Source organism: Meriones unguiculatus, chromosome 7 (assembly GCF_030254825.1).
Source record: "Meriones unguiculatus strain TT.TT164.6M chromosome 7, Bangor_MerUng_6.1, whole genome shotgun sequence".
Taxonomy (NCBI): domain Eukaryota; kingdom Metazoa; phylum Chordata; class Mammalia; order Rodentia; family Muridae; genus Meriones; species Meriones unguiculatus.
Genome location: NC_083355.1, coordinates 56,518,280 through 56,662,458, shown reverse-complemented (window position 1 = coordinate 56,662,458; position 144,179 = coordinate 56,518,280). Strand labels below are relative to the sequence as shown.

Genomic DNA, 144,179 nt, shown 5'->3' with positions numbered 1-144,179 from the left:
AATGGGCTGATTAAAAAGAAGCTGCTTACTTTCGTGTTTGGGTAGAGTGTTCTGTAGCTATGTTAAAGCCATTTGATTTATGGTGTAATTTCTCTGTTTAGGTTTTTTGTCTGTCTGGTTTTTTGTTGTTGTTTTTTAATAGAGTGAACTTAGGTACAAGCTCAAGAGAGACGAGGTCTCCAGCATGGAGAGGGAGGTGGGCATGAAGACCCAGTTCTCGCTAAGGAGCTTGTGGTAACTGACAGCTGCTTGGGAAGGAAGAATAAGCTTTCTCTAAGGCTGCTGCCATGGTGGCTTCACCATGCTCCACTGAAGGCCACACATCCAAGAGTGTGTGAGCATCACCAGCTATACTTAATGGGTTTTAAGAAAAACAGAGGACACAAGGATGGATGGGAAGCAGGTAGATCTGGAAGGAGGTCAAAGTACGTTGTATGAAATTCTCAAAGAGCTAATAAAAACCAGGGCAAAAAGGAGATGGTAGGAAAAGGCTCCAGCTGTTTATTCATTTATTTGTTTATTCATTTTGTTCATTTTCTGTAGAATTTCTAGGAGTGTTAGAGTCAGACAAAAAGATGTCATGAGGTATGAATAAATTGATGGCAGATACAGAGGCTAAAGCGCTGGGCATGTGAATTTAGATAAGAAGCAGGAACATGAGCAGAGCAGAGCTATGGTGGAAAGGCCACACTGGAGACACTCACCAGCCATGCTGCCTGCAACTGTCATTCGTTTTCCACTTTGGCGATGCTGGGTCTCAAGGTTGCATTGAAAGAAGTGACCATTCCCAAAATATTTCATCCTGAATTGTTTGTTGTTTCATAGCGTAATCTTCTTGTGGTTTTATGGTTGCTGGCTGAAGGATCATCATAGTCTCATCCAGACAAACCTAAGGACTGGATGCTTCACTGTGAGGATTCACATAGACCCAGACCTACATAGACTGAAGGCCCTGGAACAGTCTTGTTGCCAGGACTCATGTCTGGAAAATGGTTCAGTTCCTGGGAGGTCAATGAAGATGCAGCACATACTTCTCTTGCTTCTCTTGAGATGGGATTCACTAAATCAAACTGTTTCGCCACCATCCGTGGACTTGCTCACACTGGGCTTTTGTCCTGATCCCTTCTCTCGGCATAGCACCCTGTTTTGCCCAATACAAAGTACTTCTTTTCCTTCTGTGCATCTTGTCTTCACATCCCTTAAAAGAAGGCTCAGGCACCACGCATCATGGAGTTCCCCCTTGAGCTGAGATTACCCTGCCTCAGTTGATCGATGCTACTCTTGTCTATTATCAGTTGGTCCAATTACCTGGCTAGACTGGTAGGTCCTGTGTTCCAGAACATTCTTAGATAGTGGAGATGTAATCAGTGTTGGTCCTCAGAAAGGACCAAACAATAGGTGAGTGTCCGGGTTCTTACTACAACAGCTTCATCGTAAGCTGAGGCTGATTAGCTAACCTCTCCTGGCAAGGGCAGGGCGAAATATGTCATGTACAAGGAATCAAGCATTACATGACATCGCCTTCTTTGTAAATAGTCACAGAGGTCACACTAGCACTCCCTTCCCCCAGTCTCCTACAAATCCCTGGACCTTTGGTCAGGGAACTCAAACGCCTCTCCATGAGCAAACATCACAACAAAGGATGGATTTTGGAACTATAGTCCTGCCTTCTAATCCCAGCTCTGCCGGGTTTTTGACTAGCGATATGGTTAAACAGCTCCCAATGCCTCAGTATATGGGTATATCAATAAGTAACACAATGAGTTAGCATGAAGGCTGCAGGAGAGAAAGTGTGTAACATAATTGTCCAGCCTTCCCCAGCACAGCAAGATGTGTGGTCTTCTTCTTGGTCCGCATGAAGCTCCATAGTGGGCCTGAGGTTGTGGGCCCCCTTAGATAGTTTATCTACAGTGGTCTTTAGGCATGACAGTTACCTTAATGGCTTTCATCCAGCTACTTGGTCTTTAGGCATGACAGTTACCTTAATGGCTTTCTTCCAGCTACTTGGCCACTGTGTTAATGAGGTGTTTTGTTTTTGTTTTTGTTTTAAACTTGACATAAGCTAGATTCATCTAGGAAATGGAAATCTCAGTGAGGAATGGTCTCCACGAGATTGGCTTGTGGCCATTTCTGTGGGACATTTTCTTGATTAATGATCGGAGTGGGAGGGCCCAGCCTGCCGTGGGTGATGCCACCCATAAGTAGGTGGGCCTTGATTGTATAAAAGCAAACTGAGCAAGCTATGGAGAGCAAGCCATGGCTGTTGTTTCAGCTCTGTTTCCAGGTTCATGTCTGAGTTTGCTTCATGGTGAACTATAAACTTTAAGCTGGAAGAGGCCGTTTCCTTCTTAAGTTGCTTTTGATCATGGCTTTCATCGTGGAAACAGCAAACTGTCCTCATCATGGAAGACAGCTGTCTTCTCACCGAATCATTTCAGAAGGACGCCCTCCCCGACTTGTGTCCAGTCTTGTTGGAGGTGAGCAGTTTAGCGCATTTCTCAGAATCGCTGTGGGTTTTGACGTATAGCTTATTTTACCCCAGAGGCTTATTTCCAAGGCCTCTAGGTACTCCCCAGATGGCTGGTGTCTTCCTCTGTTGGTGGCGATTTTCTAGACCCTTGTTTGTGACTGACTCTCTGCATATGCTGAGGAAATAGAGGGCGTGCTCGCTAGAGTCTGGGGTCCTCGGTTGCACCTAGTCCACAGCGCCCAGCTGCCACCCCGGAGCCGCACATGCCACAGCTTTCCTGATTCTTAGCACATGCTGCGCGACAAGTGTTGCTGCAAGCATTATTGCTGCCGGGTTGCTTTCAGACGACCGTCATCCGGTGACAGTGTGCTTGCTCATCCTCAGCTTTCACATGCCCCTCACGTAGCTAGGGACGTTGAGAACTTTCAAAAATGTCATTATCCACTTGTGTTTTCTCTTTTGAGACCCATTTGTTCATTTTATTAGCCCATTTATTAAATAGCAGTTTTATTTTTTAGGTGTGTAACTTTTGCAGTTCTTTGTAATTGTCTGAATTTCGGCTGGTAAAGATCTTCTCCCATTCTGTCTGTCTGCTCTACTGATAGCCAACTGTGCTGGACAGACACCTTTCATTTTCATGTCCTGATCCTTGGGACCAGTTTCTGTGCCACTGGTGTTCTAGTAAGATTTTTTGCCCAGTCCAGTGTCTTAAAGAGGATTTATTAGCTGGGTGTGGTGGTGCATGCCTTTAGTCCCAGCACTCAGGAGGAAGAGGCAGGCAGATTTCTGTGAGTTCGAGGCCAGCCTGGTCTACAGATCGAGTTCCATGATACCCGGACTACACAGGGAAATCCTGTCTGGAAAAAGAAAACAATAACAACAAAAAACAACAACAAAAGTCTTTTGCTCCACTTTGTATAGGGCAAAAGACACAGGTGTAATTCCATATCCTGGATGATATTTTCTAGCACCTCATGGTTTATTTATGAGTCTTTTATTCTGTTCTATTAGTCTACCAGTTTGTTTTCACACCAGCACCAGGCTGTCTTTGTCAGTATGGCTCTGAAGTATAACTTAAGGTCCGGTACTCCGGTACTGTGATGGTTTCAGCTGTGTTCTTTTCTCTTAGGATTGCTTTGACTATTTGTGGTCTTGTCTGGTTCCACATGAATTTTTGAATTTTTTTTTTTTTTTGTCTGGATCTGGGGAGGATGACATCAGAATTTTGATTGGTATTGCATTGAATTTGTGGCATTCTTTTGGTAAGTCATTTTCATTATATTAATTCTGCCAATCCAGAAGCACAAAAGATCTTTACATCATCCAGTGCCTTACCAGAGATATTTTCACAGTAGCAAGAAAACAGAACCAGCTTAGACATCCATCAGTTGATGAATAGATAATAAAATGTGGTACATACACAACACGGAATATTATTCAGTTGTAAAGAAAAATAAAATCATGGAACTTAAAGGGAAATTGATGGATCTAGAAACTATAACATTAAGTAAGGTAATACAAGCTCAGAAAAAAAAAAAACCCACATATTTTCCCCCATATGGGGATCCTAGCTTGTAATGTACACATAAATACGTAAACAGGCCAAGTGTGGATATAGTATAAAATTTAGAAAGAAAACCAGCAGAGGGTAGTGTTTTGTGATGATAAAGTTCAGAGAACATAGACAAAAAGACACATGAATCATGAAATTGAGCGTATGGATATTTTTTTCCTAGTTTTAACATCATCATGGCTTCTTCCTGCTTTCCATACTCTCCCACTCCTATCTACCATCATCCATTGCTGAACATACCTGTTTAAGTTTTTGTGTGTTGAAGTGGCAAGAACCACTTATATGCCAAAAGAGCCAGAAGTGCTCCTGCTCCGGGCAGCGAGTGTGAAAGGCAGGCTTTCTCTCTGATTCCATTGGCCATCAGTGCTGGGAAGAGGTTTGGGGAGACTGGTTGCAGAGTACGTTTTTTCCATATTGACCCACCTGAAAAGTGATTAAAGTTTTGTTGTTGTTCTGAGGAGAGGGAATCTATAACCTGAAAATTTTTTTTCTCTCTCTCTTTTCAGTTTAAAATGAAGTTAGATCGTAGTGCTGGTTAATTGTATTGCTCTGCATGCTGGCTGCTGTTCTGTCAACTTGGTAGAAGCTAGAGTCATTGGGAAGAGGGAGAAAATGCCCCCACCAGGTACGCATGTATCTGGCTGATGGTTGATGTGGCAGTCCCGGCTTGCTGTGGGTGGTGCCAGCCCTGAGCTGGTGGTCCTGGGTGCTGTGAGGAAGCAGGCTGAGCAGCTCTGCGTTGATGCCTTCCCTGGATGTTGGGTTATAGGCTGTAAACGGAAATAAACCTCTTCTCCCCAAGTTGCTTTCGCTTTCAGTGTTTCGTCATAACAACAGATACCACACATGCAATGAACTACGGCTAAAGTGGTTTTTAAAGTACCTCAGTACGAGAACTGCTTAGCCCTGATGTGGCCCCTGCAGATGTGTCCACCGTGGGCCACTTCTGCAATTGCATGGGTCCTCAGAGAAACACTGCACAGGCAACGGAAGGCTCAATTCGAGTCTCCCACCTGACAGCCTCCTGGTAGGCTTTTCATCTGGAAGATGCTGGTGGAGCCAGTTATTGTGTGCATGCTGGGGACCATGTCCTCACACATATGCTGACATGCTACACTGGAGACGCTTCTCAGCAGATGGAGCGCAGTGGCAAAGCAGCGAAGACTCCTGGAGGAGGAGCAAGGGGCCCTCTCTAAGGAAGCGGCTGCCTTTGTGGGCTTACCACGGTCCTCAGAGCCCTTGCTTTCTGATGGCTGGTTGTAAGCCTTCTCTTCAAGATGTGAGAAGAAGCCGCGTGGGAAGGCCGCCTTGCTGAGCAGCTAGACCGTGGAACCTCGGGGCTTTCTCAGAGTCGGGTGCAGCTGTCCAGAGCGGCTCGGGGACCTGTGCTGGGCAGCGCCTGTTGGTGGAGGTGTCAGAGGGAGGTGTGGGCGGTGAGAGGCTCCTGGGTTTCTGTTACACTGTTTCCAGAAGCTTTTGTCTAAGAGGGCAGTGTCTTCCAAACCACTTTAAAGATGCGCTATTAACCTGCTCCCCTTTTCTTCTAAAATATAATAATTTCATCCCAATTTTAAAAACAGGACATGGAATGCAACCCAGGTGCCATCCTGAACTACAGAGCAAGTCAGTGTCTGTCTGTCTGTCTCTTTCTCTCTAAAGTCCCTAAATGCAACAATGGGCCCAAGGGTTCGATGTTGCGTGTCCCTAACAAGAACACACAGGGACACTGGCTAGAAGATAAACTAACTTGGAATAGTTGCGTGTTGGTTTGAGACTCCCTGAGCAGAATACCTTCAGTGGAATCTGCCAGCCATGGCCTCTGGTTTCCTTCAGTTAGTCAATAAAACTCTGACAACAAAGCAAATTAGAGAAGGAAAGTGTTTATTTCAGTCTTACATTCACAGTCCACCATGGAGAAAAGTTGGGACAGAAGCTCAAGCAGGAACCCGAGGCAGAAACCATGGAGGATGTTTCCTTTTGTTGCCCTCGGGTTAATGTTTAGGTAGCTTTCTTACACAGCTCAGGACCTCCTAAGGAATGGTGCCGCTCACAGTGTGCTGGACCCTCCCGAATCAGTTAAAAATCATACACACTCCTAAGCCATCCGATCTGGATGGTCACTCAGTTGAGACTAGTCACTCAGGTGACTAGGCTGTGTCAAGTTAACACTTAAAATCAACTAGGACACTCTGTCAGGCTGAAAGGTGGGAGGGGAAGTGAGCATGGAGAAGTGGAGGAGGAGAAGAAAGTATTAGGCAAGAAGGGTGCCTGCCTGAAAAACGAAGGACAAGGATCCCTTTGATGTGGAAGCTTAGTGTTTACTTTTTGGGGAAAAAATTGTTGTTTATAGTAGCTTCGGGTCCATCTTGTCTTTGATTGCTCTCCCTCCTGTCACTAGCAGTACATTCTAAACCCAGGCAGCAAGCTCTGGGGACAGAAGATTGTCTCCGGGCAAGATCCCCACTGAAGTAGCAATGGGGTCGCTGGTCACTGACCGTTTCCCTGAACTTGGGGTGTGGTGTGCCAGCGCTGGCGAGGTTGACTCCTGGCCTTGCTGGGCTGGAGCTTGTCCTGACATATCAGGATGCAGATGTGTGGAAGTGTGGATGTTGGCAGATGTGGCTGCAGTGCAGCCAGGGGAAGGTGACAGCTGGTGTGCCCTCCACACATAGACCACGTCAGAGGACCCGCATCCCTTGCTGTGCCAGGAGGGAGGCAGAGTAGGCCACCCATGACAGCCGAGGAATGAGAAAGTGGAGCAGTGAGTCTCCTCCCTTCCTGGAACTGCAGTGTGGGGCTGATGTGGAGCGCTCCCTGGTGCTCAGACGTCTGAAGCACGGCTTTCGTGAGGACTTGTGAGGAGCCACATCTTTCCGCCTGCAGAAGTATGCTGTGTAAGCACAGTGGCTGCTTCATGGACCCCGTGGGCAGCATCTCGGGAGAGGTGCAGAGAGGGACACAGAACCTTGCCTACCTGTCTGGACCGTGTGTGGTGGGCATGGTGGGTCCGTGGTGGGCAACTTGAACAACAGGGATGACAAAGTCTCTGTGACCTTATAAAAGTCTCAGGCAGGAGTCTGACCACATAGAGGTCAAAGAGGGCAGTGCCAAGAAATTTGGCTCCTGATCCTCGGTAAGAACCATTCCAAGGAAGCCACCTCACACCTCACCCACTCTGCTGGGAGCAGTTCGCAGCGACCCCAGGCAGGGTCAGTGCTCTTCCTTCAGGGGTATGGACAGCCCAGATGGCAGGAACTGCAGCCAATAGGTACTGAGCTTTACACATGGACGCTAGCATAATCCATGGAGGAGCGCTCCAGTCCACATACAACTAGGTGGATGGATGGAGATTTCCTCCTTTTAGGGGTAAGGAGACTGAAGCTTAAGGATAAATAGTCTTCTTAAGGCAACACAGCTAACAGGACACGACGTTGGGATTGAATTCAGGTGGCCTGGTTCCAGATGCCCAGTTGAGGATGAACTAGAGGTGTGTGTGTGTGGGCGGTGATGTTGGGGCTTAAACTCATACATGCTAGGCAATCCATTGTTGTTGTTTTTACTAACGGCAATATGCAGTAGAATTAGCTGTTTCCAAGCTCTGTTACAGCAAATCTACTGTTTTAAATTTTGAGTGCGTGCCATTTTCTCCTTTACATTTGCCATGGTGTTTTCTTACCTTGATTCTCATCAAAAAGGGCTGAAATCTTGGAAATTGATGGAAATATACTATAGATCAAATTATTTTATTGGTACTTTCAAGTCAAGAAGGCTGTAGAATGAGGCCAAGAAGAGAGTAGATATTGATGCTAAATGCTTCAGAGAGACAAGGAAAAGCATATCAGGGATCCATCATAGTCACAGTTCAGTTTAGTGTGCTAAGGTTGCTTTTCCTCGTGTAACCTTGTACCTTGGCACCCTGCCCCTTTCTAGGAAGCAAACAATATTGCCAACTCGTATGCACACACAAACACACTATATTTAGTGCCCTACACCTCTCTTCTATAATTAAAATTAACCATGTGGACTAGGATGCCATAAGGCTTTTCTACTGGTGAGTTCTTGCTGCCCAAGAAACTTTTGTGTAACCCTGGGTGTGTAGCATAGTTATAGAATTCCATCATTTACTAATGATAAACCATAAGCAATTTATTTTAAGCTAATTTTTTGGTATATAGACAATTTCACCATTTATTAAAGACAAAAGCAAATTTGCATGCTAGTGAGATGGACACATATTTTTCCCCAAAGAATTAAATCCTGGGTGAATATTCCATACTATAGACCATCATACATCAATATTTTGATTTTATAGTTGCCAATGCCGAAGGTGCCAATTTGCAGAAGCATAAAGTACACAATGGAAGCAGTACTTTTAGGACCATTTTATAAATTGTCGAGAATTCTATCTTAATCTTAAGCCCAAGTTCATTCAGTGATATATTTTAAATGTATTCTTCTCTCATACAATACGTTTCGACCACAGCTTTGCCTCCCTCTATGCCTCCCAGTTTTCCCCTCCCCCACCCACTCCTCCATTTCTCTTCAGAAAAGAGCAGGCCTCCTAGGGATCAGCATGACAAGATACAGTAAGACTTGGAACAAACCTTCACATCAAGGCTGGGCTAAGCAACCTAGTAGGAGGAAAAGGTCCCAAGAACAGGTTAAAAAAAAAGTCAGAGACACCCCCTCCTCTTAATGACCCACAAAACCACTAAGCCCACACACATGCAGAGAACCTAGCACAGATCCATGCAGGCCCCATGACTGCAGCTTCAGTCTCTGTGAGCCCCTGTGAGCTTCTTAGTTAGTATCCTCAACCCTTTTGGCTCTTTCTTTCCTTCTTCTGTGGGGTTCCCGGATCTCAAAGGAAAGGGACTCGATGGAGAGCTCCAGTTTGGTCTTTTTCTCCACCTAATGTTTGGTTGTGTATCTGCATCTGCTCCCATCATCTGCCAGAGGAAGCCTCTTTGATGACAGCTGGCTAGGCACCAATGAGTATCGTTAGAAACCATTTCTATTCAGTTTTTCTATCCGAGGTCTCTGGACTACCCAGCGTCCAGTTCCTGGCATCCAGGCGATGTCAGGTGGGTGCCCTCTCATGGCACGAGCCTCAGGTTAGACCAGTCACTGGTTGGCCACTCTCACAAGTCCGCACCTCCATTGCCCTAGCACATCTGTCAGGCAGGATAGTTGTAGGTCGAAGATTCTGGGGCTGGGTTGATGCCTCAGTCCTTACACAAGAAGTTGCCTGTTACAGACAATAGCTGGTTCAGGCTACATAGTCTACATTTCAAGGAGAACAAAGCCCAAATTCATTCAGTGATCAAACAAACAAACAAACCCTCACATTAGCAACCCAGTAAACTATCTTTTAGACCAAATACTCTAATCCAATCCAATCCAAAACGGTACCAATTTGATATATGCTGAGGGGCTACGTTATGGTAGGAAATGTTTTCTTTGTTTTCCATCATTATGCCATTATGCTCTATAAGAACAGGAAACTTTGTGCAGTGAAAACATGGCAGTTAAAAACACATGGTCACCTTGAATCCGAGCTGAGGTGTTTCGGGCAGTGGACACTGGAGGCTATCTGGCATTGATGGTTCACAGTGAAATGCAAATGTGCTGATCGTTTCTGGATGTTGTGCATCCCTTTTCTGTGGCCAGATTTTTCGTGACCTCCACACTCGGTTGGAGCCACAACCATCAGTTTAAGAGGCTGCAATGAAGCCATCACAAAGCAGCATAACAAAGAGGATCATCATTCCTTTTGGTGGCATTCCACACAGAATTCTACAGTGTGGGTGTGTGATGATTTACCTAAAGCTGCTTTGTCTCGAGCAGACATAACCAAAGCATGTCCTCAAGGAGAGGACCTGGACGAGACTGACACAGCTCAGTTGGAGAGTGTGAGACTGAAAAAAGATGCTAAGGAAAAGCGCCCCCTTTTGGTAGATCCACTCAGAGTTGGCAGGGCCACTATCTGAGGCGAGATTTAACCGAGAGCCAATCAAACACCAGGAGGCCAGACTGGGCCCCATTATTGCCAAATTTTCTTAGAGCTTGCAATCTTGTTGACTGGCCTAATCGAACCCAAGAAAGATCCCATTATTGCTAAAAGTTTTCTTAGAGCTGCAGCTCTGTTGTATTTGGAAACTCCATATCTGAACATGGCTTACCGCCTCATGTTATGTGGAAATGTGGTTCTGGCTCCAAGCCTTGGGACGCTATAAACCTACTTTTCCATCTCTGTACGTCTAGCTTCAGAGAATCCTGAATGTAGAGATGTTTAGTAGAGGCTCACTTGGTTGACCAGCTGGCTGACTGCAGGAACGCAAGCACTCAAGCATTTTGAAGCTAGTCAAAATGAGGGGTGTGGCTCAGATGGCCTTCACCTGCCCTCTGTTTTCATTAGGCGTTTTCTGTGCGGACTAGACCCTGCTAAGGTCCTTTGGCTAAACAAGTCCTCATGCAGAAGTGTGGTGTAGGAGTGTGAGTCACCCAGTTTTCTGCACTCTAATTTTTCATTTCAGATGGAAGAACCCAAACTCCGTCTGTTCAGTTGAATTGCCACGACTTTCTAACTGAGTAGACAGGGACTGACTGAATTCTGCACTGAGATTTCTTCATCCGTAAAGCGGGGAAGACAGAATTTATCTTCTTAGTGTTTTTATTAGGCTTAAATGAACTTACATGGAGAGGACCTGACAGAGTCAGATAACAGAACTTATGCTATTTTCCTCCTTTTTCTCTTGTAGGAATGACCCATGCAATTGATCACTGTTAATTTTGAGCATTTGTTAATTAATAACAGGGAGGTGAGCTTAGAGGTCAGATTTCTGTGACTCTGGTTAGAATCCTAGAATGATAACGGTCATCCTTCCCATGCTTTTCCTAAAATCAAAGATAACACAATCAACATTTATTTATGTATAACTGTATAATTAAATGTTAACAGAACTGGGGCTGGGAGATGGCTTAGAGGTTAAAATTCTTAGTTGTTCTTGCAGAAGACCTGGATTCAGTTCTCGGCATATAGTGGCTTACACTGCCTGTAACTCCATTCTCTTCTGACATTCTCAAATGCTTGCACACACATGCATAGACTCAGATACACAAACATACCCACAAAATAAATACATTTAGAAAGTTAATAGAACTAACTTCAAAACCCTTTTGCTTGTAACACACCAGTGATTTAAAAGCACCAATCATTTTGAGAAAGGCTCATAAACAACTGGTGACATATAATTTTAAAAATCACTCATTCTAGTATTTAACTTGTGAGCACATTGTTGATTGCTAGCTTTTGTTCTGTGGTTATACATTTTTAAAATATTTTATATTTGTTGAAATTTTCATATATTTATATGGCTATATCACCAATGTCCAGTTTAGCAGTTTTGCAAAGAAGAGAATGGCAGTTATTCTGACTTTTTTTTTTTTTTTCAAAATTGGAAATCTTCCCAAACTATCTTAAGACAAAAGAGGAATCTTTGAAGTGTGTGATCATCTTAGTTGTTAACTTGGCTGGCTTAAGGGATGTGACAGATGTCTGTGTGTGTGCGGGAACATTTTTGAGACAGTTGGGACGGTGATGTAGGGAAAGGCCCACCCTCGATGCGGGCAGTTGGGAAATAAAGTGTCCGAGGAAGACGACCTGTGCCTGCCTGCCTTCATTGCTGCCTCATGAGGGAGGGCTCTGCCACTGCCATCTTCACATGCCAGGGCCCTTGCCCTTGGCAAGGTGCCAAATAACTTGTAGGGGTAACGCCTGGCTGGGGCTGCTGAGGTGTCCCACTTCTTAGACTGAGCACCCGTAAGGTTCTGTATCAGGAAGACGGCCATTGTTAGATCACCCAACCTTTATCATACCAGATAATCCGTAACTCCCTTCATAACTCATTATATATGTATATATGTAAAACATTTATTGTGTATAATTGAAAGTAACAGAACTGGGGGCTTGGAGATGGCTTAGAGGCTAAGAGCTCTTGTTTGTTTTTCTCTTAGAATATATGTATATATATGTATATGCGCGCACACACATAGATAAACATATATATATATATATCTTCTCCAGAGGAAATACATATATAATATAAATATATAAAATAAATAAATGTATATTTATTTATGTTCCCTCTGGAGAAGGCTGCCTGTTTTACTTAGGGCTTCTATTGTCATGATAAAGCAACCAAAAGCAACTTTGGGAGGAAAGGGCTTGTTCCGCTTCCAGGTCACAGTCCATCACTGAAAGAAGTCAGGGTAGGCACTCAAGGCAGGAACCTGAAGGCAGGAACCGAAGCAGAAGCCATGGAAAAACACTGCTTACTGGCTTGCTCCCTACGGTTTTCTCATGCACTCCAGGACCAGGGAGGGGCCATCTATAGTTGGCCATGTCCTCCATCAACCACTAATTAAGAAAATACCATGCAGGCTTGCCTATGAGCCAATCTTTTTCTATTGAAAAACTTTTTCATATGATATGTTTTGATCATGTTTTACCCTCCCCCTAATTCCTCCCAGATCCTTCCTACCTACCCAACTTTGTTTCTCTTTCCTTTCAAAACAGACAAGCAAACCCCAATGAACACACACACACACACACACACCACAAAAATGAAAATCAAAACAAAAAACTAAGACAAAAGCTGTTCTGGGCCAGTCTTACGAGGCATTTTCTGAATGTTGTTCCCTTTCTCCTATAATGCTGTGTGTATCATTTGACAGGTCAACCAGGATACCGCGTGATACAAAGTATTTATCAAAGAGCTTCAAGTATGTCTTTGCTTTGTCAATGTAAGGTTTTAGTCACAAAAATTATTTGAGGATTTTTTTTAATTTAAAATAGGTCTGTGTTTCATTAAAACTTAAGAAAAATCATTTTTAAAGCTTTAAATATTATACAGTGTTCAAGTCAATATAAATATGTTTATCAACTCTTGTGTTGAAATGTAAACAAACAAACAAACAAACACAAAACAACAAAAAAACCCTATCTTTTCTTGGTAAATTTCATTTGTTTTTCTCTTTTATTACGAATAGATCTTTTTCATATGATATATTCTGATTACTGTTTTCCCTTCGCCCAGGTCCCCCCAAACCCTCCGAGACAGAGAGACCTCCCACACAAATCCACGTTTTTCTTTCTCTCTCTCATTAGGGAAAACAAAACAGGCCTCTATAATAATAAAGTAATATAAAATAAAACCAAACAGGAATAGCATAAACAAACAGAAGAGAAAGAGCCAAAGAAAAGGCACAAGAAACACATAGCTGCAGAGACAAATGTTCACATACACAGAATTCCACAAAAACCACAAAATCAGAAACTATAATATACAGGCAAAAGATATGAGATAAAACGCACATCCCTTCAAAATGCCACTGAGCTCATTTTGTGTTCGTTATCTATTGTGCATAGGACCTGCACTTCAGAGTGGTTTGTATGTCCCATGGAGAAAACTATTTTTCCTCCACGAGTGGTTACTGATGAGATAGCGTCTGGGTTACGGATGGGGCGGGTGTCCACTTCCCCTGAAGTGCTGGGACCCCATCCGGCTAAGACCCCTTCAGGCCCAGAGTATGCTGCCAGTGTCTGTGAGTCCATGAGTCCTGCTGGTTTTCCTGGGCTCCTCCATTCCCTCTGGCTCTTATAATTCTGCCTTCTCTTCCACTGGATTCACTGGGCCCTGAGGGGAAGGATTTGATGGAGATATCCATCTAGGCCCGAGTGTCTCTGGGTCTCTCACTCCCCGCGCTTTGTCCGGTTGTGGGTCTTCGTATTTGCTCTGGAGGAAACTTCTCTCATGATGGTTGAGCAAGACTCCGATCATTGAGTGTAGCCAACTGTTAGGAGTCATCTTATTGCTACATTTCTCTGGCGCAACAGTAGTACTTGGCTTTTTCCCCCAGGTCCCTGGCTTATCTGGCCTCAGGTTCTTGCCCTCGAGTCAGGTATGGGTTCCATTGCATAGGGTGGGCCTTAAACATAGTCAGACACCGGCTGGTTCCACTCCCGAGCTCTGTGCGTTATTGCACCAGCTTGTCTTGAACACAGGTCACCACGGTAGAGCGCAGGGACTGGAGCTGGTTGGGGTTTACTTTCCTTCTGTGGTATCATGAAGAGTACTTTCTAATGCCATGAACACCAGTCAGCAGAGATGAAGGCTCTAGGTAGGCACCAGCTCGCCTTCTTTGTGTTCAATGAGTTGTGTAAGTGTTGTCTTCAGCAAAGGGATCTTTTCATGTGTTTGTGGAGAATAAGCAATTCCGGGCTGTTTAGGGTTGTCCACGAAGCCCTTTGGCCGACATTGATTAGGTGTGGCCCATTCCCTGCACTGGAGGTGTCGCTTTGTGACAGGAAGTATCTAGTTCAGGCTTTGTTTTCCCTGTTATTTGGTGATTACATTGAGGTTTATTCCATATATGTACATATTTAAAGAAGCTTCTACTGTGTTAGGATTCCGTATGACCCCTCACATGGTCCTTACTTCTAGCTGTTCCTCCCTGTATCCCCTCCCCCACCTCCACCCCCACTTCCATACACATTTGGTCTTCCTGTTTCAGTCCCACCCCTACTCATAACTACTTTATTTCTTCTTTCATAAGAATTTTTATTGCTGTGATGAAACATCGTGACCAAAAGCAAACTGGGGAGGAAAAGGTTTGTTCAGCATGGTGGTCCATCACTGAAGGAAGCTGGAACAGGAGCTCAAGCAGGGCAGGAACCTGGAAGCAGGAGCTAATGCAGAGGCCATGGAGGAGTGCTCCAAACTGGCTTGTTCCTCATGCTTACTCAGCCTGCTTTCTTACAGCAGCCAGAATACCTGGGCCTAGCCACCCCCCTCCCCCGAGCTGGGCCCTCCCCCATCAATCACTAATTAAGAAAGTGCCCTACAGGCTTGCCTGCATCCTTCTTATGGAGGAATTTTCTTAATTGAGGCTTTCTCCTCTCAGATGACTTCAGCTTATGTCAAGTTGACAAAAAACTATCCAGCACTCCTTCTTAGGGAAAAGCCATTTCTCCCGACCTAGTCCCTTACTTTATGCCTAACTTCTGTGGCTATATGGATTATAGCTTGCTTATCAATGACTTAACGCTAACATTCACACAAAAGTGAACACATCTTATATTTGTCTTTGGATCTGAGTTACCTCAGGATGATTTCCTTTCTAGCTCTATCCATTTACCAGAAAATTTCATGATTTTATTTTTTAAGAGCTAAGTAATATCCCATTGTGTAAATGTACCACATTTTCTTTATCCATTTTTCTGTTGATGGACTTTTAGGGTTTTTTCCAATTTCTGGCTATTCTGAATAGAGCAGCAATGAACATGTTTGAGCGAGTGTTTCTATAGTTTTGTTCCAATGATGTTGTCCCTTGTCATACAAAAGCTTTTCGGTTTCCTGAAGTCCTGTTTAATAGGTGTTGATATTAGTGCCTGTGCTAATGGTGTTCTGCTCAGAAGGTCTTCTGTGCCAGTGAGTTCACTTTCTCTCCTATTAGATTCGGCATGTTCAGCCTCATGTTGAAGTCTTTGATCCGTTTGCAGTTGAATTTTGCTTGCTTATATTCTCCTCAAAGCCAGAGATTTCTTTTCCAGGTGGTCTTTTGAATTATTTGTCCAGCATTGCAACCATTTCTGTATCTTTTGATTTGTTAATTGAGTAGTTATGATCTCTTAGAGGCAACATTTTCTTGTCTTATTTTCATGTTCCTTGTATCTCTGATCTATAATTTGCACATCTGCTTTACATGCGTATTTCCTCTGTTTTTTTTGTTTGTTTGTTTGTTTTGAGATCTCAGTGAGCTTTTTCTTGAGGGCTTATCTTTGGTGTTCCTCATTGAAGAGAAAACAAACTCTGTAACTCTAACACCAAACCAAATAATACATTTAAGATAATAAATGCATTTAAATTAATTAACACTATCTGCTATACTACCAATAATCACAGAACAGAAGATGGCATTATCAGAATGTGCTATGAAGTTAAAAAATAATCTCAAAATAATACTCAAGGATGGGGACAAGGAAAGGACTGAGGAGATGGCTCAGTTGAAAAAGCATGAGAAGCTGAGCTTGATCCCCCAGAACTCACTTTAAAAAGCCAAGTGCTGTGCTGTGTGCCTGTAATTCCAGCACTGGGGAGGTGGAGGAAGGAGTGTTCCTCAGGCTGAATCAATGAGCTCCAGGTTCAATGAGAAACAGCCTTTAAAGTGATGCCGTGAGTGACTGAAGAAGACACCTGATGTTGACCTCTGGCCTCTACACATATATATAGATGTATATATAATATACATACATACGTACATACATACCCACTCATACAATAAAGGAAGGAAGAAAAAGAAAAATTAAAATAAAAACCATAAAACAAATGCCATAGAGTTAAAACAACAAAGTTTTGGGGTGGCCTTTTCCTGAGTCCTCTAATATTGGAGAATGCTAGGTGGAGGGGATGGAGTCTTTCGTCTTGCCATTTAGGTTGGTACTGAGCCTGCCTCGGTTAAATATCTGCTATCTGACAAACACGTATTGCTGGTCATACTTAGTGCGTAGCCTTTGGGCTGGAAAGTTCTAGGATCTGGAGACTGTAGTTCATATAATCTGGGCTGGCTAGTGTTCTGACCAAAGGCTGTCTCCTGGGTGTGGTAGGAGTAAGCACAAGAGCTGCACAGGAGGACCAGTCTCTGCTTTCAGACCCTCGTCAGCATTAACCGCCATGCAGCAGCAAGGGGCTGTGCAAGCCACAGACTCCAGAGAGCTTCCGACCTCTCAGTTCCACCAGCAATGACCTCCATAAAGGACAAGTGGCCAGAGTGGGGCCACCTGCTGACTTCATGCTCTTGGCACATGGTGCCCAGTTATCCTCAGGGAAGGCAGTCTGCTTACTGCACCAAGGGAGGCAGCCAGTTGCCCTCCTGCCTGAGCATCTCAGCGAGTCTGCATCCAGCATTCCTCCCTTGGGTGTTTACCTCCTGTGCTTGCCTCAGAATCTGCATCCAGCGTTCCTCCCTTAGGTGTTTACCTCCTGTGCTTGTCTCAGAGTCTGCATCTAGCATTCCTCCCTTGGACTCTCTTGAATGCTGACCCAGTCATACAAATTGCCCAATTGGATACGAACTTGTACGCTTGTCCCCATGGGTCTACCAGTATCTTTCCAACTAGGCAATCTGGCTTACCCTGTGAGGCTTCCTGCCCCCTCCCCTTATCCCCAACACACACATGGGGTGGGGTTGTGATGGCTCAAGCCATTGAGATCACTTGTTTTTGCTGTACCTTTCTTCCTTTCTTCCCTCCTTCCTTTCTTATTATATATACAATGTCCTGTCTGCATGTACACCTGCATGCCAGAAGAGGGCACCAGATCTCATTATAGACAGTTGTGAGCCACCACATGGGTGTTGGAAATTGAACTCAGTCAGGACCTTTGGAAGAGAGTGCTCTTAACATCTGAGCCATCTCTCCAGCCCCAGTTTCTTTCTTTCTTCCTTTCTTCCTTCCTTTCTTTCTTTCTTTCTTTCTTTCTTTCTTTCTTTCTTTCTTTCTTTCTTTCTTTCTTTCTCTTTCTTTCTTTCTTTCTTTCTCCCTCTCTTTCTTCTCTCTCTCTCTCTTTCTTTCTCTTTCTTTTTCTCTTGATACAGGCTGTCTTGGAACTCAACTATAGAGACCAGGCTGGCCTTGAACTCACAGACATCCACCTGCCTCTGCCTACCAAGTGCTGGGATTAAAGGCATGTGCCACCATTCTTGTATATATTTTTCAACTGTCCCATGACATTGCAATGATTTTCAAACTCTTCTCTCTGTGGAATAGAGTCCATTTTTTATTATTCTGATTCTTCACATAAAAGATTTTAGATGTTTACTTTCCATTTCTTTCTGTATTGCATCTTTCTAATACTCATTTGTTTATATTTTATATGTAAATGTAATTATTTTAAAATTCTTAATATTAAAGACATGAATAGTTTGTACAGCATTATCTGTCTTATAATTATGTTTACTAGTGAGTTTTATGTCTTCTGATTTTATTCTTGCTCATTATGGGATGATTTGGGGGTAAAGTTGGTTAAGTCTCACTGGTGTCTTTGACCTGCTTCTGTCTATTTATTTTCTCCCCTTTAGGCTGTTACCTCTTTTATGTTTCTCAATAAGCTTTTTCCCTAACTCTTTGACATTTTCCTGGCCTTCTTGATTTCCAGTAACCCAGAAATTTGCTCCTATCATACATTTATGTTTCTGGAAGCTATTTCAGTTTTTCTTCCTTTTTCTTTTGTTTCTTGTTGACTGTACATTTTTGAATGACCTGCTTGAACTCACTAACTTTCTTCTGTTAATTTGGCTATTAATAATTTCTTTTGTGTCCTTTTAAAATTACATTTATTTATTGATTGTGTGTGGATACTCCACAACACATACATGGCGGTCAGAAGGTAACTTGTGGAAATCTGTTCTCCCCTTCCACCATGTGGATTCCAGTAATAAAACTTGGGTCATCAGGCTTGGTGACAGGCGCCTGATGATCAAACATGCATGTTTGTATGTCCAATGTGCATGTGGTTGTATGTCCAATCTTTTAATGAATTACTGTTGTTCTCTTGAGACATACCAGTGAAAATCTGGGAAGAAAAGATTGGGGTAAAAAAAGTCAGGGAATATGACTGTGGCAGGCAAGTCAAGCTGATATCACAATCAGCCACACTCTCTGAAGACAGTGGGAGCTCACACAGCTGCCTCTGGATTGTCAGGGTGCTGCCTATCATGACACAGGCAGCTTGCTTTCAGTTCAGCCACCTGTCCTCTGGAACTGGAATCACAGTGGGGGGCTGATGCTTCATAGATTACGTCACTTGAGGTTTCCACAAGGTAAGAAGCTAGAGATGTTTAAAGCCAGGCACACACTCAACCACCTGGAGTTTCACTGGACATGAACTTTTGAAATTCCCTGATTCTGTTGAGCCCAGTGCAATGCAATAAAGTTGAATAGTTCCCACTGGTTTTTCTGCTTAACCTAATTATTTGAACAAATCAGAACTTTGGCTTCCTGATTCATTTACTCATATGTTAGACTGGTAGTTTCATTTCCTGGAGGTTTTTTCCTCACCCCCAAATACTGTAACATTTCAAAAAGTTGTAAAAATTTGTACCCAAAATATGATCTGGGTGGGGACATTTAGGTGCAATTGTTTCTCTTTTGAATACACTTCAACATCGTGAACTTTAAGGGTATGAGTTTGGAGGCTGTCAGGACGAGGGCCTAACGTGATTTGTTTCAGCACAAGACTGCACACGTGACAGATTGGAAGCTTCTGTTTTAGGGCAAACTTTTCTAAATGTCTTAATTTTTTCCTTTTTCTTTTATAGTACAGCCTCATCTACTGTATGAATATTGACCTTTCTGATCACATACTAAGCCCCCACCCCCACCCCGGCAGATCTAACCCAGCCACACCATATGAGTGAACTCATTAGGTAAGGCACTTATCTGCCTGTCCCACGTTAAATGCCCTCTGTATGGCTGACATTGAAGGTCCAAAACGTGTTTGGTTCTGGCTGACTGGTGAGCTGGATTCACAACCCCCACTTCCCTGACAGGGAACTGGGGCAGTGCAAATGGATCACCTAGGCCAGAAGTATAGTCCTCTGGCTCCAGCATGCACCAGGAATGACTTCAAGTTGTACTTGCCTTCTCTTTCTTTCCAGCTAAAACTGGAGCTTCTGTGAGAATTGACACAACTTTTACAAATTTACCTTTCCCACGACCTCCAGCTAGGCTGAGATTTCCTGAAACAGGAACTGATTGTTTGAGGAACACATTTAGGGAGGCAGATAAAACTATTTCTGAACCAGGCAAGCTGTACCAGCAAATCCAGTTAGGTATGCTGGTATAGGGCCTGTGGACCTGTGTAGTCTCTGAGGCTGACAGTATTAAGGATAGCCATGCTGGTAATCCAGGATGACAGGGGGAGCTATGGGAAGTCTGAGAAAGGCCAAGGTTTTCCCAAAGAGTTATATACAGTGAGAGGCCCATGAACTGTTAAAGGGCTAAGGAAATGTTTCTACCTCAAAACCTTGGAAATAACCTTCTTTACCTCTAGGACAGCAAAATATTTATGTGAATTTAGGCAACTTTGAAAATATTGCTTTAATTTTTTTGAGATGCTAGTATTAGAACATTTCTTCCTTTTCTGTCCTTCCTCCAACCCTTCCTGTAAATTCCCTCCTCATTCTCCATCAAATTCATGGCCTCCATTTTCATTGTTATTGCAAGCATGAATGTACACAAATGTCCATTTATGTTGCTAAGCATACATTGCTTAGTCCTTGTAATATTGCTTGCCTGCTTGTTCTCAAGGCTTACCATTTAGCAACCAATCAGGTAACCAATTTGTGTATTCTTCCTGGAAAAAAATAATTCTGCCCCTCTCAGCATTCCTCAGTTGTGTATGGTTAAGGCCTCATGGCTATTCCTGGTCCACATTGCATGTCCATTGGTATCATTTTTTTCCCACTAATATTTTGGCAGTAGTCTTGGTGAGACTTTCTTGGTATTGCTTCTGACATTACTAGGAGACACAATCTCCCTGAGAACTCCCTAACCCTCTGGCTCTTACAGTCTTTCCACTCTGTCTTCTGCAATGTTTCTTGAGCCCTAAGTCCAGGAGTGTTTTGTAGACGTATCCACTGGGACTGGACTCCATAACTCTGTGTTTTGATTGGTTATGGTCTTCTGTGTTGGTCTCCACCGGCTGCAAAGAGAAGTTTCCTTTTTGAGGGCTAAAAACTACGCCTACCTGTTGGTATAAGGAGAAATGTTTAGATCGATGTTAGTAATTTTGCTGGTTTAGTAAGCTGGTGTTACAGACTCTCCTCTGATAGCCACTTCACTAGTACTGATTACTTGGCTGGTTTTCCATTACCAGGCATGGCTTCCCTTTTGTTAACCAGGTCTTATATCCAATGCAGCTTGCATAGGGCAAAGTGATTCAAAAGCAGGCAACAGAGTCCATGTCATAGACAGCACCTGTTCAATTTAATAGGGGACCCACGTGAAGATCAAACTGCCTGTCAGTTACATGTGTGTGGCAGGCTTAGGTCCAGTCCATGTATGCTTTTTGGTTGGTGCTTCCATGTTTGTACGCCCCCTAGTTGACACTGTTGGTCTTCTGGTAGCGTCCCTGTCCTCCAAGTCCTCTCCTTCCCTCTCACTCTGCCACAGCACTCCTGAGCTCCTGGTGCGTGGCAGTGAGTCTCAGCATCTCATCTGATCAGCTGCTGGGGAACCTCTCAGAATGGTTAAGTTAGGCTCCTGTCTGTGAATATAGCAGAGTGTCGTTAGTGGTGTCAGGGGTTGGCTCTCTCTCATGGGGTGGGTGTCAGGTTCGGCCAGGTATTGGTTGGTCATTCTGTCAGTGTGTACTTTATCTCTGCCATCTTGTAGGCAGGACAAATTTTGGTTCAAAGGTTTTGTAGGTGGATTGTTGTTCCCCTCCCATCACTATTGGTCCTGCCTGGCTGGAAAGTGGCCCCCTCAAGTCTAGTGTCTCCCACTGCTAGAAGGCTCAGCTAAATTCATCCCCATATCTTCCCTGTAGCCTACCCTGTCACAGGTCTCCAACTTGTCTCAGTGAACCTTTGGTTTCCTTTTTTTCTCCAGGCATTCAAACCTCCCCTCCCCACTCTCCCCACATCTGATCCCCCCATCGTTTCCTTCACAACACCCTTTCCTATCCACACTAGCTCACATTCTACTTCCTCTTCCATTGTCTATTTCATTTCTCCATTTGAGTGAGACTCAAGGAGAGCCTCCCGTGGGCCCTCCTTGTTGTGTATCTTCTTTGAGTCCTTGATTAGTAGTATGCTTATCCTATACTATATATCTAATATTCACTTATAAGTGAGTGCATACCATGTGTGTCTTTCTCAGTCTGTGTTACCTTGCTCAGGACGATCCCTTCTAGTTCTGTCAATTTACCTGAAAATTTCATGATTTCCTTGTTTTTAATAGCTGAGTAATTTACACAATTTCCATTGTGTAAATGTACCACAATTTCTGTACCCATGCCTCAGTTTATGGACATCTGGGTTGTTTCCAGTTTCTGGCTATTATGAATAAAGCTGCTATAAACATAGTTGAGCAAATGTCCTTGTTGTATGGTGCAGCATCTTTTGGGTATATGCCCAGGAGTGGTATAGCTCGGTCTTGAGGTAAATCTATTCCCAATTTTCTGAGAAAGTGGAAGATTGATTTCCAAAGTAGTTGTACAAGTTTGCACTCCCACCAGCAATGTAAGAGGGTTCCCCTTTCTCCACATCCTCTCCAGCTTGTGTTGTCACTTGAGTTTTTGACCATAGCCATTCTGACAGATGTAAGATGGAATCTCAGAGTCATTTTGATTTGCATTTCCCTGATGACTAATGACTTTGACTATGTGTTAAAGTGCTTCTCTGCCATAGATGATTCTCTGTAGAGAATTGTTTGGCTCTTGGTTTTTTAAATTGGGTTACTTGGTTTGGTGTTTAATTTCTTGAGTTCTTTATATATTTGGATATTATCCCTTTGTCAGATGTAGGCTGCTGTTTTGTTCTGTTGACAGTGTCCTTTGCTTTACAGAGCCTTTCAGTTTCATGAGGTCCCAATTTATTGTTATTCTTAGAGCCTGAGCTGCTGTTTAGGAAGTTGTCCCCCGTGCCAATGAGCTCAAGGCTGCTTCTCACTTTCCCTTCTAATAGATTTAATGTTCTAACAGATTTAGTGTTTCTGGTTTCTAACAGATTTAGTGTTTCTGGTTTCTGGTAAATGTCTTTGATCTACTTGGACTTGAGTCTTTTGCAGGGTGATATAGATCTATTTGCAATTTTCTTCATGGTTAGACCATTTGTTAAAGATGCCTTCCCCCCCCCCCATTGTATGATTTTGGCTTGTTAAAAAAAAAAAATATATATATATATATATATATATCTCCGTAGGTGTGTCAGTTTATTTCTGGGTCTTTGATTCAATTCACTGATTAACCAGTCTGTTTCTATGCCAATACCATGCAGTTTCATTACTATTGCTTGAAGTCAGGGATGGAGATACCTCTAGAAGTTCTTTCATTGTATGGGATTGTTTTAACTATTCTGGCTTTTTGTTTTTCCAGATGAAGTTGAGAATTGGTCTTTTAAGGTCTGTGAAGAACTGTGTTGGTACTTTGATGGGAATTTCATTGCATCTATAGATTGCTTTTGGTAAGATGACCATTTTTACTTTGTTAATCCTACCAATCCTTGAGCATTGGAAATCTCCCTCTTCTAATATCTTTTTTTTTTTTTCCCCCAGAGATTTGAAGCTCTGGTCATACAGGTCTTTCACTTGCTTGGTTAGAGTTACACCAAGATACTTATTATTTGTGGCTATTGTGAAAGGTGTTTTCCTAATTTCTTTCTCAGCCCATTTGTCATTTGTATATCAGAGGGCTACTGATATTTTGATTGACTGGAGAGATGGCTCAGTGGTTAAGAGCACTGTCTGCTCTTCCAGAGGTCCTGAATTCAATTCCTAGCAACTATATGGTGGCTCACAATCATCTGTACTGGCATCTAATGCTGTTCTGACATGCAGGTGTACATGCAGATAGAACAAATAGAAAAATCTTACAAACAAAATAAAAATTTTGTATCCAGCCACTTTGCTATAGGTGTTTATCAGCTGTAGGAGTTCTCTGGTAGAATTTTGGAGGTTGCGGGCTGAAGAGGTGGCTAAGAGGTTAAGAGCACTGGTTGCACTTCCAGAAGTCCTGAGTTCAATTCTCAGCAACCACATGGTGGCTCACAACCATCTATAATGAGATCTGGTGCTCTCTGGCCTGCAGGCACACATGCAGGCAGAACACTGTATACATAACAAATCTTAAAAAAAAATATGAAATTTGGGGGTCACAAACATATATTATCATACAACTGTGACTAGGGATTCATTCTTTCCAACTTGTATCCCCTTGATCTCCTTTCCTTGTCTTATTGCTCTAGCTGGAACTTCAAGTACTATATTGAGGAGATAAGGAGAGAGTGGGCAGCATTGTCTTATGCCTGATTTTAGTGGAATTGCTTTGTGTTTTGGTCCATTTAATTTGATGTTGGCCATCAGCTTGATGTATATTGTCACTATTATGTTTACACCATTAGGTTATGGTCCTTGTATCCCTGATCTTTCCAAAACTTATTATGAAGGGGTACTGGATTTTGTCAAAGGCTTCTTCTGAATCTAACAAGATGATCATATAATTTTTTTTCAGTGTTTATATGGTGGATTACATTGATGGATTTTTGTATGTTGAACAATCCCTGCATCCCTGGGATAATGCCTACTTGATCATGGTGAATGATATATTTGATGTGTTCTTGGATTTGGTTTTTATTTTATTGAATATTTATTTTTACATCACTGTTCATAAGGGAGATCGGTCTGACATTTTCTTTTTTGAGTCTTTGTGTGATTCTGGTATCAGGGTGACTGTGGATTCATAGAATGAGTTTGGTAATGTTCCTTTTGCTTCTATTTTGTGGAATAGTTTGGGGAGTTATTAGCCCTTTTTTGAAACTGCTAGAATTCTGTGCTAAAACCATCTGGCCCTGGGCTTTTTGTTGTTGTTGTTGGGAGATTTTGGATGACTGCTATTTCCTTAGGTATTATAGGACTGCTTAAGCTGTTTACCTCATCTTAACTTTGGTAAGTAAAATCTATCAAGAAAACTCCATTTCCCTTAGATTTTCCAATTTTGTGGACTTTTGAAGTAAGACCTAATGATTCTTTGGATTTCCTTAGGATCTGCTGTTGTATCTATCTTTTCATTTCTGATTTTAATTTGGATATTCTCTGCCTTTTAGTTAGTTTGGCTAGGGGTTTGTCTACCTTGTTGATTTTTCTCAAAGAACCAGCTCTTGGTTTCATTGATTCTTTGTACTGATCTCTGTTTCTGAGTTATTGATTTCAGCTCCAAATTTGATTATTTCCTGCTGTCTCCTCCTCTTGGGTGTTCTTTTTGTTCCAGAACTTTTAGGTGTGCCTTTAAATGGCTAGTTTGAGAACTCTCCAGTTTCTTTATGAAGTCACTTAGTGCTATAACTTTCCTCTTCGTACTGCTTTCTGTCCCATAAGTTTTGGTATGTTGTGCCTTCATTTTCACTGAATTCTAGAAAGTCTATAACTTATTTTTTCCCTGACCCAGTGGTCATTGAGTAGAGAGCATTTCTATGAGGTTGTAGACTTTCTGTCATTTCTGAGTTCTAGCTTTAATCCATGGTGGTCTGATAGGATATAAGGGGTTCAGTTTTCTTGTATCTGTTTAGGCTTCCTTCGTATAGGATTAGTTTTGGAGAAGGTTCCATGAGGTGCTGAGAAGAATGTATATGCTCCTGAGGTCTGGCTGGTCTCCTCAGGGAAGATGGACTAGAGCTGGGACCATTTCCCTGGATCCCTGAAGTTAGGTGGCCTGGGGCTGGAAGTGTGTGACCCTGGAATCGGCAGCTTTTCTTAGTCAACAGAGGCTGGAACCAAGTGTCCTGAAACCTGGTGCTTTCCCAGAATGGCGGGAACAGCCAGGTGACCAGAGGCTAAAACCCCTTGTTCCCAGCACCTGTGGCCTCACCTGTATCCACCTGGTAAACACAAGATGCTGGTGTTTTGGAATCCTCAGAATGGCCTCTTGCTCCATTTGCAGTCACCATGGTCCTGACACTCAAATTGTGCATGCTCAGTGCCACCATCTTGGATCCTATTTTCTGCTTTTTAACCGTGTTTTTGAACTATAAAGATGACTTAAGAACTTTACTTATAACAGTGCACTTCAGTGTGTGATGTTCTGCAGCCATTCATTTCCAAGTTTTCTCCTAATGGCCTGAAAGTTATGCCTCTACTTTCCAACACAGTCAGTTATTGGTTCCTAATGTAGGTAGTGATGTGAAAAGGCTAAGAATGATTTCATTTATCACAATGGCTTCATGGCAAGATCACCATTTTAAAATATCCTGTAGGTGCATCAGTAATGAAATGCAGAAAGTCTATTAGTACATCTTTTATGTTTTATCCCTGTTCTGCACATATTTCTGCTGTGTCTTTAACTCCTGAGACAGATGTTTTCATCACATCTCACAAACATCTTACTCCAGACTGTAGCTACGGTACTGTCAAACCTCAGTGTCCTGCTTCCTAGTGTCTGATTTCAAGTGCACAGTAGTGAATGAGTAACTACTGCTCTCTGCTGATGCTGCACAGTTTTATTTGCTTTACAGAACAATCAGAAATGTGTTTTGTGTTTGTTCATTGGAAATCATATGTTGCCCTATCAACATTCTATATACATTCTGATAATGTATATAAGTGTACCAGAGGCAAAAGACATATTAAAGTGGTTTTAAAATCTCCACCTAAAAATCCAGAAGCAATGTGGGAAATCACTGGAGAAGAGTGTTATAATGAAAATGTATGTGGGGATTCCTCAAGTAACATTAGTGTGTGTCACCATCTTCAACTGATACCTGTAGGCTATTTTAGTACCTTTTACATAGGGCTTTCCTTGTTTCCAAATGTATGTTTTCATTTTTAAAACAAGAATAAGCTGTTATTTCTGAAATGGTTTATTATTTTAATTAGTATACAGTTTATGAAGTATAGAATTTCTTTAAAAATTAGTGATTCTGACAGGTTGCACTGTTAGGGCACTGCTATGGAGTAAAACACATCTGGCTCTTTTTACATCTGTCCAAACTGCTCATCCATTATTGTTCTTCTGTGTTATTTTTGTCCAAGTTGTGACAGCTAAAATGAAAGAAAAAATTATACATATAATTTTTCACTTTTGGTCACAAAAACTTAGGTTATGCTTTTCAAATGTAACACTATCATGGCAGGTAAATGCAAAAGTTAAGCTAAGCGCTGGGCAAAAGTGATTGGTATTAAACTCAGTATGAAACTATAAAGAGAAATGTAAATAACTTAAGTTTGCCTATACTCTTATATTCCTGTAAGATTATTAAAGGCATAAAAAGCCACTTTCAGTTTGGGAAGGCTATAGAAGCAACTCCCTAAAGGCAGCAGTGTTTAGCCTTTAGCAAGACCTCAGAAAGCAACTCCCCAGAGGCAGTGGAGAACAACTTAAGGAAGAAGGTTCTAGAGGTGACTCACGCCTAGAAGGGAAACATTAGATGACTCCCTGGTTTTTGTAGCTCTTGGCCCAAAGGCAGGCCATAGTTGGTGTTACACAAGACAGACAGACCTTGACAGTAATCCTGCAATTGATTATCTTGCCTGAAGAATTAAAGCAGAATTTAGGGCAGCAAGTGAGGGAGAAACCTGAAAAAGAAGTATGTGGCAGATTCTGTATACACTTTTTCTGAATCTACCATAAAATTTCTACCACCAACTTCTCCTGGATGGGAGAGGGTGAGATTTGAGCTACTACTGAAAAAAAACAACTTATGGGGGGGGGGGGAGGGGCGGATCTCACTGAGCCCTGAAATCATAAGCATACAAGTAACATTACACAGACTAAGCCATTTGTATTTAGGAAAGAATGAGAATGAATATGTATGTATGAGGCAAGAGACCATGGGAGGGGTTAAAGAGAGGAAAGGGAGAAAGAAAGGAGAAAATGATGTAGTATTTTAATTAAAAATTAAATTAACTTGGAAAGGGGCAAGGAGATGAGGGGGGTGGGATTGGGAGGGAATGAGGGAGGGGGCTACGGCTGGGATACAAAGTAAATAGCCTGTGATTAACATAAAGAATAAAAATTATTATAAAAAATTAAATTAAAAACCATTTAAAGTTTGAGTCCAACTAAATAACTGCTTAGTGAACTCCTAAGTCAGTACTCTTCAGAGAAGTGGCATTCATTCATTAGAACACCAAAACACGGGTGCTGAAGAGATGGCTCAGAGGTTAAGAGCACGGGCTGCTCTTCCAGGGGTCTTGAGTTCAATTCCCAGCAACCACATGGTGGCTCATAAGAGATCTAGTGCAGGTGTACTTGCAGACAGGACATTGAATACATAATAAATACATCTTTAAAAACAAAAACAAACAAAAACCCACTAGGTGGAGGGTTAGTGGGGAAGACACTCAGGCTGACCTCTGGCCTCAAAGGCACATGTACCCAAAGTAACAGCAGCTCGCAGGCCCCGGATGTGAAGGCTCAGCAGAGTAGGCAGTGCACAGTGCTGCAGACCCAGAAGATGCACTGCTCGGGCTGCACCTGCACCAGCTGTCGTACAAACCCTGTGTGCCACACCTCTCTGACGGGCAGTGGCGCAGCCTGCACAGCAGCATCACTAGGAGAGATTTTCTAGCATTGCTATGATTCTACAACCAGACTTGGAAACAGTTTCAGGAGAAGGGGGGAAGAAACTGGGCACATAAATATTTGAAGCCATCGTAGTTGAAAATTCCCTAAACCTGGTGCACTTGGACACTTCAGTTTTCTACAAGCAAAGTAATTACTCAAGGCTGGGACTACAGCCCTGTGGTAATATGAGCTTCTCCTACTACCATCAACCGCCCCTCCCCCACATGCGCCCCAAACCCAACACCTGCCTAAACAAAACAATCCAAGACATGATACATATACATTTATCATAATCTAAAAACAAAACAAAACAAACCCAAACAAACAAACAAACAAACAAACAAACAAAAAAAACCCCTTGAGAGCACCCAGAGAGTACTTAAATGCCTGCTGGCTTCCTCTCAGAAAGACTGGAGGCTATAGGCAGCAAGATACCCTTATGGCTCTGACAGGGCTATCCAGGGGTACAGAACAAAGAGAGCCTAAGAAAAAAGTAAGACAGAAAGACAGAAAGCAAGGGAACTATAGTAAATGCTGAAACATGTTTTTGCTCATCAGACAAAGTTTGGAAGTACACATGAATGTATGGAAAAAAATCAAGTATCTGTAAAAAGCTATTTCCCTCTGATTGCTGTGAGCATCTGAAACAAAACTGTGAATTTCCCACTGTCTTGTGAGGTCACTGGTGCAGAGGCAAAATATACAATCACAGCACATGGACAGAATTAGTCAGATCTGCAGTTTCTGTATTTAATGTAAACAACAGTATTAACTCTAGTGTATAAATATATACATATTGTGATTGCTAGAGCAACTGCTGAAGTTTGCAGATAATTCAAATGAAGGCAGAACAAAAGAACCCAAGCAGAAGACAAGTAGCAAAACCGTAGACACAAAGCTAATTACGTCAGTAATTATGTTGGGGTAACAAAGACTTTAATTAAAAGGCAAGGACTCCCAAGACTGATTAACTTTTTAAAAAAATCTAACTATGTATTGCTTAAAAATCCAATAAATTCTGATGTCCGTTTCGTCTGCCTTTCTGAATGAAGATTGATCATCTTACCCAGGGGGTCTCCTTCTTGATTAGCTTCCTTAAGTGTATAGATTTTAGTATGATTATCCTACATTATATGTCTAATATCCACTTATAAGTGAGTATATACCATGTGTGTCTTTCTGCTTCTGGGATACCTCACTCAGGATGATCTTTTCTAGTTCCCACCATTTGCCTGTAAATTTCATGATTTCTTTGTTTTTAATTGCTGAATAATATTCCATTGTGTAAATGTACCACAATTTCTGTATCCATTCCTCAAATGAGGGAACAGAACAGGAGTCTATCACAGAGGGCCTCTGAAAGACTCTGCCCAGCAGGGTATCAAAACATATGCTGAGATTCATAGACAAACTTTGGGCAGAGTGCAGGGAATCTTATGAAAGAAGGGGGAGATAGAAAGATCTGGAGGGAACTGGAGCTCCACAAGAAGAGCAACTGAACCAAAAAAATCTGGGCCCAGGGGTCTTTTCTGAGACTGATACTCCAACCAAGGATCATGCGTGGAGATAACCTAGAAGCCCTGCACAGATGTAGCCCATGGCAGCTCTGTGTCAGAGGGTTCCCGAATAATAGGAACAGAGACTGTCTCTGACATGAACTCTATGGCTGGCTGGCTCTTTGATCACCTCCACCTGAGGGAGAAGCAGCCTTACCAGTTCACAGAGGAAGACAATGCAGCCACTCCTGATGAGACCTGATAGGCTAGGGTCAGAGGAGGACCTCCCCTATCATTGAGCTGGGAGAGGGGTGTAGGAGAAGAGGGAGGGAAAGAGGGTGGGGTTGGGAGGGGATGAGGGATGAGGCTACAGCTGGGATACAAAGTAAATAAGCTCTAATTAATAAAAATAAAGTAACATTTAAAAAAATCCAATAATTTAAAAATAAATAAGTGGAAGAAGTTGTAACACTCAGGCAGAAAGCAGAAGAGATCAGCTAAAGTAGACTTAAGACAAAGAACACTTCCAGGATGGTGCATGCGAGTTGTACAGAGCTAGAAGTCTGGAAGACTGTACGATGATTATGAATCCTAAGTGTTTGTATACCTAATATCTCTATCATACAATGTGCTAGGGATGTGCTCAGTGTGTGCAGTGCTTGCCTAACACGTGCAAGGATTTGATCTCAGTACCACGAAAACTGAACAAGCACCTCTATTCCCAGTTCTTGAGAGGTGGAAGGTCATCCTTGGCTATATACCTAGTTAAAGGCTAGCCTGAGCTAAAAAAGATCCTGTCTTAAAAGCAGAAACAAAGCAAAGCAAAACCCAATGTAGCAACTCATAGAACTAAAAGAAGAAAAAGAGTTTGGTAAGTATAATCAGAATTTCTTTTTTAAAAGACAGAATCTTACTACACAGCTCAAGCTCATTTGTAAGCTGTGTCCATCTGCTCTGAAGGGCTGGTGTTATAAGGATGAGCTACCATATTAGGCCCCTAGGCAGCATCTAAATACCTCTCATCACATGACAGAGGACACCTACACCCACTCACGGGAAAAGATGAACCACACAGAATCTGAGTAGTGTTACACTGACTAAAGCTGAGAACCTACACTTCTGGGGAAGATCACTCTTTTTTTAAAGTAAACATGGAAAACTTAGCATCACAGACCATATGTTGGACCATAAAATAAATTCTAATACATTTAAAACAGGTGAATATGTTCTATGACTATAATTAGTTATAGAAACATCAGAAAATTAAAAAAAAAACAGACCTACAATATTTGGGCTACAGAATAAATCACAATGTAAATTACAAATATTTCAAACTTCATGAAAGTACAGCAAAGTTTTTGAACAAAGCTAACACAGGTCCAGGCATTTAAACTTAATAGTTTAAACCCTGAGTTTTAGATTAGAACCGAACTTATATTTCCAGTTTAAGAAGGCTAGGAAAAGAACAAAATTAAGGGAACTACAGTAAACACTATAGAGTAAAAACCAAATGAGAGAAGAAAAATAATTGAGAAAAGTAACAAAATTGCCAGTTCATTGAAAAGATAACTAAACTGAGCCCCCTTGGTTAGTCTAAACTGCAAAGTCTCTTCAATTGTTCTGTATGTTTGAAAATTTTCCACTAAGGTAAAAAATGTGAAAACAAGGGTTGGGATGTTGTCAGACATGATCGAGGTACATGCACACATGTATGAAATTCTCTGAGAATTTCATACATGCACACATGTATGAAATTCTCTGAGAATTTCTAATAAAAAAATACACCTTGGTTTGTTACTTGTGACTCATGTTTGAGATGCCACACCCACATTCTCAGGGGTGCCTTATTCTCTTCTGAACACCTTTCCTTTGCCTAACCCCCTGCTTCAGTCTGCTACAAAATGTCTTGAAGAAAATCTTCACCTTCTGCCGCATAAACTCATTAGTCCTTAAATTCTTCTCAGCATGGCAACCATGAATCATGTCTTGGCCTGAGTTGGTTCCTAAAATCGTAGGGCAATTTCAGGGGCTGGAGGGTGATAGTGGTAAGCTATACCTCCTTTACCTATACCCCCAAATGTTGACATTTAGACATTACTGAGCAGGCTACTGGGTGTAACAAATAAGAGAAAGGTAGGATCAATTACTGAGGATGTTAGCAGGAATGATGCTTAAAGGACTGTATGGAGACAGCACACTCAGCTATGATTGCCATTAACTTTCAAGTTCATATATAATTATAGCAACTGAGCATACATTATTGATCAACAAAGGAATTCTGAGCCCCAAAAAGGACATGCCTGGCAATGCCAGAAATGTGGACAGCATATAGGAAATGCTGAATTCATTTGGGCTCACTTAGATACTTCAATTTTAAATAATTACCTTTTCAAATGGATTGTTAACCTTATTAAAATGTTACCTGCCAGAATTGTCTTTATATTCATGGTGAAACTTATAGCTAAATGAGGTTATGTTTTAGTTGATTTAAATTCAACTGAATAAGTGATAGCCTTCAAAGGGGAGAGACTCAACAGCAACTTGGGTGATGCTACGAGAAACAAACTATAAAGGCATACTTTACCTGTTTTATGAACTGTGTAGCATTAAAAAGCTCACTGCAGCCATATAAAATATGCTTGCCTTGCTTTGCCTGTGAACAGCAGACAGAGAATGCAGATGTAAGTGTGTCATGAGAAAGAGTATAAACGGTCCCCGGAAAAGGTATGAGCCTGCTGGGCATTCTGGGGAGAGGGATTATTCTTAAAAGTCTTTTGCCTGGTGGTGGTGTTAGATTTAAAAATGTGTGTTATGCGTACATCCTAAACTGCACAAATAAACAGGAATAAGGTGGTGAAGTGGGCACAAGAATGATTTTTCTTCCTTCTCCCCAGCATGGCTAAGCTTTCTACATGATGCAGCACGTGTCTTCAAATCTTTCACGACATCTATATAATAGAAAAACAATAAATAGCAAAAATACTCATCATTTGTGTTGTCTAACGAATCAGGGGTAATTTAAAGAAACCCATCTTACCAAGTATTCCAGTACAAACTTGTTCTTAAGCCTGCACATGTGCACATGTGCAGAATATAGCCCTTCCTTATGCACAACGGGAAGCTCCCGACAGAGAGTCTTACAAATGTGTTAGTGTGCATGACAGAAGACAAGCAGTCATGTGTGATTCCTGGGAGCTATGGGCTCCCCTGTCACAGTTTCTATTAATGCTTTATGTAATGAGGACATAGGACCAACCATACACCAACAACTGAGCAATTATAAAATGCTATTTTATTATGTAACAACAGCTAATCCTCCAGCGATTACATACATTCTACTTTATTTTGGTTGTCAAATTAGGCTCACTGCTTCATGAATTTTTAAGTTTTCTGTCATTCACGGCTTGGAGTAGGATTCTACTTCTAATTTGCTACCTTAAATGCTTTTTAGAAGTATGTTGCTGATATAAGTTGATAAGATGAAAAGCATGTATAATTCAGGTAAATGAATTCTATAAATCATCTCAAGGCAGACAAATCTTGTAGGAGGAATTTGAGGACTCTAAATATTTACGAGTGTATCAAGAGAGCACCCAAATACTTAATATCAAAATGATATATTTTTTCTAGTTCAGTACAATTTTAGTAGACAAGAAAACAAGCAAATTGGTAATTTTCTCTGTATACAGCATTTTACTATTTTATAGCAGATGCAGTTTTGCCATGGGGCCTCAAATGGCCCCGAACCCCTGGGCTCTAGTCATCCTCTTGCCTCAGCCTCCCAAGTAGCTGGGACTCCAAGCATGTGCCACTGTGTCTTGCTCACAAGTAGAACTTTAAAAAAATCCCTCTTGGAAAGTAGTCATGCAGAGGTGGAAGGCGCAGGACAATGCTAACACTTTTATGACGTGAAACTGACATGACTAAGTGACAGAATGAGATGGCTCAACGGTACCTTTATGTAGTCCACAAGATTCTGATATTCAATATAGTTGCCTCCTCCTACCACAAAGACAATGGCCTAAAAACGCAAATGGAGGAAAAGGGTGAAAAACAGTTACGAGCATGTTAATTTTCAAGCAACATGGCTTTTAGTGTGGAATCTTCTTAAACCGAGGTTAGACTACTAGAGGCTGCACTCTAGGCCCCTTTGCTATTTCAGTCTAACTGCATTATTCAATTAAGTAATAGAAAATAAGAGCAAAGAGCTTTCTCTAACAGTTAGTTTTGAACTTTTATGTTTTGCTGTACACAGAGACACTGGAAAACCTGACGCGCAACTTCATCACGCCACTCACAACAAGAAGCGTCTTTATTCAAATGAGCATCAGTGTAGAAATTCCACATGTAAAATTCTCAATTCAATCCAAAAGACTCCTTTTTCTGCTATTTTGTCACGCTAAGGGGAACAGCAGCTTTCTCTGACATGAACTTAGTGGCTGGCTCTCTGATCACCTCCCCTTTGGGGGTGCAGCCTTGCCAGTCCACAAAGGAAGACAAAGCAGCCAGTCCTGATGAGACCTGATAGGCTAGGGTCAGATGGAAGAGGACCTCCCCTATTAGTGGACTAGGAGAGGGGCATGGGAGGAGAAGTGGGAGGGAGGGTGGGATTGGGAGGAGATGAGGGAGGGGGTCACAGCCAGGATACAATTTGAAAAAATTGTAATGAATGATAATAAAAACATTAAAAAAAGAAAGCAAACCAGAGCAATGCAGTTGCTGAAGACTTTAAGGTCTTATCTCAGGTGTGCAGAGTTGAATTTACCTGGGTGATCATTCACTGATCACAAGCTATGCTCTCCTCAGGACTACTGTTACGTTATCTTTCTAGGAGCGGAGAAGTTTTATGTGAAACTTACCTCTTGGAATGGACTTTTGTTCCTAGGAACTGAGCTGCAATAAAGAGAAAGTGCACTGAAAATCTCATCCTTGGCTTCTTTTATGGATAGGATGGGAATGGGGTGCACATTCCTGTGCGCCTGTGAGCAGCATTAAGAAGGTACTCCAGGTCCACCTTCTTGGGAAGCAGGGGGCTCTTCAGTTTTGTAGAGGAAGGAGCTAGAAGGTAGACATCTCAATGTCTAAAAGGGAATGGGACAACCCACTAACAACCTTGAAATAAATTGTAGAAGGCTGATCAATAGCCTCTAAGCAAAGGAAAGGAAGTTGGGGGCAGGTGAAGCAATAAAGCAAGTTACTTTCTCCACACTCAAACACTAACAGAGCTTGCGGTCATCTTTTGCAGAAAATCTGAGTGAACCTTTGTGTGTACCTCAGTCTGGGCAGCGAAAGTGCGAGGAGAGATCTGCATTCTGCTTTAGCTTCTTATTTATCACACATCATATATTTTTTAAAATACTTCACTGGCCTCTGAGAAATCTTTGCTAAACACATCTTTCCTCGTTTTTACAGATTGGATTTGTATTTGAGTATTACATAACCCAGGAATGCACAGTGCGGTAAGGAGAATTTCAGTTTCCTCAAATGTAGACTGTTTAGTGGGTGAGTAGACCTCTACCATCTTTTCTCACTTCTATGGCCTGTTTAAAGGTTCTATACTCTACAGAAAGAGATAGATGTCCTCTGATCAAAATGTCTCAATAGTGTTAATTCTAGAGGTTTAAGTTCTTCGGAGGTAGAGAGAAGACAGTGAGAACTAAGATTTAAATAGCACAGTATCATGACTTTTTAATGACCATGGTTTGGGATAGGACAGCATAGGAAAAGGCTGCTGAATCAATGCTCTGAGCCTGTTAGTCTTAGCGATGACATCCCTTCTCATTATCACACATGATAATGAGTGCTTCATTTAGGGTTAAACATCCTCAGCTTCCATGGCTGCTGCTTAGGTATGTGTAGTCAAGAATTACTAGTACAGACAAGAGTTACACATTCTCTTTTGAAGCGAGTGACCCTGGGTTTTGGTGTATGTACAAATATCCCATCACTGGAAGACCCTGTCCCACTCAAGGTCAGTACTCATTGCCCTGTTCTACCATTTGCTGTCAAACTCTCTCCGGGCAGTGACAGCTACTATTAGGATTTCTTATGTAACAGCATCCTGCGAAAGGAAAGAGAGAGAGAAGAAAGGAAAGAAAGAAAGAAAGAAAGAAAGAAAGAAAGAAAGAAAGAAAGAAAGAAAGAAAGAAAGAGAAAGAAAGAAAGAAAGAGAGAATAACACTTGAAATTACCAAACAATTTGATAATCTAGCAGCTCAATTATTTGCCCAGGCACCCAGGACACTGAATGCTTGGGAGAAGGGCAACAAAAAGGGTGCAACATCAGGTACAGGCAAGAACTTGCTCCTGAGGTTTTACTGCTAGGGGCATCCAGTTACTTCTTTCTAAATCGGCCTATTCGGTATCTGTATTTTAGATTGTTTTTCATACTACCATGAATTATCTATTGAAATGTTTACATAACCAATGTAAATCACCATATTGTGTCTTTCATAAAATGCAGAAATTATACAGTGGATGGTTTCACTAACACAAAATGCTTTTATAGACATGGTTGTCAGGGACGTGGCTTGCCAGAACATAACAAAGTGCCACCACATCTTAAACCACTGCTTCCATCACAGAGCTATTTTCTCTTCATTTAGTCCAATAACTATTTTCATTTAAAAACACTTTTCTTCCACTTTATGATAATACCAGTTCATAAATAGTAAGCAGCTAAATTTTTTCTGAGTGCATACTAAAGAAAAATAACAAGATAGTAATCATAATTACCAGTGATTATCTCTCAAAGAGATTAAAATACATACTGTTTTTAACTGGTCTCCCATGGTTAGAATTCTAGTAAAAAGCAGGCTGTCTTATAATACAACATTATTTCCATTCTCAGAGGGAAAACCCATAACAAACACCACCCAAGATAAAAGCTCCTTACCTGTCATTGCTCCGCAGCATTTTGGGATCAAAATATCTATAATCATCAGTTTCCTATTAAAAACAAAAATAAAACATATTACCAAGACTATCAATTTCTGTTTAGAAGGTCATAGTTCAGCACAGTATTTGACTGTAACAAATCTTCCAATTTCACAGAATGCGTACAACTGACTCTAATCCTTAATGAGATGTTACTATGCGTTAATAAGGTATATTTGCAGTGCTTTCCAGGAAACCATGCCCTACTCCTCAGTTCTGCTGGCAGCTCCTATTATGATCTCAGTTTTAGATGGGGAAGCTGAGATAACAGGAGACGATGCGACTTTTCTAAGGCCACATACTTAGCAACAGGAACAGCAACTGTAGGACATGAGCCCACCTAGGCATGTAGTGCTAATGTCCAGGGGCTTTGTCTTTCTGTGTCCCTGATTTCACTCAATATACAGAACACACAATACATACAAGGATCAGTCTTCTACATGCAAGGTTGGGGACCAGACATACACAGTTGCATGCTGTGTTAAGTCTGGAGCACGGAGAAGGAGCGGCAGCAACTAGTCTGAGGCAGGAGGTGGGAGGAGCAGGACTAGATTTCAATTCTGCTGCCTGAAGCAGCCACAGGTCTCCTGGTCATCCTTCTTCCTGTGTTAAATGATCTGCAATGGTTTTCACTCTATGATTGTGTTAGTTTGTGAAGCGCGCACAATTCCTATACTAACCAATATAACATAATAGCAGAAGAGCTGGCCTCAGAAAAATCCCCAAATTGCTATTTATCATCCATATAACCCCTAGCAAGTTAATTAACCTCATTTGTATCACTTTCCTTAACTATAAAATAAGAATAATAAAAATAGAACTTTTCTTGGATGGTTTAACTGAGAATTAATTTATAAGGTAAGAATTTGCTGAGTGGTTCCTGCCACACAGGTACACAATCAATGTACCTGTATTTTAGTTATCAGTCTAACTAACTTGATACCAAAATATCAAGACAAAGACCAATAACAAAGCACCCTAAGTGTCCTTAACCCTTAATGGATTTGTCATCTGCATTTTTACATTCATTTGTATTCTGACCTTTATTATGCTTGGGCCATCTTTCAGATGCATAGTGCCCAAAATAAAGCATTTTCTAAGACAACTGGTCACAAATTCATAGGAGTCGGTGACAAACTCAATTACAACTGCTTATATATTACTTCCATCTATACAGATACTTAAATATAAGAATCTTAAGTTTATCACGGCATATAATTTCCCTGTAACTTTCATAACAGCAAGTACACATTCTCTACTGTTTTAGCTTCTACATGTGTAAATTTAAAATTTGTTTTTGCTAATTTTCATGACCATGTTTTAACAATTACTAAAGAGTCACATTGGTCTAAATAGTTTTCATTTTTTTTCAAGTCTGAAATCCTCAGCCTCACTGCCAAGGCTACAGCACTTCAGATGAATTTAAAGTAAGTTCTGATGAGGGAGATTCAAGATGCCATTCTGCACCAACTCATGTGATACCCACTTCCTTGGCTGCTGAAACATGACAGCTTTATATATATATATGAATTTATTTATTTTTTTTATAAATTACAGTTTATTCACTTTGTATCCCAGCTGTAGCCCCTCCCCTACCCCTCTCAATCCCACCCCTTCCTCCCTCGTCTCCTCCCATGCCCCTCCCCAAGTCCACTGATAGGGAAAGTCCTCCTCTCCCCCCATCTGACCCTAGCTTATCAGATCTCATCAGGACTGGCTGCATTGTCTTCCTCTGTGGCCTGGCAAGGCTGCTCCCCTATTAGGGGGAGGTGATCAAAGAGCCAGCCACTGAGTTTCTGTCAGAGACAGTCCCTGTTCCCATTACTATGAAACCCACTTGGACACTGAGCTGCCAGGGTCCATATCTGTGCAGGGGTTCTAGGTTATCTGCATGCATGGTCCTTGGTTGAAGTATCAGTCTCAGAAAGATCCCTGTGCCCAGATTTTTTTTGTTCTGTTGCTCTCCTTATGGAGCTCCTGCCCTCTCCAGGTCTTTCTATCTCCCCCTTCTTTCACAAGATTCCCTGCACTCTGCCCAAAGGTGGGCTATGAGTCTCTTTGATACCTTGCTGGGTACAGTCTTTCAAAGGCCCTCTGTCGTAGGCTCTTGTCCTGTTCCCTTTTTCTCCCTCTTCTGGTGCCCATCCCATTTGCCTTTCTGAGTAAGGATTGAGCATCTTAGCCAGAGTCCTCCCTCTTGCTTAGCTTCTTTAGGTGAACAAAATTTATTGTTTATCCTATATCATATGTCTAATATCCACTTATAAGTGAGTATATACCATGTGTGTCTTTCTGCTTCTGGGATACCTCACTCAGGATGATCTTTTCTAGTTCCCACCATTTGCCTGCAAACTTCATGATTTCCTTGTTTTTCATTGCTGAGGAGTATTCCATTGTGTAAATGTACAATTTCTGTATCCATTCCTCAGTTGAGGGACATCTGGGTTGTTTCCAAATTCTGGCTATTACAAATAAAGCTGCTATGAATGTGGTTGAGCAAAAATGTCCTTGTTATGTATTTGAGCATATGTACCTAGGAGTGGTATAGCTGGACCTTAAGGAAGCACTGTGGTGTTGGTCTAACTGGATGCCTACATGTAGAAAAATGCAAAGATTCATATTTATCATCCTGCACAAAATTAAAGCACAAGTGGGTAAAAGACCTCAACATAAAAAACAGACACACTAAACCTGTTAGAAGAAAAAGTGGGGAAGAGCCTTGAACACATTGGCACAGGAGACAACTTCCTGAACAGAACACCAACAGCACAGGCTCTAAGATCAACAATCAATAAATGGGACCTCATGAAACTGAAACGCTTACGTAAAGCAAAGGACACTGTCATCAGAACAAAACGACAGATTACAGACTGGGAAAGGATCTTCACCAATCCTATATCTGACAGAGGGCTAATATCCAGAATATATAAAGAACTCAAGAAGTTAAACACCAACAAATCAAGTAATCCAATTAAAAACTGGGGTACAGAGCTAAACAGAGAATTCTCAACAGAGGAATATTGAATGGCAGAGAAACAAAGAAATGCTCAACATCCTTAGTCATCAGGGAAATGCAAATCAAGACAACCCTGAGATTTCATCTTACACCCATCAGAATGGCTAAGATAAAAAACTCAAGTGACAACACATGCTGGAGAGGATGTGGAGAAAGGGGAACCCTCTTCCATTGCTGGTGGGAACGTAAACTTGTACAACCACTCTGGAAATCAATCTGGCGCTTTCTCAGACAATTAGAAATGATGACAGCTTTTAAAGTCACCTCTGTCCAACAGATAGTTTGGAAAACTACATGTCAAGCAACTGCTAACGAAATTTATGTATTATTTATTCAGCCAACACTTTTTTATTTATTTACTTGTTTTGGCCCAACGGAATTTATTGCCATGTGAAATACTCAGAAGTTTTATTACGTATTTCTCTCCTAATTTAATTTTCTTAAATTGGTCCATTTCTCCTTACATTACTGATGAACACTGATTCTTTTTCATTTATAGAAACACGTTCCTCAGAATGTATTAAGATTAACATGTAAGATTTAGTATATATTTAATTCAGATGGGAACCAGTGAGAATGGTTGCAGTAGCCAAGAAGAACCCGGTTCTATGTGCCACAAATCTGTGCTAATGGCTAAAAACATGTCACTGAGAATATGGACTCCTTTTTCTCTCTCACATACTCTGCAGTAATTAGGAGCACAAATGGGTCAATTTGGATTTATCACCTTTCATATCAGTTGGTTTGATATGTGCAAGAATTTATATAAAGTAAGTTTTACTTACAGGGTTTGACTTCATCTCCATGAGGTTGTCCAGAATTCGAGTAACGGGTAGATTCTGTGAAAGACATTAGAATTTTGTTCAATACTGGAGGAAACCCTTGCTCACCCTATAAGCATGCTGGCCTTTCAGTAAGTACCCACTAAGTCTGTGTGCACACTTGCTTGGCGTGCCTGATGTCAGCAACCTCAGCACCCAAGTTCCCCATGCGTGCAGAACTCTGTGTGAAAGCTTCTTCCAATCTTCTGGCCTCCAATACATGCTGCGGCAGACACGCCAATACTCCAGCACATACACAATAATAAGTAAGAGAAATTCAAAACAACTTCTGGGGCAAGGAATAATACAAAGCTGAAGACTTTCTGTTTCCTTCTTGCTTTACACACAACTTTCACTCTCCTTTCTGAGTTTTAATGTACAGCCCGAGCTGTACAGTACAGAAAGAATACAGGAAAAAGTGTAACAATCAGGAGCCATCTTTTTACTCTAAAAATCCATAGAAATTTAGGCATTTAAGCTGTATTTTATGATGAATCTTCAAGTACCATAACAGATTTTCAAACTGGTATAATTATATCTTATTCTGTATTTGATAGCTGACATGTTTGCTATGATGACATGTTTGCTAACAAGTGTGTGACAACTTGAGAAAACTGTCTTCCTAGGCAAAATTACAAATAATTCTTTCTTACATTTTCCATGGTCTAGCTGGGCGTGGTGGCGCATGCCTTTAATCTCAGTGCTTGGGAGGCAGAGGCAGGAAGATCTCTGTGAGGCCAGCCTGGTCTACAGAGAGTGGTCCCAGGACAGCCAGGGTTGTTGCACAGAGAAACCCTGCCTCAAAAAACAAACAAACAAAAAACTGAACAAAAGATTTCCCATGGTCTCTACAAACTGATGAAAAGAATCTACTACCTCTGCTTTATCAGTCAGTGTTTATAAATTGCCATATGACGAAGAGAAACCTTCAGCTATAGAGAATGAGGAAGGAAACACATCTTCAAAGACAGAAGTCACAGTGCTTATGAAAACAATGGATATCTGTCACCAACTGACACTTTACCAAGGTGTTCTTTGTGTAAGTAAAAGTTTAATAACTGTAAAGAGCAGTCAGGTGTCTTGGCTCATCCCTGTAATCCCAGCACTCTGCAGGTGAAGGCAGGACTGCCATGAGTTAGTGGCCAGCTCACATTGTGTGAGCCCTGTCTCAGTAAACAAAGGGGGAAAATTAATTGCACCCCGAGTCTCTTCATACAAGGTTAAGTCAACTCTGTTTTTGTTTTCCCTCTGTTGCTGGGATAAACACTGATATTATGAAGTGACTTTCCTTTTCAATAACAGTGTATTAATGGCAATAAAAATCAACAAAATAGGGTTATATGTCCACATCTATCTTTCCACGCCCAGTTTACTAGGGAGCTGCAAACTCACGCAAATCTGCTTTCCTCCACTCTCTACAATCCTGAAGTGTTAAAACAAGCCCCTTGCATAGTCATTGCTGGGCAGAACACAAATATTTCAGTGTAGCTGCCAAACGTAACTGGACTTTAGAAGGAAACCTATCAACTGCACACCTCCTCCCCTGCTCACTTTACTGAAGTGTGCCTGACATTTAGACTGTACAGTGCAGTACTGTGACATCTGTGTATACCGTGGAACGGTTATTATACAATATTTACAGCTCAACTTTTCTGACGCATGGAATTTTTAATTTTCTTACAAATAACAGTCTTGAACAGAGATCATACATTGCAATCAGGTTTGTCTTTCTAACCTGTTTAATTGGTGTATTTCTATTGCTTATAACTTATTTATTGCCAATTCATTTTTAAAAGACAATTATTTTGGTAGATAAGCCAAAGACAGTGGAGATTTCTAAATCATGCAACTTCGTACCTCTACCATCATCACATTCTTGTATTCTCACACAAACCTCTTCAATCTGTGATTATCACTCAACTGGCTGTGTGAGGCTTGATATTTAGAATGCACAAAACTCATGTTGCCCAGAAAACAAAATACAAAAAAAACTATTATTAGTGACCTAGAAAACTGAACATCATTAATTCTACTTTTTAAAAATTTACTAGCTAATTTAACTCTTGTCTAATTTATTTATTTATAACTTACAATGTTTATGCTGATAAAAACAACTCAAAACAATCTTTATAGTGCTGATGAAAAGGCTCAAGAAGGAAAAGGTGCTTCATGACCTGAGTCCCACTCTTGGAATATAGAAAAAAGGGGAGAGAGCCAGCTCCATATACGCTTCCATAATGACATTAAAATCCTTTATGGACGCAAGCAGCATAAGCTACAGCATGTTTGTAGAAGACTGCTACACGCAGTCTTCCTTGATGCCGCTTACTGCTTGAGTTCCCCTGGAACCTCACAATGCAAGTGCCCCTAGATAAGCGGGTATCAGGACAGTGCATGTCACAAAGGGCTTCTATGAGTTTAACCTGTACTTCTAAAACAGACAGACCTTTCTTAAGAATAATGTGGCAATATTTATTAGGAGTAACTACAAATGTCTACACCCTTTGATTCTTAAGTAAATTCTTAATTCTGGGAATTTACAATGTGGGGTGAAGCAACCCGAGATGAATACCCATCCAGAAGAAAACTAACACTTTCCCACACTGCCCTTGTTAACACTATGGTACTGGCAGTGGCAGGTATGTTCTATGAATAGGAGTAACCACAGACAAATTCAGTTTTTACTTTTTTTCTTTCTTTGTTTTTTCAAGGTAAGGTTTCTCTGGATAGCCTTCGCAGTTCTGGGCTGGTCTAGAACTCAGATCCCCTGCCTCTGGTCCCCAAGTGCACCACCACCTTCGGGCTCCATTTTTGCTTTTAAAAGTAATTGTCTATGTCAAAACAGATTTCTTAACAGTTTAAAATGTTGTAAGAAGGAAAGTAATTTTAGGTCATAAATGATCATTTTTGTATTTCATGAACTCTAAAATAAATTTTTGTGTTGCCATAATAAAATACTTACTAGCAAACCAATTTAAACTCTCTTATATATTATTTTTAGGTACTGCAGGGCAGTACTGTGAACTAGTTAAAAAAAAGCAGACTGAGGGATAGGCGTTGACAATGAAGGATTTCCTTTATTGAGGCAGAAGAGTATTCCCAAGTACTCAGGAAACAATGCCATTATCTGAAAAGAAAGCTTGGAAGGCCTTTTAATCAACAAAGCAAATGAAGATTTCTCACTATTCTTTATTAACAACATTTGTTCATTTGTTATTTATTCCTTCAAATAAAAAATTTGAAAGTTCTTTGAAACTAGAAACCTACTTTATGCAAAGTGCCATGGGATTTATAAAATATACATAATGATTATACATAAAAATACCACAAGAAAACAAAAGGAAGCTTTGTGGAGGAAGTTGAGAGAAAGAGAAAATTCTGAAAAGAGGTATCTATGCATCTGACAACCAGACTAAAACCTCTTCTAGGCAGCACTGATGCAAACCCTGCACTGGTATTGATGTCGGACTATCTGCACCTTGGTACTGATGTGAAACACTGCATCTTAGATTTACCAAAGATGTTCCAGTTATAATAATAATAAAAGTCAAGAGATAAAAGCAAAAATGAGAAGACATCAAACACTGAAGAGTTAAGTAAAGCCAGTAAAGTTCAAATAAGCAAATCTTAAAAAACAATATAAAGTCATAGAATTCTAAAGTACATACAAAAAAGTAATCTCATTTTCCTACCATGCCAATAAAGACCCCTTGGTTCTAATTTTTCCCTCATATTTCTTACCTGAACAAATCCAGAAATTTCTCTGCTTGGACAGTGAACTATCAACATTTACATTTCAAAGTTAGCAGAACGTTTCTGACAAGTGGACGCACCTGCTGCTTCAATACCAGGTTCTTCACGCCTTCCATCACAAACTGTGATCCTGTATTCATGACTCGGGATAAGAGACTGGGCAGGGGCAAAAGGTAAAGGAAGAGACGAATTAAATACAGATTGCTGCACAGTCTGCTGCTGACACAACGTTTGCCTGATCCCACACCACAGGATCTTGACTATGCCACCACCTTCCACCAACAGAAGGGCCGTGAGCATTTCTGCTTCCATGGACATCACTGCTGCAGTTTTACTTAATAAAAGTGATAATCACTACAAATGATATAAAGAGATGCCCTCTATATAAACAACAATTGCGTAGCCTTACCCATAGTTTCTTTCTGACTGTTTTAATGCAAAAATAATCAGATGAAAACTAGCAATTCAGACTTTGCTTGTGGAGTTCCATCACATATATCACTATATTGCCTATCAATATTAAAGGTCAAGATTGTGATCTCCATATCACACCAGCTGGATCTCATTACGTCATGTGTACCATCTCCCCTCCACACACAGAAAACCTACCATGTAAACATGTTAAGCACCATAAACAGTGAGTGTTGCCTCAGTTGAGAACTTCTAACATGCACAAAGGATGCCAATAATTTTAGGTTTATAGTTCTGCTTCAAAGTCTCTTACACCAAACAAAAGACACTTTGCAAGAGGAGAGCCACTCTACACTACATAAGAAAGCTAAGCACTGTTTTTAATTTAGCCAATATTTTCATACAGCATGTTTATTAATATCCTCAAGTATAAAACATGTAAGGAGACTTAGGCTCTATCTGTTTTATATGATGTAAAAGCACAACACTGGGATATTTATTTATAAAATCATAGGAATTATTTTCCTTTCTCTTATGCTGTCCTTTCTCCCCTGAGCAATTAAGAGGGGCAGAATGGAAATCCTCGATTTACAGAACCAAAATAAGTAATGTTTGACGGGCTGTGGGCTCTGAAACCGTTCCTTATGCCAGGCAACTGTGAATGGGGTGGCAGGGTTCAGGGCCACCTATATAGCATCCTCCGGAGGGGAGGCCAGCTGGACCCTTGAAACATTCTTTCTAGCTTTCAAATTTAAGTTAGGAAATTAGAAATGTGTATGATAGAGAAAAGAGTAGCTAGATTTGTCTTGTTCTGCAAATTGGAAACCTCATAAACACTACAGCAGTCTCTATAACAGTGGCTCTCAACCTTCCTAGCTGTCCCCTTTCATACAGTTCCCCATGCTGTGGTGACCCCAAACCTTAAAGTTATTTTCGTTGCTACTTCATAACTGCAAATCCGCTACTGTTATGAATTGTAATGTAAATAGCTGATATACAGGATATCTGACAGGCAGGCACTGTGAAAGGATCACTTGGCCTCCAAAGGGGCCGGCACTCCCCAGTTAAGAACCCATGGGCTCCCTTGCGACTCTAGAGGGAAGTGTCTTTCCCAGCCCTGAAGACTGGATTTGTTAGGTCTTGAGTAGCTTTAAAAATCTGTTATATCTATCAAGAGCAATACAAAATAGTTTTAAGCACAGAATTCTGAAGACCAAAGGCTCATACTTTGTGAAAGATATTTTCTTACATTTAAAAAGAATAAGTAAAATTACCCTAGAAAGCCAGAAAAATGGTGACATTCTGTATTAAAATGAAATTATGGAAGGTGTCAGATATTACGTTTTTAAGACATGAACCTTTCAAGTCTGAAGTACAGAGATTCAATCAACATTACTAAAATACTTACCCCATTGGTTTAGTGGTAGGGTTTCCACAGCTGGCAGGAGTTGAGGCCATCTTGGCAAAAGCCCTATGAAATAAGAAGGCTTATATTTACAAATGGATAGTTATCATCCTGTACCTTGGCATTAAAAATATACTGGTTAATAACTTCAAAGAAGCGGACACTTCTTTAAATGATTAATTTTTCTTCCACTAATTACATCACAGCTAGCATCAAAACCTGAGATTCCAGCGGAGCCGGAACTGCAGCCCCGATGGGAGGGCTCTCCTCTTCCCGGATGATGATGAACAAGACCCAGGTGGACACCCCTTCACACAGAATGGGCATGAGCCCACCGAGCCCAGCTCACCGCTGTGCACAGCACATCCACCCTTGCTCCCTGACAGACCTTTGCGCAAACTGTCTTCTGGGGACTTCAGACTCACCACCTTCTAACACAAGAAGAAAAGTCACATTTCCTCGAAGGACTCAGTTCAGGGCTGCTTCCTTTATCACTGGTCTTTTAGGTTGCTACCCAGTGATTTTTTCCCCTTTTGGTTACATTACAAACCATATGGTTTTATGGTAACTGCACATGGTCAGATATTTTCAGCTTTTTCTAAAAGTTCAGAATCTCTTTAAACTATGATTACTAGAAATTGGAGGGGGGGGGGAGATAGCATTTTGGTGTGTTTTTAAAAATACCTTCATCCCAAGAATATATTTACATTTCTCTCCACAATTTAGGAATACAGACTGTTCCCAGAAAGCTCAGTCCTCTCAGGTAATCAACTGCCAGGATGCTGATGTATGTTCTTCCCATTAAGGATGTGTATATAAAATGCAGCACAGATGACTAAAATGAGTCAGCAGCTTTTTGTAATCCTGGTCTGTGACACACTATTAGCATGCCACAGACATTATGCCAACCATATTATTTTCATGACTTTTAGTCACTTCATATAACTAAAGGGGGATGGGCAGATATGCAAAGGATGCTTTATGAGAGTGAAAAAAAATCAGTAACAATGTACAAGTTAAAATGCTAAAAATATTTAGCTCTGTCCTGACAAAATCTAAAAGTATCAGAAGAGAAATCCCAAAGTAAATGCGAAACTTTGTCTTGTTCACAAATGAGGCTATAAACAAAGCCTTATTTACACCAGGGGACTGACCTAATTGCTTTTCCTAGAACTTATTTTTCTACTAGAAACTATAAACAATTAAGGAGTAGATGAAAGTAGCTCTGGACAGCTGAGGATTGTGACGAAGTCAGCCTAGCTGAGAGCCCGCAGATGACAGTCTACTGTAACAGTGGGATCAGAGAACAGAACACTGCAGTCCTGACAAGTGGGAGATTTATAGCCACATCAACTCACTCTCTAGATAGGGAGATTATGTAGCCCAGGCTGGCCACATACTTGAGATCTGCCCCAGTCTCTTGAGTTCTGGGATTACAGGCTATGCCATGATTACTGGAACAAATAAAATGTTCCTTTTTCTTAAAAAAAAAAATTACTATTTTGTGCTCATGTATGCTATAATGAATATGCAGTGGTCAAAGGACAACTTTGTGGAGCCAGTTCTCCCTTTCTACCTTTACGGGGATTTTGGGAATTGAACTCAATCACCAGGCTCAAATTACAGCGCCTTTACAGGCTGAGCCATCTTGCTGGCCCTATTTTTTTTTTTTTTAAGACAGGGTTTTTCTGTGTAATGGCCATGGCTGTCGTGGAACTCACTTTGTAAACAGGCTGACATCAAACTCACAGAGATCCATCTGCCTCTACCTCCCAAGTGCTGGGATTAAAGGCGTGCGCCACCAGTGCCAGGCAAAATTTACCTTCTTTTTATCTTCTTCAATTTTCTAAAATTATCTTTATTAAGCTAACATTTTCCAATTGGGAAGGTAAAAAGTGTTATAAATTAGAGATGAAGCGTATTTTAACTGCATGAAATGTCGTAGGCGTCTTTCTCAGAGTGACCCCAAACACTGATTAGTAACTCCACGTGTATTACAACAATGACGCGTTGCCATACAACTAACCATGCTGGTCTGTGTGTGCTTTTTCTTGTTACAAACACGTGGTCAAACACAAGAAAAATGTAAAATGTCACCAGAAGCATGGGTACTAAGAAGCATTCCCCATCATCCTCTAGAACCGGTTAAAAACCTGGCGCGTCTCCTTTGCTAGGCACGTCTCTCACGATGGAGACTAGAAAGCAGAGTTAATAACCTTAGTGTCTGAAACTGACGCAAAAGCATTTCAAAGGCGTTTCAAAGGAAAACACCTGCATGCAGAGTTACACTCAGGTACGTGCATTTTGGCTACACAACCAAATGTATGTATGTGCACTTACAGGTGGATCATACTATAACTTGCCATCCTAATTATGGCTCAAATGTCATCTATCCAGAAGTTTTCCCTGCTAGGCAAATCTAGCCATTGGCTAAGATCTTATCACTCAATTTTACTGTCTCTGAGTCATTCAGTGTAGTTGACCATCATTCGTTCATTGTTTATTAACTGTTTCTTCAGCATGCATAAATTCATAGTGCAGGTCATCATGCTCCCGATTAGGAAACAGAGATGGCATCCCTTGGCATTCAAAAGGGTTTGGTTCCAGGATCCTCACAATTATGAAAATCTTTCATGCTCAAGTCCCTGTGTAAAATCTGTAGTACTTCCACACAACCTCTGATATCGTCTCCTACAATATAAACCATTTCTAAGTTATGTATGTTACCTAATATAGTACAAAGGCCATGCAAATAACACTTACACATTACTGTTTAGGGAATAATATTAAGGAGAAAACAAAAAACAAACATCAAGTTTAGCAGTTTTTTCTCCCCAGAATGTTTTCAGCCCACAAATGCTGAACTGATAGGTATGGAGAGCTGAGATCATTTATCAAATTAATCAACAAATAGTGTTGGAGGCAACTTTCCCCTTCTTAACACAGTAACATGAATGTTTCCAATGCCACTAAGTCTTCTGTTATGATATTTAATCATCCAGTTAGATTCTATCTTATAAAACATACTACAACTTTAGGAAGGCTGGATAGACAGACAAGGTCTTGCTATGTAGCCCAAGCTGCTTCTGACCTTGTGACAAACCCTTCCACCTCAGCCTCTCAAGGGCTGGGATTACAGAAGCGTGCTGCTGTGCAGAGTAAAGGACCACCATTTATTTGTCCAGATCATGCTGGACCCTTAGGCTGCTATGGTTTTATGGTTCTAGTAACTTCTTTGGCTAAATCTTTACAAGCAGTAGGAGGTCAAAACCTTTTATAGCATTCTGGAAAGTCATCAAAATTTACATTTCTACTAGCGGACTATAAACCACCAATGAATTTTGCCATTTCCTTGGCAAAATGTTTTTTAAATTTGGCATTGTTCTTGCTAGTTAATAATTCTGAGACATTTGATCCAGAGGATTTCAGTCTGACTTTCTAATGCATCAGCAAATAAAATATGGCGTTTGTCCCAGGATAAAATGTGTCACTATTTTTTGTAGCTTTAAGTTGTGCAAAGGTGGACGAGACAAGGAAATGCTATGCACTGGATATAAAAATTCACTATGATACTGTCCGGCCTTCTTACCAGCATTCGGATTTTTTTTAGGAATAAAATCTGAATTCTGGCCTTATCTTAAATAACAGGAAAGTAGAAAGAAAGTGAAACTTACTTCCACTGTTTGATATACTGTAAAGGGCTAAGGTTGCATCCTGCATCTGTTAAAGCCTTTTTATACTGCTCCAAATCAGCCTGCAATTAGAAAAGAATGTTGCGAAACAAATCACACTTGACTGAGGATGATGTCTGACCTTATTAGACTAATCAAGATTATAACACAGAGGCATGAGTGTCAATGCCAGGCACCGTAGTAGGTGGAGCTGCACCTTAAGGGGCTAACCAAGCGGGACAGGAACCACAGGATGAGAAGGGAGCCCTAAGAGTGGAAAGCACACTGTTTTGTCTTCCTTCAGGGATCTCATCAGTTGTCCTCTCCCTGCTAGAATGGCTGCCTTTCTTCAGGGTAAGCCCTCAACAAGTGAGTCAGTGTGGCCAAAAATATTTCAGAGCCAGAAAGACTGAGGAGCGACACAGGGTGAGAGGCCTGTGGCTCAGGCTTCTCTTCTCATTTACACTGCAGGGCTCAGTTACTTGTGGAACAGTTTTCCTCTCATTTTAAAACTGTTTTCTCTTTCTTCCTGTTCTTTATCCCCTGATGAGTAAGTGTAATTTGTGCAAGTTAAAGGAGCCTAGCACCATAGTGGTTCTGCTATAAAAAGGAAGAGAAAAACTGTGTATGTGTTCTTGCGACTTGAGTATGAGTTCAGAACCTGAAATCAGCAGGCCATGGTGTCAGCTTAATTAGCTGTCCAGCAAGAACCACGTAGGGATCATCCTGCTTCCACATCTCCAGTGTTGGAATTATAGGTGCACAGCTGACTTTTTTTTTTTTTTAAACACACAGATGCTAGATCAGATTCAGGCCCTCATGCTCACATGACAAGCAAGCACTTGCTGAATTAGGACATCTCTCCAGGCATGTCTGGGGAAAATTCTTAAGCCTACCATCAACCAGATATTTTAATAACTTCTTAGTTTCAGGATGGTTAAGCTGATATTGGTAATCATGATTTAAGCCTTTTAATGATCACTAAGGCTTACAGAAAAATGTTTACTTAAAGTAAGGTACTTCAATTAATGCAGTATTAAGTTTTAAAAGAATATATTCAGGTCTTTTGTTTGTTTTATTTTTTGTTTTTTGAAACAGGGTTTTTCTGAATAATAGCCCTGGCTGTCCTACAACTCTCTTTGTAGACGAGGCTAGCCTTGAATTCACAGAGATCCACCTGCCTCTGCCTCCCAAGTGCTGGCATTAAAGGCATGTGCCACTATGCTCAGCAAAAGAATATATTCTCAAAATATTATAAACAGAACATTAGAGTCTAAGAAACAGGTAGACCTTCACTGATGAGAAAGCTTTTCTGGAAAAGAACCACACTCTTTTAATAAGTAAATTAGGAGAAAAGATAAGTGAAGAATGTACTCCACAGCCTTGTAAAAGGTCCTAAGTGAATTCTGACTTAACGGGTAATGATTCTGACCAGTGGGAGCTTTACAACTTTCCAAATAACAACAACAAAGCTGGCATTAATAACTATCTCTTAGTGGCACCGTGGAGGCTCTTAATGCTTGCTGCTTATTATGTAAAGCGACACTTGGTTACTGAAGGAAGCCCATGGTCTCCAATCCACTTTGCTTACACAACAGCATACAGCACAGGGCATGCTCTGTAACAGTCACTAGTTTTAAAGCAGTTTTAAAAGGTTTAGACCAATTTTCTGAAAAGCCCAGCAAACTGTGCTAACTTAGTTTAGGACAGTTAATTTTCAGAGGTAAGAACTTTGACCACTTGAAGTCAGTTTGTAGTTCAACATCTTAAAAGTGGTCAAGCATAACTCAAGTGACGACACATGCTGGAGAGGTTGTGGAGAAAGGGGGACCCTCCTCCACTGCTGGTGGGAATGTAAACTTGTACAACCACTTTGGAAATCAATCTGGCGCTTTCTCAGACAATGAGGAATAGTGCTTCCTCAAGATCCAGCTATACCACTCCTAGGCATATATCTAAAAGACACTCACGTATACAACAAGGACATCTGCTCAACCATGTTTGTAGCAGCTTTATTTGTAATAGCCAGAAGCTGGAAACAGCCCAGATGCCCCTCAGTTGAAGAATGGATACAGAAATTGTGGTACATCTATACAATGGAATATTACTCAGTGATAAAAAAAAAAAACAAGGAAATCATGAAATTTGCAGGTAAATGGTGGGAACTGCAAAAGATCATCCTGAGTGAGATATCCCAGAAAGACACACAGGGTATATACTCACTCATAAGTGGATATTAGACCTATAATATAGGATAAACATACCAAAATATGTACACCTAAGGAAGCTAATCAAGAAGGAGGATTCTGGCTAAGGTGCTCAATCCCTGGATGGACATTGGAGGAGGGAGAAAACAGGGATTAGGACAGGAGCCTATCAAAGAGGGACTCTGAAAGGCTTTACTCTGCAGGGTAGCGAGGCAGATGCTGAGACTCACAGCCAAACTTTGGGCAGAGTGCAGGGAATCTTATGATAGAAGGGGGAAATAGCAAGACCTGGAGAGGACAGGCACTCCACAAGGAGAGCAACAGATCCAAAAAGTCTGGGCACAGGGGTCTTTTCTGAAACCGATACTCCAGCCAAGGACCATTCATGGAAATGGTCTGGAACCCCTGCACGGAGATCGCCTATGGCAGTTCAGTGTCCCAATGGGTTCCATAGTAATGGGGACAGTGACTGTCTCTCACAGGAACTGACTGGCCTGTATTTGATCACCTCCCCCTGAGGGGGGAGCAGCCTTACCAGGCCACAGAGGAAGACAATGCAGCCACTCCTGATGAGACCTGACAGACTAGGATCAGAAGGAAGGAGAGGAGGACCTCCCTTATCAGTGGACTGGGAGAGGGACAGGGGTGGGGAAGAGGGAGGGTGGGATTGGGAGGGAGAAAGGTACAGTGGGGATACAAAGTGAATAAACTGTAATTAATAAAAGTCAAAATCATAAAAAAATGAAAAAGCAAAACTTTAAAGGAAAAAAAGTGGTCAAGCACTTTCTAAGTGGTGACAGAAATACTGGTATAAAACTCTGCAGTTAACAGATCTGCCTTAGCAAATTTTTTTTTTTTACTTGTTTTTTAATAGATGAAATATCACATACTTAGTGATCTTTTGTTTCTAGTTTTGAAATTCTAGCTGGAAAATGCAAATAAGCATCCCTCCTCCAAGAGTGAACATACCTCAGAAGGTGCTTGTTGCGTGCTTATGTAATAGATAAGAAACAGCCTCATTTTATCTTCCGGAGTTCCTGCTACATGGGAAGGGGAATGAAAAAGACTCATAATTGCGATTACTGAGCATTATAATTAAAACTTAGAACTTTAAAATTCAAGGCATGTATAAATACAACAAAACATGTGGTTCTTATTCAGCTGAGCTGAAGTAGGAAGTACTGAAATCACAACCATGTGAAAAAGAAGACAGAAGGTGGAGTTGGAGGAATGACTATAGAAACACCTCAATTGTCTCCCAAACTGCTCAGAAGCCTATACTTGTCCTCAGGCATAAATTAAAACATGTGAAGAACGCATGCAGGCAGAGCAAGCATACACTCTAAGCGCATCTTTTCCCATGGCAAGCGTGCAGGCCACATCAGGCCTGGCGGACACAGGACTATCCCGAGTCAGAGGCACTGCCACCCAGCGGGATCTGCTGTCTCAATGAAATCACTGAGCTCAGCCAAAGGTCTTATTTCCTACACTCAGTTCCTAAACCCAACTGTCCTCTCTGAAGAGTTTTCTCTTACTACAAGGCTGGTGAAAACCATACTTTTATTTTAAAACATGAAACGGAGTATATTTACCTCAAATTTTAAGACAAAACTATGGTTTCAAAACAATTCCCTACTACCCTGGGAGTCTTTCAAGTAATTACTTAATATAACTCAGGGCCAAGACTTTCCAGAGGGCACTTTGGTAGAAAAGTGATAAAGAAGTGGCCTTAATAACCTATCAAATCTCACTCCAATGTGTGCCCTAAGATATAAAAACTTAAAACTATTGTGTGTATTTCATCATAGAATAAAAACTAAGACTGCTCATGATGGAACATGCCTGTACTCTGAGCTGTTGGAAAATCAGAGAAAGTAGGATTCCAAGTTCAAGGCCAGCCTGGGCTACATGTCTTTTTGTTTTGTTTTTGTTGGCCAGCCTGGGCTACATGATAAGTTCTAGACTAGGATAGACTATATACAGTGAGATTCTATCTCAAAAATCAACCAACAAAAACAAAACAAAACAGAAGCCCACCAGTACAAGACAGTAGTAAAACTAGATTAAACCCAAAATGTGACACAGTTGATGAAGCAGGGAGCTCATGGGTTTCAGAATCCAGATATTACTCAATTTACCGTTATTTATCAACATGAAAGAAGAGTAGCAGGTTCTGTCAAGTTCTTGGGTTTAGAACATTTTGGTGTATTTCATTACTGATAGCATTAAATGAGATTACCTAATGAGGTATTTACTGTCATACTTTATTGTAAGGTTTCGTAACAAGTATTTGTTCGAAGTACTGTTTGAATATGGAATATCCAAATAGGCTCCTGCACTGGGGCACTGTCTGCCAGATGACAGCCTTTGGGAAGTGATTGGTTCCTAAGGGTTCTGACCCACTAGACTCACAAAGTGGAAGGTGGGTCTCAATGGAGGAAGTGGCTCAATGGGGACATGCTGGATAAAGATGTACTGTTCCCCCTTATCTTCCAGCGTGGTGGCCAAGCAGTGAGCCGTTTGCTCGACCACAAGTTCCTAGCCATGACGTTTAGTGTCTAGAACAGTGGAACCAGACAGCTGTGGACCTCTGAAATCTTTCCTCTTTTAAAACTGCCGCCGGCATTTGTCACAGTGATGAAGTCTCATTAACAGATTATCTTACCTATTTGTCTATATGGAACCATGGCTTCCTTTTTATACTGTGGGCTCTAAACTATAATTTATTATTATATTTTTATTTTGATGGTAAAATGGTCATGATTTGGAGCCTCTTCACACTGACTTCTAGGTCTTTTGCCGTGTTTCTTCTTTGTTGTTGTTATTTCTTTTCTGGCACAACAAACACTCTAATGTCCTTTTTTATATTTCCCCTCCTTGATCCTGCAATCAGCCCCTTCTGTACTGAGTTCTAGTAGAAAATGCTTGCAATGTCATTCATTCACATCTTCTGAACAGAGCAGAAATGGATGGCCACATATATCACATTAAAGAAATAAATATAAAGTATTTAAATATCCTACCAAAGAAAAATTAAAATAGAAATCAATTTTCCATTTTAAGAACTGCTATGTTGAAAAATTTCAGCAGAAAATAGCTCATTTAATTACCTTGTAATTAGGACTGACAGTAATTCTACTTAAATTCTGTCTGGACTGCAAAGCTAGGCTCATCCTTATAAATATTCTCAAGTTTATGGCACATACCGTCAGGGTCAGATATGATGTCGAGGAGGGACTTATCCAGAGTAGTCTTGCTCATTATTTTTTCTTCATATTCAAAATACACATCCAGTTTTCTTGCCTGTTTCAAAATAAAAGATAAAAATATAGCATGTAATAAAAATATAGTGAAAGCCTCTTGCTAACAAATTTCTATTTTTTATAATCAAATTAATAAACAAATGCTTATTTGAATACAGTGTAGTTCTTTACTTTTCTATTTTGGCTGTGGCCTCGCCTCTAAAGGCTGAGCCATCTCTCCAGCCCTAGTTTACGACTTTTGATCATATGCTCAGTGTGAAAACATTTCTGGTTGCTCTATCCGGACACAGCAGAACGGGCTGAAGGGCAGCAGAGTGGTTACAGGGTGACAGGAGGTCAGCATGTGCTTGCTTTTGCAGCATGTGGCTCCCCACATTTCACCTTGACCAGAGGAAAATTACCCTAATTATGTTACTTCTAGAGTTCTTTGCAAAAGCAAGACAATTTATTTTCTTATGTTTATGGTTGTGAGCCTATCCTTTAACGGCTGAGCCATCTCTCCAGCCCAAGACCCCTTATTTTCATGTCTTTTTGTTGGCACTTTGTTTTTGAACTGAGTTTTGAAGTGATTTGGGGACACATAATCAGCTGCTCTCAGTTAGATCATACCAGGGCACAACAGAGATAGCTGAATAGTAAGTAGGCCAAAGAATGGATTTCATGTGTGAGCAACAGTCTTTTGAACCAGCAATCCTGTACAGTGGAACAAAGGCCATAGTTTTAAAGTCACAAAGTTAAATTAAAAACACAACTGACAAAGCTAAAGGATCTGAGCCCAGGGGTCCTGTAGAGACTGATGCACCAACCGAGGACCATGCACGGAGAGAAACTAGACCCTCTCCTCAGACTGGCCAATTGGCAGCTTAGTTTCCATGTGGATCTCTGAGAAGAGCAGAGCCTGCCTCGATCATGAACTCAGTTGACTACTCTTTGATCACTTGCCCCTGAAGACGTAGCCTTGCTAGGCCATGGAGGAAGAGGATCGAGGCAGTCCTGATGAGATTTAACAAAGTCTCATGAGCAGATGACAAAGGAGAACTCCCCCTTTCAGTGGACTAGGGGAAGGGGACAAGGGGAAGAGGGTGAGAAGGTGGGACTGGGGGAGTTGAGGTAGGGGGCTTCAATTGGGATATAAAATGAATAAATTGTGATTAAAATTAAAAGGTAATGGTACTTGTTGTCAAGCCTGGTGACTTAGGTTGATTCCTGGAGCCCACAAGTAGAGTTGATTTCTGACAATAGTCCTCTAACCTCCACATGTGCACTGTGGCATGTATGAATACACAACTATATGATGTCTGTGCAATAAAGAAGCAAATAAAAACAACACAGAAGTATATAGTGGGAAGGCCTGTCTCTTAACTATCTCTTTGCATTGCTCCTAAAAGTATTCATTTTCCCATATTTCTCAGCTTACTGAATAAAACTAATCCTTTCTTCTTTACTCTTCTCAGAGACAAGGCATCATATTGTTAAAGTGAGATTTCTGGTATGGACTTTATTTCTAGGAGACTATCAGCCTCATTAGTTGGCCATCTTGTTTCTAAACACACACACACTGTTTTCTCAAATAAGACAATGCATTTCTAGAAAGTCAAGCCCAAATAAGAATGTGTTACTTCAACTTTGGTTACCTAACTTCTATTAAGGGCCCTAATGAAAATCTGCCATTACTGCTTAAAGAACAAGCAATCTTTCTACCTTAAATACTCCAAATCCTATTCTTATTTAAGAATAACAGGCTATAACTTTAGACTATACTACCTTAATAAATCACAGAACTGCTCTCATTAAATTTCACTTTAATGTCATATCCCTAACCAATAAAGCTGGACATGTAGCTTTGTTTTTGAGACAGGGTTTCTCTGTGTAGCCTTAGCTGTCATGGACTCACTTTGTAGACCAGACTGGCCTTGAACTCAAAGAGATCTGTCTGCCTCTGCCTCCCCGAGTGCTGGGACTACAGACGTGCGCCACTGTGCCTAAATACTGCATTCTTATATTACACAATTTCCTCTAGATTAAGACACAATATAATATATATGTATAATCATATATATTACACACATATCACACACACAGGTAGAGTTTCACTAAGTATATGTAGTTTTGGATGGACTAGAACAGGCAATGTAGACAAGGCTGGCTTCAAGCTCACTGAAGTCAACCTGTCTCAGCCTCTCTAGTGCTGAGATTTAAAGGTATGCAATCCCCATGCTGGCCAATGTGACATAAAGTAGTGCTTTTCTTAAAAGGTTTAGAAAACTTTTCTGATAACAATTTTCTCTAAACATCACCCTCTACTTTTTCCAAACATATATGCAAACCATAAGCACTTAGAAACTATTTTGAGTTCCATTTTTGAGTATGCATGCCACAATTACGGGTGAAAGTTGCAGGTATATGGCTGTGCCGTGTGTGCACGGAGGTCAGACAACCTCCAGTGTGGTCCTCACCTCCCACCCTGAGACAGGTCCTCCTTCTGTTAATGGCGGCTGCACACACCAGGAGAGCCGACCTGTGAACTTCTGAGTGCTCCCTTGTCTCCACCTGCCATGCATGCACTGAGGTCACGGGTCATGAACTGCATCTGGCTTTAAGTGGGTTATGAGGACTTGATGTCAAGCTCTCAGGCTTGCATGTGCTTTTCCCTCTGAGCCATCTTCCCCAGCACCTATCTGAGCTTCTAAACTCTTCAGGAGTTTTGTAGAGGTTGTTTCAAATCTGTTTCAAAATATGATGACTTCAACATAGAAATTTATTCAATATACTGACTTCTACTTCAACTATTTAATCCTTCCTACAAGAAACTGTAGTGAAAATTTAATGTACACAAGAATGATCTTATGAATAAGTATTTAAAATTTAAATATTAGTACAGTTACAATTTAATAATATTATTTCTATGAAGATATTATTAGTATTTTTATGAAAATATATGGCACTTGTAAACTACGAAATCTTTCAGAAACTGTTTAAATATATTCAAATAATGTGAATACTTAAAAGATACGCCTAGAAAAAGAAAAGAAAAATCACATTGAAAGCAAGCAGAAGAACTGGGTAAAAAATAAACAAACAAGAAACCCCAAACAATCAAGAAACGAAGACAAAAATCATAGGAACCAAAAGCTAACTCTTGCAAAGACCAATTAAACTTACGTATCTGTAGTCACATATGAGAAACCCAAAAAGTTACTAAAATCAGAAACAAAGGAAAGGTCATTACAAGGGATCAATAACAATAAGAAGATAAAAATGTATTTACAACAACAGTGCAACCACAAACTTGATGATTTGATAACACATATAAAATCAATTCCTTGAAAGATACAATCTATCAAAACTCACTTTAGGAGAAAGAATATTATTAATATGTCTATTTCCATTTTGTTTTTAATATAGTGAATAATTAATTGCCTTCAAAAACTGAAACCACCAGACTCTGAAAATTACATTAATGAATTCTACCAAACATTTACAGAAGAAAAATAAAACCTAAAACAAACAAACAACCCAACAACAACAAGAAAAAATGCACCAAAAAGCCAATACCAACTTTCTGTAATCTCTTCTGGAAAACAGGTGAGAAGGTCCAGAGAAGGAAAGAATGTTTAGCATTGCTATTGCCTGGAAGAGCCAGGTCAGCGCAGTAAATTAAAGAAGGCAATAAAAGGTGGACTGAATGAGTAGGAAGAAAGAAACTTACTGCTCAGAGGACAAGAGTGCCCCAAAAGGTAACATCAAAGAAGTCTTGGAACTAATAAGCAAATAATGGCAAAATTGAAGGGTATAAGGTAATATGCAAAAATATGATGCCCTTCTGATATATTAGCATGAAATCATAAAGTAAAACTGTACCAATTATATTAGCATTAAAAACTCCAAGAAAAGATCACAGAGAAAAACATCCAATACTGTCAGGTTGCCAGTCCTTCCTGATTTGACCTGCAGACTTAAAAGAATCCCAATATAAACCTCAATTATCCTGTAGATATCAACAAAACAATTTTAGGAGCAATATGGAGTGGCAAGTGATGTATGACAGCCCATGGATGAAGGAAGTTTAAGTTTGGAAGAATGATAATTGACTATAAGATTTATTGAGAGGCTACCACAGTCACTACAGTGTAGTATTGATGAAATCATTGACAGACAGATCATTATGAGAAGATAGATTCCCACAATTAACCCACAGAAACATAGTTAACTAAATTCTGATAAAAATCAATACAACTAAGACAGTCTTTTCAATAAATGGTTTTAGGACAAGTAAACAGCTACACTTAAATTACAAAACAGCTAGAAGACAGGAGAAAAGTCCTATTATAGAAAATCTAGCTAGTCTTGGGTACAGTAATGAGATTTTTGCTATCCTACCAAAGGCATGATCCATGCATGACACCTTCCTAGAAAAGTAGCATATGAAAAGAAGTACCATACATCGTCAATACGCTAAAACGACAAGTAACAGCACGTACCTGTTACAGTGGCCAACTCCAGGACACAATGCCAGACACTGAGCGAGATACAGAGCACAACTTTCACTGATCGCTAGAGGGAATGGATGGTGCCACACAAGAGAATACTATTGAGAAATAAAACAACGGGGCAAAGAGCCCTGAAAAGATGAGAGGAATCCTAAATGCATGTTAAGTGAAAGAATCAAAGCTGAAAAGGCTGCATACCATATGATTTTGACACAGCGTTTTAAAAAATACAATACTACCGAAACAGTACAATGATCAATGGTTGCCAGGTCTCTAGGTGGAGACAAAGGTACAGGGAGAAGGAAAGAGGAACAGCAGAACACAGTAATGTTAAGAACCCTGAGACTATCCTATGTCATACTATAACAGTAGACATATGCCATCATACATTTATCAAAACTCAAAGAACACATAATAATACAAAAGGAATTCAGCTAATAATAATGCACTTGATAGTGATACTGACTTAGCAAACTAACAAACATGACCCAAGAGAAATTAGTGTGATTGAAAAGGTATATAGAAACTGTTTCTTTTTAACCTAATCCTACCTCATGGTGCTGATTGAAACTTTGGCCTCACATGTACTAGGCAAGATCAAACTTTTCTTTTTCCCATGTAAGCTCAAAACCACTCTAAAATAAATGAAGGCTCATAATTAAAACCAAAGAGAGTTAAGAGTGTCTGCCACTCTTGCAGAGGACACAAGTTCAGTCCCCAATACCTGCACCTAACAGCTTGCAACTACCTGAAACTCCAGTTCCAGGAGACCTGACCACCATCACGCATGTGCACAAACACATAAATACATAAATAAAAACAAAACCAAAGACTAAGTAGAAGGCAAGTTTTCAAGTCTGGCCATCTGGCTACTGGCCTTAACATTGGATGCCTTGAGAACTAATAGCAGCAGAATACTGAAGAATTCATTAGGCAAACTCATGCACAGTAACTGTAAGGAAAAGAACTATGAAGGCAATACTGATAAGCTCCAATACATTTGCTTCAAAAATCACTATGAGAGGAAGTAAGGTGCTTTAAGTTAGTAGTCATCTAAATCCAAAAATTTCAGAAGCAGTTACTCAAATAAGTGATGTTATTAGGGTGTATTTTAGATAGTACCATATCGGGATGAGCTTGGGGCTCAACTAAGTTGAGATGTGCCAGGACCGTAAATATACAATGAACTTACCAGATCTCACACATAAAAGAGGACAAAATGTTTCATGTTCTGAAGACAGTATGTGTTGAAATACTAATAATCCGGACATAAAGGATTACGCACACTACACTGCTAACATCGCACTGGCAGCTGAGACTATATTATGGTTAGAAAACACTGATTTAGAACAACTGAGCTTTGGTCAATGATGACAAGAAGAAAGAGAAAAGGGTTTAATAGGGCTGAGGTAGGAGGATAGTGCATTGAGGTCAGTCTGAATTACACTATAAAACCAAACACCAACAAATCCCACCCTGCATTACCCCTGGTTGGATACACGGCAAATGTGAAGACAGTGCTGAGATACTGCAGCAGGGATATATCACACCTCAGCTACTAATTGGTGAAGTGCTCTTCCTGGGTTCTGAGGCTCCCTCATTTCCAGAAAATGAGCACAGAACTGCTGCGCTCTGTAATTACACCTAATGACGCTGAATGAATAGACACTTGTGGGTTGTGGAGGGAAAGGTTACGTTTACCTTTATGTGTTCTAACACAGCAGTGGCAACATTTGTATGGAGATCAATAAGTCTTTTCTTTTCAAGGAGTTCTGGCAAAGAACTGAAAGTTAGAAAAAAAACTGAAAATTAGCCACAAAATTTTAAAGAAAGCAATGCCTGGTGCTTCATGAGGAACTCAGAAGACTGAATCAGAGTGACGAATTAACCTGTCAGCTGAACCAGCGTGAACACATATCACATGTATCACCTTAATACAAGTGAAGGGTTATCTCAAAAGTCTGGTGATAACACGATTTCTATAGTTTCACATTCTGTGTCCAATGTTTAAAGGTTTAGAATAAAATAAGATTAATGGAAACATGCTTTAACCCATAGTTCTAAAAGTACTGAAAACCTGCTTCAACTGAATTAAGAAGATAGTGGCAGCAACAGCAAAATTAATGATGACTGCCTGGACCTCTTTATCACTAATATACTTCTTGTAAAATTACTCAAATTGGAAATTTGAAACTATTCACAGGGGCTGTATTTCTGTTTTATCTGAGAGGAGCAGAAATCTGCCTAAATGTGTTCAAAGCACTCAGCTCTTCAAATTCAGAGGCACATTTGCTAATATCTACTATTCCCTTTTATTAAAATTATCTCTGCTTTTTAAATTCCAAAGTGAACTTCATCGTTAGAAAGGCTGCAAAGGGGTATACTTGGGCTCACCTGACAGCTGATGTGAGCTTAGCAGTGTTATCAGAAAGCATGCTGATGGCTCCTTCATCCTCTCCTTCTAGTCCCTGTGAAGGGATGAAAAGGCTCTTACACAACTTTAAAATTGGCAAAAAAGTCAACACATCCCAAATAGTACTGGCAAGCAATAATCAATTGGGTCACCCAGCATACACAGCATCCTCTAGAGGTAAGCACACACATTTTTGTCAGCTACAGAAGGACAGTAGCCACCAGTTTAGCAGGAGAGTAAGTAAAGGGTCAGCTGGCACTATCGCTCAAGAAATGGCCAGGCATTTCCTGCAGGTGGCACAGGTCTTACGGCTGAAACCACAGCACAGAAGAACAAGCTGTCCTGGGGTACACATCTCTAAAAACAATCATTACTTGTATTATTTCAAATCACATCCCATTCCTTAAGATACAGTTTCTTCTTAATATTTAGACTTATTTTGAAAAAAAAAAAAAAAAAAAAAAAAAACCTAAGCTGGCTGTGGTGGCTTAGGCAGGACTGCCAGGAGTTGGAGCTACAGTGTGAGACAGTTCCTGACAAACAAATGACTTTAAGTTGACAATAATTTGTTGTTATTCAAGTAATAAATAGTCTTAAACTTTTATGAAGGAAAAGGAAGTAAATGTTTCTTGTTTTTTGATTGTTTTTAGAGACAGGATTTCTCTATTTAACCTTGGCTGTTCTGGACTCACTTGGTAGACTAGCCTGGCCTGGAACTCACAGAGATCTTCTTGCCTCCCTGAGTACAGGGATTAAGGATATGCGCCACCACACTCAGTTGGAAGGAAGTTTTTTTTATTAAACTTCTGCAGATGTCCTTCCTATACTTTTATTCTTGGGGTGCAAACAGGATCTTACCATAATGCTTTTTAGTCGTTTGACCTCATCTTCTTGTGCTCTGTAGGACTCTAGCTCTTGTTGGACTGATTCTGCAACTTCTGGGAAGGGGCTGAAACAATATTGCACAGGATTAGCATTGTATATGATAGTAAAAATTCATGTTTTACACGTGTATTTTGAATATATACAAGACTATTTTTAAAATATAGTTTTGAATATAATTTATATATAATATAAACAGAAAACAGCAAACAAAACTGTCATTTTAAAACGTGTATCATAATCACAAATCTGACAAACTTAAATTTTACTTCTAGCCTTTTTATTAATAAGGTTATATTTTCTTCAACTATATTGTTTAAACAAATATATTTTTAATTATTTACTTACATGACTGAAAATCAAAGGCCGACAAATAAGTCAAGTATATTAAGCATTAACGAAATATTAGCACCAATTAGCAGATGTCAGAGGGACTATTTAATTATAATGAGAATATTTTTAAAAATACCATTCTTGTACTCTTAGTAGCCTTACCAGTAAAGACAGCACTTTGAATATCTCAGTGCCTCTCTGAAAATATGTAATTTTGTGTATATCACCATTACAGAAGGAAATGTAGATACTGAATTCCAAGGTAAAGAATAGTATTTAAAATATTTTAAACATATTTCAAACTACCATAGTCAGAAAAAGATAACAGCTTTCTGCTAAAGAAGCCAAATCTTTGTTACAAACACATGGCTTTCTTTTCATTTTTTTTCTTAAGTTCTAAGAATAAAAAAAGAGATAAAGTATAAACCACCCCCACTCCCACATGTTAAACTACAGCTATCTTCTACTTGTCTTTAAACACTGGGAAGATGAGCCCCAAAGCACCCAGATCAAGGGTAGAGACAGACCTGTATCTTTACAAACACATTTAAAATGCTCCCAAGACCACCAATGAAAAGCACTGGGTTATTTCATAAAGAAATAGAAATTTTCTTTGTTTAGAATGATTTCTCTGAACATAATAGCAACTAGATAATCTCTGGACTTTAGACTTAGGTTCTGCCTCCCCAGATATATAGTACGGGATGTATAGGAGGGACAACATACAACAAAAAGGAAAACTATAACCCCAAAGTTTTTCTATCATACACTCAAAAGAAAGCCAGGTCCATGGAGCCAATAGTGGAGGTCAGAAAGACTCCTGTGCAATCTACAGGAAGAGCTCTTGAAGAGAAGTGAGTCTCTAAACTAGTGAAGTGAGAGGAGACGGAAGGACTGAGCAATACTGCCACTCATCTGTGACTCATGTCATAAGAGCCGACGCTCTGTGACCCTGACTACTGTGTCAGTGACCTTTGTGCTGTGTCTCAGGTCCTCTCAGACCTAAATGTTTTAATTGCTGATGTCTTCTCATTTACCTTCCTTTATGTTTCTGCCAAAATTTATCAACTGGAGTTAAATCGTAAGACTTCTTGTTTTTCCTCTTTGGTCTAGCACCAGCTGGAGAATTTTCCACTCCTGTAGATTCTTCCAGATTTACTCTGTTTAAATGGAAATCCTAGGAAACAGTAAACTTGTTTAAAATAACCACTTTCTAAGTTGAAGAGCCACAACTTTTCCTAGACAAGGAAAATAATAAATGTTGCTGCCCTTGCCAGTACTCCCAAGCACAATACAGACTAAACTAACATTTAGCAGGTGCCCTTCCGACCCTTCACTATCCATGAATGTGCTCCCATTGTTTCTGAAATAACCATAATTTCAAATACACACAGAAAAAGTCATATTGCAAGTTCATCTTTTGTACTGTCATTTACGGAGACATTTTAGAGCATTCTCTCATTTTTTTTATTATGTTTTTATGATTATGGCTATGTTTTTAAATGGCTGTGATTATGTGTTTAAAAGGTTAAAATACAATAAAAGTTAAAGCTACAAAAATAGCAGCACCTCCTTTCACATAAATTTTAAGAGTGGTGGGTCACACTAGCAGTGGCCACCATTCTCTGCTTTGGGCTAATTTTACTCATGCAAGGCTTGTTTTGTGTTTGTTTTTCCCTTTATTTTTCAAAACACAAACACAAAACAAGTAAAACTAAAGTCAATCTCTTCTACCCTTTCTTCCCTTTTTCACACTATGCCTGTGGCTTCTTTCACATTTTAGGGTCAGCTTTGTTCAGGAACAGTGAGTTAAGAGATAAAACATGGTTTGATGTCCCCCCTCACAAGTGCACAAGTTTGAATGCTAGTGCTACAGTCAGGTTGCAAAACATTTGGGGGTTAAGGTCATAACGCTGAAGGAAGTGGGTCCACCCGGGGTTACCGCTCCAGTTCCTTCTGTTTTTTCAATACGGATACGATACAGCAAGCAGAGGTTATGACAGGAGCCATCCTGTCACCTTCCTGCCACGATGGACTACATCTCCTCAAACCACATGCCAAATTAATTCTTCCCTTGGGCAGGATGGGAAGAGGGGATAAAACATGGCTATTTGAAGGTGAGGAACAGAATGATGAGCAAGAAAGACATGATCAGGTGTAACTGTGATTCAGTCATTTTGGTTCTGAGGTACAGGCGATTGTTTTTTAGGTCTGAGCAAGTTAAGCAGACTGAGCACAATCTAATCTCTTCTGGATAAAGCAAGGTCATCAGTGTTGACTTGGGATCCTTAAGGGAACACTTTCTTGCTCTGACAAACTGATGCTTAACTACAGCTTACTGAAGCATCACTTCCCTTCTGCTATAAAAAAAGGTGTGAAATATACAGATGCCTAAACTGTCAGACGAAAGAAATGTGTCTATTTTCTCTCAAACAAATGAGGATCAACAAGGCAGCCTGCTTACTGCTACACGGAGCCCATTACCATGCAATAGTGTGCTTGCATGTGGAAGGCACTGTTCTTGGGACTGATTCTTGTATCAGTTACTTATCCTTACCATAACCCTTCGGAAAATTAATACAGCCTGCATTTCAAGGAAGAAACAAGCAAAGCACGAAGACTTGACTTTGGTGCTTCAGAATCTACAGAAAGTCAGAAATAGGTGAAGGCCCAGGCAGTCTGAGTTTAGAGGTCCTGTGCACAAGCACTGTGCTAACTCCAAAACAGAGTACAGCTACTTGGAAGCAGATTCTGTAGTATAGATGAAGGCTAGAGAGTGACAGTAAATGTCCAGATGACAAGGAAGAATAAACTGCTGGCTGGGTGTGGTGATGCATGCCTGTAATTCCAGCACCCAGGAGGCAGAGGCAGGCAGGTCTATGTGAGTTCAAGCTGGGAGTTCCAGGACAGCCAGGGCTATAGAGAGAAACTGTGGCGAAAACAAAAAAGAATAAAACAAAACAAATAAAAACCCCAGAAGAACTGTTCCATATCAACCTCTACTATATTTTCTAAAGACTCTACATCACGGTGCCAGAATACTGGTGACTGGTTTAAATTCCCAGTTTCCCATTTTAACATCTAATCTTCACTTTGCACAAAAGTCATCTACACAAGAGTAAAGTAAAAACAGCACAACTATGAAAGCACTTCAAACAATGAATACCCACTGAGAGTTGTATCTGAGAAGTCTGGCTTTTAAAAGTTACTTAGGAAAACAAAAGATACAGAAGGGAAACATTTTTAAACAGCTAAGCCTTATTAGCGAAAATTTTTAGTGAGGTACTGTTTCCATGGTGATGACACAGCTCATTCTAATACAAAGTAACTTGTTAGCAAAGTGCTGTTCTAAAAATAGGGGAGCACAGATTATTACTGTGTATTGACAAGAATATTCAATACAAAATGATCAAGGAATGAAAGATGCCAAGAGTTCTGAGAAATAACATAATGGCAGAAAGAACATTCCCACTGTTTACATAATAGCAAGGCAAATAAAAAAGGTTAATTTTGATCTCAAAAACTGGGAAATTAGAACAATTTGTGCTCTACTCAATCATGGAAAAGAAACAACATTTGGACACTAATAAAAACAACACAAGTGGTTTAACACAATAGAAGTTAAGCTGTTTCCACTGACAAAGCTGAAAGACTGGACAAAGATGCCTCAAATTACCAGATATAAATAAACCACAGGGAAGTGCTAAAAAGACCAAGAAGCCTTCAGCAATCTTGTTCTTTCACAAGATAAGGCTAAACCTACCTATTCAGCCAAACACAGCTAATGTGAACAAGATCACTTAGGATGGATTACCTCTACTATTCAGAGTCAAGATGGATACTCATACAATACAACTAAGTTTTATTTTGGCAAGAATTTCAACCTTTTTAACTTCAAATGCTTTAATAGTAATCACTGAACAACTGCTATATTGAACAGATGTACCTTGGAGTCAAAAGTCAACAACCAAAGTTTTCACACTAAGGACAGTAGCTCCCACTAAGTGACCCTTAACTCACCCAATATTAAACAATGATAGAGAAATATAGTTCAGGAAGTGAAAACACACTTCTGGGTAATGACAGAAATGAACATGACACAGGGATGCGAGATATCACCCAAGAGCTCTTGCAACTCCCAAGGCTCTGGCTCCCATCCTGCCCATTCAGGACAGAAGAAATGCAGTGCCCTGTCTCACCACACACAAACTTGAAAACTCCACTCTTCTGGAGCACAGCTCATCTGAGAAGTTGAGTAGCTTGGGTCTGGAGTACCATCAGTGGGAAATGAGAAAGTGTGATGATTTGATCCAGAGCTCTCTTCTTCTGCAAATCATAATCATTTCCTTCAGACAAGATTTATTAGTTACAGAAAGACTTTGTTTTGCCATTTTTTCCAAAGGCAGTGAAAAGAGATGACCTCCATATAAAATCAACAGGTGAACATACCAGGTTTTAAATCTAATGACAACATCTACAATAGCTTCCACTGATTTTTTGAAAAATTAAAGCATTATCTGGAAAAACAAACTCTTCAAAGGTCTTCCCTAAAACTATCTCCAATAAGGAAAGTTTTAGACACCAAGTTCTAACAAAAGGCAGTCTGTGCACATCTGGATTGTTGTGGATGACCCAGTGGCAGCTGTAAGGTCAGCCATGTGACCTGGGGAGCTGATGCCTCTAACAACAGCCAGGAAAGGGCTGAGGCATTCTCAGTCATGCACAACTGTTAAGCAATCTTCTATCTCAAGAAGCATGGGACCCACAGGACTTGGTAAGAGCCCGCAATACAATACACAGGACAGATGTGAGACTAACGTGTGAAACTGTACAATCAGCCAAACGCAGAAAGTAGGCCAGTCTTCAGAAAACTATGACCAAGCCCTTGAGAGCCGTCTGGCTCCACCTGTGAACACTGGGGTTACAAACACGTGCAACCACGCCTGGCTTTTATGTGGGTGCTGGGTATCCAAACTCAGATCCTCAGGCTTGTGCAGCCGGTGCTTTCCCCACTGAGACGTCCACCGTCCCAGCGCCCACGGTGTAGTTATGCATAACCAGTGGAAGCTGAGTGCTGTCTACAGGGAACCATGAGAGGAATCATTCCTTGATTTTGCTTTGTTACTGTGGTACTAGGAAGTGAATCCAAGGTCTCACTCATTCTAGGAAGCACACTCTACCACTGACCCACAACCCTGCATTTTGATTCTGTTTTTGTTTGAAATGTGCCTTAAACTGAAGTGTAATCCACAAATGCTTTCCTTGCCATAGTGATAGAAACTACGGGCTGAGATGGTGTCATCATCCTGAATCTCTGTGTAAGTGTGAACAGAGCTCCCCACCCAAACAGAGGAGGCAAGGAGCACAACTACCCAGGAATTAAGGATTCTTTGAAACCACTGGGATCTGAATGTTGATTAGGCTGGTAAGCACAATCTGTTTTACTCTGGCTCAGAATACAAGGTACCCTTGTTGACAATGTCTCTGGAGAGCTTGCTCACTCTTACTGGGAGGAGTTCCTTACAACCCTAGGATCTGTGAGTCACGGAGATACATGCTGGCAATATGAAAATATCTAATAACTTTAATTAATCAGACATGATTAAGAACTGCCCAGTACTAGTGTCATTAGTGGCAGTTAAATACCTAGAATGCAGTTAGTCTGAACTGAAATGTAATCTAATTATAAAAACACTCTGAATTTATACAACTTCATATATAAAGAGAAAATATAAAATATAAATGTTATAAACTGTATATTGAAAGATAAAATTTGCACTGTTAGATCATATAAAACATATTATTAAAATAAATGTCATTTATTTATCATATATTTATTATCTAATATTTTATTATTAATTCATTACCTGTTTCTTTTTATCTTTTTAGCGTGACTACTGGAAAAGTCCAAATTTACATTAGCAGCTGATAACATATTGCTTCTAAAGTACGGCTTTAAAACTACAAAACTTTGGTCAATGATGGTAAATGGGAAGACAAAACAGCCGTAGAAAACAACAGCCAAAGGCTATAATGAGATGAGCATGATGGCTCATTTCTGTTATCCCAGCTCTTTAGGAGACTGAGGCAGAAGGACTGCCATGAGTTCAATGCCAGCCAGGATTATACAGGAAGACCATGTCTCAAAACAGGGATAGAAAAACTTCACTAAGCAATTAGGATATAAAGGGAAAAAAGTTAATTAGTACCATTGTGTAAAAGGACACACAAGAAAGCTGTCTCAATGTTACCAAGATCTACTATATAAATAATTATCAATGGTTTAGATTTTTTTTAGGCAAACAAATGATATAAACACCAAACTTCAACTTTGTTTTCTAACTGGAAGTTTTACTCCATCTTGTGGAGACAAAGGGTATTAATTATGAAGACTTCAGAAACCTGAAAATTCCAAAGCAAGTAGCTTAAAAACAAAACAAACAAAACAAAACAAAACAAAACAAATCAATAAATAAATAAGGGTCCGTAAAGCCGTCACTGGGTTCTGTTGGGTCTGCCTTGTCTTTCTGAGTTCTGACTTTTCCCCCTCCTTTGCTGTCTCCCTTTAGATGCTAGCAGGAGCCCAAGGATACTTTTGCTGTCCCACGGGCTCCCCACCACGTGGCTGGTGTTAGGGCAGCTTAACTCTCCCGGCATGGCTTTCTTCCTCTCCTCTTCTCCATTCTTCTCTGGGCATTCTCAAAATGTATAGCTCACATTCCCCAGAGGTTTTGCTTTTAAACTAATAAAACTATCCTTGAGCTTAAAAAAAGAATCAACAAACAGTGGCACAGTTATAAGCTGTGGCAATGGGGGAGGGCAGCTGTGTGTTGAGTTCCCCATTGACCTAGGCTATAATGTGAGAATTTGTCTCAAAAAACTAAACAACAAATAAAAATTTAAAGAGCTGCAATTAAAATCAGCAAAAATAAGTCACCAAATCTTATGTGGTTTATTATAACCAATCTCTACAAGACTACATACTTTCTCATATGAAGACAATTCAAGGAAAAATAACCTGGCCACCCATGCACCCCTCTGTGGCTCTGCCTATAAGTGCTAGGATTATGAGTGGGAGCCCCATGTGTGCTTTTACTAATTCAGTAGTGACCACAGAGTGTGTTGTAGGTGACAGAGTGGAAAATAAGGAGTCTAACGAGCATACAGCCTTACTCTGACTTCATCCCTAGGGCCCAGATTAGCCTTGTTCAGTTACATGCTCCTGTCTGCTGCCGAGGACTGGACACTAACCTTTTCTGATGAAATTATGTGCATTTATTTCTTACTTCTCATACTTACAGGGTTTTGCATTTCAATTTCCTACATCTAAGAGAGCCAAGAAGGAACGCAAGAATGCTCCAAATTTAACAGCTGGAAAGAATCCCAGCCTGACAATGGTGGGACATGCCTTTAAGCAGAGGCAGGCATATCTCTGAGTTCGAGGACAGCCAGGACTACACAGTGAAACCCTGTCTTGAAAAACAAAGAAACAAATAAACAAACAAAAACCCCAAAACAACAAAAACAAAAAACGCAAAAAAGAAGGAAGGAAGGCTCTCAAAATATCTCAGTGCTTTAGACAGCTTCAACACCACCACAAACAGGAGAGGAGAGATGACCCCTAAATGGCATGCTTCCACTGAGATGCTAACAGCCTACTCACTCACCACAGTTTGGGGGCTACTGATAAAGTATGACTAGAGACCAAGATGCTCAATGTGCCCACTTTGTACGTCTCTTTCCCCCTTGCTCTCTTAGATTCTATCTCCCATTTGTACCCATGCCTGGAAATTCTGCTGTTACAGTCTCTGAAACTCAATATCAAGAAAAACTATTGAATATCTCTGCACACAAATGTGGTTTTGTTCTCTAATTGAACTCCAAACGGCTACTTCCTTCAGCAGGAGATAATTTTCTTTTACCCTCACACAGCTCTGTCCTGAATTGTCCTGTCTTCTTTGCTATCTCCAAAATGGCTTACTTGGCCTCCTGCCTAAACCCACTCCAGTCTTGAAATGCACTTTACTGGTCAGTAACACTGGCTCTCAATCAGAGGCAAATATTACTCCTTCCCACCTCTTTTCCCCAGGGTACACCTGGTATGATGGGAAAAATTCTGAGGACTCAAGGCCAGGGATGATGTCAAATATCTTCGAATGCCCAAGAGGCCCCACAACAAAGAATGGTCCAAATGCTAGTGTCAAGGTCAATATTACTCACTATTCGCTCTGCTGGATAGTCTTATCTCCTACACCATTAAATATTTTCTTAATCACTCCCATTGGTTCACAAAGATGTGGTAATTTTTCTTATTTTCTGGACTTCACACTATCCTTCTAGCAATCCCTCCCCTTTCCCAACTCTCTAATAAGGAAAAAAAAAAAAAAAAGAAACTAAACTTCTCTTTGCAATCTGTCTTAAACTCATTTCAATCTATTTTAGCCCTAAACTTGTCTTTTCCGCCATTCTTTCTCACTTGTCTTTCTTCTTTCTTCCTTAGTTTTTTGAGACTGCATCTCATGTATCCAAAGCTTTCCTAGAACTTACTGTGTACCTGAGGATGACCTTGAACTCCTAATTCTCCCACCTCCAACAAAACAGCTGCTGTGACAGTTTAAATGGCTTTTATTCAAATTGGTGTGTGACTTAAGTCAATGCTCTGTATTTTACTGCTTCCTGTGTCCTCCTTAACCTCATTTCCCTCTACCTGACTCCGGTGCTATTTTACTGTGGCTACTAGGATACCCTGTGATTTTCAAACACACCTGAACTTTTCCACCTAAAATGCTCTGTGCCCATTTGGCTGCATGATTTATACTTTACTCCCTTTGGATCATTGTTACCTGACACTGTGTAAGCGAGGTCTACCTAGTTTTGAAATCTCAGTCCTATTCATCAGCACTCATTCTAGAGTACTTTCTACTTTCAGAATGTCTCCTATTTCCTTTGTTTATTGCCTGTCTCTTTTTCCTGAATGCAGTTTCAAGAAGACAGGAATACTTGTGTCTATTTTTGCTAAAGCCTGAGTCTAAAATATCTGTCCATTCATTCAATCTTGTACTTGGCCTCAAGATACACTTTCATGTCTTATTTCTGAGACTGTCTTTGGTTCCTTTTGCCTTCTGTATTGTGAGGAAGCTATAGTGTTTCCTCGACATTCTTCCCAGAGTCGTTGGCATAGGACCTGATGTATGTAGAATTGACAGTTTCTACCAATAATCCTAAATGTGACTTATTTAATTAAATGCTTTAGAATATCTTGTTTTTAAAGCGATGGACTATTAAATAATTATCTGTTGTATGCCTCTTATTTCCTTTTCATATGACATAGATGTAATCTTTGTGATACTATATTATAATCCTGGAAGTCGGTCAACTAAAATGCTTGTTTTAGAGCCAATGATCTGGATTCTCATTATTGGAACTCTCTTTCAGACAGGCTTTCACCTGTGGTGCAGGCTATTCTGGAACTACGTAGCTGAGGCAGGCCTTGAACCTTAAGGTTATCCTCCTGCCACAGTTTCCAGAGGATTGGGACTATAAAAACGAGCCACTATCCTTGGAAAATGCTCTTGCCTCACAGTTTTTCTGACTATAAAATGCGGACTCCAGTGATTTTACTAGGGTTTTGATAGAATTTACTTAGGCATGTTTCCTTTCCATTGCCTTTGAAGGTTGAGGTTTTATTTCTGTACATTATACAATAAACATTTAGCTGATGAGTATGAACATAGACAAATACAAATTTATAAGAATGCAGTTAAAATTACTTCAGAAAACATCATCTAACATGAAAATACTGCCTTCTTTATACTATTAGATGAAGTTTAGCTGAATCCCAGAGAAAAGGAAGAAATTAGTTTTGTTCTGAGAGGAATTATAATTTCACTTTTTACTTACTTAGCATGAAAAAATTGCTGTGCTTATTTTCCTTCATTGTTTCCTTCCCATCATCACTGTCAACAATGCCACTAATTGACCTCTATTTAAAGACCATAAATTTAGGACTACAAACTTCTCCAGCATCCATAGCACTATTTTTTTTTAATTCATGTTTCAATATCATCCCTCTTTATATCTATAGCCACTATGTTAGTTTAAAATTAAGGAAACTACTGAACTTTTCACATTTCAGTAAGAAGTGCCATACTCCTCTTACCAGCACATCATGTACCAGCGCTTGGTATGTCCACGTGTGGTGTAAAGGCGTTGCCAAATCGATGTTTCTGTCGACAAGGACTAATAAGGGCCTTTGGAAGCTGAAAATGTATGTCAGAATGTTATATAAACTCGACAGCAGTGTATACATTTAAAACTTTCTAGTACTTTGCAGTGTGTCATTTTAATATAAACAGCTACAATTAAAACTGTGTAACACTTAACATTTCCACTATAATCAATTATGATCATTAACCAATGCTTAATGTGAGATGTTAAGTCTTAAAAGGATTTTTTACAGAAAGATTTATACAAATATGTACAGAATAATTTCTATAGTCAAAGAAAATGCCCACTGAGTAGTTATTGCTGTGGCAAGCATCATTTTTCATATTACGATGAATTTGATGATTTGAGGCCCTCCCTACCTATCTATTTTCTTGAATTTGTTTTTATATTTGTAGAAAAAACATGTAATTTTTAGAATATGAAACTACTAAACATTTGGATAAATTTGTGTGAGTTTATTGTTTTCACTGAATCAGACAATACTTATTCCCTTTCTGTTTTTTCAAAAAAATCTGCACTTTATATCAGAGATATATTTCTTTATGTCAATAATGTTTACTGTTCTTAAGATTCAAAATTTAGGCTGGGCGGTAGCAGCACACTGTTACCTAGTACCTGAAAGGCAGAGGTAGGCAGATCTCTGAGTTTGAGGCCAGCTTGGTCTACAGAACCAGTGCCAAGATAACCAGGGTTACACAGAGAAATCCTGTCTCAAAAAAATAAAAACTAACAAACAAAAAAAATCAAAATGTACTCAATTATATATAGTGTTTCAGTACTCCTACCCAATAGAAATTGAGCAGTCAGTACCTTTGCTATTACTTGCTTATCCAAATGACAGAAATAGTTTGTAAGATATTAGTATCTTAAATGTGAAAATGAAAACAATAGAAATTTTCACTTATCTTATTATCAAGATTACTGACAGCTGTAAGAAAATAGCTTTGAACCTTGAAAGCATTTGAACCTTGAATCAGAAAGCATTCTAAAGATAGAAACATACAAAGATATTTCTACCAAAACAAAATAATTTCTATATGGAAGCTATTTATGCTTCAATTTAAGTAAAAACCTTGATTCTGAAGCCAGACCAAAAATTAAGAAATAGTTCCCTCATGACAAAAGTATTCTTATTACACAAGAAAAACGTAACAAAAACTCTTCTTTTCTTTCGAGTACATTAACAGACATGCCTACCTGAATTGGCCAGTTCCAAGTGGATCACCTGTAAAAAGGCTGTTTCTTGCATCTCTTAGATTCTCCCGAAGTTTCTTATCAAGTTTCTAAAAATAAAATTTTAGATGAACTATGAGTACTTTCTTATAACGTTATGTAGGGAACGCAATGTTTTTTAGTTACATAATCAAGAAACCTGGATTTCTTTACCAAGTGGGAATTCCAAAACCTAAACAGTATAGTGTTTTAATTATTTCAATACCATCATAGTTTGCACTTAAGAAAATAAATTTTTAAATAAATGTGCTTCATCCTGTTATCACTGGACTGAAGATAAGCATTCTGCAATACGACCGACCTCTTAAACATGATGAAGTAAAGAAGAAAGGCTGATCTGGATGGGGGTAAGAAAGCAAGACATGTACAGTCCGGAAAGCCCAGATTACAGATGGAGTATGCGAGAAGGTCGGCTTCCACCAGGGCCTTCTTTGGGCAAATGAGCCCACAAGTATCGGTCTTTCTGTGCCACCCGCATGTGCGCGCGCGCACACACACACACAAAGAGCAATTATTTGGTTTCCCTGATCCCCCTTTTAATCTTTAAAGGAAATTCTCTTTAATTCAACTTCAATACTAAAAATGTGTTTGTTGTTAATGAGTACTTGCCAAAAAAGTTGAATACAGACTTTTAGGGGGAAGTTAAGTGTAAAACATGTAAAAGATGTAAAAGCGCAAGTCACAAAGTGCAGTGAGGGCTAGGACAAGCACACAGAATCAGCAATTTTACTCTAGTGCAGAGATATGCATAGAGGCAGCCTTTCATTTTGGGGTAACTACCCCAAGGAAAGCCAGTTTCTGCATACAGCACTAGAAGGCAGACTCCTTGACAGAGGCAAATGATGCACTCGTCAGAGAGCCATTCGCACATCAGAGGCAAAAACTCACCACGGCCACCATTTCTGCTGCTGTTCCTCTCGAGCATCGGATGATGGGAACAGCACCTATTTTAATGATAAATGTCAGCAATGAGCTTGCCTCTTAACTAAAATGTATACTTTAAATTAGCAGATGTCAAGATGCATCCAATTTCAGGTTAGACACAAAAACTTAAAAATCTGAAGAGTGAAAACAAGGTTTCATAAATTCACATTTCCATAAGAAATAAAAAGAGCCAGAAGTGGGGCATTTTTATATGGCGCCGATCAATGTGACTAATATTTTCAGTGGATGGACTAAATTAGCATTTGAATCTCCTTAAAAGCTTTAAAGGATGACTGTACTCCCTAGTCACAGAACTTAATTTAAATTGGTTCAAAATAAAAGAAAAAGAGCTTAGAGACTACAACAGTTTGGGACTACTTTAAAAAATAATTTAACAGCAAATGACTATTATCCTTTTGTAGTACCAACTTAAATGATATAGCAAACATATTCTTCACTAATATGAAGTATCCTTCCCACGATCACATCAACTCGCTGAACTTGGTATCTTTCTTTATGAAGCAGTAAATGACTAATCAAAGGCTACAAGCTCAAACAGAAAAACTTTAAGCATGTTAACAAATAAGGCTGCTTTCTGTGATCTTTCTGTGCTCTAATTACCTACATTATGTACGCTTTCATAACAGTTTCAAAAACTTGAAATGTGTAAATTCTGGGTGTGGTGGCTCACACCTGTAATCTCAGCCCTCGGAAAGTTGAGGTAAGAAATTCAAGAATTCAAGACCAGCTAGCCTGGATTACAAGACATCCTGTGCCTTAAAAGAATCACCCCCAACCAAAAATAGCAAAAGGGAAAATACAGAGATTTAGATCTCCACTTGGGCAAGAAGGCTGCAGCACCACTAGAAGGCACCGCGAGACCACGAAGACTCAAGATGAGCTCAGGTGACACAGGAAGACCCTGGCTCTGAAAACAAACAACAAACAGCGGCGGCAACAAACTGATGACATCCTTCAACGGTTCCCTAACTACTGTGGAGTGTGTGTGTGAAGCAAAAATTGGACATTATTAAGACTGTCCTGAAAAGTATTTTCTGTTCATCTTTGTTCCAATCTACTGTTTTAAATGTAACTGCTACTGGTAGTAACAAGGACAATCCTCAGGCATGCCACGACCATACCCACAGGTAGAAGGCTGGAGATTATAGAGGATGGCAGACAGAAAGGCAGATGTGACATGCCTGTTTATGACCACAGCTTATACACCTGCAGCTTTCTTACAGGTTAGGACAGCTGGAGATGCAGCTCTGCAGGTCCATTGCTTACCTAGGACAGCCCAGGGCTGGACACTGCAAAACCACTCGTCAACCAACCAACACCTGAATTTACTGTAGGGTAGTGAGAACACATGAAAAACTAGACAGAGGGGAAAAAATTGCGATATATGGCCATAGAGAAATAATAAACTGAAAATAATGGGACTTAACTGGGTCAAAAACCAAAGACCTGTGTTTCAACCTAAGATATCAACTGGGGGAAGGGATCTCTGAAAGGGAGGAACTCAAATATTTGCACAAATTCTCCTCATACATCTGTCTAAGCCCTACATACACTTCAAATGGTTTCTCTTCTTTTATTTCCACTTGTGAAAGAGAGTTTGTAAATATATGGGGGGTCATTTAAATAGGTTTTAGGTATGTATAAAATAAAAATTGCAATTAATTTTCTGCAAAGATATATTAGTAAAGTATAAAATCTTATGTTAGACAGTAAATACAATGCAGCCAAAATAAATGTAGATGATTCAGGGAATCGTTAAACTTTAAGACACAATGCATTTTACACCACTTTACGTTAAGTTCTGTGTTCTCTGGAAACTTTTACGTTTGCCTTAAAATCTACCATGCACAGACCTTTAAACAGAAGTGTGATTAAAGGCTTTTATGATGGACACTTAAGACAACTACAAAATAGTCAACAGTAGGTGAGAACCATCAACACACCACTTAGCCAGTACAATAAGGAGCAATTACCAATGCGATCTAAGGGGTTAACTCAAAGGGTCCGCTGATTTGGGTACAGTGATATTTGTCTGTAATCTCTTGGGAGGTTAGTGCAGGCTACTTGAGAAGACCAGTCTGCACTTATGAGAACTCATCTCAAGGGCAAAACAAAGCTGAATGGAAACTCACAGGGAATAGCCCTATGTTGTTATTAGAAGCACTTTATTTTATATTATAGAATGCACACTTTATCTCAACTTTGGAGAAGCTCTCTACATTCAAACACATTACAACAGCATTATAGACATATGTAGTGGTGGACACCTTTAATCTTAGCACTTAGGAGGCAGAAGTAGGCTAATCTCTATGGGTTCAAGGCCAGCCTGGTCTACACAGTGAGTTTCAGGACAGCCAGAATTACACAGTGAGACTCTGCCTTAAAAAAAAAAAAAAAAAAAAAATTACATATGTGGTATGTCAAAATGAGTTAGGTAATTAGTTGAAGGAACAGACAGATTTAAACTTACCTAATGTAACAAAAAAGCAGAAGAGGCTATCAACAATAGTGTCCATAACAGTTTCCATTTCTGTGTCTGTTATATCTGGCCTATTAATGGCTGAAATAAAGAGGAAAAAACAAGCACTCAAAATTTACATCTCTATGAAACTTCTTGAACATATATAACAATATATAGATACCAACCTGAATTATAAAACAAACATATAACGTGATCAACATGGGAGGAAAGCAGAAACTTACTGGACATATCAAAGTACCTAAGGAAAGTGTATCTAAGCTGAAAGATAGAAACACTAATTTCACCAGGCAGTACGAAATCCAAGGAAACATGCTGACTGTCAGCTGGCCAGAGCGACAGCATGGAAAATACTTTGATGAACATTAGCTCTAGTTCTGTCAATCATCTGGCATAAGTAAAATCTCTCAGAAGTCCTTGGGTCTCAACTCCAGCTCCACGTCTATCAACAGGAAACAGCCATAGCAACTGCAAACTGTCCATCAGGAATGCCAACCCGACTGGTAACATCAAGCTTCCTTCTGTCAAATGACCGCCATTTGACCGACAAGACATGTGCTTACTTTATTGGGTAAATATGTCATCAATACATTCAAATATAGAAGTAAAAAGACGAGAATGAAAATTCTACGCGAAGTGTCACTCACTGTATTTGAATGTTAAGAAACTTCATATTTATTGTTATTTTTAATTACTTAACATTTAGCAGTTTTGTTTAATAGACTTATAAATTGCCTCGACTGGCTGCATCGCTTTTAAAAGAAACATGATGTAACAAATGTATAAATGCAATGGTAAGCGCTTGATGGGACGTAACAGCAAAGTTTTCTAACTCAGATGTACTGACAAGAAATTCGTCTGCTCAACTTAACTGGCCAAGAAAAAAATTAAAATACTTGTTTTAATTTTTATCAGATTTACAAATAAAATATCTGAGTTTAATTTAAAGGCTTCTGGGTAGCTAGGTTTCAAACACAAGGATAGGCAGTAATTAGTCTGAAAATCAACAAACTGCAAACAGACTTCTGTGAATAACAACTGCCAACAAAAATCTCACACATAAGCCCAGGGATGCTGGAGTAGATATCAGTAAGCCTTTGAAAGGCTGAGGCAGGAGGAGCCCAAGGTCTGAGGTCATCTTCGGCTACCCTTGTCTCCAAAACAAAATATATATACTCTTTTAAATGTTTTCATTAATTTCAATAAAAAAATATATTAGAGATCTCAATGAAGTTTTCTCACAAGCTCATAACCTAGACCAGAAAAGTACAGACAAGTAAAGTATGTTACTTTTGATCAATGTCAAAGTACTAGATAATTAACTTTGTCCTGCATGGAAAGACTGCCTTACTTAGCAGGAGTGCATCATGTGTGCACACTGTTCTGGGGATTCCCAGCAGACCAGAGAACTGGTACTTAACTGAATTACAAAATAAATTTACTATGCCTTATGAAATTATACATATTTTAATCTGTGCCTTGCCTTTTGGTGTACTTTCCGATAACACTGCTGTAAACAAATCTGAAGTCACTATTTTCTCCCACTAGACCATTCATTTTGTCAAATATTACAATGACTAGTAAACTTTGTGTTTTTACATACCACGATATGAAACAAGCTCCTTATTTTGATTACATAATACAAACATGTCATCTTCCAATGTAATAAAATTGAGATACTGGTCAAAAACCTAGAAACATACAAACAAAATAGTCTTATGAATGAATTTTACAATATAGCGATAGTAAAAATTTAGTTTGGCTGAATCACCAAATCGCATAAAAAGGAAAAATTCTAATTTGATTAAATTAAATACAAAAAAAATTAAAAATCATACCAAGTAGCATGATGCCTACCTACATAAATCATAAAGAGTTAAAATGGGAGCCAGAGAAACAGCTCAATGGCTGAGAGTACTTGTTTGCTGATCCAGAGATCCTGGGTTCAGGTCCAGGCACCCATGTCACGTAGCTTACAAGTCTATGACTTCTGCCCTTTTCTGGCCTCCAGTTACACCCACACATGTGGCATACACACAGACATATAAATAAAAATATACATTTTTAAAAAGGAGGTTAAAAATAATAAAAACAAAACAAAAATATTTTTAAATTAATGAAAACAAATTTGAGGCAATAAGAGAGACATTTTCAGAAACCAAAATTTATGTTTAAAAAGTAAAATTGTGGTTGTGATGGTAATGGATGTCCCTTTGAAGGAAAACTGCAAGTTACAGTTCTCTACTCTGTAACCGCGTGGTAACAACTCCACAGTAGCTATTTCTACGGCATAATGTTTATAAGTTACCAGAGTTCTTCACAAGCACAGACTTAAAAAACCTGTCAGGGGCTGGTCAGAAGGCTGAGCTGCTGAGAGGCCAGGCTGTTTTCCCAGACGACCAGTTGATTTTCCAGCACCCACACCAGGTGGCTCACAGTGGCCTCTAACTCCAGCTCCAGGACATCTGACACCCTCTTCTGACCCCCACATGTGTACAAACATACACACAAGTAAAAATTTTAAAGTATTCTAAAAAAAAACTATCTGAAAATTGAAAACAATTCCTTTGACTTTGTGTGAAATTAATGAGAATTTCTAAGCAAAAACACAGAGGAAGAAGCCTTGACAGCTACTCACAGTAGCAATGGCTATAACTAAGTCTAAGATGTAGTGAGGGGATGCTTCATCCTTCCTGTCTCTACATTCCCTATAGCCTTCATTGGTGTCCTCTCAAAACTCAAGGGCGCACACAAGAGCAGGGGGAAGCCAGGGATTTATCTGAGAGTGTGAGTGGAACAGAACTGTCAGCTGACTAAGATGTCACTAGAATGCTGGCCTGCTATACATTTTTATCCTTATAGGATACTCTGTGTTGCTTTCCTAAATAAGAAAAGATTTGGAGAGGACATGGTGATTGACTGTGGTGATTGTGGATAAAACTGAAGTGAGCACAAGCAATATGCAACAAAACTGTCAAATCATTTCTAAAATGAACTACAAGGATCCCATGAATCTCAAACTGAGACAAATCTAAATCTACTTTTCATTTTAGTCTCACAAGTCAGTTCTGGAGTAGTAAATTCTCCTAGCCTGCGATATTTTTCCTAGTGTAAGTTAGACACAATGTAAACAAACTCATCTTCCTAGGCTGTTGTGGTCAGATGTAAACAACCTGAGTTTGAGACACTGTTGAGTTTTACATTAGCAAAGCTCTCAGTCAGACACCTCTTACCTTGGCAACTTGTGTTACTGCACTAGCTGCCAATGCTGCATTTGCAATATCTTCCAGTTTACTTCTTGAAATCGCAGAAATAAAATTTAAATAATAGGATTCATAGAGCTGATTTCGAAGATCCTATAAACAAAATCAACATGTCACTCTTACAGTAGAAAGGGTGCCTGAATAAGAAGTTCTTAGAACTAAAAGCCAGGCTTTGGAGCATATGACACACATTTAAAAGACGTGATACATAAATAACAAAACAAACGAAAACTCTGTAAGAACAAAGTAATGACATGCCAGCTACTTGACCACTGAAATGTATCTTAATAAATGTTGTGAAAGTATATTTTCAACAATATAGCTACAAATTAGCACAAAACTGATTTAAACTGCCAAAGTGCAGTTGCCTTAAGAATACACAAAAGAGCTGGGTGCGGTGGCACACACCTGTAATGTTAGCACTCTGAGAGGCAGAGGCAGGCAGATCTCTGTGAGTTCGAGGCCAGCCTGGTCTACAGAGCAAGTTCCAGAATAGCCAGGGATACACAGAGAAACCCTGTCTCAGGAGAGCAACAAAACCAAAAAATCTGGGCTAGGGGTCTTTTCTGAGACTGATGCTCCAACCACGGACCATGCGTGGAGATGACCCCTGCACACATGTAGCCCATGGCAGCTCAGTCTCCAAGTGGGCTCCCTAGTAAGGGGGACAGGGGCTGTTTCTGACAGGAACTCAGTGGCTGCTCTTTGATCACCTCCCCCTGAAGGGGGAGAGCCTTACCAGGCCACAGAGGAAGACAGTATAGACAGTCCTGATGAGACCTGATAGGCTAGGGTCAGAGGGAAGGGGAGGAGGACCTCCCTATCAGTGGTCTTGAGGAGGGGCATGGGAAAAGATGAGGGAAGGTGGCATTGGGAGGGGCCTACAGCTGGGATACAAAGTGAATAAACTGTAATTAATATAAAAATGAAAATTTAATAAAAAAAACAAAACAAAAACCCAAACACACAAAAAGAACACCCAAAAGTGTGCAGCGCTGTGCAAGGTCCCATCAGAAGTGCTTGGCCAGCATGGGCAACTGGCAAAACCTGTTTCAAGTTTTGTTTTTTCTTTTAATCCACAAGTAGCTAATACACTAACATAATTACATGCTTATATTTGGCAGATAATAACATTACTCTTCTGGTCATATGACACAAGAAGTAATTTTTTCATTGCACACAATGTGTTCATTTAAATACTGACTCTAGCAGGTGTTTTTCTTCTTATTCAAAAGCAGAATTTTTAAATTTTTCTTAGACACTAGGTATACATATCTAAGTATTTCCATGTTATTTAAGATGTCATTTTTCATACACATATGTATGTATATAAGATTTAGTGTAATCAAAACTTTATGATGTGTGATCCATCTTAAGATATATCTAATTCCATAGATGCTCGGCTGTGAGCTGACGTACGTGCGAGGACAAAGCTCAACTGTGCAGTGGTCTAGCTAAGATAAAACAGTGCTCCTAAAGAAGGATGGAGAGAGGACCTGTGCTATTGGGAGCCATGCCTGTCACTGACAGAGAAATGTGTTCAAATTTATAAAGTAAAAGGGAAAAGCTAGGGTGACTCCTATGTTATGAAATCAGAATGGTTTTAGAGGTTGTGTGGTAGGTAGCGACGAGAGATAAAGCATTACTAAAATAAATGCACATATAAAAGTTCAGTGTGTGTATGTAAACATGTGTGATAGCCTTGTTAGAGTTGAGTGAGTCAAATGTTCAGATTATTATCTACAGAAAATAACCGGGTCCTTAAACAAGTAACTGAACGTGGGGCTTGCTCAGGGAGACTGCAAGATGAGACTGGCCTGCATTCCTGTTAGAAATTAAGAAATGGTTAAAGAGTTGCCCACATATCCACAAGGACACAGAACACAAGGTAAATAAAAAGCCAATTTAATTCCTATATATTTGCAATAAACAATCCTAAAAATGGCATTTAGAAAGAGTATCATTTATTAAAAACAAACAAAAGAACATTAAAGGGGAAAAAGCTATAGTCTAAATACTATAAAAATTATTAAAAGAAATTAACAAAGGTCTAGCTAGCCCACATTTGCAGATCAGAAATTTTGACGTTGTTAAGCTTGTAATACTCCAAAATTGATCCACAGCAGTGGTTTCCAACCTGTGGGTCAAGACCCCCTTAGGGGTTGCATACAGATATCAAGTATTAACATTACAATTCACAATAGCAGCAAAATCACAGTTATGAAGAAACAGAAATAATTTTATGGTTGGGGTCAATCACAACATGAAGAACTGAACTGCAGGGTCTCAACATTAGGGAGGCTGAGAACCACCCATCTACAGGTTCACCAGAGTCCCTTTTAAAAACCCAAGGTTGTTTTTTGTTTTGTTTTGTTTTTGTGTTGTTGTGTTGTTTTGTTTTTTGCAGAAAGTGACAAATAATCCTAAAATTTACTTGAAAATTCAAAGACTCTGAAAAGTCAAATAATCTTGAAAATAAAGTACTAAATTGGAGGTAATAATTTCTCAATTTTAAAATTTATTTCCAAGAAAGAAACCTCAAGAAATATTACACTGGGATAGAATAAATGCAGTGAAAATGGGAACAGAATCCAGAGTCCAAAGACTCACCAATTTGATATAGACAGGGCAGCTAAAACCATTCACTGAAGAAATAGTATCTTCAAGAAAAAACACTGGATGACTGGGTAGACACGTGAAAAAGAATCAAGCAGACAACAACCTAACACCATGAATAAAAATCAACTCCAAGTAGACTTAAGGTCTATAGAAGAGCCAGAACCATAAAACTTGTAAAAAAAAAAACAAAAAAAAAAAAAACAAAAAACAAAAAACATAGACTTGGGGTGTTTTTTAAATATGACAACAATAGCTCAGCAAATGAATAAAAACAAACTGGATTTCATCAAAATTAATGATTTTATGTTCCATGGCACTGACAAGAGGGTGAAAAGGCCATGTACAGAATGGGTGAAAATACTTAACATATACTTGTTAAGTGTCCAGCATAAAAAGAACTCTAAGAAGCTGAGCTTGGTGGCACATGCCTTTAATCCCAGCATCTGGTAGCTAAGCAAGAGGATTACAAATTGTAGACTAGCCAAGGGTCACAATGGGAGTCCCTGTTTGAAAAAAGAAAGAACACTAAAAGGTATGCTAACAACCCAGTGATTAAAAAGGCAATCCAATTTACAAGTGTAGAGAGTCAGGTAAGTGCTGCCTGCATCCAACGGTGGAGGCAGCAGATCACGAGCTCAAGGTCATCTTCGGCTACATAGTGAGTTAAATGCCAGACCTGGGCTACATGAGACCCTGTCTCAACTTTTTTTTTTTTTTTTTTTTTTTTAAGAAGTGGGCAAAGGAAGAATTTAAGTAGACACTACAATGGGATTACCACTGTATATCCTTTAAGAAACAATCAAGATGTCAGATAAAGTGCTAATCAGTATATGGAGACACCAAGGCTTACACAGCTGGTGGGAAAATGAGACGGGGCCATTACTTTGTCAGTTTCTAAAAAGGCTAAACACAGAGTATCATTCGAATACTTTGAATTCTATTCCTGTGTCCTTTATAAAGACAAGAAAAATGAAAACCCGTTCAAACAGAAACTTGTACATGAATGTTTACAGAAGAATTATTCATTACAACCAAAATGTATAAATAAAATTTGACATTTTCATGCAACAGAAGATTATTATACCATAAAAAGAAAGTTCTGATACATGTTTCAAATAGATAAACTCTGAAAACATTAAACTAAGAGAAAGACCAGATTACATATTACATTCACATGTAATAGCCTGAATGTATAAATGGAACCCTAGAGACAGAAGAAGGAAAGGGTAGGGATTGGATATGTGGAGAAGCAAAGTTTCTTTCTGGGGCGGTAAGTATGTTCTAAAGCTGACTATGGCTATGACTGCACAATTCTAAGCATAAGTTATATGAGAGATACGTTGAAACAGAGCTGGTATTTTAAAAGATCAGTAAACCTCTTTTTAACTGGCTCTTTAAAGAATAAAGGGGAAGCTGGAAAAATGAAGCTAATATCAACATAAAGTATATGACCTTTCTTAGAAATGGGAATAGGGACTTAATGTGACAGCTGATAAAATGTGACCTGTGGTTGCCACCAATGCTCTCCTAGCCAATACTTCTCCCCTACTTTTCTTATAAAAATAATACCAATTTTCTTTGTGGTGGTAATAATCTACTTATTAGCATCCAGTTTTTCTTGCAGCTAATTCTACTCGGTGAGACATAAGGGAGTCTTCTGGGAGTTTCTAGGTCAGACTTTCCAGGTCAAACTCAACAGTCAAGATTGGCAGAGTTCATTTACATTTTTCTTACCATAAGCATAGATTTGATGTCTATTGTATACTGGTTATCCTACATTCATAACTCAACACAGACGACAATGTTAGTGACTGATGGTTAAATCTCAGTTGTCAATTTGATGAGGTCTAGAATCATCTGGGGGATGGGCCCCTGGCAAATGAGGTAAGAAGCCCCATTCATTCTTTGGGTTAGAATCCTGGACTATAAGAAGAGGAAAAAACCTACCGGGCACATTTATTCCTCTTATATCCTGAAAGCAGTTACAGTGACCAGCTGCCTCAAGCACCTGTTGCTGTGGCTTCCCCACAGAGACTAGAACTTCAAACTATGCGTCAAAACAAAGCCTTCTTTAAGCTACTGTAGCCAGAGTATTTTACTGCAGCAAGCAGAGAAGAATTAACTACGACATAAAGAAACTAAGCTTTTGGAGCAGGGAGGGAGGGCTGTGCAACTGCACATTTCCTATTCTTAGGCCGTAAGGAAAGCAGAATTCTGTGTTTAAAGCTAAACAGGCCCTCTATTTTCAAATTGGTTACTGTTGTTTGTTCTGAGATATAGTCTCACTATGCAGCACGGCTGGGCCTCAAAACCATCATGTCGCCAAGGTCTTCAAGCAGGAACCCTCTTGCATCGACCTTGCACGCTGGGATCACAGGCAGGCTCCAGTGGGCTCCAGCGGGCTCTTCAATAAGGACAGACACGTGGCATTTACTGATATAATACTTCTCCGGCCAAAGAGCATGAACCTACTCTATTAAAATTACAACACAGTATCCAAATCAACAGACGCTGGTAAAGGAATTTATGCTTCTCCATAATGAGCATTTCATGTTTTCGTTGGTGGTGGTGCTTTTTTTTTTTTTTTTTTTAAAGAAAAAGTCTGTCTTGATAGTCAAACCATCAGGTAATTTTAAATTTCAGATAAAATAAGAACCCACTTATCACCTGGCATAGTCTGTCAATATTTTCTTCGGTTGGCATCACGAAGTACACTGCAGGAACATCTGGAATTGGATCTCGGTCAGAGTGCAAAAGGCTGGAAGACAGAAAGAACAACAATAAATCACTTTTCCCCCTCAGATACTTTAAAAAGCTATTAGTCACTTACTTAACCTGGTCTTTTCCTTAGAAAAAGAAAGAAAAATTCACACCGTTATTATCAAAATTATCCATTTGTAGAACTGTTTCTTTACATTTTCATTTTTCTCCATTTTACACATTTTTGGTATTTCTTATGGTCAGATATTCTCTTTTACAACCATTCTCCTTGAAGAGCAACTAAATCCATTAAAAACAACATTTCTCTCACGGAAATACAGGGGAGAATGGGTGAGGGAAACAGAGCAGCGCTGGCACTGCTGAAAGAAAAGCCACAACTAAGCACACACGGGCTCGGGAACATGTCAAAATGAAAAGCAAACAGCTTCTCAGCCATGTTCGTAGCAGCTCTATTTGTAATAGCCAGAAGCTGGAAACAACCCAGATGTCCCTCAATGAAGGAATGGATACAGAAATTGTGGTACATCTACACAATGGAATACTACTCAGCAATTAAACAAGGAAATTATGAAATGTGCAGCAAATGGTGGGAACTAGAAAGGATCACCTTGAATGAGGTATCCCAGAAAGACACACATGGTATATACTCACTCATAAGTGGATATTAGACATATAACATAGGATACTAAACATACTAAAATCTATACTCCTGAAGAAGCTAAACAACAAGGAAGACCCTAGGGAAGATGCCCAATCCTCATTCAGAAGGACAAATGCAATAGACACTGGAAGCAGGAGAAGACAGGAAACAGGGCAGGAGCCTTCCACAGAGGACCCCTGAAAGACTCTACAGATCAAGGTATCGAAGCAGAGGCTGAGACTCAAAGCCAAACTTTGGGCAGAGTGCAGGGAATCTTTTGAAAGAAGGGGGAGATATAAAGACCTGGAGGGGGCAGGAGCTCCAAATGGAGACCAACAGAGCCAAAACAAAAACAAAAACAAAACCTGAGCTCTTGGGGGCCCTGCAGAGACTGATACTCCAATCAAGGACCGTGCATGGAGAGGACCTAAAACCCCTGCTCAGATGTAGATGATAGATTCAAGTCTCCAAGTATGTTCCCTAGTTAGGGGAGCAGGGACTTTCTCTGGCATGAACTCAGTGGTAGGCTCTCGGATCACCACTCCCAGGTGTTAGGGTGCAGCCTTGCCAGTCCACGGAGGAAGACAATGTAACCAGTCCTGATAAACTAGGGTCAAACAGAAGGGGAGGAGTACCTCCCCTATCAGTGGATTAGGGAAGGGACAGAGGGGGAGAAGAGGGAGGAAGGGTGGGATTGGGAGGAGAAGAGGGAGAGGGACACAACAGGATACAAGTTTAATAAATTGTAATAAATGATAATAATAAAACAAATTTTAAAGTAAAAAAAAAAAAGAGATATCCTCACAGCGTAGTACCTAATCCCATCTGGTGCTTTCTATCTTCTGCATGATGCTGTGGATGGGATCCAGGAACTTGCACACGCTCAGCACACATTTTTACAGCTGAGCTATATCCCCAATCCCATTTTGATCAATCTGCTGCTTCCTAAATGAATGCACAGGAGATCATCTAAGAATCTCAAAGATGACATGCTGAAGCTTTCTCTTGGTGATTCTGTAAGTATTTTCATTTAACCTTCTCAATTTCACATAAGATATCTGTCACTGTCATATACTGGTATAATGCAGATGATAGGAAATACGGTGAGCATTCTAGGTGCAGAACTCTTGAGTCATCTCTGTAATCCACAAAAATGAAAGGGGCTCATGCTGCCAGGGGAGATGCATGTAGAAACCTCCCATATATCCAGATGCCCCTCCCAGAAACGAGAACTATATGGTGGCAGCCACAGGCTGCTTTGTGTGTTGTCTGCCCAATTGCCTACATGGTATAACCACAATTCTAGAAATGTGTGGTTATTATCGCCTTCAAATTGGTCTAAACTAGCTTGCAGTGCATAAAATAACTGAGAAGGTGTATCCAGGCAGAGGTCAGGCCTGTCAGAGACTGTCCATGCTCTGGTGACAATAGTGCTGTGCTTCCTCTACTCTCAAACCAGCAGTCTGTCCTGTTACCCTTACATTAATGTGGAGTTAGACCTCAATTCTACTTGTCACTGCTACTAAGCCACCATGAGTCGTCAAGAGAAGCAGCATAACGTAGTAGGCAAACAACATGGCCACAGCTCTGTTAGCAACCAGCTGTCTAACTATGTGGCCATCACATTTTCAACAGTACAGTCTGTTTACTAGGAACGTAAAGAAGTTAATGCTTAGTAGTCAAGACAGCAAAGACTTGATGGCCATTTCTTCATTTAGTCAGTTAAGATGCTCACATTACTAATAAACTACTTCAAGTCTTTTAATGTATGCTTAAATTAGGCAAAATCCTTTTAGAGACTGAAGAGTGCCAAACAGCACTAGTTCGTTTCTTGAAAGATCAGTCAAGTCTACTAGGAAAATGAAAAAATACTTAAATTCTGAAATTATATAGCCTCGAAGTTAGGTACTATAACCTAACTTTAATTTTCTCTGCAAACAAATTTTGACTTTTAAGGTGACCAGAGAAACTTTTCTCAATAAATTTGAGAGTAAACCACTATCACAACTACGTTGAACTCACAGATGCAGAGTGATCCCCATGTCTCTCAGCTCCCTCACAGACAGCAGAGGAGAGATGATATCTTGGCCGAATCTGTCATAAATGAGGACCTTTAAAAAAGTGGTTTAAATGTCATTGTTAATGAGCCACCAACTGAGAACCCACATTAAGATAACGCTGGAGTTAATTTTATTTAGTAATCATTATATTGAATTCTTATCCACGTTCAGTTTAGTATTTCCAGTAGTATCCAAACGCCCATCCACAAAGCTATATATTATTTAAAACATTATCAGTTAGTGTTAAATAAAATAACTATTTCTAAAATTTCTTATAAAATATGTGCACACCCATAGTCCCAGCACTCAGGGAGGGAAAGGCAGGCAGAGCTCTGTGAGTTTGATGCCAGCCTGGTCTACAAAACGAGTCTGTGACAGCCAGGGTTACACAGAGAAACCCTATCTTGAAAAAAAAAATCATACTGCAAAGTCTTTTTTTTCTTTATTAATTACACTTTATCCACTTTGTATCCCCCCAGTGGTTCCCTCCCTCCTCACATCCCAATCCCTCCCTTTCTCCACCCTCTGCATGCATGCCCGTCCCCAAGTCCACTTATAGGGGAGAACTTCTTTTCCTTCCTTCTGATCCTAGTCAATTAGGTCTCATCAGGAGTGGCTGCCTTGTCTTCTTCTGTGGTCTGGTAATGCTGCTTTCCCTCAGGGGGAGGTAATTAAAGAGTAGGCCAATCAGTTCATGTCAGAGACAGTCCCTGTTCCTATTACAATGGAACCCACTTGGATACTGAACTGCCATGGGCTACATCTGTGCAGGGGTCTTAGGTTATCTCCATGCATAGTCCTTGGTTGGAGTATCAGTCTCAGGAAGACCCCTGTGCTCAGATTTTTTGGTTCTGTTGCTCTCCTTGTGGAGTTCCTGTCCTTTCCAGATCTTACTATTTCCCACTTCTTTCCTAAGATTCCCTGCACTCTGCCCAAAGGTTGCCCATAAGTCTCAGCATCTACATTGATACTCTGCAGGGCAGAGCTTTTCAGAGGTCCTCTGTGTCAGGCTCCTGACTGGTTCCCTCTTTTCTCCTTCTTCTGATGTGCAGCCTCTTTGCCTTTCTGGATAGGAATTGAGTCAATTGACTCTTGACTCATTTTAGCAAGAGTCCTCCCTCTTGATTAGTTTCTTTAGGTGTACAGATTTTAGTAGGTTTATCCTATATTATATGTCTATATGAGTGAGTATATATCGTGTGCATCTTTCTGCTTCTGGGATAGCTCACTCAGGATGATCTTTTCCAGATCCCACCATTTACCTGCAAATTTCATGATTTCCTTGTTTTTTATTCTAATAGCCAGAAGCTGGAAACAGCCCAGATGTCCCTCAGTGGAGGAATGGATGCACAAATTGTGGTATATCTACACAATGGAATATTACTCAGCAATAAAAAAACAAGGAAATCATGAAATTTGCAAAGTCTTTATTTTAACATTTAATAAAAAACTCTGAACATACAGCAAATTCATTCTTGCTTTTCTTTTTTTTTTTCTAGTGCATATGTATCATCCTTTCTAAGAACAGGTAAAGATGAGATAAAATTTAGCTCCCTTTAAAACTAAAATATGGGGCTGGAGAGATGGTTGGTCTGCTCTTCAGAGGACCTAGGTTTGATTCATAACACCCACATTTCAGTTCACAACCACCTGAAAATTTAGTTCCAGGGGATCTGTGCTGGCTGGTTTGTGTCAACTTGACACAAGCTGGGGTCATCAGAAGGGAAAGAGCCCCAGGTGAGGAAAGGCCTCCATGAAATCCAGCTATAGGGTATTTTCTCAATTAGTGTTCAATGGGGTAGGACCTAGCCAATGTGGGGGGTGCAACCCCTGGGCTGGTGGTCCTGGGTTCTTTAAGAAAGCAGGAAGAGGAAGCCATAGGAAGCAAAACAGTCAGCAGCACTCCTTCATGGCTTCTGCATTAGCTCCTGCTCTGTCTGAGTTCCCTTCCTGACTTCCTAAAATAGTGAACAGCAATATTTCCCCCTCCTTGCTTTCTGTTCACAGTATTTCATTACAGTAATAAAAACCCTAAGACAGAAAACAACACCCTCCTCTGGGCCCTGCAAGCACCAAGCTCTCACGTGGTGATACACATATATACCATATACATAAAACAAAATAAACCCCTAAAATATAACAAGTTCTAACACTATACAGAAAATTTAGAAATGCAAGCATCTTAGGTAATCTAGGTATTGACTTAAGGGTTAAGTCCCAGGGATGGAGCGATGGCTCAGCGATTAAGAGCAGTGGCTGCTCTTCCAGAGGACCCCGGGTCCCAGCACCCACATGGCAGCTCACATCTGTCTGTAACTCATGTTCCGGGGAATCTGACACCCTCACATAGACATACATGCAGTCAAAGCACCAATGTACAAAAAGAGAGAGTTAAGTCCCTATCCCAGATGCACTGACTCATACTTGCAATGGGGCACCCAGGGCCCAAGGCAACTGACTCTAACCTGGGCTACAGCCCAAGACGGTATCTTAACAATATAAACTACAAAAACTAACAGAAACCCCAAATAAGACAAATGTCCAAAATCTAAAATGCAGAACTCCATCTCAGCCTTCTAACTCACTATTAGCTTTAGAGTTTGGGCTAACAAATGAAATCTTCAGTAGCTGTTTCTCACAACTCTTTTGGTGACTTTTTTAATGGAGCAACTGCTATGAGGTGAGATGAATTCTGCTATTGTTCTTACATATTAGTCTTAAATGCCAGGAATTTTAGAGAAGCTAAAGCCTGCTGTGGCTCTAAAGGTTATCTGTAGACAATCACGTTCAGAAAACATTAAGTGGAAAATTACGGTGATAAACAAGCCACAGTGTAAAGCACCCTGAGGAGCAGGACAAAGTTTCACGTGTCCTCTCCACTCTGCCGAAGCCTCCTGCAGCTCTGCTCCCTTCTGCTCATGGCAGGAAAAATCCCTGCTCCCTCTGTCTCCCCACTCTAGTCATCCAGCGATGTTTTGCCATCAGATCTACTGCCACCGGCCATAGTGCTGACTTTCCAGTAACCCCTGTTCTCCTCTCCAGTGCCTCGAAAGCACAGGAGCAGTGTGCTGGCAACTAGTCACTATTGGCAGTTTCTCCTGTCCTTAGTATACAAAGCAAACACCATCACAACTATCTACAGAGAGAGGGGAAGCAGATACAGTAGTTCCTAGTTAATCTTGGGTTTGGTTCCAGGACCCTTCACACTGCCGAATCCTTAGAGACTTAAGTCCCTTCTACAAAATGACAGAGAACTGCACATATCCTGTTATGATCCTCTTGCATACTACACATGCTATGTAAACAGCGATACTGTCTACAGGATAATAAACAAAAACATTCATGAATTCTAATTAAAATGTACTACTAGTTTTATATTTTCAAGAAATTTCTTCCAATTACTATAATTTCAGGACTAAGAATCCATCAAAGCAGCTCTTACCTTCCATACCGGTTCTCCAGTGCTGTTTTTAACATGAGGCACATTGAAATTTAACATTCGCTTCAGGGCCACTGAAATAAAAGTTTACAACGTCAGTTATTTATAGTAGTTTTTTTGTTGTTCACTACAAACAAAATGCATAAATAAATGACAACGAAATGGACTAATGAAATGACTGGATGTGTAAAAACTAGATTCAGATCTTTAAGATAATTCTGTCAACAGCCAATTGACATCTCTTGGGAGCGAAAAACCAAACTGCAACAAAACAAGGTACCTGTCCCAAAAGAGCCTGTGAAAACTGTTCAGAAAAACAGAGCTCAGTGGAAGAGCACTTGCCCAGCCCACAAACTTGATCCTTGACATTGTAGGAGAGAAAAATGTCAGACAAAATCCTCACACTCCTGAAAAAGCACTTTTCTGTTTCTCCTGACAATCCCATACTGCTTTTACACACACGTCAAAGAAATTGCTTTGATCATGACCTCCCAACAGCCTTGATAGCTAACTGCTATTATCTGGCTGAAAGCATAGGTTAAGAACAATCTTTATAAAAAAACAAAGACTATCTATGGCGTGCTTCACTGTTTCATACGGAAACCCATTACAGTAGGTCTATTTCTTAGTTACTCAAGAGTCTATTTTACAGTCAATAAACCCACTGAAAGGTTATACAACTTAATTATTTTATAGTCCTGGGGGAAAATGAGACTTCATAATGTAGAAGATAACTGGTGACTGGAGTTATCTACTTCAAAAGCCACAGTAGCCATGCTGTATATGGTACACAGTACTTTGTGGTTTTACTGCTCATCTGTTCACAGAGCACAGGAGAAAAAAAAAATTTCTAAGGAAAGTAAAAAACTACTGTGCTGCCTGGTGCTACTTCTCGGTGACCTACAGATTCAGTCTCAAGTTCCTTGTGTAGCTGAAGATGATCTTCAACTTCTAATGTTCTTGCCTCTACCTTCTGAGTGCTAGGATTAGAGAGGCAAGTTCTACCACAGCCCCTAGCTTTTTATGTGGTGCTGGGGATCAAATCAATGACTTCCTACATGCAAGTGCGTGAAATGGAGATGGCCAAGCATTCAAGAAAATGTACAAATTAGGTGCTTTAAGACTGGCTGTCTTAGAATCTACTTTGTTAATTAATTTATCTGTTTTGAGACAGGGCCTTACTATGTAGCCCTGGTTGCCTTGGAACTCACTATGTCTTCAAAATCACAGAGATCTGCCTTCCTCTGCCTCCCGAGTGCTGGATCAAAGTCATGTGATACCATGATAGGCTACTTTTATTTTTAAAAGCATTTGGACATTCAGTAATACAGAATAACTTACAATCCAAGCTACAAATAAAGCACTATGTAATACACAAATAAATGACCTTACAGCATATTCACCTGTAGAAGAACTGTTATCGTACAGATAGGTCGAGGTAGGGCGGTAGGTGCAATGCTGCTCCTCATGATCCTTGGAAAGACTGCACTTTAGCAGTCTCAAGTCGGAACCTCTTTTGAGTACCAACAGTCCTTGGATGCTCAAGTCCCTCACATTTAATAATAAATCTTTGATACTACTTAAAAAATAAACTGGCATAGTAGTTGCACATAACCTAGGAGAAGTCCTTGAAGGCGTGAGAGATGAGCTCTGAACACCTAGAGCAATGTAAACGATAGGTTGTTGCACTGCACCGTTTAAGGAACAATGACAAGAAAAATGTCTGTATATGTTTAGTAAAAGCACAGACACATTTTTCTTATAATTTGCAATTGTCTGAATCCACAGTTGCAGAAACTGTGGATACAGAGAGCAAAATAAAAGAGGATATTGATGTGTATACATAATCTTTTCTTTTTTGTTTATTTATTTATTATGTATGACTGTATGCATGCACATATCTGTCCATATCTGTGGAAACCAATGGACAATGTATGGGAGCTGGTTCTCTTTTTCCATCATTTGGGTCCTAGGGATCAAACTCAGATCATCAGGTTTGGTGGCATCATCTTCACCTGCTAAGCCATCTTGCAAACCCAACCTATATTTTTTCCTGTAAAATGTTAGTACTACAATAATATACATTACCAACAATTTCTGCCTACGTCAGAGAGCAACAGAGGTTATAGTATTATATAAATATACACGTAAATAGCACCAACAGTGCTACTGGACTGACTGTTTTCAGTGATGCTCCCCTCCCATACCCAGGTACTAGAGACACAAGAAAACACGGTTTCTAGAAGCTGATCATATTTCTTAACCCAATGACAAGCAGGAGGAACCAAAACCTGGGCTGTCATGTCAGCCGGCATCTGACATTCTCCGGAGTTAACAGACATTAAATTCATCCCATCTTGAAAGACTAGCACCAGCAGATAATTTTACACCCTCTTGTCTCAGAAAAACTTCTCTAACTCAAAGCCCTGGCTAACTTCTTCAGACATCTTGATACAAATAATTTGTTGATGAAGCACATGGCATATGTTTAAAGAGTGATAAAAGAATGCAATTCTACTTCATCAAAGTTTAGCGCTCCAGTACTTAAATCACTGCTGGGAGATGGATGGTGAGGTGATTTAGACAGCATAGGTAGGAATATCGGCCCAGTCCAAGGTAAATAAGGCTATTGTAAAAATCTAACAGATGTCTGTGTCTTATTATTTGTGATAGTGGATTAGATAATCATAATAATAGTTATATGATTATCATGATAATCATAGGGCTAATAACAGTATATAGCCTATCACTCATCTTTCAGTATTTACTACAAGGGACAAAGGCTACTTACAAAATAAGTAAAACATATGGTATATGGGACCATGATAAATGCTGTGGGGAAAAAAAATGGAACCAGGAAAGGAGAAAAGTGAGGTGGAATATAATTTTAAACAGTAATTATAAAGGTCTCCTAGAAACACACATTTGAGTAAAGGCCTGGAGGAAGTGAGGGAGGGAGCCACAGAAGTTACTTTGAAAGAAAATTCTACCAAGAGGAAACAAATAACAAGTCAGAAGCATCCTGGTTTGGAGTCAAGGAAAGGTAACAAAGGATCAAAGGTGAACAGAGACTAGTTCATCTGTGGGACGTGGACATTGACATCCCTTTACTTTACTCAAAACAAGAAGCTATGAGAAGGTTTTAGACAAATGTGTGCCATGCTTAGTATGGATGCTATCTGAAAAAGAAAATGAAAGGGAACAAGGCTGTAAGAGCAAACAGTACAGAGAGAAAGTCATTGTAGAAGTTCAAGGAGATTGTGTTGGTGGATAGCAACAGGTACTGGGCAGTTTCAGGTAAAACTGGCATAATTTAGTGACAAATTTGAATTGAGTTAAAGTAAAGAAAGAAAGGAAATAAGGAAAGGAATGAAGGAAAGGGAGGGAAGAAGGAAGGGAGTAAGGGAGGGAGGGAAGAAGGAAGGAAAGAAACAAAGAAAGAGAAAGAAGGAAGAAGGAAGGAAGGAAGGAAGGAAGGAAGGAAGAAAGGAAGGAAGGAAGGAAGAAAGAAAGGAAGAAAGAAAGGTAGGTCACATGGAGTTTTACATGAGCAACTACCCAAACAAAGCTTTTCCTAACTGCCATCAAGTGGCCTAAATTCAGAACAGAGGTCTATACTATCCGTGTAGACCTAGGGCTCACCAGCTGTGGTGGTTTGAGTGAGAAGGGCCCCCGTAGGCTCAGAGATCTGAATGCTTGGTCACCAAGAAGTGGCACTATTTGAAAGGATTAGGAGGCGTGGCCTTGTGGAGGAAGGCTGTCACTGGGGTGGGTTCTTAAGTGTCAAAAAGCCTACGCCAAGTCCAGAGCCTCTCTTACTGTTGCTGTGGATCTGGATGTACAACTCTCCACTGCCACTCCAGCCCCATGTCTGCCTGCATGCCAGCATTCTAGCTGCCATGATGACAATGGACTGAACTTTAGAAACTATAAGCAAGCCCCAGTTAAATGCTTTCCTTTATAAGAGTTGCCATGGTCTCATCACAGCAATAGAAGACCAAGACACCAGCATATATAATAATGAAAGCTAAGAGGCCAGATAAAATCACAGGAAGAGAAAAAGTAATTGATTTGGGCTGTGCAAATCAATTAGGAAGATAAGAATGAGAAGAACGTGATGCATAAAGCTTTCACAGAGAAGGTGGCAACCGAGGTGACAGAGGTATTTCTCGAAGACAAAGCATGAAACAGGCATGCTAGCCAACATTAGTTTGATCTGTAAAACAAAGACAGCAGAAACCACCCAAAACAACAGTAAATTCTCAGTGCATCATCTATCATCTCCTCTATCCAAAGTGATTGCCAACTACTTTATACCAAAGCATCTACCTACAATATCTGAAGACTGTTCTTCTTAAATATTATCAGCAGAAATCAAGGAAATGTGACTTCTACTGTTGTAGCACAAAGGATTTTGTTCTGAAAATAAGACACGATCCACTTATGATACACATTTACTAGCTGGTATAGCACAAGCTGTACAGTAATAATGTGGCATCTTGCTGTAATGGAGATTATTTCCACTGAGAGACAAAGCGAAGTATGAGGTTTTAATGTCTTACAATGCCTGCATATTAAAATGTACTGTTGTATAAATTCAATTTTTAAAAGGCTCCCTTTCATCATGACACTTTGGTGATGGGTAGTAAAATCAAATTCATTTAATTTTATTAGGCTATTGAACCCAAACTTCTAAAAGACGCTGGGCTTCTGTTTGCTTGCAAATAAAATGAATTATCAAGTATTCCCGAAATCATATGTGGACTTTCCCATAGTTAAGTTATGTTTTACTGTGTCTGACAGGTTTTACTAAATTACCTCTATAAATTTACAGAATGTAAAGCACAATTAAGTCTGCTTTCTGTTCAGTATGCTACATTCAAATCTAATTTTTTTTTTTAAGACAAGGGAAGGAATAAAGCACAGTCCAAATTCTTCTGGTAGGTTGCATTGATTTTAACCAATTATTTTTCACACAAATAAGCATAATTTAAATAGAATTAAAATATAAATATTCTTGATAACTATGGCCTATTTCCATTCTCTTTGAAAGTTTCTCCACAAGGAGCATATAAAAACCATTTTAATTTTATATCAAATTTATACGTACATATACATATATGTATAAATCATTATTTGGGGCCAATACACATACACCAAGTTGCTAGAGTTGTTCACAGAAAATAAGGAAAATCAGGAGTATCTCATATAGGAAAAAACAGAACAAAAGCCAAGGGAAGAAACACATGTTTACATTTTATTTCATAAACAGGTGTACAATATGTTCTACTTAATATACAACTGTTATAATCGGTAGAATAACTGAAACGAGACACTGTTAATTAATTCGTTTTGATAGTCTCCAGTCTCTTCCAGCAAGCTGCAGGAGGTCATTATCACCTGGCTTTTTTTTTTTTTTCTTTTTTTTTTTTCAGATTCGCCCAAGGTTGGTCTAAAAGAGATGGCCTGAAGTAAGGAGCTCTGAGAATACTTAGATTTTGTAATTATGGCCCAAGTGTCGAAAACAGGTTTAAAATACATTAAAACTGAAAGTGAAAACCAAGTCAAACACGGAGACTTGAACGAACACAAACTAGTCCTCGTTCAGCCACAATGCAGGAGAGAGGACCCCGGGTGCCAGCCCTCGGCGGGACGGCCTTCCGAGCGCGGTGACAGGGACACGGAGCGCGGGGCAGCCGCCTACCCAGGCAAGGGCGAACCAGGACAGGCGCCTCTCCCCGCAGCTCCGCAGGGAAGCGGCTCCCCGAGCGCAGCTCCGCGCCGCACGGAAACGCGGAGACCACAGACACCAAGCGCAGAGAAGGAAAGCACCAGTACCTGTTTGTCGCTCCCGAATGCTGGCCGGCGCCGCCATGTCGCTTCCCACCGTCCACTGCCCGGCTGGCAGCGGGAGCCCGAAGATGACGTGGCCTGACGCGGCCTGGCTCCGCCCCGGAAGCAGAGCGGGGGGCGGGGCGGAGGCAGCCGCCGGCCCCGGAAGCAGAGCGTGGGCGGGCGAGGCGGAGACAGCCGCACGCCCCGGCCAGGCCCGCCCACGCCTTCGGCTCCGCCCGTCAGGATCACCCCACGGAGGGTCGCGGCTCAAACACGCCTTCCAGGGCAGGGGCGTGGCGGAGCGCGGGGAAGCTCTTGACACTGAAGTTTTTATGACTTTAAAACCTCCTAGAAATTACAAGACCGAAGAGACGCCGGGAACTGCGTTTTCTAGATTCCCACGGCAGCAAAAGTGTCCCTTCGGTCTGAGAACAAGAACTTACTGAAAACGTGGCAACTTTCTCAATCCTGTTTCGTAAGCAAAACGTCCCGGCTTTAGTGCTTTGGCCTGCTAGCGTAGAAAATCACAGAAAAGACAAATGGCGAAATTTCCTCCTTTCAGTAGTGCAAAGTGAAAACCACCACCATGATTTTGGGCAGAATTTGGATGATCACAGGTTTGGTACATTTTAAGCCGTGGTATTACGAAATAAACCCCATATTGACCACTTACATAATCTTTTATTAAGGTCAGAATAGATATACAATGACAACTTATTACCAGTTCAACGAATACAACGAAGACATTGCATTAGCGGATAATTCTGAAGCAATTAGAATCTGAGATGAAATCATACTGAACCTTGGCTTTCAAAATTGCATAAAATGGTTAATTTTTTGAAATTAAGATCGCATTTTTTACAGTAAAGACACTGACAAATAAAGTCTTATTTTTATAGTTACAACAGGCTATCTTATTTTAAAAACCACCAAAAAATACCTTAGGCCTAGAACCGGACTCCTTAAAAATTACATCGTCTTTTATTTTATAGCTGGCACATGCATTAAGAAATCAGAATGAAGGTTTTCCTCACTGCTATTATATTTTAACAATCTTCAATGACCTGGGTGTGCCGTGATGAAGAGCTTCTGCCTTAAGAGAAGTATTCTGCATTCTGGTGCTCATGGACTATAAAGTATATGGCTTTTCCACCTTCCAAAATGAGAAGTCAATTTATTCACCTGAGCAGTCCCACTTTAAGTACAAATTTGGCATGAACCATTTCAGTTCCATCACACATTTCTTCAAAGACTATTATAAGGCACATTACCACAAAATACTAAGACAAGGTTAACATTTATACAGAGTGAATGTGTGTGTGTATTTCTGTCAAATAGTGTGCAGTGTGGGAAATAAGAAAAACATATCCTACAGGAGAAGAGTACCCATATAAAATAATCCTTGCAACGCAAGGACCAAGAAAGATATTTATATTGTATTATTATAATCAAAATAAGAATCATGGCTGAAGAGTGTAGTTGTTTATCTGACTGGATTTTTTTTGGATTAAATAATTGAACCACATTAGTTTCGTCATAGAATAACAGCCCAGGACAACTCATTTCTTGAGGAATTCCAAGATCTCTCAAGTTTGAAGAGTAAAGATCTTTGATCTTAACAACTTTAACATTATTAACCTTGTCAGTGGACTATTGATTTAAGACACTAGTGGGAATGGGGAGAGGAGGTAAGTATAAGTTAATAAGGAGAGAGAATATGATCCAAGTTCATCACATACATGCATATATACATAAATGTCACGAGAGAGCTATTGCTTCATACAATTATATGCTAATAAAAAGGAAAAATAAGAAATATGCCTGCATTAAAAGAGAATCATATCCTTATTGGATCCTTAGCACAGGCAAAGACATCAAAGGGGAGAAAACCTCAATTGAGAAAGGGCCTCAGTAGAAATCAGGAAGGGGGCAAGTCTGAAGAGCATTTCCTTAATTAGGGATTGATGGAGAAGAACCTTGCCCATTGTGTGTGGTGCCAGCTCTGGACTGGACTGGAGGTTTTAGGATCTCTAAGAAATCAAATAGGCAGGCCACGCAGAGCAAGATATTAAGTAGCAATCATTCATAGCTTTTATATCAATGCCTCCCTCTCGGTTCCTGCCTTGACCTCCTTCAATGAGGAAGTGACATGGAAGTGTGAGCAAAATAAACCCTTTCCTCCTCCAGGTGCTGTTGGTCACAATGTTTCATCACAGCAATAGCAACCCTAAGGAAGATCAGTCCCAACAAGTTATCTAATTTAGTTTATATGAGCACTTCACATTTAGTGACAAACATTTGCTTAGAAACTTCATTGTACGATTTTATATTTTTTAATTCAAATTTTTGGTGATAGTGTAAATTAAATGCAAGGCCTTACACATGCTGAGAGGGAGCCACTCCACCACTGGGCAACAGCGCCAGCATTGTGTGTCCTGTTTATTTTAAACAGAGTGACTTATAAACTATTTCTCAGTACAATGTCTGGTGCACAGTCGGTTTAGAGCAGATTCTAAAATTTGAAAGCGGACATCGGAATTTTAAAACTGGGTCTCTTTCAAGAGCTGCAAAATTTCCCAAATTACAGATAAAACAAATTCAAGTCATTCATCACTGCTCTTGTGCTTTACATTGCACTACGTGAATCATAGCAACTTTGAAAAAGTAACCATGCCTATCAACAGTCTACATCGTACTCTTTGCTTATAACTGAATGTTAAAGCAATGTCACTGGGAAAAACTTACCGTACACACCCCTTTACAGGTGTGTCTTTAAGGTGTCTTAACATTGGATGAAAAATTTCCAAATCTTCCAACATAATTATGGTCTCAGACAACAGAGACCACACTAGTGGAGGCTTTTGACTTAACCAAACATTTCTTTAAGTTAATGTTAAGAAGTACGCTATAGAACAGGATAGAAACAATCACAAGAAGAAGGAAACAGTGACACTGTAGTTTCCCTGATAAGTATCAGGGAAAGATTAAAAGATCAGTGTAAAGATTAAACTCGAGACCATGCTAACGAAACCTTCAAACCAGAAACATTTTAAAATATGATTGTTTCACTTGAAGAAGTAATTATGCAATTATTATTTACCCGATCTCTCTGCTAAGGCCATGTTTACATGTCAGAAAGTTCAGTAAAGGCAAAATGATACCTTTCCTGTAGCCTGCCGAAGGCTCCACAATCCCAGCCTAACATTGTATGAGGGCTGTGTTAGCTCTTATTACTACCCTAGAAAAATTCTACTTCAAACTACAAGCTGGAAAATAGCACTTTAAAGCTGTGTGGATATAACAGACTAACACTCTAAGAACCAAATACATTAAGACATAAAGATGCAATCTAGCAAAACAACTGAATAAAAGCTATCTGATGAGTTTGAGGTTTAAACTGTTCATAATGGATCATTTCAACTCTTTAGGGAAAAAACCTAGCACAATGTAATACATGATAAAGTAATGCTTTCATGTTAAATGCTCAAGGTAAAGAACTGTATTAGTTCTGTTAAGTACAACATGAAAGGGTCTGTGGAAACAAGAAAAAAAAAGACACTGATTGCAACTGAGCTTTCCTTTGGCATTAAGAAGTGTACTACTATGAAACCCAATCCTGCTTTGTACATGAAGAAAAATGTTGGTTGGCTTTTTTAACTCCCCCTGACTTTTTAAATTGAAAATTGGGCTTTGTCTTACATATATTCACTGATAGATGACAGCATTAGACTTTTAAGGCTACAAATATGAAGATATTACTATGCATGGTTTCTTTACTTATTTATCAAACTATGGAAACAGATCATATGTACTCCAGAAAAGTTTGAAACTTGCTCTGTCACTCCTGATCCTGCAGAGTGCTTGGATTACAGATGCCTTGATGAGACTGTATTTATCTTGAAATGACTTTATTACATGATTTCCTGTTACTCATATAGTTAAAAAATAAATGCTGCTGGTGGATCAATGGAATGAAATAGAAGACCCAGAAATAAACCCACACCCCTATGAACACCTGATTTTTGACAAAGATGCCAAAACCACACAATGGAAAAAAGATAGCATCTTCAACAAATGGCGCTGGTATAACTGGATGTTCACATACAGAAAAATGCAAACAGATCCATATCTATCACCCTGCACAAAATTAAAGTGCAAGTGGATCAAACACTTCAACATAAAACCAGACTCACTAAACCTGTTAGAAGAAAAAGTGGGGAAGAGCCTCAAACTCATTGGCACAGGAAACAACTTCCTGAACAGAACACCTACAGCTCAGTCTCTTAAGATCTACAATTAATAAAAGAGACCCTGTGAAAATGAAAAGCAAAGGGTCTATCAGAAGAAAAGAACAGCCTACAAACTGGGACAAGATCTTCACCAACCCTACATCTGGCAGAGGGCTAATATCCAGAATATATAAAGAACAAGAAATTAAACACCAATAAACCAAATAATCCAATTAAAAAATGGGGTACAGAGCTAAGCAGAGAATTCTCAACAGAGGAATATAGAATGGAAGAGAAACAAAGAAGTGCTCAATATCCTTAGTAATCAGGGAAATGCAAATCAAAACAACTCTGAGATTCCATCTTATACCTATGAGAATGACTACGATCAAAAACTCAAGTGACAACACATGCTGGAGACAATGTGGAGAAAGGGGAACCATCCTCCATTGCTGGTGTGAGTGCAACCTTGTACAACTACTTTGGAAATCAATCTGGCACTTTCTCAGAAAATTGGGAATAGCACTAACTCAAGTTCCAGCTATACCACTCCTGAGTATATACCCAAAAGATGCCCCACCATTCAATAAGGATATTTGCTCAACTGTATTCATAGCAGCTTCATTTGTAATAGCCAGAATCTAGAAACCTAGATGTCCCTCAACGGAGGAGTACATACAGAAATTGTGCTACATCCACACAATGGAATACTACTCCACTATTAAAAACAAGGAAATCATGAAATTTGTAGGCAAATGGATGGAACTAGAAGAGATCATCCTGAGGTAACACTGAAACAGAAAGACAGGCATGATATATACTCAGTTATAAGCGGATATAAGCCATATAATATAGAATAGCCATCTACAGACCTAAACACTAAGCTAAACATTAAGGAGGACCCTAGGGAGGACGCTTAAATTTCATTCAGAATGGCAAACAGGATGGACACCAGAAGCGGTGGAAGAGAGGAAACAGTATGAGAGCCTACTACAGAGAGTCCTCTGAAAGGATCCACTCAAGCGGGGATCAAAGCAGATGCTGAGACTCACAGCCAAACTTTGGGCAGAGCGCAGAGTCTTATGGAAGAAATTGGGAGTGGGATAGAGGGACGTGCAAACATCAAGGGTATTCTCTTCTACCTAGAGGGATGGAATTTTATTTGACTGGAGTAGTTTCCACAGGAGATGCCAAAGAGCTCACGGCATCGAGATTGCTGACACAAGCTGATCTTGTTCAGTTCTTACACCCCTGGTTCCTGGCCTACTCTCCAGCTGTTTGCACTTGCTACACAGTGGGCTTTCTCAAGACTTTATCTTTGGATTCTTTTCTTTCTTTCTCTGCCTTGGAGCTCTCACTTGGTCTTGTTTCTTCCACAAGCTCTTGCCTCCAGGATTACTCCACATAGCTATTTCTGGACACACAGTTTTAAGGGTTTATAGAATGTCGGTCTTCTAGAAAACTCTAGAAGAATGAGTTTTTCATGGAAAACTCTAGAAAAGCTCATTGTGTCCAGAGGCAAGATGCTTAATGTCAGTCAATGGGAGGGTGTTTTTCATTTATCTCAACTTTAAAAAGTCTTTGACCATTTGATACATACACACACACATCTGCAATGTACTGCCATCATATTCTCCCCTCATTCAACTGTCTTCTCCCCCTCTTCCCCCGTGTCCTTCTAATCACCAATTAGGTCTTCTCTGGCTCTGTATTTTTTAAAATTTCGGACCACTGAGCTTCATTAGAGTTGCTTGCACATTCATGGGAAGGGAGTTATTTACCAGAGCATGGACTGATGTACCACTGGGGGACCACACATGGAGAGGACCTAAACTCCCTGCTCAAATGTGGCCAACTGGCAGCTCAGTGTCCATGTGGATCTCTGAGTGAAGGGAGCAGGGGCTGCCTCTATCATGAGCTCAGCTGACTGCTCTCTGACCACTTGCTCCTGATGATGCAGCCTTGCCAGGCCACAGAGGAAGAGGATCCAAGCAGTCCTGATGAGACTGGATAAGCTATGAGCAGACGGCAAATAGCAGAGAACTCTCCCTTTCAGTGGACTAGGGGAAAGGGATGGGGGGGAAGGTGGAAGAAGAGTGGGAGTTAAGGAAGGGGGCTTCAATTGGGTTATATAATGAATAAATTGCGAAGAAAAATTTTTTTAAAAATGATAATAAACATTGCTGGGCACACGGTTATATACCTTAACCTCAGCACCTAAGTGACTACAGCATGAGGACTACAAATTTAGAACAGAAGGGTTCTATAGAAAGACCTTGGCACAGGCAATGAACAGTGAAAAATAAATAGTTTATAATGAATATACAAAATACATTATTTATCTCTAAGTGGCAAAATTAGAGTATTTTTTTAAGTTGTAGTTTTAAATTATTATCTATTTATTGATTATACAAAGTATCTTTTGAAAGCAAAGAAGGTAACTATAAGGATGCTATGGTGAGATCTTACAAATCATACAATGATCTTGATAATAAATAGCTGTTCTGCAGCCAAACCATTTGGTAACCCACAGAGGTTATTCGGACACCTGGATGACACATGCTAAATGCATGGCCTTTACACAATATGCCCTTTAAGGGACCTTCAAGCACTCCTGAAAGCTCAGGGTGCCTTTCAGCCGATGGAGAGCCCATGGATCCCAGAGCTAGTCATTTGTAAAGCTCTGCTTTACAGTGTTTCCAATTAGTCATTATTTAATTATTATATTGGTCACTTAATTATAAAAACAATGAAAAATGCATATCCATATTTTTGATTTATAAGATGACTTAACCAACATTTCTATTTAATGCTTTAAAATAAAGAATTATGACAGCCATCTACATAGTCAGTTCTAAGACAACCAGGAGTATGTAGAGGCAAAAACAAACAAACAAAACAAACAAAGAAAACAAACAAACACCAAAAAACTGCACAAAACTAGAAAAAGGGTGTCATCCTACAGGTGATTCTAATTTATAAAAATCAAGGAAACATTTTTTCACATATCATGCTAATATAGCTGAGCACCTGTACAGCTGAACAGTTTGTACAACCATTCAAAAAATATTCATATTGAAGATATGAATTAAGAAAGCACAGTTATAGAAAGCTATCACCATATATGACTAGAATGCCTTGACCCAAACTTTAGTGGCTCGGGAAGCAAACCATCCCTTTATAAGAGAGCAATAGATTCTGATGAGCCAAGAAGCTGGCTAGGATGTTCAAAAACAATGATTCATACAAATAGTTATCAATTGATGAATAGTAGAAAGGTTTCAATAGCAGACTTTTAAAGATGCACTTCTTCGTTAGAAGAAACATTTATTGTCCAAGATAGTGAGACCTTTCTTCTTTTTCTAGCCTTAGAGCATCTCTTATGGCAAAATCCATATTTTCTTGAAACTCTTTATATGTTTTGGTGATTGGTAGAGCTAGACAATTTCCACATCTGTTTGCAACAGGAAAATCCATATGTAGACATTCAATTGAAGGAGCGGGTTTAAACCCAGCAGGTGGAACAGAACTACAACCGGTTGCAAAAATAAGAATGTCTTCCACTGTTGTTGTAGATTTACCATCTGAAAAGTTACCAATTAAAGAGAAAAGAAAATTAAATCCATGAACCATCCTATTGTCAGCCTAGACTATTTCCCAGCTGGACTAAGAATACTGAAACAACAGATTCTGACACTCATCTAGGGTAAACTAAAACACAAAGTGTGCTAAGCAGTGCATGCAATACCTGAATATCAATGTAGGACTCCAACAACAACAACAAAAAAATCAGACTACCCATTCATGATAGACTTCTTTTATGGAATCATTAGAATAGCTTACAACTAAATAGCAAAGACCAAAAAGTTAAAGGAAATTAATTCAAAGTAAAAATGTTCTTTTATACAATGAAATAAGTAATGAGTAGTATTAACAAATACTAACAGCATAATGAATAAAGTGAATATAGAATTCAGTTTGACTTTAAGCTGAAAAAGATGAAATAGAAATTAGTTTTAAGACTGTTTTTGCCATTAAGGTTTTAGGTTCTTGTTTTATTTAAGAAGAATGCTCTCCATCCTAAGCTGTGTGTATATGTATATTAGTGTATTCAGGATCTTCTTTTTTTTCATCACTTCTAGTTTATGCTTGCTTCCTTTGTAAATACACATAACAGATTTGAGTCTTAATGGCAAGAGCAAAATCCAATAACCATATTGAAAAAAAAAAAAATTCACATACCTTCTATAGCCTCTAAGTAACTGTTCCAAAACCTCAAAGTTTGAACATCTGATAACGCACGTATTACGAAGAGGTCACAAAGGTTTTTTGCAGAGAGTTTCTCAGGTTTACAACAGAGGATGTTATAAAATGCTTCTGGGTAAGTTTGAATTTTCTCTAAAACACCAAGTGTTTTCAGACCCTGTTTAAAACTTGAAGAGAGAAATAACAAGCCAATGAATACACATGTGTGTTTTATAGCATATTTACCTAATATTTTATAAACATATGATTAAAATAAACAAATAAAACACCCGAACAAAAGCTACCACATGCTTTCAGATATGAGATAAAATACCAGGATATACTTCCAAACCAACAAGCAAATGGATTAATGATTATTTTATATCACTTGTCTTTCTAGTTTTACAACTGTATTTTACTGAAAGTAGTAAGTACTATTTTACATGGTTGGAAAATCTGTTTTTACACTATAGAGTTGTTAAATGAAAATCCTAGGGATAATTCTCTGTAAATAATGTGGTTCAGAGGTCTGGAAAGCAGTGACTATTGCCAGTGCTATTGATTGCCTACAACCAACTGTATGGTAAAGCCCTACTGATACAGGTACCAGGAACCTTGACTGCAAGAATTAGGGAAATCACAATCTCCAGCCTAACAGGAAATGACTTCCCTGCTGATTAGCTTTCATAGTCTCAAAGGTGCTATGCAGGGTGCTGAGGGAGAAAAGCCATCAATGGTCTCAGCCAGCAATGAACCACCCAATCTACAATAACCTACCAGGCAAGATTTGAGTACCACAGTGGCAATGGTATGCTGGGGGTTAGTCCATCATTTTGGATTTGAAGCTTGCTTTGCATAACTTTGGACAACTGGTATATCAAATCAAAACTCATGCCACAGCCACTAGAAGGGAACTACTCTTATTTTGTTAAGCAGTCAGACTGTCAAACTGTCATCTAAATTTATGTTTATAGCCATAGATCTGGATTGTTCTCAACTTTGGTGAGGGAAGCTTTATTTTTTGCGGTGAACAGCAGAGACTCATACTGGATAAAGTGCTCAGCCTTAAATGTAACACCTGTATCAGGGCCCCCCTATTTCCCCTCCCTCCCATCCCCCATACCACTAGTGCCAAGGCAAAGAAGGAGAAAAAAATGTAAGGGCTGGAAGATGAAAAAAATTGTTATATAATCTGTCTCAGGATATGACATAGCTGTTGTATTGAAGAACTCACAAAACCTGCTTCGCTGTAAGCTGTAATCTTCCAGCATGGAAGGGGAAGAGTGGTTCACAGGCCCTATTACTAGCTGAGGAACTACTTGCAGCTGTTGACAGATGGGGAGGAAGAGTCAGTTTTCTTTGGGATTTCAGCCACTGGTAGGTTGCCCATGCTCCAGCATCTGCCCCCACATCATGTGCATACTGGCAGCAATAACTAGACTAAGAGAATTAAGAGACAGATGGGGGTGCTGGGGATTCGAGGCAGCAGCGGAGGAGCACGGGTGAGAGATGGGTACAATCAACGTACACTCTACGCACATACGAAACTTTCGAGGCTACTACAGTGCAGTCATCTAGTAATGACAGGAAGAAATAAACCTTAATCACATAAACATTTGAAATTAAGACAAAATGAAGGAAGATATTTTAATACACACGACAGATAAATAGGTATTTGTAAACAGAAATTTTTCTAAAAGACAATGCATTAAAACATCAGCAATAATGCATGGGAAATAAAGGCTCTGGGAAGCCCCAAAGAAACCCAATCCCATTAACATTACAATCTGAACCACAAATAAATGGTATTATTCAAAAGTCAGTAAAGCTCCATTTTGAGGTTAACTTAAGTCTCCATTTTCATAACTATGAAGTCCTACCCACTTCCTATTCTTAAATCTTGTTTGCAAATTTCTCAGTATACCTTAGCTACAACGTAAAATAAATAAAATAGATATTATGGGTCTGTGCAACAAGTGGGGAAACCTTCCAAGTACATTTCCACACTGCTGGCCCAGCAAGGTGCCAGAGAAAACTCATACAGAAATGAGTTAAGTGACTGTCTCCATATCCTCCTCCCTAGTACGTGTATTTACAAACAAAAATAAAACAAGCATCAGAGACAGAATTAACAGTAAGGATTTTGAGATGAGACCATCCAGTTTATATTATTAGTCGTGGCCCTAAATCCAATGATACAAGAAATGACATACCTATAGAGGGAAAGGGCATGACAGTCAAGAGTTCAAGGTTACACTATCATAAATGAAGGGATGTCAGATACCAGAACAAAATTTTTTCCTCAATATCTCAGAAAACCTGAAGCTCTATCATACGTGAATCTTACACTTCTGTCTTCAAGAATTAGGCAACAAGTACCTGCTGTTGTTTTAAGCCATTCAAGGGCTATGGCCGCCTCTATTGGGAAATGCTGTCTACGCTACCTGATTTATTCTATGTACAAACACTGTCCCAACACCCTTCCTTGGCTCTTCGTCCCAACACTTCTCTCCACTCAAATGTGGGAAGCGCTTTCTCTCAGAAGTCCCAATAAGCTTGAGAATCAGAAACTTCAATGTGAAGCTTTTGTTCACTTCCTTATGACTGGCAGAAAATAAGTATTATAAATTCCAAGCTCAATGACTGCTAACTTGCTGGCACAAATAAAAATACAACACAAACAAACAAGCCAAGCTGGAACAAGGTTTGGATATTTTCAAAACATCCCTAGAGAAATGGCACCACAACATCGGGGAATAAAAGTAGAAGCAGTGAAGGCAAATGAAATGTGAAAGGGCAAACAGACTAATAAGTGGGTGAGCACGTGGGAATGCAAAGCCTAACATCTGCCATGTTTTGGAATAAGGAGTAACTAACCACCATGGCGAAAGTTCTTCAGTTCCCTTGTTTTTGTAGAGAAGGCTTTTTCCCAGTGACCCAAAGCATCTGGTGTGTCTCCTCAAAGCCAGAAGACACTGCCCTACAGCCTGGTGCACTCTAGCAGGAAATAGTAACCTCTGTTCTGGGGCCCCACTAAGACCGTACTCTGGGGAGGGGTTTACACAGCTTCAGGGTACCTCAGTAATTCTCATAGTTTTTACATAAAACTTGGAGTTAGTCTTGAGCTTTTTTCTTCATGTTTCTTGATATTGTGACTCCTATTTATCATTCAGGTTTTAATCTGAAGACAATAGTCTGATCTAGCCTACTCACATACATGAAAAGACAAGTGAATGACAATGATTTCATGTTCTTAGCAATGAAAGCCAATAAACAGATTTAGTGCTAGAAGAAAACTCTCTGTGTGTGTGTATGTGTGTGCACATATAATTTAGAAATCCATTTCTAATAAAAATAAAAATGAATTTTGGATATTAAATATAATTTAAATTAATATATAGTATTCATAATCTTAGAGTTAGAAAATATTTGGATATACTTAAAAGTTATGTGTTAAACTGAAGTGCTAAAAATCTAAATGCACATCAATTTGATTGATGGGGGCAGAAAATCAAACTAATATAGCATAATAATGAATTCTTAAAAAGCAATCAAACAGAAGAAATGCATCTAGATGTACCACCAGCACACCTTTTTAATTCCAGCACTCAAGAGGTAGATGAAGGTAGATCTCTGAGTTCAAGGACAGCTTGGTCTACAGACTGAGTTACTGGGTTCCAGGACAGCCAGGGATACACAGTGAAACCCTGTCTCAATGTTTTTGTTTTGTGTAAACAAATTTTAAAAGGAAAACAATAACGATGTCCAATCATGGCTATGGAGTAGTATATAGACTATACTGTCGAGTTTTAAAAAAGAAAGAAAAGAATGGCCGACTTACATGTCTAATAAAATTAATGTATATAGATTTGCTATCATTTAAAATTGAAGCAAATGAAGGAAAAGGACAAGGCCCTAGAAAGTTGGCTCAATGGTGAAGAGACTGTATGCAATCATCAGGAAACAAGCCAAGCAAACAGCACATTCCCATAGCCCTAGTCCAGGAAGATAATGAGGAGGCCTAGCAGAGAAAATGTTTATGGAGAGATCCCAACTCTAAAGAGCAGATGAGGACTGACGGAGGACAGCAGCTGCCTCTGCTGGCTCCACTCATGCACACATTCACACACAGGACAGGAAAAAAAGAAATAACGAAAAACGATTACTTCATAAAGGGACAGAAGACAGAGGTCATGAGGCTGAAAACTGTGCTCCTCCTTCTGCATTGAATACATGATAGTTAATGATAGTTAAGTATTTTAGAAGCACATGGATATTTATATAAAAGTTTAAAATAAATCAATAACAATTAAATAAGAAATTAAAATGAAATACTCAATTTACAGTACAGCTACCCAGAGAACAACCATATTTAAAATTGTCCAGCTCTGCACAGAAGAAAACAACTTCATTTTGGCACCATATTATTGGATTTGAGACTTGCTGTTGATGAAATGTCGAATTAATCAAGGAAGTAATTGTGTTCTTAATTCTTCAGTATCCATTAAAAAAAATCAATTATCTGTGTATGGCTGGCTTTGCGTCAATATATGACTGTGAGCCATCTAAACAGTACCCAGAGGCCAGAAGAGGACATTGGACAATTTTGTCAGAGGCCATGTGGTACTGGGAACCAAACCTGGGTCTTTGGCAAGAACACCCAAGGGCTCCTGACTGCTGAGCTATTTCTCTAGCCCAGCAGTTCTCAACCTGTGGTTCAGGACCCTTACAAGGTCACATGGCCAATATCCTGCACATCAGATACTGACATTACAATTCACAACAGTAGTAAAATTACAGGTACGATGTAGCAATGACATAATTTTATGGTTGGGGGTCACCATAACATGAGGAAGTGTATTAAGCGGTTGCAGCAATAGGAAGGTGGAGAACCACTACTCTGGCCCATAATTCTACAGTAATCTTAAGAATTAAGATTGAACTGGGATTGTTGACTAGACGTAACAGCATACATCTGTAATCTTAGCACTTGAGAGGTAGAGGTAACACAGTTTAAAGACTTCCTCAGCTACGTAAGAAGTTGGAAGAAAAAAAAAAACAATAGAAAATAAAACCAAATGCTATGTTTAAAAAAACAACAAAGGAGCAGGAAGAACCTTGTATACCAATTAAAAAAGAAAGCCATTAAACATTAGACAAGCTCAAAAGAAACAAGATTAGTGGGTTTATACTGAGATGGGCACGGTGGAACGTACCTAGGACGAGCTTGCAAATAAACCACGCATAATTACATTAAGGTATATCACATACTTGTTTGAAACAATATGGACTCACTATCAAGAGAAAGGTACAGCCTAACCAGATAGGCCAGTCTTGTGCTAGACCTGGGCTGTGGCTATCACATGTTTACTTACTATCCTTTAAAGAATGGAGGAGCTGGAGAAATGGCTCCGCAGCTAAGAGGACTTACTGTTCTTGCAGACGACCTGGTGATTTGGTGCCCAGCACTCGCACAGTGGTTCAATCATCTGTAACTGCAGTTTTTCCAGGGACCTCCTCTGACCCCTGTGCATTCTTGTACACAAATGGTATACACACACACACACACACACACACTCAGGAACATACACAGAATTGTTTTTTTTTTTTTTTTTTTTTTTTCAAAATAAATATAAGTTTGACCAGGCATGTAAGCATACATCTTCAATCCTAGCAGAGACAGGAAGATCTGAGGATAGCCTAGTCTACAAAATAACGTCTAGAACACCCAGGACCACAGACACCCTATCTCAAAAACAGGAGGGGTAGTGCAGTTCAAGAAGTCTCAAACATCTTAAATGGGCTAGAGATGGCTCAGAAGGTAAGGGCTGCTCCTAAAGAGGATCCAGGTTTGATTCTCAACACCCACAAGGCAGCAGAGAGCAACTGTCTGTAACTCCAACCCCTCTTCTGTCCTCTGTGGGCACTCGACATACATGTGGTGCACAAACAAGCAGGGGATAACATGCCCCCGCGTATGTATGTACACATGTATATGTGTATGTATGTATGTATATTTTTAAGGAAGAACAAAATCATTCAGATCTGTATTTTAAATCAAAGAATGGTTAGTACCAATTTACACAGCAGATAAGAAAGTGTTCAATAGTGACTACATAAATGAGTAGAGATAGTAGTTCAAGTGGTTACAACTTTTAAGTGAATTTTTATCAGAAAAAGCATTACTAATTGAAGTGCTGATTGTTTGTCCCTGAGGAACCCATTCATATAATTCTGGACAGAATTAAATAGGACAAATCCAAAGTGGTTAAGCTTTAAAGTATTATTTTAAATAGCATAAATATTCTCTGAAAATAGCACTCATATTTATTACCAAAGAACCACTTTAAATGTAATTTGATAGAATCTTTACCAAAGAAACAAACAACTTACCTCTCAAAGGGTGCTTCAACTCTCTTAATTACATGGTAGTAAAGGATGTCTTTTACCAACATGTATTTATCACTTAATGTTGACATAAGTCTTAAACATCTACTAAAGTCTAGGTAGTTATAGCATTCATTTATAACTGAATTTAAATTGTCCATATTGGCTGCATTATTTATCTGTAACACAGGAAAAAATATGCTCATGTTATTCATTTATTCTGAGCGATAGCTACAATTTGCTGAAATACATTTAATATTCAAAAGCTATGTGTGAGGTCAGGCGCTCGCGAGTGCGGATGCCTGCAGAGGTCACGGAGCTACAAGTGGCTGTACAGTACCTGCCATGTGGGCCGGAAACTAATTTCTGTCTTCTGCCCAAATCAGTCCCATCTCTTTAGTTGTTCTGTTTTTTCAGACAGGGTCTAATTATGCAGTCCTTTGGCTGGCCTGGAATCCTCTGTGCAGACCAGGCTGATCCTAAGTCATAGGATCCACATGTCTGCCTCCCATGTGCAAGGTTAATGGCATGCAGCACCACTGCAGGCCACAGTACACACTCTTAACTGCAGAATCATCACTCTAGTCTTTAGTACAACATGGTAGAAAAAAATTAAAGCCAAGAAATATATTCAAGATGTCCCTTTTTGGCATCCTGGAAACCACACAGTGGAAAACAAAACTGGTTTCAACAGGTTGCCCTCTGTCATCTACATGCACACCATGGCATGAACATGTGACACCCAAAAAAAGCTGTAGGCTAGAACTTGCTAGTCCCTACTCTAAAACTGAAAAAACAAAACAAAAAAAACCAAAAACGACCTGTTTTCTTATACATGTATTAAACATTGTCTGGCCCATGGCAGTGTTTTAATGCTCATCTGAGAAGGTTAAGGACTGTAGCAGCAGACTGAGACCACTAAGGCATCCAGCCTCATGTACCAAACAACTAAAAGATTCTGTCCTGTGTGAGAAAGAAACACTCCTGGGAAGTGAATCTAATTAAATCTCCCTTAAAAATTTATGTTCTACCCCCACAAGGCGTGATAGCATTCCAGCACTTGCGGGCAGAGACAGGTGTGTCTCTGAATTTGAGGGCAGAGTGGTCTACAGAGAGAGAGAGATCCAGGGCTATGTAGTGAGACCCCAGAAAGAAGAACACACACACACTATCTCTTCTGTTCCTTCAGAGGACCGTGGGATCTGTCTTCATTACCTAAAGGAGGAGCGAGCACTCTGATAGTGAGACAAATCCTTCTCAGATCAGGGAGGTCTGTTTTATCTGCTTTCAGGGAGCACAAAGGAACTTGTCTACCTCTGTCTACATCTAGTCTTGGGCATTCTAACCATAAATCTAAGTAAATTAAATACCTGTTTGTTAACATTAAACCTAGCACAATATTCATTCTAGCTCTCTGACTTCTGTGGTTATTTTTCCTGTTTGTGGTTTTGTCTTTCTTAAGACAGGGTCTCACTACATAGCCCGGGTTAGCGTTCAGCTCTTAAATCAGTGATATTTATTTAGACATGTTCAACCATGCTGAGTCATATTAGTTTCTGAAGTCTTTGAAGCATAACAAATCTGCCACGTTAAAACACAGCTAGAATATAATTTACATTTTAACAAACAGGTGTGTCTCTTACCTTCATTATGACTTGTGCCACATCAAGGTCTGAAACATCCTCCACAATTGGTAGAGTGTTCTCTGGCCCGTAAGCGAGGCAGCTAAATAAAGTTTCAGAGAAGAAGCCAGGTGAAGGGCCACCATGAACTAAAGAAATGGCAAGCATTTTGCCAGCTTCATAGTAGAGATTCTCTTGCAGAGCTGTCAATACAGATGAGAATGAACTGAACATTAAGATAACCATCACTGAAGATGAAGACACATACAGATAGAAAGCAATCAGAAATCCAAACATTGTAAAATAACCAGGAGAAGCTACCACGCTGTGCAGACCTTCCCCGGAAACGTATTTTAAAACATCCCACTTGGATATAAGTAGCCTATTGTAGAAAAAGGTTAACTGTAAAACGATTATTTCAAATATAAATGCATAAATTAGTGCAGGGCAGTTTAACATTAGCCAGCAGTGAACCAAGTAACAAAGGGAGGACTAGCCTTAAGCACAATGCTGAGCAATTATTTCTCCATCCCAAATCTCCATGCTAGCCTAGCTTCCCACCAGCCAAAACCACCATCATATTTGCTTTTTTTTTTTTTCTTAACTCTCCCCTGCCTCCAGGTCTCTCTTCCTGATACTTCTGGACCTCTTCTTGTGGCTCAACCCACCCCTTCCTCCCTCTTTGCCCTCCTCTCACTGGAATCAGGCATACTACCCTATTCTATGGCTTAGTAGTGGCTTGTTAGTGCCAATAGGCAAACAGAAAACAAATAGTAAGAATGTTTACAAAAACTCAAGACAGGAGATACTTACAATAAACATTACAGTGCCATATCCAGAATGAAACCAGACCATGGGATAGCAAAATTAGCATTTGGATGAACAAGGGTAAACTTTATACAGTACAAAGAAACATTATGCCAACAGTAAGTCCTTGGGAAAATAAAATATCTATAACGAGAGGCTGGAGATCAGACACTTCCAGAGGACGAAGTTCAGTTCCCAGACCCCACATGGTGGCTAACCATTACTTGCAACTCCAATTCCAGGAGGATCTGATACCCTCTCCCACCTTTGCGGGCACTAGGCATGCAAGTGGTGCACACATGCAAGCAAAGCATTCACTCAAATGAAGTAACAAAATCCTTTAAAATGTGACTATAACTGACTGCAGCACAGTAAGTGTAAATCCCCTGGCTTACTTTTGTCTGTTATTAAGTAAATGTACACATAGTTCAGTTCTGCTTTTTTCCCAAGTACTAGATTGTAAAATTTTCTCAAACTATTAAAATTAGTTATATCTACAGTTATTAAATGCATTAGACTAGAATAGAAGACAGTACAAAGCATTCCTTACTACTGGCTACCCAGGTTATATGTCATACAACTGTGAGACAAAATGTTGCAATCACTATCAGCATATATATTCTAGCTCAAACACTTGATCCCACCAGATCAATTCATACATATGAAATTAGTAAATCAAAGAAATACGAACATTTTTAAGGCTGTTGCTATATATTATTATCTTATAAAAAAAGGGAGATTTAAATACTTTTAAATACTTGAAAAAAAGCTATTCAAAATATTTTAGCAACTATGATGGGTGAGAAAGATATGTAAATGTTATTTTATAATACTACTAGTTCTTCAAAATAGTTAATTTACAAGTAATACTTATTGCATTTTATCTTCAACAGCAATCTTATTTGCAGTTATTTTGCAGCTGAAAACCTATCTGCAGGGAGGATAATTCATCTACGACTTGAAAGCCACGAGGTAAATAGATACAGACCTGAACTCAGGTTTTTATAGCTTATATTTCTGTGCTTCCCACTGTGCCAAAGCTGCCTTGAGTAACTAACTACAAATTATTTGGGGCAGTAAGGGGGCAGTGGTGTTAGAACTATAAAGTTTTATTATAAATGGAAAAAATTCATGTTTCTAGGAACGATAAAGGAAGAAACTGAAATGTAATAAATCTTCTTATTCTTTCAATTTCTTTGTTGTAGGAAAACCTCCAAAGAAAAAACACTGAATTACTCCTTGTTTTCAAGGGTTTAGTTCAACCAAAATAGATCTTTACCAATAATAAAGGCAGAAAGGCACATAGGAAATGGGTAAAAGAAAACACTGTGCAAAGTGTGTGTAAAAGAATTAACTACAGGACAGTCGCCCCATACTTGCCTCACGTTCCCAGGAGACTGGGCTGAGCCTTAGTGCATTAAAAAAAAAAGTTACACACAAATTATAAAACTAATTTAACATAAATTCCATGCTGTAAGAAAACACACAAAGTGCTTAATTACAAGAATGAACCAAGGCTGGTCATGGTGGTGCCTGCCTTTAATCCCACTTGGAAGGCAGAGGCAGGCTGATTTCTGAGTTTGAGTCCAGCTTGGTCTACAGAGCAAGTTCTAAGAACAGCTAAGACTACATAGAGAAACCCATCTCAAAACAACAACAACAAAAATGAATGAACAAGAAGAGCCCAAATAACTATCCATTTCATCCGGTGAGTCACATGAAAATTTAAAAACTATATAAAGTTAAATAAACATATGTAATTACGAAATCATTAAGCATTCTGTTTGGCGAGTCTGCATAATTAAACTCTGTGCATGCCTAACAGCCTAGGCGCACAAGAGGGCAGGGCACGGGTGTAGGATGCCCAGAAGCCCAGAAGACGGAGTGACGGGCAGCTGTGTGGTACTTGATGTGGGCACTGGAAAGTGAACATGGGTCTTGTCAAGCACAGCAAGCATTCTTAACAACTAAGACATCTCTCCTATCTCTCACATGCGTAAATCGTTACATTTAAAATGTCAAACTGTCATTCATCAACAAAGGTAATTGGTCCACATGTACCTAAACAATACTAATTCTAACCAAGCACCTGGTTTGGGTTTCGGCTATACATGCTACCTTCAGAATGTATAATAATAAAAATAATTACCTTGCAAATTTAGAGACAAGTTCTTTGCCAAGGACCCTTCAAACAATGATGAATTCTCAAGATGGTGCATTAAGTGACTCAGAAATTCCTGCTTTGATCCAGGGTGCTCTCTTCCAAACTCATCATTTTCATCAACATACACTACTTCAATGGTGTATGAAGGGTTAAACTTCTGACTCTGGAATTGCTCTAAGGCACTCCTCCAAACATTGGCTTTGCTGATGTGTAATTTCTTAGCTTTCTTTTTAATTTGGACTCCTAACTCTATCAATATTGTTGAAATGTCTCTCCTAAATTTGCTGCCTTGCCTACAAAACAGATTTGAATAAAGAATGTTAAAGTAGTTTATGTGAAACAGCAGTTATAGAACATTAAAAGTTGTAGGGTTTTTGTTTTCTTTCTTTCATTTTGTTTTTAAGTTTAAAAAGATGTTCTTTTTATAATATTGGAACCAAAACCAAAAACATTTATCTGATTATCTACTTTTAAATTCTCCCAATCTAATCATCTAACAACTTATAATCATTTGCAACAATGCTCAAGATTATTTTAATGCCTAATTCAGTAGACTCAGGTTTAAGGGTATGAAGTTCAAATTCTTTCTGGCCAATAGCTAAAACAACTCAATTGTATCAAAATCTATTTTCAATAATGAAACCTTAACTGATAATATTATCAACAGAACTCACATTCCTTCAAATATCGTTTAGTCTAGACCATCTGGGCCAACAATTCTCAACATGTGGTTGTAGACTGCGAGGATCATCTAGGAGTGAGTTACAAATGAGGCCCATCTACACAATCAGAACCTCCGTGGAGTAATAGCCATGAATCAATGAATTAGCCTAGCTTTTTTCTGCCTCAGAGTCTCCGCCTGCAGGTAGAACTAACGTACTCAATGTACACAGGTCATCTTTCTATGACATTTTCCTACCCCAAACACTGCAGCCACATTTTATTATAGCAGTGGATTCCTTGCTCCTTAGTCAGTGGGGCTCTTCAAGCATGTGACTGGGCATTAAAACAGAAACAAGCAGTCAAATTCCTGTAGCACATCTTTGGAAACTGAAATAGTTAAAATTATTTCAAACTATATGAATATAAGACAATTAATCATTTTAATATGAAATGCTTTAACAAATTATTGTAAAGAGTTTTTCAGCTGAATTAGCAAATGGAAATTATTTGCTTTTTGGACAAGCATTTAATATTCTACTTGTTTGCAAATAGAATTATCAAACATTTTTTAAAATCCCTTTTCTGTCTTTTTTTAAAGAAAGAAGTTCACGCTTAAGCTCCCTTTTTCTTTCTGGGGAAAGTAAGGCCTACTCTACCAAACCGTACCGGTAGAATATAAAATTTAATTCCAGTTTTGTTTAAATGTTTATGAACGAGTACAGGAATTACTTAGCTTCGTACTTCGTGGAAATAGAATTAAGAGTACTAATATTTACAGTTAAGCCTCAAATTTCCAAGCAGAAAGAGTTGACATTTAAGGCTCCTGACATTGATTATATATAAAACAAACAATGGTTATAGCATCAAAAAGAAAAAAAACAAAAAACAAAACAAAACAAAACCTTTTGTGTGGTTTTATAGAGGGGCAAAGTATGCCTAAAAATTAAATTTCTTGCTTTAATCTGAAAACAAGTAAAGTTTTAAAGATATGTTCCAGTATATTTATATCTTTAAAATGATTTTACATTATGACTTAGTATAGAAGAAAAATACTAAAATTGATTAATGTAACCTGGTATTTTGCCTTTTTCCCCCTTCCCTCCTCCCTCCTCTCCTCCTCTCTTCCTTTATGACACTGTCTCCCAAACTGGAACTCAATTCTTTATGTACCTGAGACTACAAGTGTGTGACAATGCCCAGCTATTCAATTTCCTCCCACCTCTCTTTGACTTCATGCATCACATGTTGGGTCTTACAGTTTGAAAAATCATTCTTCTAAACCAGCTAAGATCCTCAGCGTGTGTGGCACCTGAAGTCTAACTTTCCTCAAAGTGATATTTATGTCTTTCTAAAATTCAGAATACATACCTCAGCCGTTCCTTATGCTGGACTACAGTTGAGTGTCTGGGGAGCTTAGGTGACGACTCTTCCAACAAGCAGTCAGTAACTGTCACATTAGTAGAGTTGGCTAATGGGTGTTTGGGGGCCTTTTGGAAATCTACATATTTAAATCTCAAGGTTAGCTTAACGGAAACATCGGTAAACATTTTCAACAACATGCACTTGAACAAAAGCAACTTTATTGAAATTTACAAACTGTTACCTGAATTGTAGGTAATTCTTCTACAGTCCAAACACTCCCAATTTTGTTCCCACGACTGTAGTGAGGAACAGGCTAAGTGTGTTCCGCTAGAACCACAGCACTGACAACGCTTTACTTCCCATTTGCTGAGGACATAAAGAAAAGTAGAATGCATGTTTTGTTAGTGCTGGATTACATTCCGATTACCAGCTGTGACTAAAGTTCAGGCCTGCCATACACCACAAGCAAGCCACCGAAGGCAGGAAGAGTCTATGCCTTCAGTATTTCATTTCCCCATTCAGAGCACTGATTGATTTGGATATGCTCCAGCTAGGCAGTCCAGGTTACCATGGAATCACAAATGTAGCCCAGGCTGGCCATGAGCCAGTGATCATCTTACCTCATTCTCTCAAGTGCTGGGATTATAGGCATGCCTCACCACATTTGACACTAAAGTATGTTCTCTCTTCTATTTAATGCTTATAATCTCTTCCTCTAAACAACCTGAACAAGTTGGATAAAATTGTAACATGCCAGCTACACTACCCAAAAAAGATTGCTAATGCCCAAAATGAGAGAACAGCACACATTCTGGACCAATGGACAAGATATTATAACGACTCAAAACTGAAGTCTGGGGGCTGTCTCTGACAAGGACTCTGTTGCCTGCTTTTCATTCACTTCCCCTTGATGGCTGCCTTGCCAGGCCACTGAGGACAAGGATGTGCTCAGTCCTGATGTGACTTGATGTGCTCGGATGGGTACTTCTGGTGGCGGGGGAGGAGAGGGGGAGAGCTGGGGGCGGGGCTTCCTTTTTCTGAGGGGTGGGGAAGGAGGATGGGAAAGTGGATGAAGGGCAGGACCTGCAGGAAAAGAGTGGCCTATGGGGACTTCTGGCGTAGCTGTGTGCTGAGCTTTTCCTGACCTGCACAAAACCATAGGTTCTATGCCCAGTACCTCACCAAAAAAGAATGAGCGCCTGTACCTCTTGAGCGATGTCCATTACGCTCTGCCCTTGAACCCCTGGCAGGAAGCGGTTGGTTGATTCTCACAGGCTCAGTAGCATCCACATTTTAAATACCTGGAAACTGAGTCTCAGAGAGGACACCTGGCTGTCACCGCTGACAGGTAGAGTGAGACTGGGACCTTGATCTGTGTGTGTGTATGATGTACACATCACTGGCACATATGATGTGTGTACAGGTTCACATGAGGGTGTGCATGAGGTGGTCAGAGGTCATACTCCCTTTTTTAAGGTGAGGGCATGGATGAGATGGAGTTCCCTGAAGCTAATGTAAAACCTCCAGTGTCCTGTATACCGGCAGATGGGGACGCGACAGCTGAGAAGGGAGACTGGGGACGAGGGGCCTCGAGCTGTCTCAGCGGCTAAAGTAACGTGAACCCTTTATTCACTCCTGGCCTGTCTGCTCAGACTGTGCATTTGCTGTCTTGTCCTGACATCACTTGTGCAAATACCACCATTAAAGTGATTGCATAGTGATAATATAATAAATTATGATAAATAATTTAAAAAAAGAGTGGGCTATGATTGAGATGTAATGTGAATAAATAAATTAATTAAAAATTTAAAAATGAATAACTAAGATGTCATAAATATTATTAATACTAAAATGTAGTTTCTATGTCTATATATAAGCAATAATCTCATTCTTTTCAGAATGAGAAAAGAATGAGGACTAGCTTTTGCTAAACTGACATAAAACTATCCTGCACACAATATCCCGTAAAGGCAGTGGATGGGAAGCTTCTTTCACCTTGCGCGGGAATGAGCACACAATCTCTTGTACAGAAAAAGATCAACTTCCTGGATGTGGAAATATGGGTGGCAAGCCAGGCAGCTAGATATTCTCCCGACACCTGCATGTGTGGCACCTCCCTCCTGGTGGAGGGAACGACGGGGCATATGTGAACATTCCACAATAAGGAAGATGACAGCGAAAGTAAGTGTTTAGTACATACTAGATCCCCTTCTCACTCTTTACACAAAATGTTAGGGTCTTACCAGTAGGAAGTGAAAAGAACCACCACTATTCTTTAAGAGGAGCAACCTTAATCACAAAGGCCTAATTTCCTTAAGCTTATATTTATTGCTGCATGCCTTAGAGCGTGGTTTCCAAACCAGTTTACCTTGGCTTCAAACCCTTTTAGAATTAGAATGAAAAGCATACATTATAAAAGCAAGCACCCAGGTAACAGCTATTGTGTTCCAAGTAGAAAAGGTAAAAAAAGTGATGGCAATAGCAGGATTTTTCAAAAGCCTCCTTCCTATATTAAGGAAGATTACATTAACAGGAACAGTAATGTATTTTTAGAGAGAGTCATTAAGCCAGAGACAACAAAGAGAACACAGCGAGGATGTGGTCACATGCATCACATCTCCTAGCAACATTCTGGAGAAATCAAAGTCAGAAGAAGTACCTAAGTCTGAGACTTTTGGCCTCTGAAGTACCAACCAGTCTTTAACGTTTTATTACAGGAGCTGTGTGTAATTCACACTTATAGCACTCCCTCAACTTGGAACAGCCTCGCGAAAATTAAAACAAAAAAAAGGTACTATATGCTGACTCCAAAAATTCCTCTGTAAACATACAAACTCAACACACATGCCTCATCTCAAGTTAGAACCTCAAGCATCCTCTGTTTCACTAGGAAACCTATGCCATTAGCTAGAGTCTTAGCAAGGAACAACTACCAACTGTGACATGCAGGAATACCTATTAGGTTCATTGTAGTCCCGCCCTTTTTTGCAATGACATCTTCGAACATCACAGCGGTCATGGCTCTGCAACAGCTCTTGATATGCATTTTCTTCTAATTCCCAGGATGCATCTCTATAATGAAGGAAGATATAAAGTGTGTTTTGGTTTAACAGAATTGTATAATTTAATAACAAGGATGAAACTTAGTCTTTTTAGGCTGATCTTTTAACACGGAACTTTATTATGTTACTTTATCTTACAGTTTCACACTGAACTTTCGACTAGTAAGTGAAAAGTTGAACAGAAATTTTCTAGTATTTCATTTCCAATGTTTGTTGTTACACTCGAGGCTACCTTCAAACACGTCTCTCTCCAGGTTCTCAAGCGCTGGGATTATAAGTGTGTTTGTTTCGATGGTTTCTGTTTGTTTGTTTGTTTGCTTTTTCTTACTCTCTCTGCAAGACTATGTAGCCTAGGCAAGCCTGGAACTCACTTCCCAGCCCATGCTGACCCTAAGGCTCCCAAGAACTGAGATCCAAATTTTCAATTTTATTATGACTATTCAGGATTTCTCATCTGATGGCATTACTAAAATTCTTCTATGCCAATCAACCAGCTGTTATACAAATCATCAAAACTGCACTTGACCGAGTTACCAAGAGACACATCAGTTAACAAGACCCTGGCATCACAGTGCCTGTTTCCCAAGAGCTGGTCATCGGGGAGAAGACACTTGACCATGAGGTTTGCCTATTTAGCCACAATCACAAATCAGATGTTATGATTATTGTGAATATTAGTAAATACTACATTTAAATGCTTTTTCATCAAAAAGCCAACTGTTACTCACTTTTCAGGAATATGAATTCCCATTCTCAACATCTCCTTCTGAAAGATGTCAGTGTTATTGCATAGTGTACACCTAAAGAAAAACACTCCTGCATTTATTGCTTGAACCTACAGAGGACAATGGGAAAATCTATTGTCAGCAATGCATCTCCATCAGGCTGTGAATTATATAACTATAGACCATATATTTCCCTTACTGTATATGAAAATATTTTCTTGCCAATGTAGCTTACAACTGTAAGCACTTACTCAAAACACAGTGTTTTCTTCAGCTTAAAAAACATCAGATGAACACATAATTCTTAGCTTTTCAGCAGTTACTGACTTACTTTCTCAAATTTTAATACTGTTCAAGTTTGCATTCTGTTGCTATGAGAAAACAAGTGTGAAAAACAACTTCAGCAGAAAAGGGCTTATTTTATTTTGTCTTAGAACTCCCAGGTAACACCATCACCGAGGGAAGACACTCAGGGCAGGAGCCTGAAGTGTGGAGTAGCTGCTTCTGGCTCAGAATCTGGTATTTTTCCTGTACAACTGTAATATGTCAGTAATATGTCAAAGTGTTAGCTGTATGTGTATGATGTATGTGTGTCTTCCTAGGTGTGCATGAATGTTCGTGGAGGCCAGAGGTTAATATCAGTCGTTTTACCTGTCCAGGTAGGCTGACTTGGTCAGTGAGTTCTGAGAATCCATCTATTTCTGAACCTTTCCACTCCCATGGTGAAGTTACAGACTAGCGCTGCCATGCCTGGCTTTAAAAGCACTTAAAACAAACAAATAAACAAACACAGTATACACATGGAAGAAAGAGAAAGAAACCCATTTCAAACAAGTAGAGGTATGTCAAGAAAATAGGATGAAGAACATTTCCAGGGAAGCCTCCCATAGCAACATGTAATTAGGAAAATTACAACCTGATAATGTATTTTGATATGACATTCTAGCCAAATTTGAAATAATAAGACAAAACAGGTGAATCAAATACAGAAAAAGAAAAGCTTTAAGGATAGCCCAGTTGATAGAAAATAAAATACTTAGGAGTGCAATTAACAGTTTAGAGAAAGCAAGTGGACAGTTACAACAGACAAGGACACAGAACACACTAGCTGAACTGACAGCTGCAGCAACAGCGGATGAGGGTGTCTTGAAGAGGACTGCAGGCTCGGGCTCCCAGCAAATAGAACAGCCACAGGCAGAAAGCAGGAGAGAAAAGTACTCAGTTGCTAGAGTACGTAAATCATGAATCTTACAGATGGAATGGGGTTTGATACAAAGATGTATATGGTAGAAAAGGAAAACAAACAGAAACAAATACAGAGACAAAAATGACTGACATGTCTAAACATGCAGAGGACACCAAGACTGATGGAGAAATCAAACCTGAGTAAGTAGCATTCTTTCCATCTCTTTTCACAAATTTCTATATGTAGTAATCAAAGTAGTCAAAAATAATACTGAATAAGCCATACACTGCAAGCTAGAGTGAGTATACTTCTAATTTTAGCTAGATTCTGGAAACAAGAGTGGAAAGGTCTCTATAAATCCTGTTAGAAAAAGTGGCTGAAGAATTAGTGAGCTCTACCTGTAGCAACTGCTTATTGACATTTATATACTAGTCAAGTTTCTCTATGGATATAATTCTAGGTTATTTTTTTTTAAAAACAGCACTAAGTTTTTTGTTGGCAGTATTACTTCCAGGGTCTGCCTCCCTTTTGCCAAGAGTACTGTGTGTGCGTGTGTATGTGCACGTTTGAATGTGAGACAGGCACTCTAGTGAACGAGATCGCAGCCCGGTGCTTTTAGTCTTCACTGACAACTTGTTCATGAAAACTCATGCAAGCAGTAGGTCAAGTCTAGGAAATCCCTTTATTACTAACAAATACAAAGCAAATCTTGACAAAATTAACACACACTAGTCAATACTGAAAGTCACTTAAGCACAAATCTTTAAGAAATATTATTTTAAAAGGCTCTCACATAAAGTTAAATTGCACTTCCTGATGATGTTTATTACTCTGCTTTCTGGTACTCTAACACACACGTTTGTGTGTGCAAATTAACACACAATTCCAAGAAAATAGGTTCCAACTGAGCACTTCTAACTGAATAACCTAAGCATAAAAGTCTACAAGACTATACAAAACCCAAAATCAGCCAAGCCTACTATCAGTACAGTTTGTACTTTTAAGTCTTTTTTGAAATATAAGGGAATTTCACATCTGATAACTTTCAAAAAGTTTGTGGAAAATTAATAACTAGAAACATTTTATATTACTCAACAAAATAAAATCTAAGCATCACACAACAATTTAAAAAAAAAGTTAAGTAAATCTTTATTATTTGACATAGTTTTGTCTAACAGAACTTCCCAACTTTTATATTACATATACAAAACTAAATATTCGGGATTTCTTTCAAAATATTTTAAGAATTTTATAACTAAAGACATTGTGATTATGCTGAGTGTATGTCTGTGTGCTTGTTTGCAGTATCAGACCCGGGCCTGGAGCACAACAGGCAAGCAATCTACCGCTGAACTACATCTCTGGCCCAGTGTGGGCTTTTATGATACTGTGTCTTTGTTTCAGCAGATGAACAGATTTATTTAAAAAAAGGGAGATAGGGAGACAGACTTCCCAAGAGTAAAATAGGCTCCAAAAGGGGAATATATTTTATGATACTCTCTTTCATTGACAACTTGACCGCAGCCTACAATTCAAATTGGCAGGCAGCAGATTTTACGGAGATAAAGATTACAAAGTAATCATACCTGTAAGCAGTCTCTATGAAACCATGCATTCTTACAACACGGACTTTGCAATATGTTGTAACTTGGAACAGGCTCGATAAATTCCAAACAGATAGTACATGGTAAGGAGTCTCTATATTTATTAGATGTAATTGCTTGAACTGGTCGATGTTTCCAGCAAAATGACCTAAAAATAGAAATTATTTAAGAATAAATAAGGAAGAGAAGAACACAACTCGACTAACAAAATTTACGTACTTAGGAGAAACTTCTCTTCTGTTTCACAAATGCATCCAAAACAACTGTGGCACTTATAATCTAACAACCTATAATCAAGGAAAGTTGAATGCTTCAAAATATAACCTTTGTGGTGGTCAGACTTACCTCACAGACTGGTATCAATATTTTGTTACTAATAGTATACATACCCTTGTACTTACTGAGTACACTCAGCTGCACTTAGCATCACATAAACGTAAAAGGAAAACTTAACAACTTCCATCATGTAGGAAGTCGAAGGCAATAATAATCTACTCCTAATCTACTTTATTTCCTTTGTATTTTCTTTCTTTTTCAGATAATTAATTTAATTTTTATGTGCATTGGAGTGAGGATGTCAGGATACCTGGAACTGCAGTTAGACAGCTGTGAGCTGCCCTATGGGTGCTGGGAGATGAATTTGGATGCTTTGGAAGAGCAGACAGTGCTCATTATCACTGAGCCATCTCTCCAGCCCTCCTTTGTATTTTCTATGGCTTGCTTTTCTTCCATGAAGCCTGTCTATTATATAGATAAAAATATGAAGGCTCAAAGAAATACTCATGGTACCAAATGCCAAAATTCACAAAATCTTCATTTGAAATTGTTTGTATTCAGGAATCCCAGGGCAAATTTTGATTTTGTTTTTAAACTCAGCCAAGTTTATAGGACAATTTAATTTCTGAATCATGTGACAGAAAATGTTTCACAGACATATGAAATCAGAAGTTCAAAACTATAACCTAGAGCTTAACAGCAAATATGAATAATAATCTTGTAACTCTCAAGTTTTCTCAGACACTCTTGTGTCGCTTACATATGTAGTATGTATGTATAAATCTTTAAAAAGTAATTTTTTTAAAAAAAAAAAGTAATTTTACATGGGAACTAAATCATTGGCCTAATTCCCATCATTTATATTTAATTTCTTTAGTTAAAACTTTTTAAAATGTATACAAGGTATTTTTCCAGCATATATACACACATATGTCTGTCTGTCTGTATATACATATATACATATATATAAATACATTCCATATATATGTATCTACATATATATACATACAGGTCTGTGTGTGTGTGTACCAATTGCATGGCAGGTCCCCACAAATGCCAGAAGAAGGTGCTGGATTCCTTGGAACTGAAGTTTCCAGCCGTTGGGGATGCCGTGCGAATGCTGGGATGTAAGCCTGGGTCCACTGGAAGATCAGCCAGCGCTCTTAATTGTTGCCCCTCATTTAATATTTAATTAAGTCAAATAACTCACGCAAAATTGCCAGTAAACTGGAAAATACATTCCTTCTGAAGTCCACAGGGCAAGTGATAGCTTCGTTTACACTGGGGCACAACACACCCAATTGAAGCTCCGTTTTTCTTGCAAACTGCACACTTCTAAAGGGAACATGAAAACAGAAGCATAAAATAAACTTCCAGTGTGATCAATCTACTAATGAGTATTCCTTGTGGAGAGACTGAAATAGATTACTATAGTGAAAGTATAAGCTATCCTAAACCAAATGACAAAGTTTGAAGATGTGCTGGGTACTTTGTTTTTTTTTTTTTTCATTTTGAAACAGTCTACAGTCATCAGAGAAAAAGAGCCTCATTTAAGAAAATGGGCTGGAAAATGCTCAGTGGTTAAGGGCACTGTCTGCTCTTCCAGAGGTCCTGAGTTCAATTCCCAGCAACCACATGGTGGCTCACAACCATCTACACCCTCTACTGCCCTCTTAGAGCACTAATATGCATAAAATAAATAAATAAACAAACAAACAACTAACTAAATAAATAAAATCGTTAAAAAAAAGAAAATGCCCTCATTAAATTGACTTGTAGGCAAGTCTGTGGGGGCACTTTCTCGATCAGTGCTTCGTGTGTGGGGGCTGAGCCTGCTGTGGCTGGTCCTGCAAGCGACAGGAAAGCAGGCTGCGCAAGCCATGGGCAGCAAGCCAACAAGCGGCATTCTTTTATACTCTCTGTTTCATTTCTTGCCCCTAGGTTTCTGTCTTGAGTTCTTTCCCTCAATGATGAACTATGACATAGAAATTTAAGAAAAAATTACTCAACAAGTTGCTTTTGGTCATTTGCTTCTTACAGAACCAAAAAGCAAACTAGTGTGGTCACCAAAGGGATATTAAAATTCAGAAAAAGCCAGTCTCTATTAACCAAGGTGGAAACAGTTCCGCAGGCATAATTATTTCAAGGTTTCAAGATGAGATCATCCTAGACTTATTAGGCCATCCTAAATAGTATTATTAGTATCTTTATAAAAGAAAGGAAAGGTGGATTTAAAACACAAGACAGAAAACAGGCTGAAGACAAAGGAGGAGCCGGGGATTATACGAACATGGACAAGGGACAACAAAAGCTGTGAACAGCAATCAGGAGGGAAATACAAGAGCTGACTTCATAATCTTTAGCAAGTTCCAACTCTCCTGGCACTGTTTTATAACACAGCACACTAAACTTGTGAGGGGCTATATTTCTATAATTTGTTCTGGCAACCCTGGGAAATGAGACCACAGTCACTAACCAAACAGTGGTACATGCAGAAAAAGACAGTGATTAGAGTCTACAGGTGAGCCCAAACAGATCTTGGAACCCTTGGAATGCCACTGATCCAGTGACTACAGTCTCACTGCTAACACTCGGGTCACTCAGGCCACAGGCCTCTCAGTGAACTTAAACAATGAACTGAAACAAGGATCTCTACAGTCACAGTGTACTAGGAGGATTTAGACATATTATTAGGTAGCTATAAAAACTTGTAGGGAAGACCACCCTTACTTCCAAGTTTGCTGTTACTCAGAGGTTAAGGACCCTGCCTGGTCCTGTGTTTACTCAGACCATTGGGACAGGGCTTCTCTAGAGCCCTAGGTCCTCTTTACTACAAACCCCTTACGCTAACACTCACTTCTGTACAGCACATCTTAAAAAGTGACTGCCCCACTAAAATATATGCTCTTTCGCGTGCTTCCTTTGCAAGCCTTTGCTTTCCCATCCGCCTCACTACAGTGGCAGGGAGAAGCATGTGCTTAGCTGTTAGAGACGCAGGGCACCACAAACTCAGTCATCTGTGGCTTCTGCGCCAGTCGTTCCTCTCTCTCGAGACTTGGTACTGGAATCAAAGGTTTTCTCTGTACCGAGTTAACTCTTGTTATTAATCTTCAGCATTTCTGTGACAACCCTTGAGTTCCTGAATTGTATTTCAACACTCTTGGACCAGAGTTGAACAAATTAATAAATTCTCACATTTCCTAAGCTGTTTACTATGGAAATCAGTTTCTAGTAGTATCACATTATTTGAAAAGAACATCAAAAAAAAAAAAAAGAAAAGAAAAAAGAAAGAAAGGACATCTTGTATTTCCAAGTTTTCCGTCTTCAATTCTCATTATTTGTACTCAGACCAAATACAGACTATAGTTCTTTCCTTGCAGATATTGACACAAAAATAGATAGAAATGGAAGCCACTGCATTAAACAAAACAGGCCAAACTCAAATATATACTGTAGCATGTTTCCTCTTATATGCGAGTCCTACACTTGTGTATTTGTATGTTTGTGTAATAAAAGTAGAAAGGAAATTGGGCTAGCTAGTTTCAGGTCAACTTGACACAAGCTAAGGGAAAAGAAACCTTCATTGAGAAAATGCCTCCATAAGATCCAGCTGTAACAAACCTAAGGGGCATTTTCTTAATTAGTGATTGATAATGGTAGGCTCCCGTAGATGGCCCAACCCTGGGCTGGTGATGCTTGCTTCTATTAAAAACAAGCAGGCGTGGGCAAGCCATAAGGAGCCCTCTAGTAAGAAGACTCCTCCAAGGCCGTGCATTCTTAGCTCCTGCCCGATGTCCCTGCCATGTTTTGAGTTACTGTCCTGACTTCCTTTAATAAACACTGAGGTAAAAGTTTGGCCAAATAAATCCTTGGCTCTCCAAGTTGCTTTTGGTGATGTTTTGTCATAAGAATAGTAACCTAAGATAGGAACCATAAGAAAAGAGATCATTCCAGAAGGGAGCAAGCCCTTAACAAGGGACACGATAATTAAGTGATCAATCTAACATGACTTCTGTCGTATGCTCTCCCAGGCTCACAGACTGTCACAGATATGGAGGCTATGAGGACCAGAGGGAGGAGGGATGGTGCCTTTGGAGCACAGCACTGTCCCTGTCCTTGTACAGCTGAGATTACCAGCACAAAGACACTACCCTGTCAACATCCTATTCTGAGAAGAGAGACGCGTTCATAGGTCTCCCCATGCCACACTGCTTAGGCAGATAACTGCAGCGAGGGAGGCTGGGCAAGAGGTCCCATGCCTTTCTGAATATCTACAGGGAGTTAATTGCTGGGGGAGAGAGGGACATTTTCTTCCATGGTATTACCACTGTAAGGCACCCATGCTCTTCATGCATCTTCTCCCAGGATTCTTTATGTAATCAATAAAACTCAGTAGGTCATAAAAAAAATAAAGAGTAAGTAACAATATGAAGACAAAAGAGAACTGGGTGGAAAGGGACCCATAGGAGTAAGAGGTAAATGGAGGCAAATAAAAAAAAAATACATTATTAGGTATCAAAATTACATAACTCATTAGTATGTACAACTAACATATGCCAATAAAATAATTTTTAATGAAAAAAATTAATTTTTAATGAAATAAATGGGAGTAAGGAAGTGAAGGGGTTGGGGAGAAAGATTAAGAACAAAGCATGTAGGCTTAAAACTAAAACTAAGTAAAACTGAAGGTCAGAGAAATGATGATCAGAAGTTAATGCCTGATCAAAGTTTTTATTCAGTGCAGACTAAACGCTTTTTAAAAATATAAAAATGTTAAAAATAGCCCCTAGAATAAGACACTACACTCATGAATTTCTGATACAGGAACTGAGAGAAGGAAACTCCACAGAAACACTAGCCGCGAGTGTGGCACTGCGTGTGATGAATAAAACAACTACTCACCAGTTTGGAGGCTCTAGTGACTTCTTTCCTGATGTCTTCTATCAGGAAGCCATAAACTCCTTCTTCTTCTTTACCTCTCTGCCAAATTCCACTTGACATTAACTATGAATATATTCTCAGTTAGAAAATACATTCGAAGAAAACCGGTTGGGATTAACAAATGTATACATTATTATTTCCCATTGCCAAATAAGGGCAACTCACTTGACTGTCAGGCACCTAAACAGCGTGCACACAGACCGACTTTCAGGAACAGAGGGAGGAGGCGGGGTATAGAGGACAGAACACTCGTAACTATTCAGTAGGGTGAGCACTGGGACAAAATAATAAGAATTTTTTTTTAAATGCCCTCTCATAGGAGGAAACCCCAGCACTCAGGAGGTAGAGGCAGGCTATCTCTACGTTGGGAGGCCAGCCTGGTCTACAAAGTGAGTTCTAAAATGGCCAGGATTACACAGAGAAAGTCTGTCTTGGGGGAAAAGAAAAGTTGTCTTAGTCACAGCAGTAAACAGTGACTCAACAGTACTCTTTAGAAGTATTATATTAATATAAGCCAGACTATAAAGAAAATGTTAATATCACTAGATAGGCTAAATAACAAAGTTAAATAAAAGCAGTATTTGCAATTAGTAAAGTTTGTTTTAGTCTCAACAAAAATTTTGAATATAACTAGCACATAGTTGTCTAAAAATTAGGTATAAGAAAAAACCTATTGACTAATAGAAAAAAATCATAATTCTTCATTAAAAAAAATAAAAGGTTAAGTGAAAATATTTCCTTTCGTTACAAAGTAAACAGAGTCCAATGCCAGGTTCTCTTAGGGCACAGCCTAAACTACAATACTGGACTCACAGAGCATAATGGCTAGTGTCAACTGTCAGCGACAGAGTGTGCTGGGGGTTATGTTGACTGCGCTGACTGGATGGGAACGGCTGTCCACTCTGAGTGCTGCCACTCTCTCGCTGGAGAAGGGCTGAACAGCACACATGAGTTCTCTGCTTCTTACCACACAATACAATATGATCTGTCCCTTGAGCCTGACCATTGTCATTTCCCCACCAGAATGGATTGTGGCCTGATCTGGGGGCCAGAATATAATCTGTCTCCTTCAAGTTGCCCTGCTCAGGGCATTTCATCACAGCAACAGGAAAAGAAACCAGCGCACAGTGTCTGAGACAACTGCTGTCTGCAGTATCAACAATAGTTTCGATGGCTCCCAAGGAAAGTCCTGAACTAAGTTCAACAGCACGGATGAGGTTGGGTTTAAAGATATGCTGACGAATTTACTGATTCTCCTTCAAGAAGTGGGGCTTAGTTTTCCTTCCCCTTTAATACAGTACAAAATTAACTCCATTGTAACACAGACAAAAAAGCAGAAATGAGAGTGATATGTCAAAACTGCCTAGGTGATGGTTCATCTAGGGTCAGCCTGCATGCCTGCGTTCCTGAGAGAATACAGAGCAGTCCTACCAAGAAGCCTAAAAAGGAAGAGCCATGACCCTTGTCAATGGTGAGAAGGAACTGTGGCTAAAAGCATGTGAGCAAACCACGGGAGGGAGGGCTTCCAGCCTTGCAGATTTATCTAGATGACATCAAAATTAAAATCACATTTACAACTTAGCCATAACTATTGAGAAAATAAATGTTGCTTTACTGTTAAATTTCAGAATAATTTCTAAAGCAACTAAAAAAACAAAACAAAAAACAAACAACAACAACAACAAACTAACTTGGTTTCAAATACAATGTAGCCTTAGCACAATAAGATCTAATGTGCCAGGAATTTGTTTCATTTCAGACTCTGAAATGTGAGGACAGTGAGGAGGAAGATCTCTGGGGAAGCCTTTCTTTGCTGGTCCCACACTGTTTCCTTTTTTACTCCTTTCCTTGCCTTCAGCCACAGCTTTTCCTTCCCGGTGTTCTGTGAAATAAAACACTTTTTTTCTACTCCCTGAACCTTCAAACTAGTCTTTTCTGTGACTTATCACTAACAACAAAGGAAACAAAGTGGTAAAGATACTCCCCTCACAGATATGAGCATTCTTTCCTGTTTGTAAGAGTTAAGTAAAAAGAAACAGGTAAAGATGAGTCTTACCTATAATCTCAAGAATCTTAAAATCTGATATTAAAGTCATATTTTATATAAAGATGAAAAAAAGATTCAGAAGCTAAATGCTTTCCCTAATTCTTAGTCATTCGTGTCATCTAACTTCGCTTTAGAACACACTTCTTGAACTAAGGTGTACTTACCAAACAGTAGTAATGCACACTGAAATTCCATTTCTCATAAGTTTTCTTTTCTCCATATTTGTTGGGACAGTCATCATTTCTTCGACAGAAAATACAAGCTAATAGCAAAAAAGAAAGTAAATATACAATATATCTTAAAAATTACAAAATAATTCATAGAATTAGTGCTTCTTTGATGTATGTGTGTACAAGTGTCTGAACAGTGGCCACAGTACAAATATGGAGGTCAGAAGACAAACACAGGTGTTTCAGTTCTCCCTTTCCACCTTGCTTAAGACAAGGCACCTTCTGCTACTTGCTGCTGGACACGGCTAGCTGATTCATGAGCTCCCTGCCTCACATCTCCTTGTAGAACACTAGGATTACAGCCGTGCCCAGCTTTATGAGTTCTGGAGACCTGAACTCAGGCATTCAGGCTAGCGTGATGAGTACTGTACCCACTGCTGCCCATCTCCAGCTGCTGACCTTTGCCTCGGTGAAGAGCGGCCTTAGGTGGTTCATGTCTATGGTTACAGACTACTGGTCTAAAAGGAAGTAACACAGACCTCATTCCCAAATAAATGTGATTCTGGTTTGAGCTATGTGGTAGCTCTGTAAGGCCTGGGGTCAGATGCCTGCTTATTTTACTAGCAGAATTCTCTTAGGGTTAAAACAAAAACAGCAGCTGCAAAAGTCTAGGGCAAGTAGCTGGTACCCCAAAAAACCTTGAAGAGAAGTGGGGAAGAATGGATCTACAGAGGAAAAGGTTCTTATGAGAAGCTCACATATATACTGCAGAACATGGGGAGCCATTGTGTACCCATGGCCATGGCAGTGCTCAACAGAGATCTAAGAAAAGCACACGCTGACTGCTGAAGGGTCCCAATACGCCTCAAAGACCTTGAACAAAGAAAGGGCCCTGAAGGCACCAGACATTCCATTTCAAGTATTCATCTTTATAACAGACTACTTTTTAATTTTTATAGCTCACTAGTTAAAAATCAGTAAAACTGTTCTACTTCACTATATTTACTGTTAAAATTACTATTTAACACAGCAAATAAATACTAGTTTCTATTAAGCACACTGATGTAAGTAAAAACAGAGGCATCTGTGAGGAAAGTAAATAAGTCAAAGTTAAGACTATACTTCAGCAAATGTATAATGGTATTACATAAATCACCAAAAATTTCCAACTATTGACATTGCTGATACAAGTCAGGAGGTAGAAAAAGAAAAGATCATAGGTATGTGGAGGTAGAGGGCTTGGTAGGAGCAAACTTCCTTGTTCAAACTACAGTGGAGTCAACAGACACTCTAAAGGTGACCGTGAAGATAACTGGGGAGGACGGCTCAGCTGACGTTCATCACGCAAGCCTCAACACCTGAGTTTGAATCTCCAGCCCCTATACAAAGCTGGACTCAGTTGTGCATGTCTATGATTCCTCTGCCAAGGAGACAGAAACCTGGATTCCTTGCCAGCCGGCTGAGCCAAATACGGGAGTTCAAGATTCAATGAGATGACCTATGTCAAGAACAAAAGAGAATGAGCTGGGCACACACTGGTCCCAGTACAAGCGAGGTAGGGTCAGGTGGATTTCTGTAAGTTCAAGGCTGGCTTGATCTACATAGAGTTGTAGGCTAGTCAGGGATAAACGTAGTGAGACTATGTCTCAAAACAAAACAAATAAAAGCCCCACAAGCCTAACTGCAGTAGTGTATACAGACACAAGTATGTAGTAATAATTTAAGTTCCTCATCATTCATGGTGACAAGTTAACAGATAATGTTTATAATAAAGAAAACATGTAACTTAGGAATTTTCTTTTCCATTAAAAAAATTGTCTATTGCTTACATTGTATTCATTTATCAAAGGAAAACCATTAAAAATTAAATAATTTATTCAGATTCAAATCATATTTGATAAATCACAAAAATATATAAATCTGGCAAAATGTCTTCATACAGCAAATTTAGTTTGTGGAAATGAACAAAATCATTACGCTTTAATAGAACATATTAACTAAGCATGCATCAGAATAATCATTCTTACTGGCTGGAGAGCATTCTAAATGGATTTTATTTGTAATAAAAGTATTTTACATACAGTTACTCACCAAGATTTTTTGAATTATCTGGTTTATTTTCATTCATTTTACTAGGAAAAATAAAAACATAATAATATCTTAATTTCAAAAATCTCACATTAATCATTTTTATTAAATTTGGTTAGTACATAATTATAATAAAATCATATATAATCATTCCATACTGTAGTACAGTAGTTAATTTCCTCACTTATTGAACAAATAATAGTTCAAGAAGGGTGGTAGAATTTGAGGGTGTTAGAAAGAATATTTAATTATTAAAACACTGGCTTATTTTTGTTTTGTTGTTTTGGTTTTTCGAGACAGGGTTTCTCTGTGTAGCCTTGGCTGTCACTTTGCAGACCAGGCTAGCTTCGAACTCACAGATATCCTCTGTGAGCCCCTGCCTCTCTGAGTGCTGGGATTACAGGTATGTGTCACCATGCCACGCTTATTAAAACATTTAAATGTGGAATGTCCCACAGTGCACCAAAAAGTCCTACACAGCAATGAACTGCCAGGACATATTCAAGTATTGGCTAAAAAGAAAAGAAAGTAAAACAAAAACCAATGAAAATAAAATCTCCTCATAATTATATTAATCTACAAATTAATAATGTGTTAAACACCTCTTTTTTTTTCTCCCTTTCTTTTGCTATATTAGGACAGTTTGTGCAGAACTCTTAACTCCTACATAGAACACTTTATATTTAATATTTGAAAATTTGTTCACTAGGAAAGAAAAAAAAATTACATGAGTAGCAGTGTCACTCAACCTTTCTTAGTTTCTGCTGTGGCTGGTGAACTTGCCAACATCATCATACAACAGTGCTCGAACCACTTATACTCTGATAGAAAAGAAAATGTGACTCTCTTTTTGCTCTTGTCATGTCTGGAAGAAGCTTGTTGCCAGGTGACAAGAATTTCCAAGGCGCTTCCTCAAGAGGTCTGCTCAGTATGGAATGGAGATTTCTACTTTAGATGTGAGGGTTAGGACGTAAGCACACCCATATCTAGCTTAGACTTCTGGTGAGAAAGTCTGAGAGCCACTTCAGGGAGGCCCTGAGGGGAGTCCAAACCTCATCCAGATACTATGATAGTTTTTGTTTTGTTTTAAACCAAGTTTCAGAGTAGACTGAGAGGTGGCAATAGTGGATAATATAACAAAGTATGCCAAATTCCCTCCCACTTCACCTAAGGGCTACCCAACAAAGAAAGCATGGTAATCAAACTCCAGAATTGATGGTCTAAGCAATAAATGCATTAAAACAACTGATTTCTTGTTCCGGAGGAAAAAATAAACACTGACTTCCATACTTCCATACCCAACAAAAACATTTATGTTCTATGAGAAAAACTAGTTTGACCCTGGCAAAGGTAAAAATTTCCAAGGCGCACACCGGTAATCCCAGCACTCAGGGAGGCAAACAGGGCTGTTACACAGAGAAACCCTATCTAGAAAAAACAAAAAACCACAACTCAATGAAGACATCAGAATTAGAAACAAAATAGAATGCCCTGATAGAATGCAGGGGAATACTAGATTCCTAGCTCCAAACTTATCAGAAGCAGAAGCAGCAACAAAATAACTGAGAACAGATTCAGAAATATATCAGAAACCAAAAACTGGATCACAGATCTAAAATATGAATTCCAGAAGTGTAACTTGGCTGGACATGATCGTTCCTGTCTTTAGTAACAGCACCTAAGAGGCAGAAGCAGGTGGCTTTCTGAGTCCATGTCTAGCCACTGTCTACATGAGCTCCGGGTCAGCCAAGTCTGCATAGTGAGGTCTCATTTCTAGAAAATACAAATAATACAGTTCTTAACGTGCGTTAAGATCTGCTAGAGGGCTCAATAGTAAGGACACTATCCTTGCAAAGACCCCAAGTTTAGTTCCTAACGCCCACATGGTAGCTCACAACCACCTCCAACTCCAGTTCCAGGTAACCCAATGTCCCCTTTTGACCTCCATAGGCACCAGACATGCATGTGGTACACAGACATACACACAGGCAAAACACTCATATACATCAACAAATCTTAGGAAAGACTTGGGTGGGATCCGAAGGTAAGGTAGTAAACAACAATTAGCTTCTTTAATTTTCTTGTGTGCGTGCTTGTGTATACATATATGAGCGAGTATAACGAACAGATTATTTTTCAGAAAGATTGGAAGAATACGAAAACATACAAAAAAATTTCTTGTATTTGATCAGATCATAATAAAAGAATAGAAATCATAAATTGTGACTGAGCAGTATACTCTTTTAATTACTAGATCACTGATGAACTTGAAGAAATTTAAACACTTTAAATAATTTTAAAAAATTACAATCAGCTGGGCACGGTGGTACACATCTGTAATCCCAGTCCTTGGGGAGAGACAGGTGGATCTCTGTGAGTTACAGGCCAGCCTGGTCTACAAAGCAAGTCCTAGACAGCCATGGCTACACAGAGAAACCCTGTCTCAAGAAACAACAACAACAAAAAAACCCCACAAATTTACAATCAAGTGAAAATGAAAGGCTGGAGTGACGGTTCAGTGCTTCAGAGCACTGGCTGGCCTTCTGGTGGCCCAGGGTTCAATTCCTAACACGCACATGGGAGCTCACAACTGTCTGTAACTCCTGTTCCAGGATCCAACACCCTCACACAGACACACATGCATGCAAAACACCAATGCACATAAAAGAAACAGTAAAAGCAGGACTGGCTTTAGCTCGATGGCTCCGAGACCTGTGGGAGTCGCTGGTCCCTAAAAGAGAAACAGTAAACGCAGAGGAAAGTTCATGGCTACGAATGCTGACAGTATTAAAACCAGAGAGAATTCAATCACTTCAAAGTCTTGGAAAACAGAGAGACAAAGGGCCAAAGCAGCAAACAGAAATAAGGAACAGAAAAAACTAGTACAAGAGTCACAAAGACTCCAAGAAATTATTTTTGAAATATTGATTGAAATTATGATTGACACTCTTAGCCAAAGTAACCAAAATAGAAATAAAGGATTAAGACAATTTGACAGGAGACATAAAATCAGTTGTCTCTGAAAAGGGAGGCCACTGGGGACCAGGCTGGAAGCCTCAGCCACCTTTTCTCTTGTGTTTTTTTTTTTTAACCAGGCAGAGGTGGTGGCCTTACATTATAAATTTACTGTCACTGAAGTACATATTTCCAATGGCTAACTTCATGTCAATTTTACCTAGAAATTCTTAAGTGTACAACTGTTTCTATCATACTGGATGGCAGCATATTCACTGCACACAAATGTGCAAGTAGCTTTTCTGTGGTGGCTAAAATCCCACAAGTGATCTAAATATGCATCAGCAGACGAATGGGTTTAAACACTGGAGTTCATTTGTACAATGGAATATCACCACTAAAATGCATTTCATTATGAAGTTTACTGTTTCCCAACTGAATTACCACCCTGGCTGCCCTGGACTAGCCTCACTTTGTGGACCAGGCTGGCCTTGATTTCTGAAACCTGCCTGCCTCTGCCTGAGTGCTGGGATCACTCACAGGCGTGTGCCACTGTGCCCAGCTGTGTACTGACCCCGGGGAAACAGGTTCTCTTGGTGTCTACATATTGGACCACTGCTCATGCTCAGTGTTGCCCTAACATATAATAAGCTCCCTGCAGCTTACACTCCAAAATCTTGTAGTATTCCATCTCTAAATTTCAAGAATTTGAAGTAAATGATTTACTTCTAGGCTTGTGTCAGGTACACAAGCTCTGATTCAAAAATGTGTATCAATTTCTCAGCAGGTGGCTATCTGATAGTGGAATAGTGTATGATAACCCAACCCACTGGTCTTTATAAGGCTGGCCCAACATTATTGAACAGGTTTTTACAGTAAAGAATGTAAGCAAGATAGTTAGGTCTTAAGTTTATAAGTAAACAGTAAACTTTTCTTTTTAGTTCTCACATACTCATTAATTATACTGTGCACATCACACATTTTCACAAACAGCATCAAACATTAAAAAATACATTCTAAAATTGATTAAATATTGTGGTACCTCGGTTTATCTTACTACATGGATAATAAAACTGTTATCAGGCTTGAGTGAGAAAATGTGAACATAAAATGTGTATTTGAACCTGATATATCATGAATCTGAACAAATACCTGTCTTTTTTTCTTATCTGAAACTTCTTCAGGAATTATTTCAGTATTTATTTCTCACATTTGTGATGTTTACAGACTATGTATCACTTGATAACAGTTAAGAATCAGACTGTCTGGAACCAGAATGCAAAGGACTTTTTTTTAAAAAAAGAAAGCTGAAATTTGAATCATATATTGAATAAAAAGGTAAAACATTGGAAATTTTTACAAAACAGTAGCTGAAGACTGCAGTATGAGACAGGAAGTGCTACTTGCAAAAACTTTTATTTTAGGGCAGTAAGATGGCTCAGCTGGTAAAGGAATTTGCATTTGACTCCTGGAGCGAACAGGGTAGGAGGAAAAAACTGACCCACAACTGACAATCCCCAGGAGACAGGTTCTCTTGGTCTCTATGGAGTGGACTGAAATGCCTCTACTCATAAAACACACGCACGCACACACGCACACACACACACACACACACACGCGCACACACACACGCGCACACACACGCGCGCACACACACGCGCACACACGCACACACACACACAATAATGCTCTAGTTAAATCTAGTTTCTGATCTTCACTTTTATTACATTGTAGAGTTTAATGAAAATCTATGTACTATGGTTGTACCATGTTTAGTAGTTATATTTTAGAAATCAGCTCTCATTTACCACCACGTATCATACACATGTACTAGTCCTTTAAATTCCCACAGTAATCCCACAAGGAAGTCTTTATCCCATTATACAATTAAGAGACTTGAATCAGGAAGGTTAGACAGCCTCCCCAGTCAAGGTCACACAGCCATGAGGTAGCAGTGATGGGAATTCTAAACAAGAAGTCTGGTTCTAGATGTATGTCTTTAATCAATATATTACCAGGCTTTTCTAGGAAGACTATGTTTTCAAAACTCTAACTTTTCTGTTAAAACGCAGTTAGTCAAGTCCATCCTCTAGGAGTTAGAATCTGGAAGTTTGAGTACAGGCATGGGCATTCAGGGAGCCCTTATAGGGGTGTGACACTTGTTGACGGGGTAAAAGAAAAACAAAGGAAGAGCCTGGGAGCAGAACACATTAGGATAAAATCTAGAACAGGTGACTATGCTGGCACGTACACTTGCTGGTGTACGAAGCCAGCACGATGATTTGCACTCTTTGGAAAAGAGAGCCGGGATCTTTGCGGCGGCCTTGAGAGGAAGGCTTTCATTTCAGTGACCGTGCTATTTAAATGCTTTCTTCCTGGTGAACGCTAAAAACAACATTGACTGGCAGGAATGGAGGAGGAAAAGTGCCACTTAAAAGTGATATGTATATATTCCGAGGACACATTACTCAGTTGCACAAGATCAACCTGACAGTTTTCAATACGGCGAAATACAGAACTTCTTTTGAAAGTTTACTTCTTTGGAAAGTTTACAGTTACGTGCACATCTAAGCAACTCGAAAAGGTACAGGTTTTTGTCGGGGTTTGTGGAGTCCAGTTCATCATAAAAGATGAACAAAAAGAAAACCCAAACAAAAACGCTCTTAGCAATTCAATTCTTGATGCACCGGGTTCCTCTAAAATAACTCCAACAAGGTCGGGCAAGGAAGGAGGAGCTGAGTAGGCAGGAGGGGGACAACGAGGCCGTACCCCCATTGTTATCAAAATTACAGCTGTGAGCCTCCGCCGCGACTGTAGCCGCTTCAGACCAGCGAAGGGCTCAGGTTTTTGCGGTGCGCGAGAACTGTCAAAGTGTGAAAGAAAAATCCCCCGGTTTTAAACACAAAGGAGACTCGGATTTCAGCCTAAATCCCCACGAGGCACTTCAAGGCTGTCACTTCTCAGCGCACAACTGGACCGCGCCGAGCGAGCTCCCCCGGCGCCCGCCTCCGCCCAGGCGCTCGGCGCCGCGGAGCGGGAAGGAGCCGCGGCGCGCCCCCCGGCCTCCCGGGGCCCTCCGTCCCCCCGCCGCGTCCTCACCAGGCGCGGAGCTGGAGTCCCGGGGTCGCGGCGGTGCCACTCGCCTTCCGCGCAGCGCTGCTGGACGCCCACCCCGCTCAGCCCCATCCAACGGCTCGCAGAATTCAAATTCGCCCACTTCCGCTTGCGACCCGGAAGACGCGGCTGCTCCGCCCCACCCCCGGGAAGCGAGAATTTAGGATTGGGCGCAGGGGCGGGCGCGCGGACCTGGCGGGGAAAGCCACCCTCTGCGCTGCACGTCCCGGGCGACGGCCGCATGCACCGGCCAGCAGGCTGCCAGAGAAGATAAGTTCGCGCTTGCTAATGATCGCGTAATCTCGCTGCCCTCTTCCGTAGGGGATTATGTTGCATCACAATTGCCTATTGTCCGAAGAGATGCTTCCCTAGCTCTGGGACGCCGGCTTCCTTTAGCGGGGGCCGGGATGAAATTTTTAACCCCAGTGTGTCCTGAAGGGCTACAGCTGAGAGGTTTAAAAACCTTACACAAAGGTTGTGGCTCTTTAGGCAGATGGCAGAAGCTGTAAACCGTAGAGCTGGAATTAGCAGTGGGTCAGCTAACTCCGGGCTACACTGATTTAAACCTCGGAGCCTTTCAAAACACAACTTGAAAGTTTGCTGGATTTCTAGAATCTAGGTACTTGGATTCTAGATGCCTGGCACGAAGGGAGAAAGTTATTTTTTTAACTGATGTAACGTTTTTAACAGTGGGGATTGGGAAATAATATGTTCACCAGTGAAAAATATTAAAGTATGGTGCTTTAGGGTTTTATATACCAATACTGAAGGCGTTCAAAGCTCAGAATCAGTAGATGGTCAAACACCGAGAAGTGAACTTTAGAGGACTGAGTAATACCCCTCTTTTGAAGTATGTCTGTGCAATGTGTGGCGATACAAAAGTTCGGGGAGGAATTGCAAACTACTAATCTTTTCTGTCAGTGAGGCTGGCCAATGGGGAGGGCCAAAGAGGGAGGGTTTCTTAAACTGTTACAAGCCGCTGAATCTTCAGAGTCAGAGTACTGGACACTGCCAGTTCTGTTTTTTAAAGGAAGATTGTTAGCAAATTGAACACATTCTGCATAGAGCAACAGGCGGGGCAAATGCCTGTGAATGTTGGCTAGGCTGCTTGCATCAGTGATTGAGGGCTGAGACGTGTCAGCAGCACTGACTGCTTTTAGAGGGCCTGGGTTCAATCCCAGCACGCATGAAATGGCTACAACTTGAGTTCCAGGGGACCTGTTTTTTTCTGGTCTTCTCAGGTACTGAATACACATGATATGCACGCACGCAGGCGTAACACCCAAGCACATAAAAGGAAAACAAAAATTAATAATGTAGCTGGACTTGGGGAGGGGCATGGGAGGACATGAGGGAGAGTAGGATTGGGAGGGGTTGGGGGAGGGGGCTATAGCTGGGATACAAAGTGAACAAACTGTAATCAATAAAAATAAATAAATTAAAAATAATATAGCTGCATATTTTGTCATTTCTATATTTCACTAATATTTTTCATTAATATATACCCATTAAATGTATTTTTCTATGTATTTTACAATCCTTTGCACTTTCTCTCCAGTAACTTTTATCTCTCACAGGAATTAAAATTCTCAC

At 39.7% G+C, this 144,179-nt stretch overlaps 2 protein-coding genes across 5 annotated transcripts; both read right to left on the bottom strand.

The window, feature by feature from the left end:
• Window positions 1–26,659: 26,659 nt before the first annotated feature.
• Window positions 26,660–99,068, bottom strand: Scfd1 (sec1 family domain containing 1). 4 transcript variants are annotated; one of them, XM_060387455.1, is made up of 25 exons: window positions 98,943–99,067; window positions 93,108–93,178; window positions 89,628–89,716; window positions 86,912–87,002; window positions 81,596–81,718; window positions 79,966–80,053; window positions 78,354–78,443; window positions 75,827–75,882; window positions 74,903–74,988; window positions 73,638–73,737; window positions 64,516–64,655; window positions 63,122–63,212; window positions 62,245–62,318; window positions 61,552–61,633; window positions 55,304–55,400; window positions 53,067–53,137; window positions 49,894–49,973; window positions 46,223–46,285; window positions 44,484–44,559; window positions 40,615–40,668; window positions 36,773–36,825; window positions 34,737–34,770; window positions 33,833–33,898; window positions 32,462–32,530; window positions 26,660–26,856 (listed from the first exon to the last, which is right to left on the bottom strand). In XM_060387455.1, exons 1-25 carry the CDS (start codon window positions 98,977–98,979, stop codon window positions 26,833–26,835), a joined length of 1,905 nt encoding a protein of 634 aa, XP_060243438.1. In that variant the 5' UTR covers window positions 98,980–99,067; the 3' UTR covers window positions 26,660–26,832. The 4 variants fall into 4 exon arrangements, with proteins under 4 accessions (XP_060243438.1, XP_060243439.1, XP_060243440.1 ...); XM_060387456.1 differs by having other exon boundaries at window positions 53,067–53,134; window positions 98,943–99,062; XM_060387457.1 differs by lacking the exon at window positions 89,628–89,716 and having other exon boundaries at window positions 98,943–99,068.
• A 532-nt stretch (window positions 99,069–99,600) lies between these two features.
• G2e3 (G2/M-phase specific E3 ubiquitin protein ligase) lies at window positions 99,601–139,393 on the bottom strand. Its single transcript, XM_060387454.1, is given in 16 exon segments — window positions 99,601–106,504; window positions 106,507–106,752; window positions 107,411–107,601; window positions 113,807–113,979; window positions 115,444–115,625; window positions 118,379–118,686; window positions 120,425–120,554; window positions 120,660–120,784; window positions 123,374–123,490; window positions 124,209–124,315; window positions 126,978–127,143; window positions 128,482–128,606; window positions 132,174–132,275; window positions 134,424–134,521; window positions 136,521–136,561; window positions 138,196–139,393. Coding segments are annotated over 16 exon segments (2,232 nt in total). The 5' UTR covers window positions 138,276–139,393; the 3' UTR covers window positions 99,601–106,463.
• Between the last annotated feature and the right edge of the window lie 4,786 nt (window positions 139,394–144,179).

Bases quoted from the DNA above. Each gene is read 5' to 3' on its own strand.
- Scfd1 (XM_060387455.1), bottom strand. From the start codon at position 98,979: ATGGCGGCGCCGGCCAGCATTCGGGAGCGACAAACAG. The intron at 62,319-63,121 runs GTAAGATCCTGT...ATCCCTTCACAG, and splicing joins AACGACTAAAAAGCATTATG to GGACTAGAAGGAGAGGATGA. The intron at 49,974-53,066 runs GTATGTTCACTC...TTCTAATTGCAG, and splicing joins CGCAACAAGCACCTTCTGAG to GCTGATTTGGAGCAGTATAA.